The sequence below is a fragment of the Gavia stellata genome, chromosome 17, assembly GCF_030936135.1.
Source record: "Gavia stellata isolate bGavSte3 chromosome 17, bGavSte3.hap2, whole genome shotgun sequence".
Taxonomy (NCBI): Eukaryota; Metazoa; Chordata; class Aves; order Gaviiformes; family Gaviidae; genus Gavia; species Gavia stellata.
In genome coordinates, this window is record NC_082610.1 from 20,603,274 (window position 1) to 20,727,002 (window position 123,729).

Sequence of the window (123,729 nt, forward strand, 5' to 3'; positions counted from 1 at the left end):
GCACTGGCGATGGCTTAGGAGAGGATGGGGGGCACTGACACCGCAAACGCGCGCGCGGGAGCTCGGACCTGCTCTGAGCTGAGCTGAAAACAGTCTTTAGGCCGTTTGGCCATCTCTGCCTTGAAACCAAACGTGACCTGTTTTAAACCGGTGTGAGTAATGTGAATCCCGGGCTGGCGTGAGCAGGTTTTTCCGGTTCTCGCTGCAGCCTTTCCGCCTCCTTCCCTGCCTGGGCTCCCAGTTTCGCACTGGGAGGGCACCCGGGCCTGGGGAGGAGCACAGCTTCTACCCTTCGGGACACCTTTTCCTGCTCTCTACCCCCGCCATTCCCGCTGGTCCCAAATAGCTTTTCCAACACCGTGCCCCAGAAGCCACCTGCCAGCCTGTGCTCTCAGAAGCCCCCCTGTTACGCACAGCCAGCCCCACATCTCCAGCCTCACAGTCCTCTCCCACCACCGAAACCAGAGGTCCTCTCCCACGGCCTGGGTCTGCTGCGGTCGCTGGTGCCGGGCGTCAGAGCACAGCGGAGTCCTGCACCAGCTCTCTGCCTCGGCAGTGGGGACCTCGGGCAGAAACGAGGAGGGTCCCGAACCCAAATTGCTTTGGGTGCTGACTTGGACATCCAAGACCGCCTCAAGACACAAGCCTACAAAGGACAGGCAAGTTCTCTACTTTCTAATCGTCCTGTATTATTTTTATACTCAAAACCATCTTTTTTTTTTTCTTTTTTCTTTTTTTCCAGCTAGGAAGACCACGGTTATGCATGAAGACCCCAGTTCAGCAAGATAGTTACACCTGGGTTGGAACCCGTCACTAAAGACTTAAACCCCTGCAGGATAACAACAGTTACCCTTAGTTACTTCAAGTCCTAAGTGGGTCCTATGCGCACCTGAAACACAGAAAGAACAATGCCTAACTAAAAAGGAGCGGAGGTTTTTTTTTTCCCTCTTTGACAAAATTTTGCAGTTTTAATTTTAGAGATAAATTGTTATTATCCTCAAGGGACTCATTTTTTATTAGCTATTGATTTTACATGAAGATATTATTTGTCAGAACACTTTATTTGCTCGCCATCTCCAGAGTACTTGAGTAGGTTGGGTGACATACCTCAGTCAACTGGAATTCACTTGGAAAGCCGGAGAGAAAATAGATTTTATTACCTACTATGCTAAGAATAAATAGTACCTGATGCCTACAAAGTATTGCTGTATTCTTAACCCGAGGTTTTCTAGTAACTACATAAATCATGCAAAGTTGCTTTTCCATTTGTACGTTAGCAGCGCGCCTGAAATAGCACTATCATCCAACAGATGCACATTCAGCATGTATCTTCCCTTCTATTGGAAAGTGAGGAAATTGGCTTTCGCTTCCATAATGCTGAGCTCTTGGCAATTTTTGAGCGCAGCCGTACTCAGCGCAAGGCAGGCAGCTCTAATAACAGGCGACCTAAGCAAAAAGGAGGATTTAGGCTGCCCTTGCTCACCGAGATTTTCTACCTCTTAATAGTCAAGATTTGCCTTCAGGCCGTGGCTTAGTTAAAGAAGTCAGGGGCAACCCAGTGCCCATGAGGCTCTGCAAAGCGCTGCTCGTCTCTCGCACCTTGCGTGAGCCACCCCAGCCCCAAAACACAGCCCCGAGAAGGACACGCCATGGCAGACGTCGGCACCTCCAAACGCCTCTCCGGCGGGTCCCGCTTTTCCTACCAAGCATCCCCCCCTTTTCCCACCAGGCATGGGAAATACGCCTGGCTGGCATTCAGAGAAAGCGGAAAACAACTGAGCAGCCAGAAACTTTAGAGTGGACGAAGCCCGGAGCGCATCGCCCTCAACACGGCGGGGAGTTTTAGAAAACACCACCTTTGTGAAAGCAGAGAGAGAGGACAATACAGAGCCTGGCACGGGCAATGAAATATGTATGTACCTCGGACCTCATCCAGCTCTCGCCAGCCACTGCACCTCTTGCCTTTGCATTCAAGGGGCGCTGGATCCCATCCAAAAAAACACGCAGGGGAACAAAACGTAGCCCTGGCAACCCCACTGAGGGCAGGGAGGAACAAAGAGGACCCCCGAGCTGAATTTGTTTCCATTTTTAATCCTTATCTATACCCATCACCCCCATGCATGGAAAGAGGCTTCTCAGCTGTATAGATTTGCATCGCTATGGGAGTTGGAAGTGATAAAACATTTGGCCTGCCTATTCAGAAGCAATTAGTGATTCAAAGCAGCCTGAGACATCTTAAAGGGGCCTGGTTTTCCAAGAGACAGGTGTTCTGAGCTGACTTCAGGGGAAAATTGAGATTTTTAGAAAAAAAGAAGTCACTGGCTGCTTGAAAATACGGTTTCTTCAAGTCTTAGTAGGGAAAAATAAAAATTGCACAGAAAATTCCAGTTTAGGCTGGTAAAATCCAGGAGGAGGTGGGGAGAAATGGCTTAATTTACAGTGCTGGTAGAAGTAATGCTTTATCTATCTATTGAACACATATAATCTATATGTTCCTTTTCCAGGTGACGGATTTCCCCTCCACCACCACGAGTAACGCAGGCACAGCCATCTCCCACCAACGCTGCCATCCCAGCATCCCTGTCCCGACGCAACGTCAGCGCCGAGCCAGAATTTCTCACCCAGACCTCCTACCAAGGGAGGAGGCATTTTTTTGAGCATTGTTGCTCTTAGACTCTTAAATGTACCTAGGGAAAAGGGCAGCCTCCCAGCCTTCCGTGTGACCGCAGGGACCAGCGCATCCTTGCTGCCGCCGTTGAAGGGCAAACCCAGGGAAGGAATGAGACCTGCACCACAGCCTGGGCTGTTACAGCCTCTGGCAGGACGAAAAGCCCTGGAAAGGCAGCCCAAGGATGGTTAGCTCTCAGGATCCCTGAGGAAAGGCAGGAAAATCCGTGCCAAGGGAGAGCCTGCCCATGCAGAGGCATCGGGGCAGGGCAAGCTGGTATAGAAATGTCCGATGCAGAGGAGAAAGCATGGTGTCCTCCCCGGGCAGCTCGTTTTCTCCCTCTATAACCAGGAGACATAAATAGGAGCCTGCAGCAGGCAACCAAGAGCAAAGGGAGCCTTTTGCTTGATGCTACGGAGGCTCCAGCTCCTCCCCATCCCCACACCGCCGAGTTATGCTGACACAACCGCTGAATCGCCGGATCCAAGGAGAAAAAAGGGAGGAGGAGATCTCTAACTTCCACCCGGAGGTGTCTTCTCCTCCCCGCCGTACTGTGTGCAGCACCTGGGCTCCCTGCGAAAGCATCCCAGTCAGCCAAAGTCATTTCCACCACACGTGCCACGTTGCTCGGGGGCTGTTGCTGGGGCTTGGCCAGGCAGAAAACAGCAGGAGACTGTAGGAAGGGGTAGGGCTGAGTTAAAAAAAGAGGATTTCTTCAAGTGAGTGCTTGAAAGCTAACAGGGCAGAGGGCCACAACTGGCTGGGGATGCATTTTAAGCAGCTTTTTAATCCGAGAGCAGATAGATCCACCACCGCTCTAACGTCGCGGCAAGCGGGACAGGTGGGGGCAATAATCTCCCAGGTTGTTACATGCAGACTAGGCGAGAAACGAGACAGCGGATAGATTTGGCACCCCTCAGGGGTTTCCAAGGCAAAGCACCGGCTGCGAACGGGTGCTGCTCGGCCCCGGTGAGCGGTGGAGGAACACCCAGGTGGTGCAGATATCCCCCTCTCCCCGTAGCGCTGCAGGAATCAAACCCTCCGCGGGGAAAAAATACCCTCCGCTACGTGCAGCGCTGCATCTCGGGCTGCCCGGCTCCAGAGCTGGTTTTGCGTGATTCAGTACAAGTCTCCAGCTGAGATCAGGGCCTGCAACACGTACGGGGACATCTCCTACCCCAGAAGCTTTCCAGCTGGAACGGACTAAAAAAAGGAAAAAAGATACTTTTTCCCATTACCCAGATGGAGAACAAAATTCTCAGAGCCAGCTTAAAAGCAAAATAAACAGCGCAGAGACATCAGCCTGCATTTTTAGGTACTTACATGTCTTCACGCAACTGGTCCTGGCTGATTTTTGCCCAAGCTACAAAACGTCAAAGGCAGAGGCACGAGTCGCAACCGCTTTCCCTGCTCACAGGCTGCTAAACTTGCGCTTCCCTGCCCGTGCAGAAAATTGCTGCCGTACTCGGCCAAAACACGGGGCCAGACCTGCAAACCTATCCCAGGTGCTCTTCAGAGCGTGCTACGCCTGCAAGAATAACTTAGATTTAGGTCAAGGTCATAAGCACGTGTGACATACAAGAAACAGTGGTGAGGAGAGAGCCACAGGCATTGTGGAAGAGGACCAAGAGACCTGGCTGGGGCTGATCTCGGAAGATCTGTCAGCCCTCACGGCATCTCTCGTGGTTCTTGTCGCCCCAACAGTAGCTGATTATGTGGATATCTCACTTTCCTTAGCACATACACACGCACCATCAGGTTTTCACTCCCGCTGTTGCGAAGACACGTTAGAAGTGTGACCCAGAAACACTGCAAAGGTTCAGAAAGCAAAGCATACCCACAATTTACTTCTTCAATCTCACGCTTCGGGGCTGTGCTGCTTTTTGAGTTGACAAACTGGTGTGGGACCAACAGAGTACTAAAATGCCGGAGGTTCCTCCCCAAAATCGGGCGTCAGAGAGGCTAAATCGAGTCCAACGGCAGCTATAGGAAGGACTTTTCTAGATCCTAGGGGATCCTCAAGACCATATAGCGATCACTTGGAAAAACTCAGCAGACAAGAAGCAAGAGGAGATACAGCAGAACTGGGAGGTCTGGAGGTGGTCCAGGAGACCATCTCCAACCCACCGCCGGCATCGACCGCTCACCCCCTTCCTCCCAAAGGAAATTTCCGGCCACTCCGGTTCACTCGTGTGACAAGTTTTTCCTCCCCTAACTCAGGTGTGATCGTGTCAGCTGTTTCGCAGCCAAGAGGATGCTTCGCACTGAAGGGATCCGGAGACAAGCCTTGTAATTAGAAGGTGGGTGCCACCCACCAGCTAACCCCTCCTCCTTCCTCATTGAGCCTGGGAGATGTATAGCCAGGCTTGTTTATATTGCCTGTACAACTTATCATTTGTGCACGCGGCTTTCTGTCTTCAAAGCACTTCAGCAGGTGTTTTGCAAGCTTCTCCCCGACCCTCATGTGACAAAGGTTTTGGAAAGGGGATGGAAGGGGAGCAGGGCAAAGGAAAGCTAAATAATTTGCCCCGGGACAAAAAGAGTCGGCAGTAGAGCCAGCATCAACACTCAGCAGCTCCTGCCTTTCAATCTCGTGCTCCTTCAGGTTCAAAAATGGTGTCGTGAAGCCTCTGGTGCTCATCTTGGTAGCAGAGAGCAGATTCCAAGGGATTTGCTTCAGCTTAGCACTCCCGCGGTCACAGCCGCTGGACCGAGTGGTCCTGGACCAATGATTAAACTAAATAATTTCAAACATCTGGCAGTGGTTAGTAAAACCACCATCGGCACGTGTTTCCCTTAACAGCACTGCAGGGAAGAGAAGGGAAAGGATCCATCTATGACCTCTCATCCCAGCTGGTGTTTTGGACTGGTTAAAGCAGGCAGCGGTGGCCTGACAGCCTGCGCTGGCCCCTCCGTCATGCCGGCACTACTCTCGGTGCCGAGAACTGGATTGAGGACTCGTCCAGCTGTAGAAAAACCCCCCAGGGAAGAAGATGGTTATTTGTTTCTGCCAGACGGGTGCCTCTGCATCAGGCAGTCAGGGAAACGCTCGGACCAACAAAGGAGAAGGTAGAGGAGCGAGTGCTTGGATCAGGCTGGGGATGAGAACAGCTTAAACCGCTTTTCTCATCGCTAACCGTGGCTGTAGAGCAGCTGCAGGCGGGTCGATGGAGCTACAGCAACCTGGACCAGCGCTGTCGTTGGTATCGGCCTGTGCCTGGAAATATCTGGTCCAGTTGCCCAGAATTCACGATATATTGATAACCCTGCCACGGCTTTACCATCGCCACTCCTGACTTGCTAAACCCCTTACATGACTATTGGGCTGAGAGCAGCCCCTCTCCTGGGCGGTCCTAGGCCCACAAACTGCTTATTTTCTCCCCATCGCTGGAACAGTCTTGTTCTGGAGATTGTTTTGCTGGTTTTGCTGCAATTTTTCTCTCTTACTACACAGGGAGAGGAAAGCTCATTAAAACAGAGAGAAGAGACACGCTCCCTGTCTTTGTCTCTTAATCACGAGGCAAAATGAAAAGGCTCTAGCAGATAACGAGCCACTCCACCAGAGTGTTCCCGGCACCAGACCCACCGGACGAGCTCCTTCTCCCTTGGGTGAGGTGAGAGCAACACTATCAGCCCCTTGGCTCCGCTGGGAGAGCCCCCACCTAACCCTGCCACTTGCTCTCCTCCTGGCAGTGTGTGTCAAGGCTCTGCCCCCCACTTTGCTTCCACCCTCCCAGCTGTAAAACAGACGTAACGCATACGGCATCTTTCCCAAAGCCCTCCAGGATCTGCTGATGAAGACTGCAGGAGCATTAGGGGACTCTAGTGTCACCATTGCTTTGGGGATTACTCCTTTCCAGGGTAGGAGAGGGTGGCAATTACAGGAATCGAGTCTCCAGCCCTCTCCTCCACGAGCCGGGAGGGCAAAGCAATTTTGGCTTCTCCACTGATGGCCACGCAGGGCGAACAAAGACAAAGTGCCAAGGCTGGAGACCGCAGGCGCTGGGGTGATGCAGAGCTGGAGACGGCCCCAGACGCGAGGGCTTGGTGAGCACTACCAGCTCCGCATACGCTAAGGCTGAGTAATACCTCGAGGAGCCCAAACACGCGTGGGGATGGCTGGGACTTGGGAAATCTTGCCCAAGGGCCAACGGGGCTCTAGCGAGTGACCGCGCGAACTGCTGCAGATCCCACATTCGTTAAAGGTAAAATTAATGTCTCCCTTTAATAACCTCGTTAATGACGTCTGCTCTCCTAGGAATCAGGATTGCTTGGGGCTCATGTCTGTGGAGAAGATCTGAGCTTACGCTGAAGCCTTCTGGTGAGTGAGCTTTGCCGGGGTCCCTCTGCTATGAGGACTCCCTGATGTCTAACAGAGGTTGGGACTATACCGGGCCTTCGTAGGGGCAGTGAGTGAGTCTGTCTTTCTCTTTCCTCCCCTCAAGACCCATTTTCGGGACACTTGCAGGTGTCCCGAAGCACAGCATCTCTACTTCTCAATGGTGCTTAAAGGTTATGAAGAGAAGGAAGGGGCACAGACTGACAGATGCACAAGTCTTACCATGAGTGTCTCTTTAAAAAAGCAAGAGGAAAGAAAACAGATCAAGCGTTATTTTTCTTGGTAAGGAGAAGGGATAATTTCCTGGTCATGATTCAGCGCTGTCACAGGGAGTCAATGACTGTCCTTTATACACCTCACAGCTTTGCCTTTAAAACACCGCTCATGACAACACACCTCTCCAGGTAGGGTGCAATTACCTGGGAGTTCACTAGCTCATCGCTAGCAATTACCCAACTGCCTTGTGTCCCATCTACCCACCCTAATCACTACATCATCGCTACAGCCCTAAAACTGGTAGCTCCTACTCTCAACCATCATTAAACATCTGGGAGTGAATTTACTACCAGCCACGGAGTGATTACTTGCTAGGGTCATCGCAAACATGCAAACTGAGCAGAAGGATTATTGTAAAATATGATCCCACTCAGATGAAAGCAGATGCTATTAGTGAGCAACAGGCAGTGTTTATTCCATAAAACACCAGGAAAGACAAGGTATTTAATGGCTATCTGGGAAAGTCCTGCTTCGCTGGGGCTAGCGCTCCCACTTCATAAACTGCCTCAACAGAACTGTTCGGGAGATACAGAAAGAGCTGAATTTATCCCTGTTTATGGCCTGCAAGATGTGCTTATGCTTTCCTCTCTCTTGGGTTTCAGACTGACATTACTGTTCATGGGTTTAATAAAGCCTGAAGAATGTACTTGGCTTAACCCTTCAGAGAAATAAAGCTCATTTGAACTAACCGGAGCAGGGAGAGCTGTTGGTCCAAGTAGGAGCAGCACCATGTAGTTGAACTTTAAAAATTGGCTCTAAAAATATGATTGTTGAAAAAAATAATTAAAATACCCAATTCATTTCATTCACCTTTAGGATTCTGACTTTCTAGGTTCATCTAGGTCAAACCTCCTCTAACTACATGGGACAGATGTGTTTCCTTAACTTTTATTTAGGTACAAAAAGCATCGTGGATTCTCACAGATCTGGCAGCTGGGCTGTTGAGGCAAAGCCTATACTGCTGTAAGGCTCCCCCTAAAATTGTAAACTTCGGCAACGCTGCATGATGCAGGATTTTTTTTTTTTAAACTGACAACTTGTGCTACATGTTCCCATTTAAACAGTGAAAAATGATCTATGTAAGAGGCATGACCCTTTCCCTCTCTCTAATCCCCCCTCCAGCCCTGGGATGGGCTGGCTGTGCTCATCTTGCACCCCCAGGTCATCGCTGCAAATCCAGGTCAGCGATAACCAGCCGTTTGCTCCCCATTGCGAGGCTACTTGGTGGTTGCGCTGTTGGTTTGGGGACTCCTTTGGCAGAGGAGCCCTTGTTGCGTCCTGCTCCCGAAGTCCCTGTGCCCCTGTATGGAAAGTGGTCCGGGATGGCTCCTATGCTCCCGGGACAGATCCAGCTGAGATCTGGCTGGGGCGTGGAGGGAAGGAGCTGTGTGGCTGCAGCCACTTTGCCGAAGCGTGTGCCCTGTGCCAGGTGTTGTCCCAAGGGATCTCTGGACAAAGCCTCCAAATGCTGTCTCAGGGATGGGGCAAATCCAATATGCCCCCTCAGCTCGAGGATCCCCCCTCTCCTGCTCCAGCTTTGCTTGACATGCTGTCAGCAAAACCCTCCCTGCTCATTTTGTGATGTCTCTCTGCCTTTGCCTGCCACCAGGATGCCGAGGAACTGCTCTTCTGCTACAAGCATGAGGCTAGGAGGAATCGCCAAGTCTCCTCGTGCCTTCGGGTCTACGGCAAAGGCTTGTTCAGGCAGCCCCCAGCCCTGTGCCCTGATAAATACCACAAGCCGTGAGCCAAAAGGTCTTGGCATCGTGAGCCCGCTCCGTTCCCCCACTTGTGGCACCAAGGGTTTTCCGAGTCCTGGCGCTGCTTTTCAACGCGTGTCACTGAATCCGCGCGGGACGCCAGCCCTTCTGCAAGCTCACGACCTGACACTGAGCCAGCAGCCTCCTCCGGGATGGATGTTACCCTGCAGAGGGGGTTTCTCATCTTGGACAGCTCGGTCCTGCCCCGTTGTTAAAGGCTGGCACGTGGTTTCACACGTGTGGCTCTGCCGGTTTTGTCGGGTGCAAAACGCTCTGCGCTGCGCGCTGCCTCCCAGCACAGGCAGGCGTCCTCCCCCGCCAGCTCCTCGCATCTCTGCTCCCATCGCCCGAGTGGAGGAAAAAGACCTTTCTTTACCGCACACCCCCCGTCCCGCAAAAGCCCCTCGCTTCCCTGCACATGGCTGAGCCCGGGGGAGCCCTTCCCTCCGCACCCCCCCGGCTCCGTGGGGACAGGCATGCAGGTGGGTCGCTCTGGGGCCAAAGCAGAGCAGCTCTCTATCAGCAGGAAAATCTCTTTCATTTCAATTTAAAGCCACCTTCTTCCAGCACAGCTCCTAGTCGGGGGTGCCCTGCAGGGCTTTCATGAGTTTGATTAATCAGGAGAACCCAAACCCACCCGAAACCACCTGCTCCGTCCTCTTGGGGCAAGAGAGCTGACCACACGACTGTCTCAAGGCCCCTCGACTCCCCGCTCCCCACACAGCTTCTCCCCGAGCATCCCTCCCACAAGCCCCACTGAACGGTCACTTTCAAGACCCCCCAAAAACCAGAGATTCCCCCCACCCCCTTAAAACAAGCTCCTCCGCTGCCGTGTCTGTGCAGGAGCGCAGGTGCCGGCTGAGCGACCTGCAAAGCCAATGCCGACGGCGGCCACCTGACACTCGCCGTGCAAAATGGGCGAAACTCATCCCAACTCCAGAGCCGGGGCTGGGGTACGGGCCGGGACCGCGCGGGGGGTACCTGGAGGAGGAAGGCCGGCGGCCCCGTGTGCCGCTCCTCGCTCCGCAGCGCCTGCCTTGGACGGGAAAGTCTGGCTTCTCTGCTTCTCGTTGCCAGGACACCTCGGCGTTCAAACCCAAGCTGGGACCAATCAGCCCCGGGGCTGGGGAGCACCAGCCCCACGTCATCCACCGCCGGCGTTTATTTGAGTGAAAAAGCGTGACAGCGGTCACACAGCTCGTGGAGAGCTGCCTTTGTGCGGGTGGGCTCTGCCCCCACCCCTGCCGCTTCTGTTGGGCTGCGGAAAACAAAAGAGCCGCGGAGAAGGGAAGGGAGAAGAGCTCTTCCCTCCGACTGCCAGAACTGAGTTCAAAAGCCCGGGCTTTTCTGCACGTCCTCTCTGTCTCCCGGCTGCAGCCCAGACCCTGCTGGTCACCTCACTGGGGAGAGCCAGAGCCTGGGTCACCTCTGCCCGAGAGCGATGGAGCTTCCTTCCCCAGCACTGTCAGGGTGCTCCTCGTGCCCCCAGCGCTGCCACTTCCACCTGTCTAGCTCTGCCCCAGACCACACAGCATGGGCACGGACCAAGAGACTCACAGCTTCAGGGATGCTTGCTGGCTCGGATGCAGTCACAAGGGCATTTTTTCTCCCAGCCAGGCCCTGCAAGATGTTTTCTACAGAGCCCAGAATCACAGAATCACTAAGGTTGGAAAAGACCTGTAAGATCATCAAGTCCAACCATCAACCCAACACCACCATGCCCACTCAACCATGTCCCACAGTGCCACGACTACACGTTCCTTGAACACCTCCAGGGATGGTGACTCCACCACCTCCCTGGGCAGCCTCTTCCAGTGCTTCACCACTCTCTCAGGGAAGAAATTTTTCCTAATATCCAGCCTAAACCTCCCCTGGCGCAACTTGAGGCAGTTTCCTCTTGCCCTATCACTTGTCACTTGGGAGAAGAGACCAACACCCACCTCCCCACAACCCCCTTTCAGGTAGTTGCAGAGAGCGATGAGGTCTCCCCTCAGCCTCCTCTTCTCCAGACTGAACAACCCCAGCTCCCTCAGCCCCTCCTCATCACACTTGTGCTCCAGACCCCTCACCAGCTTCGTCGCCCTTCTCTGGACACGCTCCAGCACCTCAATGTCCTTCTTGGAGTGAGGGGCCCAAAACTGAACGCAGGATTCGAGGTGCGGAGAACTGGAGCCCTAAGCCCCACGTGAGCTCAGGCGCACGATGCAGACAGACCATCCTTGGTGCTGGCTTCCCTGCTCCAACAGGCGCAGCTGCTGCCAAGGTGCACACCTGAGTGAAAGAAGCAGCCATCGTCTTTTCTCCTTCGGTGCCAGCGGTGGGAACCAGTGCCTTTCGATTGCCTGCAGCTGGGCAGGGTTAGACCCACCAGGCTCCCTCCCAAGGTGGGGTAGGTCCAGGTGCCTGGGTAGATACTGAAGAGTGACCTCCACGTCACCTTGGTAGTGGTGGTAGGGGGATGGACAAGAGGGATGACAACAGGGACCCAGGCGTCCTGGCAGAGCTCCTCGCCTTGAGCCCCTTAGACCGTCCGACCCAGGCTTCTATGTGGATCTTCTTCCTGCTCATGGGACAAAGTCGCAGGAGAACATCCTCCACGCCCAGAGCAGACGCTGAGCCTCTGGGATGAGCATACCTGGTTTCTGCTAACCTTGCTGCCTGTTGTTTATTCTCCCCAGCAGAAGACCACTGAGGTTTTGCCAGCTCCCAAAAGAAGACCTGAAGCATGGTCTGAGCACGCTGGCGGGAGGAACTGTAAGATCAGCTACGTGTGGTGCCGTGCCTGACTCACCTCTCCATTATACCACCTCCCAAACATACATTTCACTCCATTAATTAGCCACGCCGCTCCCGTGGCCGGCACTCGGGCTGGTTTCTTGCCACCCAGTGCGGGCAACAATTAATAAATCCAGGCTGGCTCCTCACCCCGCTCCGCAGGCGGATGTGGATGACCTGTAGCAGCCTTTTCCCGGTGGACCCACGTGTTGCCTGTGCAGTACCAGGCACCCAGACTGCCTTCCTCGCCTTCAGGCTCAATACAGCACCTCCTGAATGAGGTACGATTGAATTAAGGACACTGGTTCAGCAGGAGATGGCCCACGCAAGGCTGTAAAGGACTTTAACTCATTCATTTTCAGGACATACCTACGGTTAATTTGTGGTGACTTTATGGAGTAGACAAGCACACAGGGAGGTGTCTGGGTGTCTCTGAGGTTGCTCTGCTCATCCTTGGCATCAGCCTCCAGCAGCGCTGGTAGGACCATGCTTACAGACGTCCCTCGTTTGGCTCAGATACCAGATTTCTCCATTGACTCAACGTAGGAGGAGAAGGGGAACGACAATCATAGAAAGCAATGGGACGGATTTCACCCCCTCATTAGCTCCATCATCCCAATTACAAAGCTTGGGGAGGGTGGCAGCCCCACCGGCGCACACAGCGCAGGAGGGTGAGAACAACGACGTTTCTGGGAGTCTTCCTAAAGGGAACAAACAACGTGGCAAGAAAGCAGGTGCGTATCAGCATGGAGCCAGGTGGATATGAAAGGACATCCCCACCCGTGCTGTTAGTGCTTTTAATAGCAGGTTATGAGGGCTGAACAAAATTGCAAAGCAGTAAGACCTGGCTGGCTGGGCATTGCCGTGGTGTAGCAGCACACGGCAGTGAGCTGCAATGTTGCACCCATGCAAAAGGCAAACTGCCAGCCCTGGCCAGCGGCGGGGCTTGGGGATGAGGCTGTCCAGAAACACAGAGCTGGGGTTGTGCCGGCACTTCTCTGGTGGAGAAAGAGCCATTTCTGCACTTCTTGCACATGGTTTAGAAGTGTTCCCCTTTATCCTCTACCCATCTGTCCCCCACCACGAGCCAGGAGTGAGCTTCCAGCCCCCCAACTCATCATCTCTTATCTCAGGTTTTAACGTAGGCAGCTCATCTTGGGTCCCAGTCTCCTGGGGAGGTTTTTCCGTCAATGGAAAAAAAACACTTGAAAGCGACTTCTCCCTTAGGCGGCTGACTCAGCCCCCGGAGGTGCCATCTCCCTCCTCCACGTAGGCGGGAGCCAGGTATAACCAGGCATAGTCAAGTGCCTCATGTTAGATGGGAGACGAGTCCTGCCTCCAGGCAAAATCAAAGGATGTGAGATAGCAAAGTGCTCCAGAGGATCTGGGCCTCGCTTCTCAGCTAGGACCCACCGCCGACCAGCCCCACGCATTCTGTCCGGGCACGGGCAGCACTGGTGGATTGGGTGAGTGAGCTCAGCTCCCTCCCCCAGGACCCACCAGCTCCTTCCAGAGCTGAAGATGCTGCTGCTGCTGCCGCCAGCACGGGGAGGGGGCACAACATCCCCTTTTGCACAGCTCTCCTGCAGCCGAGCTGTTGTGTCTCTGGACAGCGGACATCTGTCCAGACAGATGGGAAATCTGACCATGGACCCTTTGAAAGGGTTATAATGGAAGAGGGTCACAGCAGAAACCTCCTCCACCATGTCACTACGAGCATCATGATGCGACAAGGCTGAAAGAGAGCAATGAAATGTGCTAAACTAACTCAGTGGCAGGGTGGAGCGGACTCAACCAGTTAACCATTCAGGGCAGCAAGTGGGCAGTCTTTTCCAGGGTCCCGTGGCTCAGTTTTTCCCCTTCTTGCTTCTCCAAGCAAGATCTGCTCTGCCTGTTATCGGTGCAGACGTCCCATCTGCAGCCACACAACGTTACATGCACTGATGCAGCGGCACGATGGGGTAAGACCGTATCTGGATGCAGCAGCACCGTGTGATTTCCCTTCAAGCGGTTACTCCTTTGGGAGCTGCCCAAAATCCCCAGCTAGCCACCGCTGGAGCTGGCGGGCTGGTGGAAGGAGAGAAATAAATCAGCTGTTTCTGGAGGGGCTGGAAGAGGGCCCAGCAGTTATTGATTCAATTCTTCTTTCAATGCATATTTGAGTGAAGCAATTCAGAACTGTCACATCAATTCAAACTTGCGTAATAACATTAGCCACAAAACTCGGGAACTTGGTCCATCTTTCCTAGCAGATCCATTATTCTGAATCAGTCTCTAAGTAACAACAATAAAATGATCTTGGCCTGATACACCAAAGCCAAAAACCCTGAAAGTATAAAAGCCAAAGTTTTTGCTATCACTTTTCCCTGGACAAGAATACCCTACGGGAACGTGCCAAAGACCCAATTCCCCGTCTCCCCCTTATTATAATAAATAATATTATAAAAGAAGAATAAGAATAAAGTAAAATTAAGAAAAAAAAAATATATATATTTATATTTGCTAAGCACATCTGGAAAAAGAAACAAGAAAACCTGCAAGCCCCTTTAGCACTCGGAGCAACCAGAGGCCAGGAAAATGCCAGGGGTAAGGAGGACGGTTGTGTTGGCGCTGCCTGTGCGGGAACGGTGTACAGGGAGGGAACCGTTACCCCCACATGGACACTGCACCCTTAGAATAGACTTGGCTTGAAGTTGCGTATTTTCTCGGTCCAATAATACCTGCAACAAAGCTATGCCCATCCCTGCCCTCCCCACATCACCTGCTCTCAGGTGATGAGCTCTTCTTTCCCATACTTCTGGCTTAGCTTATGTCTTCCTCGGACAAACTCCTCCCAGGTAGCGCTCTCCCTCTCTCCCCATTTTCCCTGGAGGGTTTTCCTTCCCCATCAGATTTATTTTTCCACGTGCCCAGTGGGAACTGGAATGAGGGTAAACACGCGTATTCATGCACATCTCGTCTCCGTATCTATCCGTCTCACAGGTAAGATGCAAACCCTGCTGTGAATAACAGCTTTAACCATGGCAACGTGCTGCAGCATTACAAACACAAAGGCACCGAGGTTGTAAAAAGGCTGGAAAAAAGCGTGAAAGAAGGAGAGGGACCAGGTCCATCAAGGCCTGTCAAGAGCCAGGCACCTGGACCTGGGTTGAGCAGCCAGGTGGTGGGGATGTTGGTACTCCTTCTCCCCCTTTTTCCTCCCCTTGTACTTACATCTCAGCATCTTGCTAAGAGGACATCTTATGCCACCACCTCTGCCACCACTGGGCTTGATTGACCTGGAGTAGAACTTGCTTCGCTGTGCCCCGAGTTGTAATAAAGATACGTTACAAGCGAAGATCCCGGCTGCTTGAAAATCACGGCGCTGCATCACCGCGCGGCCTGACGGAAAAACCAGACCAGTGGCGTGATGCCATCGTCTCGGCTCCATCCTCCTGCTGTGAGGTGAGCCGCACGGCTCAGACTATGAAACCCACCAGCCCCTTCTTTGGATATAGGGTGCACAAGTCCCCTCCATGCCAGACCCCGTCACCATCTCACCCGTGCTTGTAGGACAGCTTCAAGCATACCTGCCGGCTGGATAAATCAAAGCACAATTTTCCCGGGTTTGCACTGATTTATTGATGGAGAGGACAGAGATCATTGCAGCTGTACAGGAAGCACCTGCGATGCAATCAGATCATTCTTGCCATGCTCAAAGCCTCCAGTGAAGACCCTGACCCCGTTACGCAAGGCGCTGCATAGGCAAGACCCTGTCCCACAGAGCTTGCAAGCCGAAGGGGCAAGATTGATGTGTGGTGGAAGAAAGCACATTTTATGATCTGCCCTTTCCAAAGAGGATGCGGAGGAGCGGAAGGGTTGAGCGACCTCCCCACGGTCAGCCCAGTTGCCCATGGCAGAACCAGACGTGGACGCAGCCCCGCTGCTGTATCACCTCTCTTGTGGCTGCTAATGCTCGTCAGACACAGCCAGGAACACGGGACTGACGCCTGGTCTTGTTGGACTGGTCTCTCCCCTATGAGGTGGGAGGCGAACCTGGATGAAGCAGCAGCCTTTTGCTAGCCACAGCTAAAATGTCACCATTTCTAGATGATTTTGGCCCTAGAGTGACCTCAGACCTCCTTTTAAAGGGCAACGTGAGTTGTTTTGCTTCTTCTTGGTTAAAACCCAACAAGTCTTTGCAGCCTGCAAAGGAGATGGTGATGAAGCATGCTATCTACAGACAGTGAGACTAGAGGTGACAGCCGTTGCTTAGGAAAGCTGTACCCATGCAAATCAGGGAGAGGAGATAAATCAGAGCGGCGTGGGGAGAGGAGCACCTTCAAGGGTAACCTGTTAGGGAGGCGGAAGGGTGCCGAAGGGTTAAAGCGTTTTACTGAACACACAGAAGAGACTAAATGGATTGGAGAGTAAAAATCCAATTAGGAGATCTAACAGGAAGAAGCCAAGCCCTGAAACAATAAAGATAATAGTTTTAGCTGCCAAAGAAAAGATTAGAGTGGAGCGGTGAGAGCAGATTTGCGGTGGGGCCAAGAGAAAGGAAAAATTGTAGCAAAAAACCATAAAAAAAAAAATAATAAAGAGTTATTGTTCCTCATGACAGATTCACATTACAGCCTCACCTGCAGCAAAGTTCATCTCGGGACCCAAACTGTGCGGCTGGTTCTTGCTTTTATAATAGGCTGAATGCCTTCAGAGAAGTTTGATGTTCCAGTCTGAGTCCATCACTGAGTTATCGGCATGAAATAAGCCAGGAGAGAACTGACCACAGTGAGGTTTGTTTGTTTGCTTTGCTTTTATATGTTGTCTTGTAAATACGTTTTACCGGGGATAAAAGCAAAGGGAAGGAGCTGGCACAGCACTAGATGTGTTCCCTTCAGCTCTCAGGCAACACCAGGCTCTCGCCTACGGTCCTTTACACACCATGGGGTCTCTGCAGGAAAACCAAGTGGATTTAAGACTGGGAGGATGGCTTTGCGGTCAGGACTCAGCCCAACGCTCATAAAAACACGCAGGCGTCACCTCTATCCTTCAGAGGAGAAAGAGTTCTGGATAAAAAAAAAGATAATGAATAACAAGCTGGTTATGCATGGTATGCGGTGCCAATTACTTAAGCAAACGGGATCACAGGAGCTGGCACAACGCGCAGCCAAGAAACAGCAGCATCTGGAGGGAGCGAGAGCCGCAGGGCTGGCATGCTCGCCAAGCCACCGCGCTGACCTGTGCCCCAAAAGGCACCTCTTTGCAGCCTCAAACCCAAAATATAATAGGGCAACATGGAGAAGGAGATGAAGGAGGATCAAAGGTCTGGAGGAGCTTCCCTGCAAGCAAGGACTTGTGCACACCAGGACTCCTCAGTCTGGAAAAGGTGTGACTGAAGAGGTTATGGTAGATGGCTACGAAATCATGCATGGCCCAAGGAAGGCTGAGAGGGATTGGCCCTGCTGCCTCTTCCCCGTGCAAAAATTGGGGCAGGTTTCAAAGCACGCAGGGCCCCGTGCAGTGGGGGACAGGCCTGGGGAACTCCGTGCCCAAGGATGCTGTCAGCTGTGAGCATTTACATGTGTTCAAGACAAGACTGGACAAGTTGGTGGGGCAAAAAAAAATCATCTGGATTAATAAATAGGGCCACATGCTGTTTGGGAAGCATGAGGGGCTGTGCTCTTGACCTGTGTTAGTAGAGAATGGTGGGGGACCACACGGGCCACACTCTGCCCAGGTGGACCTCACGCCTGGAGGAGGTGACAAGGGGTGGGAATCGAGGGGGTGCTAAGCAACATGCCCTTGGGAGCTCCTACTGCTCCCTGAAGGCTCCTCGGGACACTCAGAGCCAAGAGACCAAGAACCCTTGCTCTGACTTAGTACAGGAGTTTCTCCTTACTCATGGCTAAGCAGCCAGTCTTCTCTCATCAGGTCTCCCAGGATCAGAGCTGTCCTACAGCTTATCACCAGGAAAGCCTGGCAGCGAGTGATTTCTCCCTGTAGTGCGTGTCCTCAGCTGCTAGCCTTCATCAAAGAAACCAAGCCGCAGCCTCAGCTGATTTATTGCTAAAGGGTGATTTGTTATACTCAGCAGAAACAGAGGCCCTTCCACTGAAGAATCCCACCAAGCCTACAGAGGTTCATCCATCTCTTATAGGGTTGAAGCTCCATCTCCAAGCTCACGCAACCCTATTCAACCCGTGGCCGTGCTTCTCCACCACCAAAAGCACGCTGCTCATGTTAGGCAGCGTAAAGCCACCCACCTCCCTCCTCCGATCCGCTTGTCAGACGGGAACACGCTCTCGCCAGCGCCGGCTCCCAGCTGGGAAGAGGAAACCTTTGCCAGCCCTATGCCAACCCCCGGGGCAGCAGGTCCCCCTGCCAACTTCATGTGTGCTGAACCACATGTAATATTTGCTAGCTCAGGCAACCGCAGAGCTTTAATGTTTAATGAAGTGAAGTCTGCACAGGCGTGGGGGCAGGAGACGGCAGGCTGAAGCTCAAGACGCCTGTGTGATTCTTGTTGTCCCTCCCATATGATGTCTTCATTGACTGTCCCTCTGACCTTCCCTTCCTCTGGATACACGTGATGAGGGACGTGATGGCAAGCCAGGCACTGCGGTCTGGCTTTTGTGGCCTCGAGGGATCACCAACCCCAACAAGAGGTGCCAGGCACCAGCCAAACCCGTGTTTGGGCTGTGTCTTGTGCCTATTGGGAACCACCTCATTTTGGCCAAAAGAAGGACCGTGCAAACTTACAGAGAGGTCTTTCCAAGTTCTCATGAAGTCAAAAAATGCCAATGCCTCTGCCTGGCTTAAATTTTGCTAGCCGGTGATCACCTCAGGGACCCCAGCCCCAAAGCACGGCTCTGCAGAAGCTGTGATAAACCCCTACGCCGTCGGGACATCCGGGGAAGGCAACGGCAGAGGAAAGTGCTTTTTAAACTGGAGCCGCTGCACTTGCGGTGCGGGATAAAAAATCTTGCTCAAGCCAAATGTTAATGAGATGGCACAGGCTCTGGGCAGGCTTTGTACTTTTTTTCCTCCCGGATTAAGCAGCGGCATGTGAGGACCAGGGAGCTGAAGGGTTGACAGCTGAAGGTTAACATCAGGTCAACAAGCCCTTTTTCTCTGCCTTTCAGCCTCAAGACCCTGAGGCGGGGGGGTTACCCAGAGCAAACATTTTAAAAAAGGCAGTTCTCCTTTCTTCCCGGCCTCTTTCCCTTTCTCGCAGAGGAGCTGCTGGTTTGAAAGCCAGCTTGGACGCTGCTTTGCCCCGAGCCAGCAGGACGTGGGAGCGATGGCAAGCCATGGCTCTTCTCCCATCTAAAGTCCACCGGTCTCTCTTTCCCAGGCCGAGCTCACTCCTACGCACCTGCAAGTGTCTGCAAGCACCTGAGCTGCGCGCAGAAAAGCAGGCTTCAGCTCCTGAAGCAGCTGATTTCTTGGGTGATGCCAGGCTGGTTGTTCACAGACTGACTCAGCCACCCTCAGGTTTCCTCGTATTGCAGAAGCGTAACCGAGGTCCGGGCTCCGGCGTCTCTTCTCCAAAGCAAAGGTCATCACCCCTTGTCACCCTCGTGGTGTGTGCCGAGAGGGTGACGTCCCCGGTGGAGCAGTGGTTTCTGTTTGATCATCTGGGTGGTACCACAACTCAAACACAACAAGTGGGTTGTTTCCCTGCGTCCCGCTGTGCGGAGGGCTGGGGCTGCCCTGGCCGGCACCCAAAACCACCCAGTCTCATCAACGACGTTAAGGACAGCAGAGCAAAACACGGTGCCTTAAAGATTTTTTTTTTTTTTGCAATGCGGATTTTGATGAAGACAATTACTACGCGCCTTTTGAAGCGGTGACCCAGTGGCTGAGCTGGATGGGGGGCTCTGGGGGGGCTTCCCATGTGCAGAAAAGTGACTTGTGGTGGCTGTTTCCTAAACGGATCCAGCCAGGCAGTGGGGGAGCTGCAGAGGGGACCACAGTTGCCCAAACTAAACCCATTTGAGTGTGCTATGGGGACGAGAAGAGGTTCCCCAACCCTTCCCACCGTCTCTGCTATGGGTGCATCAGTCCTGAGCAGTCAGAGTACCGAGCAGCTTGAAGAGGAGGGAGAGGGGAAGGGATGGGTGGGAAAACAGATCATAAACCACACAGATACTGCTGCCATCACCTTCTGGTCACTGCTTCAAGCCTTGTTAGCATTCAGAAGTTGCACTGATTTAAAGCTGTTTGAGTAATTCAAGTGGAACAACTTTCCCAGTCATTTTTTTTGCAGAAATACATATATATATCTCCCTGTAAAATTAAAGCAGCATCCTTTACATTGGCATAGCTTATTCTTGCCTGGGAAGGAGGTACTGGTACAAGATGCTTTAAAGATGTGTTTATATCAAGTGTTGCACCCCTTAAGAGACAAAAACATTTCACGTTCAAAACACCTGCCGCAGGTCTGACTGGTATTTATACCAATAAAAATGTTGTGTGCGCTCTTGGAAAATGAATCCAAAATAATTAAGAGTGCAAATTTAGATTAGTGGAACCATGTTAAGTCTTTTTGTATACGCTCTCATTTGAAAGAAACCCTCTTAATTCAGGTTAATTTATAATTAATTGAAAAAATCCTTAATTAAACTGAAGGGACCATTAGTCCATTATGTTCCAAACGACACTGTCAATACAGCTCCCAGGTGATTTCATATTGCCTGTCATAATTACACCAGAACAGAGACATGTGGGAGGTTCCCTGGGCAGCCAAGAAACCCTTGGGGTCTGTGAGGGGGACCTGGGGACAGGGACAACACAGCCAAGCCTTTCCTTCAGCCCCGGCGCTGCGTCGGAAGCACGACTGCTTGAGCAGAGAAATGGCCCTTTTGGGGCTCTCGACCCTCCAGTCTCAACGTCTTCCCACCTCCCTGGCACCTGTTGTCCTCTGACGGGGCTTAGGAAGGGAATGGGTCACTTCCCAAGGGTGTGCGGGGAGGGAGCCCACCCTGCAGCCCCACAGGGACCCAGACCCACGGGGATCAGTTGTCAAAGCTTGTTCAGAAACACGTAAGTGCATATTAAGGTCTTGCATATGTCCAGTGCTGTTGTTTACCCTCCACACAGCAGATATGGACCCCAAAATTGTACCTTGCCGAGCGCCTGCTAGTCACTCACAGAAAATCACACAGAATCACTAAGGTTGAAAAAGACCTCCAAGATCATCAAGTCCAACCATCATAAGGCAACAAAGCTTCTTCCCTGAAGCCAGCATCAACTTGGGGTGTTTGGGCACCCCAGCCCAGCCCGAAACAGGAACAGTGCAATCAGCACCGTTGTCCCATGGTGCCGGAGAGGGGGAAGCATGGCTCTGCTCCAGCCCAACGCCCCACAGCGGAGGTGACACAAGAGCAGTGAGCACCAGCCCCAGCTCCTTGCAGGAGACTTTGGGCAGGGGACAGCTAGGAGAAGGGCTGAGCCCAGCCTGCACTGCGCACGGGGCTGCCGGGATGTGAACCACCCCTCTGCCCATAAACCTGAGTTAATAGCCTCCTCCTCTCCTCTTCTTTTTCTTCTGGTGCCAGACCGGAGTCCCAGCTGAGAGTCAGGGTCTTTCTGCCTGTCCTCCTCTGAAGGTATTTTAATGAGAGCTCGTTTAGGCTCCTCAGCCTAAATTGCTTTTCGCTGGGCTTCCTTCTAAAACTGTTTTGCAAAGCAGGTCTGCTCCACGTGGGAGGAGGCTGACAACGAGGGTTGAGCACCTGGAAACCGTACTGAGATGAAATGTGCCGGCTTTTCCCCGAAAGAGCCAGCCTCTGGGGGCGGAGGGGGAGGCGAGGGTTACGGATAACCAGCGGCGAGGGCTGGCACCTGGCAAGAGGCACTGCACAGAGACTGGGGACAAATCCAGAGGGACAGCCAGACAGAGGGTAGCCTTCATCTTAACTCTTCCCCAGGGATATGCTTATTTTTAAGATCACGCACCAGTTTTGCCTGGCAGGGAGGTGCTGGTGTTGCAGTGAAGGGCACGGGAGTCTGCAGGGAGATGGAATCCACAACAGATCTCCCTGTTACCGTGCACCATTAGCAAGGCCGGTCAGACTGGGCATGACAGACTGGGCTTCTCTCCAACGCAACCGAGACCATTCAGTGAAACATGGGATGGAGAGCAGCCCCCGTCGCTCATATCTTCCGTCCCGTTCTTGCTTTTGCTCCGGTGAGGGGAGCAAGGGTAAACTATCCCCTGCCATCACCAACCGGGATTTGTCCAGGGTGAGCTGTGTCAAACTCATCCAACCACCTCCTGCGGTGGATCCACCGGCTTTGCGGAGAGGGATAAAGCAGGAGACAACATATTTTGATGTTAGTAAGACTTTAGGCATTGTTATGGATAAAACATTCTCGGAGGTGAGTCTGGGGAATGATCGTAGAGACAAGAAACACTGTACAAGGAGTGCACAGAGTGTATTTACTGGTTGCTCAGGTCTAAACAGAGAGGGCCCAAAATTGTTAACCCATTCAGGTATTCCATTTGGAGATAACAGCAAGCGGGAGGAATTGCCAGCACACCTGAGAAAGGGATTACGATTCAGAATGGTCTTGAGAAATGGGAGAAAGAATCTGGAACCCCCCCCCGAACATAATTCAACAGAAGTGAGGGTGAGGTGAGATAGGATAATCAGTTGGACAAATGGAGGATGGAGAGGAAGAATTTCCATAGAAAAGGTGCTTTTGATCATAATCCATGATGTGGGTTAATCATGCCGTGTTGGGTGGTGTAAAACAGTTCCCTGGCATGGTTATCCTAGCTCTGAGCTGGTAACGCTTTTCAAGAGAGGTGAGAGACCCTCGAAGAGAGCTGCGCAATCAGAGGGGGAGAAAAGGGATCAGGGAGGGGTCGGTAAAGGAATTGGGATCATTTTGTCTAGGAAAGGGAAGGCTGAGGAGGTGTTTCAAATACCGAAAGGGCTGTGACGGAGACCCGGGTTTGTGCAGGCAGAACGAAAAGCAATGCTCTGCGGTGGGACCAAGGGCGGTCTGGGCTAGATGGGGCGAAAACCCTCTATCCCAGCTGTCAGGACAGCGAAAACCAGTGCCGGTGCTGCACTGGTGGGATCTGGCAAGGAAAAAGTGCCAGGAGAGCCAGGGCAGGGCTGGGCAGCACCGTGTCACCTCCCCATGCCCCTTCCACTCACCCCCTTCCTCCCAGCCCATTAAAAACTCGTGTTTCCTTTGACTCAGGCAACGAAAGAACACAGGGGAATAGCTGCCCGGTATTGCGACGCGGCAGGTGAGAGCAAGCACTGACGAGGTTGTAGGGAGCTTATCATGGACTTGTCTTTGTGTCCGGAGCTCACTGACGCCAGCTGGTCTGCAGGCAGTGACCGTGGTGGTTTGTAGCACGCACCCTGCAAAAACGAGTGAAACAAGGAACAGAGGCGGTACCCGGGTCCGAGTTTTTCCATTTATATCAGTGTCCCTTCACCTTCCACAGCGTTGTTAGCTGTTAAAAAGTGGTGGAGGCTTTTCCTAGAGCTACCAGTGCGGAGATGAGGCGACAAAATTATTCCATTCCTGCATGCCAAAGGCACAGACGATTACAATTTTGCTTCTGACTCCTACTCATCCCGCCTCGTAGGGATCAGATTAATCGTGGCACATGATCAAAGAGATTGAAATGAAGAAACCAATAACCAAATGGCCGCAGCTACCTTGCTGCAAAACTTGGATGGAGATAAGGACTGTAATTTTGCTGTGAATTAGCCTGGGCTTTGGGAGGCGAGGGATGTGGTGCTAACCCCATGTGTTTTTATCCTAACAAATACTCCAGCTGCCCTGTTTCAATGAGGACTCCGCTATTACATCGCTAGCGTCGAGAAAAAAATTTCACCACCTTTTGCGAGAGTAAAACCAAAGTGCGAGACCCGTGAAAATGAGCAGAGCCACAAAAAGACTTGACCGTATGGCGAACGCACGTGGCGGCTCGGAGCACTTGTGGGTTGAAGCTCCTGGGCACGAAGCCCAGCACGTCCCGTGTCACTGCATACGGGCCAGCTGCAGCCCCTATAGCAAGTCCCCCTCCAGCTGAGCACCAGCAACACACCGTAAATGGGCCTCTAAACCCACCATCCCTCTCATGGGACAGAGCTGTTGCTGTAATGTAGGGTTAGCACCCTCCAAGAGAAACTTGGCAGTGCGGGGCACGTGTATCCCACCCACTCCTCCTCTTCCTCCTTCTCCTCCTCGCCCGCTCCCGGCACACCACCCACAGACCCCGCCGGCCACCCTCGGCAGTTCCTCAGAGAGCTCCACCAAAGCGGAGCCAGATGGAGCTGCCAGCTCGCCCGTATGAGATGGCACAGGCTTTTCGAGCCGCCTCTTCCCAGGCCTGCCTACTCCCGCGTGGGAGGTGTAAGCGAGGCACGTGTCGCTTCTCCTGCGAGCAGTCCTCCAGTGTGTCCCAGTGCCACCAGCGCCGGCACTGAAGCCTGAGCTTGGTGGTCCCGCAGAGCTGCCAAGCATCAAAGCCAGCTCAGATAAGCACCATCTCACCTCTTCCAGATGCTCTCTGGGTGGAGAGCAATTCAAGACAGAGTATCGTGGCCACCGACCCAAAAGCAGAGGGATTTTCGTGGTCGCCCTACTGTGTGAAAAGCCTCTGCGCGCACAAAAGCCCCGGCCACGGACCTTGACCTTGCCCACCGCTGCGTTGAAGTGGTGCCAGCAGCAGCATTCCCAGCCTGGGAAGTGAAATTCCTGGGAAGACCCTCGTCCTTGCACACTCCCACCTTTTATTCCCACTTACAACTTTGGGAGGACCATGAGAAAGAGCATCGTCCCCATCCCTTAGACAGACCCGCCCCAGGCATCCCACGGGATCCGCTGCCTGCAAGGACAGGCTGGCTAGCGGCGGGAGATGTCACCCGCTGCGGTACACATCTGCATGCAGAGATGAGGTGTTTGTGCAGGGTGAGAAGAGCCAGGACCGCCGCGGGCTGGTGGCTCTGGCAAATCCAATCCTTAAGGAAAATCCTGTCTTTAATCCCCAGCATTTTGCTATCTCAGTAAAGCCAAGCGCACATGAGGGAGGAAGAACAGACAGCCTGCCTGCACCCCAGCTTGCCAAAAACGAATTCAGGTGCTGGCCACGCCGCAGACACTTGCCTCAGGTTGCCACAGGGCTTCGTCGCCGTCCCGAGCCCGCTGCAACCAGCTGTGCTGGGAATGCCACCTTTGGAAGATGGGAAGTGGCTGGTATGGGACCACACGGGAGCAGGCAGGCAGGCAGGTGTCGGATTTGCGCTGCCTGGGAAGCGGAGCGCAGCCTTTCGTGGGCTGGATGAGCCGGCGCGAAGCAGAGACTCGCACGTCTCGCTACTATTGCCACGGATTGGGCTGTCTTGACACATTTCTGGGAAGCTTCATCTGTGCTGGAGATGTGCTCTGGCCTCGACTGGGGAGAGACTGGGATGCTCGGAGACGCAGCGCTTCCCTCGGCGGAGAGCAGGCAGAAACACCTCATCCTGCCGTATTTTCATGCTGGCTTTTCAGCATTTGGATAAACTGTAGGCAAAAATCTCTGTAAAGGGAGAAAAAAACCTCTTTCACACCCAAAGCAGGAGGGCTGGGTGCTACTCTGGACCCCGGGGATGCTGCGTGGGGGGCTGCCATCTCCTTGGGAGCCTGCCAGGGCGGGATGCGGCGTGGTGCAGCGCCGAGGGTGGCATGGCATGCCCAGGGGGGCCGTGGGCTGCGCGTACGGGTGTCAGCACAGCTGGAGCAGCATGCAACACGGGACAGCGAAGGGGACCTCTAGGCCATGGGCAGCCTGCTCGCTCTTCCCTTATCTCTTTAGCAAAGGCCTCTCCAGGGTCAGCCAACGCCAACACAAGATGCAACCTTTAATAACGAGTCCGGTTTTGCAACTGCCACGGCTCGCCACTGAAGAGCCGCGTTTGGCCCTCTCGGCCCTGCTCCGCTCTCCGTCGCTGCGCCGGTTTTAGCTCCGTTGGTTGCAGCCTGCAGTGGAGGGCTGCTGCCAAAGCAACTGAACCCCAGACGCTTTTTTTAATGCTTTTGCACCGCTACTGTTGCGCAGGAGGAGGGACGGCGCTGCGTTCATCTGAGGGATGCGGACTTGGTCCACCAGCGGTGACGGTGGCATCTGCCACACCAGGTCTAAAGCCACCACCTCTTCCAGCGAGAGGGCTCGGAAGGTACCGTCTGTTGTGAGCAAGGGTGGCGGTTGTCACCTGCAGCAGACCCCACGAGTGACACCGGACACGTGATAATAAAACAAATACACAAGAAAATCCCTTTCGCCCCTTCGCCGCTGGCCTTCACCTGGGATGCGGGCGCGTCCCTTCGCTGGCTCAGCTTTCTCCATGGTAACAGATGGATGTCGCAGTCCCATCCCCCTTGGCGATGCTGGGGCGGGCGGGAGACAGATGGCGACGGAGGGGAAAAGGGTCCAGATCCTCCCGAGTGGCAGAAATTGCAGGAATCCCTGATTGCTGGAGCCAAGACGCTGACCCGGAGCCGTGGGAGGGAGGGAAGGCGGAGGCGCGTGGCTCTGCCGAGCCCGGAATAGCAGAGCAGCTGTTGAGTTATCGCTTGTAATTATTACAGCATATGGGAGGGAAAGAATAGCTCTCAAGGGGAGAAAAACAAATAAGGAAAAGGCGGGCTGCTGCACGGCTGAGCCGTGGGGAAGAGCCGCACTCGGCACCGTGGCGGGTCCCCGACGGGTGGCAAGGGCGTCGGGGGACACAGCCGGGACAGCTCTTCCCCTCCGCAGCCCCGGCAGGAATTTGGGTGCAATATTTGCCCCTGCAGCACCGGGTGCCCACCTATCTCAGACGGTGCCCGTTGCCTGCTCAGGGGCACGGGTATGCCAGGGAGCGGATGACACTGGCTGGACGTTACAGAGGGATGGAGCCTGGTGTGCTCCCCCCCGGCCCCTTCTCCCATGCGCGATTCTGCTGCTCGCTCTGCAATTTGGCAGGAGCCATCAGCTTCCGCGCAAGAGCGAGGCAGCGGGGCTGTGGGCGGCAGGTGGTAACGCTGGAGCACCGACTGCCTGCGCGCCACGCTTTGGAGGGAGAGCACCCAGATTTCTCATCTAGGGGTGCTGGCAGCCCATGTGCGGTGCTGCACGGGGAGACAGGACCGGCAGCACAAAGCATCGCTGCTCACGCCGGCCCCCACGAGACAAGGCAGGAGGCTGCAGAGCCAGAGCAAACACCTGCCCTCGGCTTCAGGATGCACCAAAGAGCCCCAGCAAACCAAAGCAGAGCTGAAGGGGACGGGCCCTGCGTGGGACAGCCTGCTCCGGGGAAGCCACGGAGAAGGGGAGAGGTGACGCGCGGCAGTACGGGGGAGAGCGGGGAAATTCGGAGGTGATTAACAGTCTGTGAATGAGGAGTGATAACAGCCTCTCTTAATTTCTGCGCTGCTTGGAAAACAAACATTGTATTCCCTCGTGGCTGTTATTATTCTGGGCTTTCATTATTAAAAAAAAAATATATATATATCAACAAGTCTTTGGAAACATGGAGCCATTGGCAGTCACATCAGCTGCGTCCCACCTTTGGGCTGCGGCATGGGGACAAGGAGAGGCAAAGGGATGCTCCCCCCCAAAAAAAATCTGGGAGACTTAATGGAGAAAAATGTAACCATATCTGCTGTGCGTAGTAAATGCAAAGATTTAAATTCACTGATTAAATTCACAACCACTGAGCTACAGATTGCTGGAGGCTGGGAGAGCATTTTGGGCCCACTTTGATGTTTGCTTGTCCTGTGCAACAGGCACGTGGCTGCAGAGACAGAATCACAGAATCACAGAATCACTAAGGTTGGAAAAGACCTGTAAGATCATCAAGTCCAACCATCAACCCAACACCACCATGCCCACTAAACCATGTCCCGCAGTGCCACGGCCACACGTTCCTTGAACACCTCCAGGGATGGTGACTCCACCACCTCCCTGGGCAGCCTCTTCCAGTGTCTGACAACCCTTTCAGTGAAGAAGTTTTTCCTAATATCCAGCATGAACGTCCCCTGGCACAACTTGAGGCCATTTCCTCTTGTCCTATCACTTGTCACTTGGGAGAAGAGACCAACACCCACCTCCCCACAACCCCCTTTCAGGTAGTTGCAGAGAGCGATGAGGTCTCCCCTCAGCCTCCTCTTCTCCAGACTGAGACCGGGCAAGACGAGCAGGAACCGTTACTTGAACTGTTCCTACGCTCTGATGGCTTTTCCCTGGGCATCTGCTACTGGCTATGATTGGAGATGATGCAGGACGAGGGGCGAGGGGTTAAGGGGTTGGGATTTACTCTGCAGAGATAGTCTTATGTTCCCTTATATTCACGTCTCTCCTGCTTTTGAGCTGTACTTATTTTCTGTCTGCTGCTGCCTCCTCCCCGACAGCACCATGAATATCCTCAAAGCAGGTGAATCGGTACCTGCCTGCTCACCTAGATTAACACCAGCGTGTCCTTGGGTCCCTCCTCCCAAGCCAACCTGATCCCATCACAAAAAGCCAGTGGCTCCGGTGAAAAGCGGCGACATCTGCCTGAGCAGGAGTTGGGGAACCCTGGACCCACTGGGTCGACGTGCCAGGACCAAAGCACACAGCTCCCGGACCGAAGCCAAGAGGTTTGAGCGATGCCTCCCGGAGCTGGGCGGGACATGGATATAGATGGGTGCCGAGCACCTCCTGGTCCCATGGGAGCCTGGGAGATGCCCTTCAGCTCTGGTACCCCACTTGGACATGCAACACAGGCAGCTGCTGAATAGTGATGATGCTGCAAACAAAGCCATGGCAGAAGCACTGGAAATAGGAAAGATGGTTTAAGCTCCGTGATCCAGAATGGGAATAAATCGCATGTGGCAGGCAACAGCCCCAGCGCCCATTAAATAAACTATTCAAACCCTGCCAGCATCCCGGGATCCTTGCCGAGACAGGCGCGGTGCTTGGAGAGGGAAGGACCAGCTCCGCAGTTAGCACGTATAAGCCGGCCTGGGTGACAATCAGGGAGGCAACACCAGTTTGCACCAGCTGGGAATCTGGCCTGATGCTTTGTAAACCACTGGCTCTGCCAGAAGGGCTGAGCCCCCGCCCCATGCGCCCCAGGGTGCTGCTCGAGGGCTTGCCTGGGTTACACACCTCCATGAGCGGGAGAAAAGGACTTCTGCTGCCTTCCTGCGAGGCTGAACCACTGCTGATGGTGTTGGGGGGCGACACCCAATAACACAACTGAACCTGGAGGTGCTCCCCACTGCACCGACACCTCAGAAGAGAGGGGAGCAGTGAGGCTGAGATTTGCGGAGCCGCTTGGTCCTCGTCTCCTCCGTCTGCGGTGAGCCGGGGCAGGGAAGGGCTGCAGCAGGGCAGATGGGGGCTGTGCCCTGGGGTAGGACACAGCTTGGGGCGTCTCGAAGGAAAGGATGGAGATTCTCACAGCCTTTCTGCCAGAGCCTCCCTGGGGGACTGTGCTGGCTCAAGCATCCAGTGGAAGACAGAAATCCTGCCAAGAGCTGCAAATGGAGGAGGAGTGCGTTTGCAGCTCTTCGCTATTTCCACATTGGCCCTGGATTGGCAGTGACTGAGTTGGATGATCAGGGTCTTGCTGGCAAAGCCCTCCTGCAGCCTGAACCCCTCCTGCAGCCCTGGTTCGACCTCCCACGTTGGCTCAGGGCAGGGTGGCAGTGATGGCAGAGCTGTCCCCATCAGGGCTCAGCGCCTGGCAGAGAGCAGACGCACACACACAAAGTTCCCCCCCTTGCACTTTTGGCCACCTTCCCAAATGCCAGCATGACACCGCAGCCCCTTTCCATCCTTGACCATCTGTGTTGGCAGCGCAGCCCCCTCTGGCTCGGGGCTGGCAGCATTCCCACGCAGGCGTCCCATGTGGCCCGTGCTCCAGAGCCTGGACACACGGACACATCACCCTCGGAGGGGGCACTGCCCAGCACAGCCTGACCCGACATGTAGTGCTCCTGGAGCGTGGGCAACCAGCGCCTGAGAGCTGAGATGGGCAGGCTGGCTGCTGAGCTGGGGATTCAACAGACACCTGATCCTGCTGCAACCATAGGAGCAGGCAGGGCTTGTGTGGATAACCCCCTTCCCCTCCCCAAACCACCTCAATGCCGTTGGGCGTAGCAGGAGACAGGATGGGGATACAGCCGGTTCTGCCATGCAATGAGACCCTTGGTCGGCTGAAGGGGGAAGCACGGAGAGTTACCCAGTGCCAGGAACGTGAGCCTGCAAACACACCTTGAACCCAAGCGGGTTGCCCAGGAAGGCTGTGGAACCTTCATCCTTGGTGTTCAACAGTCATCTGGACACGGTCCTGGGTACCTGGCTCTAGGTGGCCCTGCTGGAGGGGGGGGATTGGACCAGATTACCTCCAGAGGTCCCTTCCGACCTCAACCCGTCTGTGATTCCGTGAAGGGGTCGTGCTGCTTGCAGGAGAGCTTTGAGGTAGGAGAGGAAGCATCAGAGACCTGAGAGAAAAGGGGCAGGACTACAAGGGGGGCAAGAAGCTGAGGGTAGAGGAGAGGGCAGGGTATCCAGGGCCCAAGGTGAGGTATTCAGCCTCCACATCATGCTCTGTCAGGTGGGCCAGCACATCACGTTGGGGAAAGCTGCCAAGGAATAGATCTGTTGGGCTCAGCTCAAATATCACCCGTCTCTGCTACGAACCCATCTCTTAGCGCCTTCCATGCCCCCAGGCAGAAGAGGCGAAGAGGACACCAAGGGAAAGGCTGTGGCAGGGTCCTGTTGGGCACTTAAGAGTGATCCTGACTCTTAATGACATCCCTGCTCCCCTGCCTGGGCTTGTACCCTGCAGACCCTGCTCGACCTTAAGGTAAAGTTACCACTTTTTCCGCAGCAGCAAGGGCCTCTCCTCTCTTTTTCCATGCCACTAGTCCAATCCAAAGGTTTGTGTTTGGATTCCTGCGTCCCTTGGACTGTTTGCAATCCAAAAAATCGGGATGGAGCAATAGCAGTTGAAAAGGGAAGGTAATACCTCTCTTTTTCTTTTTCAGAACCACCAAAACTGACACTAGGTAAAAGAAAAGGGATAGGACAAATCAGGGAAAAGAGAGTTTTTTAGCTTATATTCTTTTTTTTCCCCCTTTAAAAATTAATTTGTTAGTGATCATCCAGGGGAAAAAGATATTTGTTGCCTTGACCCCACCAGACCTGTGAATATTTTTAACTCCTGGCTATCCCTGTGAAGCCCCATCCGGGCAGGCAGCAGGAGCTATCCCCTGCAAAGTCCCAGCAGCTCTTGGGACTGAGCTTCTGAACAGGGGAAGATGTGGTGACTAATCCAGGAAATCCCCTTCTCCGGGAGAAGACAACCCTGTCCTGATCCTGGCTGTTGTTCCTGGTGTGCAGCATTTTTCTCGTAAGGGCTGACAGGTCCGTACCCCGACCCTGGAAGATGCTCGCCTTGGCAAGACCATGCAACATTAGCAGAGACATTCGGGTGGTCTGGAAACGCCACGCTCTGCTCTAACCCCTCCGCTCTCGAGGTGGGTATTGCTCCGGAGGGGGATCCATCACCCCTGCCTTGTTACTAGCTCCATGTCTGATCCAGTAGCACGTGCTTCTCCTGCTGCGGCAGGATGGCGTGGAGCTCCCAACCGGACTGCTGCTGCCGGCACATCCATCTCCCCCCGGGTCGCCCACCGCAGCGTGCGTCTTCCTCTTCTCACCGAGCGCCTTCCTCCTGGGGCAGATCTCCCAAAGGTTTTCATCTCTTGCTCCCATGGCAGTTCGGCCTTTGCTTTCCCTCTCCCTGAACCTGCCAACGATGTAGCTCCTTTACGTGGCAGGTGGTGCAGCCACGATCGCTCGTACCCTCGGTTAGTGTGTGCCCCGGCACAGCCCTGCTCTACGTGGGCTTGATCAGTCCAGGGCATGACCAGGAGACAGCACATGCTCAGCACCATCCCCACAGGCAGCATATCCGGGGCTGATGTGTTTTGGCTGGTGGGGAGAGAGGAGGTACCATGATACTTGCTTTCAGGCCCCCGTCACGGCTCTAGATATCCCCTGGGGTGTGGATGATGCTGGAGACAGGAGCCTGCAGCAGAAAGGTGGCCCAGGGCTGGAGAATGGACTGGGTTGGTGCTCGCTGCTGGGGAAGAAGGGGCTGATGCTGCCCCAGAGCAGCAGTAAGAATTTGGGCATTATGTCAGGCTCCCCGTGGGGAAAGGGCTGGGACAGAAGCAACGTGTGTTGGGTGGTGGCAGACATTGAGCCCTCATGGCCGCTGCTGTGAAGCCCCTTGCAACCTGCCAGGGTCTCCCAGCGCCATCCTGCCATCAGGAGGAGGGCCAAGATCCCTGCGGGGGGGGGGGGAAAGCCATGGAAGAGAGAGGAGCAGCAACAAATTCTTTGGGCCCCTCACTCCAAGAAGGACATTGAGGTGCTGGAGCGTGTCCAGAGAAGGGCGACGGAGCTGGTGAGGGGTCTGGAGCACAAGTGTGATGAGGAGCGGCTGAGGGAGCTGGGGTTGTTCAGTCTGGAGAAGAGGAGGCTGAGGGGAGACCTCATCGCTCTCTGCAACCACCTGAAAGGGGGTTGTGGTGAGGTGGGTGTTGGTCTCTTCTCCCAAGTGACGAGTGATAGGACAAGAGGAAATGGCCTCAAGTTGCGCCAGGGGAGGTTTAGACTGGATATTAGGAAGAATTTCTTTCCTGAGAGAGTGGTGAAGCATTGGAAGAGGCTGCCCAGGGAGGTGGTGGAGTCACCATCCCTGGAGGTGTTCAAGGAACGTGTGGACGTGACACTGCGGGACATGGTTGAGTGGGCATGGTGGGGTTGGGTTGATGGTTGGACTTGATGATCTTACAGGTCTTTTCCAAGCTTAGTGATTCTGTGATTCTGTGAAATGTAAACCCTGCCCAGCTTGCACCGCTCTTCCAGCAAGGTCCTGCCCGGGAGGTACCAGGATGCCTGCAACTGCTCACAGGCGGTGGGCGGAGCTGGGTGAGAACCAGAAGGGCAGGGGAAGAAGGATGGAAGAGATGAAGGTGGGGATAAAGGGGAGAGAAGTGGCAGAGAGCTTAACAGAGCTGGGCTGGGAGAGGACTGGTTTCAGACTGGTAGACCTGGCAGCAGGGACTCGCCCAGCGGCGCTGGGGAGCACAGCACCCAGGAAGCTCTGCCTGCTCTGCTGGCCTCTAGAGATGAGACGTCCCTGGTCTACAGGGAGGAGAAGCTGGAACTCAAGCCATGCATGGTCTAGAGCCTGTTTGCAGCTTGCAGCTATGGCCTGTGACAAAGATCATCTCTTTAAGACATGCTGGGATTGCATGTAGCATCATCAGATGCCCTATAGCACCACTGATGCCCTATAGCACCACGGCTTTCCAGTGCCGAGGCAAGGGTCAGGGATGTTCCCCATTACATTTTGTGGGCATTGCAGGTTTCCTAAGGAAGTATTTCCAAATAAATCAAAGTCGTACGTGATAAAGCAAGCCACTACCAGCATAGCGCGTCTAGAGGCATCACACGAGGCCAGCACGCTGGATGCTGGAGAAGGTAAAAAAGAAAATGTTGAGCCCACTGTGTGCCAAATACCTCCCAAACGCTCTGGAGCTGCTTGGGTTTGGTTTCTGAGTCTTTTTACTTTTAAAAGTCACACTTGTGAGACTCTCTTCTTCCCTCTAGCGTCCATTTCAAGATGTTCCTCTTGCTCTTCACATTCAGCTAAAGCGGCGGCTTGCCTGGTTGCACGTGCAATCACTCCCTTCCTCAGGCGCAGGTTTTACATTTATAAATGATACCGCAACTCGCCATCCAGGAACCCAACAATTTATTTTTCTGGTTTATGCTGGGCCATGCAGGAAGATCCCCTTGCAAGGCTGTCATCCCCTGGCATGCTTAAAAAATTATCTCCATTAGTCCCTTAATTTCAGCACGATCATGCTGAGCTCCAGCTGGGTGCAAGGTGCAGGTGCAATGAGGTTTTTGATGGCAATGGGGAGAGGCCGTGCCCGTGGTGGACGCCTTGTTTGAGGGACGCGTCAGAACAAGGCCCTGCCTGTGTAAGACTGTGCTACGCCTCCTCTCAGATCACACGATTTGTCCTTGGGCCGTGGGAAACCTGTGCAGAGCTGAAAAATCCCTCCACTGCCCCTAAGGTTTGGTCAAGGCTGTCTGCGGAAGGTTGTCTTTCTTCTAGTGACAGCAAGAGACCTCCTGGGCAGGATCTCCACTACTTGGGTCACCTTCCAAATAGCTGGACTGGTTTCTAAAAGTCCAGCCAGTATTTCCCTCTTTGGGGACAGAGATGACAGACATCCCTCTCTTGTGGGGACCGGGCAGCAGACCTGCCCTCCCATATGCATCTGCAGTGGGCCAGCTCTCCACCTGCAGCGGGCCAGCTCTCCACCTGCAGCACCAGCTCACAGTCTGTGGTGGCACCCTGAATTTAGTCCCGGACAACCCCTCCTTGCTGTCCCGCAGCCGCCCTGCCCTGCCTGCCCCCCTGCCCGCGCCTCCCTGGAAGGTCCAGAAGGTCCCCAAAAGGTCCAGAAGGTCCCCAGCGGTCACACGCTCCCGGGCCATCTCCACTCTTCAAGGCTGGTCCTTTGCCTCAGCCTGGAGAGGAAAGACGTTTGCCTTCACATTTCCAGTGTCCCCCGGGGGAACTTTAGAAGGGCAAGATGCTGCCAACAAAAAAACATGGCCAGGATACTGTGGCATACCAAGAAAGCTATCGCAGGGCAGGATTCATCTCACCTGGCATGGGATGGTACCAAGCAGACATCTAAGCTGTCTCAAACCCTGTTTTATCAATGGAGAGACTGGCACTACTGCAGCATGAACCATCTGACTAATGACACCCCAGAAGTGTCCGTGTCCTACCACGGGTGCAGACACTGCCCATGGCAATGAGCCCCAGCACGTTGCGCTCTGAACACGGTAGCAAGCCAAGGAACCGTGTAGGAAATGATCCTGAGCAGACCTGGCGTTTGTATGTATTTGAAGAGAAGGCGTGCATGAGACTTTCCCTCCTGAACATCTCCTGGACTTTCTCCTCCTCGGCAGCCAAAGAAAGTATCTCCTCTTCATCAAGCGATGAAGATGAATTTGTTCCAAGCGCAAAGCAACCCCAAGTCTTCATCGTGAGTAAGTAATGGCCTCGGTAACAAGCACGACAGCCGTGAGCTCTGTGCAGGAGGTGGGCTGTGCACACAGCTACGATGGGGACACAGGACAGGGTGAGCATGCCCTTTGGCCTGTCCCCAGATGGGACACTCAGGTCCCCGCGACAGGCTGGGCTGTGCAGAGCCAGGAGGTGCAGAACGCGATCCAAGTCTGACCAGGAGCCACCTTCACTTGTCAGGGCCCATTTGTTTGGGTGGGAATGCCATCCCGGACACGCTCCCTTCAGGAGGAGGAAGGATTTTTAGACGCTGAAATAACTGGCTGGCTGGCACGCAGCTCCCTGCTTCTTTCTCCGATTATTTTTTAAAGCTCTGGCTGAGCGGAGCCTTTCAGTATGCAGGGTCACACCAGCCACTCCAGCAGAGCTGCTCGCGGGACACCAGCTAAGTGATGCTGAGAGCCTCCTGGACAGACCGTGCTTCTGCTAATGCCCAAGCATCATCACTTTGGGCCCAATCCCTTTGCTCCAAGCCCTATTCCCTGCAGGGCAGCTGCCCCCAGATAACCACCCCCTCCTTAGCAGCCTGCGCTGATGGAACTTAGCTCCTGACAGAAAACTTTTCCCCGCGGTGCTGATTTATTAATAGGTGAGGGGGGAGCAGTGGAGCAGTTCTCGTCCCTCTCTCCTGCTTACACACTAGATATCAATTTGGCAGCTGGCAGCAAATCCCATTAAGGCAGCAAGATACTTAAAGGCATCAGCAGCTTCAGGCCCATTACAAGAACGAGGAGATGGACCCTGGTAAAGTGTATCTGAAACCGGTTGCATCCAACTGGAGACAAGGATCCTACCGACATAAATATTAATAGAGTTTGCAAAGGCGGGGATGGGAATAAGCTCATTCATTAAGTGCCTTTGTCCGTATTCAAGGGACCAACACAGGATTTTAACAGAGGAAACAGCGACAAGAAAACCCACAATGAAACTCCCCATGTGTTTCCCTTTTGGGCCAAGAGAATCGAATTCACGGGTAGCCCATCATGCCTGACATTTCCGAATGAGCCTATTAAAGCCCTGGCTGGCTTTTATGTTTTCTAGATGAAAAAGGTGGAAAGTGGATGAGCAGAGGCTAAAACCAGAGCAGTAATTTCCTCTGTGAATCTGTTATAGCTGTGCAGATCTGATCTGCAACAGCCCTGTTTATTTTTCTTGTCCGGGAAACCGTGACAGAGAACAGCGTGGCAGCTCTGGGAAACCTTGAGGTGCCCCCGCTACCGGCAGAGAGGAGACTACCAGCCCTTCTTCCCCGTTAGGTCAGGCTGTGGTTGCAAGCTTGCTCTCTTAACAAGCCTCCCTGCTGCTCCATGCACGACAGCCTGTCACTGGGTCCCGTTACGCATTTAGCTTCAGAGAACATACTCTTGCACGTACCACTCAGCAGGTCAGGTCGCCCAGAAAGGACGCAACGAAGGTGGCACGCAAAAAACCCATGCCACTGACAGAGCTGTCCGCCAATGCTTCGCTCTGCTACCTGCTAAGCTTTCATGTGCTGAGAACTAATTAGTTTTCCTCCGCTCCCTCTGCCAAAACCGTATTAACAAGATGAGTGCATGACGGAGGGAAGTCAGATTCCTGCCGGTGCCGCTGCTATGCTGCCAAGTCGCTTCGCCTTCCTCTCTGCATGCATGAAACTAGTCTGTATCCTGCTGGGTAACACAGCTGGAGATTCACCTCGGGAAAGCAACGCCCAAGAGTCAAGCACAGGCGCTTCGCCGAGCATGGGAGCACCCTTCTCTGGCCTCCTGCCCTGTGCGCTGGGCAGTGCAGCTTGAGATCGAGCACGCCTCCCAGATAAGCATGGGGTGTCCTGCCCGCAAGGTCCACCTGAGAGCAGAGCTTTTGCTTTCCTGCATGTAGCCCAGAGGTTCAAATGAGGAGAGTGGCACCAAGATGCCCCAGGGCCCCCAGCTCCTGTCATCGCCGCTTTCTGCTGCAAGGCAGTGCCATGAAAGCCGCAGTGCTCACGCCATCCGTTTGCTCCTCAGGCCTTCAAGTCAGCTCCGGCCACTAGATCCTCACGGTGGCATTGCCAGGACACAAGAGCATGTGGCTTCCAGCCCATCTTACATACCCATCCCTACTGATACGTACCTGAGAAGGTGCTGGGGCACCAGCACCGGTCACCCGACCGGTCAATAGGTAGAGTAGGCACCTTCTCCTGTCTCTGTACACACGTGCCACGCCGCTACATGGCACGCGCCTGCCTTGGTTCGGCCATCACGGGGACAGAGTCGGCTAGCAAGGGGTGGGGTGGCTGTTTTGAAGGTCACGCACCGCCTGCACCCCGAGAGTTATCACTGGGGTGCCTGAAGGGAAGTTAAAACACAAAACCCCAAGTTAAATGGTTTTGATGAAGCCCTCAGTGACTCGTACTTCCCACACATGAGGGCAGAGCTATTTTTCATTTCCCCAAGCCCTCTCCGCCACCACGGAGAAGCTCCTTGCCCCACGCACGTACAGAGCCAAGTTGTGTTTGCCGCGAGACGAGCTCACAGGTGCTTTTGAGATACTTTCCAGCTCCCTACCCAAGAGTTTTGCATCTGCAGATGCACACGTGCAGACCCATCTAGCTGCCCCAGTTTCCACGCACAAAAACTCACTTATGCTTTTTTTCCCCCCTCCGCCCCTTTGAAATCAAAGATGCAAATTGAGAAGGAGGTTCTGAATATTTGGAGGAGACAGCCCTACCCACCACCCACTGATACGACCCGGACTATAGAGAAGGGCCTGATTGTCAGCAGTGCTGACTGCCAGCGAGGGCTGCAGACTTCAAGCAGGCGGGGAGGGTGCAGAGCATGTCCGAAAACTATGCTGCCACTTTCTTCTTTCTTTTACAAGGTCAGATTTTTTTTTTGGTGATGGTCACGGTCAGCGACGCTGGCAAAAAGTCAATTTTAGGAGCCTGTTTAAGGACACAGGCACTGTTGTTGGGTGACATCTGACGGGAAATCCTGCCTGCATCCATAGTATTGCACACAATCACACGCCACATAGTTTTTAATGATTTTTGATGGATGATTTCCTCTAGGACTCACCAAAACTAGGCAAACTAGCTTCAAGCTCCAAACTAATTTGTAGGAGAAAGTGGTGCAAGTATCCATGATGAACCAAAGTCTTGGAGCTTTCTCTATTATTCTACTGCTCTACATTAAGCTGACCAGCAGAAAGAAGACATAAACCAATTCATTAACTCATTATGTAATTACTGTTTTATCAACTGATTTAAAAACATATATCTAACACAGTAGCTTACACTGGAAAAAAATGTGATGACACTTGGTTTCGGACTGCATACATCAATAAAGTTGTAAGGCGCAGTCGTTTGGATCAGCATCTCACAGTCTGCAGTTTCTAAAACAGATGTTCTGAATCTCTCCCGAATATAAAGCAAATGCCCTATTGAAAAAACAAGACATTATTCCCTTACATCCCTGCCTTGTCATATGCAATTGGAAAGTCTATTTGAGCTAAAAAAACTAGAGGTGGGACTTTAAAGGCACACGCGGGGGATGCTCTGACACCTGCTCACGGAGGTCAGCTCTGCTCATGAAATTCCGGGACGCAATGTCTATCCATCGGAAGTGACAGAAATCCTTCCAGGTAGCTACAGAGCAAACAAACACGTTAATATTGGGATGAGCCACTTGGTCAGCATTCACTCCCATGGCGATGCAAGCAACAAGAACCTCGGATGCCTGTGAATGGGGTGAGCTCCTGCGGGGGCATCAGCTCCGAAAGCACCCAGCCGTCCTGGGCTCTCCCTCGGGCAACGCACCCCTCCCTTACAACCCGCTCTGCTCAATGCTTCCTCTCAAGCCCTTGGCTTCGTCCCTTGCACGTTAAACATCCAGGACTGCAAAAGATACGCCGCGGGGCTGCTGTTAGGTCAGGCGGCTGAGCGTGAGGGGGAATGCCCTGTGTCCCTCCTCTCCTCCAGCCCGCTCCGCAACCCGCAGGCTCCACGCTCTGCTTGGCTCAGTGTCCCTGCGTGACTCGCAGAGCTGGGCATGGCGTGGAGGAGAGGAAATACGTTAGGACTTGTTCTGCTTTAGTGCATGATGGCTGCAAAAATAACCATGTTTTTCTGTAATAAGAGGTTGATTAGCTCTTCTGTTGATCAGCGGGTGCTCTTTAAAGAAAGCATTTCTGGACCAGCTGTAGCCTTAATTGAGGCAAATCATGTCATTTGTTTGAACTGCTCTACTTGCACAGCTCTGCGTTTAGCTGGCGGAAAAAGCTGAAAGACAGCATCGATCCTTCAAGATCGTGCTGCGTACATGGCTCCAACACACACTGCCACCTGGGTATCTTCTAGGACTGGGGATTTTTGTCCTGAGGTGTTGTTGAGGCAGTGGGTCTGTCCGGCAACGACGGCAGGATGGCCCTGGCAGTCAGGGGCCAAGCGGCGTTCATCAGCCCAAACTTCTCCGAGGCTTTTGTGGATGAGCAGACAGCTGTCTGGTGGTGGTTGATCTCTCCAGGAGGACTCTCATCCGTGATGGGCCTAAGGACAAGAGAGAAACACTGCGGTGAAAATGCACTTTGGGTCTGAATATCTGCATTCTCCCCACTGGCTCGGACATCTCCCGCTCTGAAGACTGAACCAAAAGCTGCCAGGCCTGGGAGCAGCACAAGGCACACCAGCGTCCCACACAAGGCATGCGCTCTCTGCCTATACTGCTCTATAACGACTACGTTAACATCAAAATCAAGGTGTCATGTCACAACTCCTCACTTTTATTTCTTCAAAGAAGCAACACGATGCTAATCCTACAGTAAGTGGGTTCAGAAATAACCATGTTTTGGTGCATGTGACACTTATCTAATGCCTACTTTATTTTCCAAAGCTCTTTCTAACAGGAATTAATGTAAGTTTCAAGGGACAAAAAATGAAGCGGGATGTCAGGAACTTGTCCTGGGGTTTACCCGAGGAGAATCTTGACCAAGCGCCCCTACAAGAGCTCTGCAACAGACATGGGCATCGGCCCTGCGTGGGGAACATGGGAATGGAGCAGTAAGAACACAGGAAAATTCTGGGCTATTATTCAAGAAAATACAAAATTTCCAATGCTCAAGCTACAAGGAACATGAGAAAACATTTCATTTAGCGTTAGACTTCAAAGGTAAATGTCAGCACAAAGGCAGGGTTTTTTACGGAACAGGCAGGAGACTCCAGAGACAACACAGAAGTCTGCGTTTTCCGGCCGTGAAGTCCCTCTGTTTCCCTCAGACACGCCGCAGGCAGTGCTGCCGGCGGCACGCGTACCTGATGCTTGTTGATCCAACAGCTGCTGCTCCTGAAATAGGCCTTTGCTGGCCGGTGCTCCCAGAAGTCTGGCACTGCCCTCGGGATCTGGAGGCAGCCGGCGCGCTGTGCTGGCTCAGGAGAGCAAGTTCCTTGGCCAGAGGCTGGGCTGAAGTTTCTTGATGAGCCCTTGACTGGCATTGCTGTGTCCACGGCCTGTCCTCCTCTTGACTGGGTATTTTTAGGCATCTTACCCTGTGGTTCCTCATTTTCCAGGGTCTTGCTGCAACACCCGTTACAGATGCAGGTGAAGGGCTTTTTGGAGGGGATGGAATTAGACAACGGTTCAGCTTGGAGAACACTGCACCTTCCTGAGCCTGTGATGAACCTGAAACAGGGGGGAAGCGCAGTGATTTACCAGTTCATCTTACTCCTAAATGACTGACCCAGTTTAGTTTTGTTCAGTCTGGAGAAGAGGAGGCTGAGGGGAGACCTCATCGCTCTCTCCAACTACCTGAAAGGGGGTTGTGGGGAGGTGGGTGTTGGTCTCTTCTCCCAAGTGACAAGTGATAGGACAAGAGGAAATGGCCTCAAGTTGTGCCAGGGGAGGTTAAGGCTGGATATTAGGGAAAATTTCTTTCCTGAGAGAGTGGTGAAGCATTGGAAGAGGCTGCCCAGGGAGGTGGTGGTGTTACCATCCCTGGAGGTGTTCAAGGAATGTGTGGATGTGGCACTGCGGGACATGGTTGAGTGGGCATGGTGGGGTTGGGTTGATGGTTGGACTTAATGATCTTACAGGTCTTTTCCAACCTTAGTGATTCTGTGAGCGAAAGGTTTCAGAGAATGCTGTGTGATGGAGCTGGGTGGCAGATGTGTCCCGGGGCACACAGCCGTGCTGGCCTTGTTGAATTGCTTCCTCTGATAGTCGGGGGCTTGGGTTACTCATCAGTCTCCCTGCCAGTACCGCTGGTGATGTGCCAAGCACCAGAACTGCTCACGAGCCGTGCACAGCTCAGGAGGGACAGACCAGCTCACCCGTCCTCCTGTTCTCAGGCAGGATCATACCCCCATCATTCCTAGCCAGTGTTTGCACCGACTTGTTTTAAATACCTGAGGACCCCATCCAGCAATCTGAAATTCAAGGCACAGGAATAATCACAGATGAGTGGATCCACTTTTTTTTCATCAGAGGCAGAGGTGTAAGAATAAGATCTTGAGATTAGCCTTAAAATTACAGAAAGTGCCTGACTGCTAGGGAAAATATTGCACTACATGCAGGGCAACTATCTGGCTGTTCATATTTTAGCCCATGTAATCCTCAGGTGCAACATACAGAGAAGAAAAATCTTGTTGCTGACTTAGGAATATAACGTGCATGCATATATGCTTAAAACCATTCCATATATAGCAGGGATCCGATTGCCTTTGTCTATTAAAAGAACCAACTGTATCTAAGCGCCTGATGTGCAAGGGCCAGGGCAGGAGCACAATCTAAAGAATGTAATACCAAACCCCAGGCCCAGAAAGTTCACCTTTATCGCTCCTGACTGATGGGGATGTGTTTTACTGCTTAGGTAACCACATAAAGCTGATATAAAATTTTCATGGAACAGTTTCCATTGTACTGTGTGCTTTAAAGACGTCTAAATTTCATAGGGTTTTTTATTTGTTTTTAAGTAAAGACACTTCGAAAGACTGGCACGCCTGACTCAAGAGCCCTAAATAACACTCAACGACTTCCAAAGAGTGCAGATGATATGGATGTGATGCTGCAAATGCTTTTACATAAGAGCAGTTTTGCTCTGATGACTTGTCCTCTCCTGGTCAGAAGGATTGTTTTCCACAGTTCTTCCGTTAGAAAATCACATTGGGTAGGACACACTTCTGAAGTTAAGTATTGAGGCATTGAAATACCTCTCCAAACCTTGGCACAGTCTCAAGTCACAGAGGTCGAGTGTATTTTTAACTGCCTTGCTGAATAAAGTCTATCAGTTGCTAACGTTTTATCAGTTTTGCTCTGCAAAACACACGTCTATTAGTGACAGTGGGCAAAGGCTACTGTGTTTGTCATTATTTGAATCTTGGTTATTATGGTCAGCTGCTTGTGATTTGGGATCTGGGTCATCCCCCGCCCCTCCCTCAGGTACTACTAGATTTCAAACCACTCCATCAATCTTGTAACCAAATCCTAGCAGATCCAGTTCCAAGACGGGCAGATCTATGCCCAACCATTCACTTTTATAGTCCTCTAGGGCATGACCCTGGTACACTGTGAGATGTTTGGGGCATTGTCTACTCAATCTAAAAAGATTATGAGATCATCATAAACCATACCCAATCTAAAGAAATCATATTAAATCTAAAAAAGATTAGATTAAATCTAAAGAGACCATGAGATCATAATCTAAGACTTCTGTGGTCACTGAACAATAGGCCATTCCTTTAGATTTTTCCAAACAGCTTCTGTTCTTGTTAAGGAGATATTGTTTGTATTACTGTTAATATATAGAGGCTTTGACTAGTTTAATGATACTTCTGGTTTTTCCAAAATATATTATATTTTTCCAAATTTTAATAGATCCATTTTTGCCCTTGAAAGAAATGTAAAATGAAAACTCACATGCTAGTATTTACTGAGGCAAAAAAAAAGTGATTATAAACAACAGAAATAGATTAAAGCTGTACTTTTGTAAGCTCCTCTACTTGATACGTATTCGGAATAACCATTCTTAATGTTTAATATTCTTAAATAATATACTTCAAGATTCAACAAGTACTGAAGAGCGGGAATTCTGCTTTCATTCATGTAAATGCAATTCCAGAGATGTCTTTGGCTTTGCCCTGAGTAGAAGAGCACGTTTCATTTTTAAACTCTTTACTGAATGCATCCCTTTGTTTGCATATCTTTCCAGAATTCCAAGTTGCCCAGTTAAACCTTAATCATTAGCTCAGCCATTATTTCCATCAGTGCCAACTGGGGTAAAATATAGCTCAGTTGGAACAACAGTATTTTAGACTCACCTGGCACCGCCATAAATTAATGACACAAGGTAAAAGACAGAGCCACATCCTTCCTCTGGACTTGATGCTAAGCTGGTGTGAGATCAGCTTTGTTCCTCTACAGATGCATGCTGAAATAGATCAACTGATGGTCAACACAGCTGGCCACCATGCCCTGCTTAAAAACTGGAACGGATTCCTTAGGGTCTGGCTCTGCAATGATATTTCCAAATCGCTGCTCTAGACCACAGAACCCAGATCTTGTAAAACACCGCAGTTAGGAATACACCTACCTACAACCGGCTAGTAGCACGTGTCACTGCCTGATGCTAACCCTTCCCCAGAGGTTTAGGTCCAGTACCTGAGGAAGACTGGGAGAGACAGGAGTGGCAAGAAGAATCAAGAGAAATCCTTTCAATGAGGTCCTCATCACAGGTCTCCCTCAACTCATCTTCACAGCTGTCAGTCAGGCTGCAGTCTTCACCCTCTTCCTCATCACTAAGAGTCATCTTCAGTGCTTGGGCGGCTTTTCCTTGCTGCTCTGTTTGCAGGCACCTGGACACCATCAGGTATCAGACCGTTAGCCTTTGAGCCGTGAATATGCAGCCAGCCAAGTGCAGCTCGGTGTGGCCACACAGGCAAACACCCAGACAGCGGATTTAATCACCCACTGGGATTTCCCACTTTCCTGGAGATAGAGAAAATCATTCTAAATGGATCGGCCATCTAAGCTGCCCGTGTCTCATTATCTGGAAGTGTCCTAAAGTTAAGCAAGTGAAATGGGGCAGATTTAAAATACTACACAGTGAAGGAAGCTCAGAGAAATAAAGCCATTTTTACTTCCATAACAACCATTATCTGTCTATGAGATGGGGGAATCTAGGCAGGGCGTTATTTTCCTTTCAGCCTTTCACTTGGTTAGGCCAATGTGATGCTTGCAGAAAACTTCATCCACTTCCACTTCTCTCACTGCCTGAAGGTAGATGCTGTCAGGGCCAAGAATGTCTTACCAGTTATGAAAAGTCAATTCCTTGCTCTTGCTAAGCAAGTGAACCCACCCTGCCTGTGCTGGTCTTCAGCCTGCACTAGAAAGGTCAGAGCTTCCCCCCCGGTTTCTTCTCCCTCGCCCACCCCGCGGATGCTCCAGCGGGGAAGACTGATGGAAGGATTGCCGCCGCAGGGACAGGAAGGCGGGAGGCCAAGACTACCCCCTGAAACTGCCACCAGATGGCCAAAGAGCTTCTTCTATTATTGCGGCAGAAAATGAATGCCCGTTCTACTGCACGACAAGATTTCGCCCGTGGTCTCACCGCTTGTGCTGCTCTCTCCGCGCTCTTGGTTCAGAGAACGCGTCTTCCCAGTGCGGATCTCCTCCTCCTCCTCCTCCAGAGCCGTAAAGGTTTTCTGTCCTCAGACTGCAGAGCTGCAAAGGGCTCACTGCCGGGGGCTGCAAAAATGACAGGAGTTACCTTGATAACCACAGGAGCTCTCCCCAGCTCCGTTTCTGGATTGTGGATCTTAGAAGGTGTCAAAGTCCGCTGTTACTCCTGAGTTTTCAGATCACCCCTCACCATTTTCTTGCTTTTCAGCTTTACGAAGCCCTACGCCCCAGTCGCGTGCAGTGTTACAGCTTGAGGAAGCCAGGGTGGTAGTAACAAAAGAGTTGATTTATATCTCACCCATAGCACCTATGCCAATAAACATTAAGCCCAGTACCACAAAAACTGGGTCATTCAGCACACAACCACAGCCCCCTTCCACATCCTAGTTTATAACACACAGTAATTCACTCAAATGTTCAAATTTGTTTCGGAAAAGCTTCCACTGCTCAGGCAGCGGCAGCAGAGAGACAAGGGAGGGACACATTTTGTCCAGCGGTTCCTTAACATCTGTCGTCAGCGTGAAGCGTGGCTGCCGACAGCGCAGCGATCCAGCCGTCCTGTGCATGCTCTCTCCCTGATTTAGCACAGCCTGTTTAAACGCACGCACGTGCGTCCACGCCGTGTCGAACCTCAGGGCCCACAAAAGCTAACCAGGACGAGCCAGACTGCACCCCCTTACACCCACAGGTATCCTCTCAGTAAGTTACTGCCAAAACGAGCAGGCTGACCCGCAGGGCTGGAGTCCCACCCCACCGCCAAGAGGAACAAACTTTGGCTTTGTGTTTGTTGAGTCAACAGGAACGACCCTGCAGCTTTAGCGATCTGACTATTTACGCCGACATCAAAGAAACACTGCTGAAAAAAAAATCTTTTGCTTAATAGCTGTTGTAGAAATACCATCAAATTTTGCAATCCTGCCCTGGGCTTTGCTCAGCCAGGACGATAGGAAATGTGCCGCCAGCAGCCGATACGCGATTTTCACGTGTTCCTTTACAGTTGATGGTTCATTGCTGCTAGCACATGGGCGCCTTGGTAACATCAGGGCAAGAGACTCTCTGTCCTCTTCAAGGCTAATTGCATGTTGGGGGGCTTTTGGGCTACAGAAGACAGCGAGCTGCCTCAAGCCACAGCGGCAGTTCGGTTTATCCCAGGATTTATGGGGGTCACCAGGCAGGAATATGAAGTATACAAGAAAAACATACACCTAGCTTTTGCCTCCTTGCACGAAGGGCTTTGGTGGGGTTCCCACATATAACTTGACTGAGTCCTAAGAAAAAAGGAAAAAAGAAAACATTTTATTCCAGCGTTTCACAAATGGTGCTGTCTTGGAAATCAGTTAACATCACTTCCCATAGACAGGCAGATGTAGTATTTCATGGCGTAGGTTCACAGTGTCGGCTGGCATGGCCTGACGCTGCTGCTAAGAGGCAGTTTCTCTGTTTCTAGCAGAATCCGTCTCCTCCAGCTCCTGCCCTGCCTCCTCCACTGTGCTGGTGCAAACACTTGTGTGGCCACACGGTGAGTCAGATCAGGGAACAGATCCAGATTAAAACTAAATATGCTTTTCGGGGGTTTTTTTTGTTTGTTTGTTTTGCTGGGTTATTTTTCAGCTGGATCTCAATCAGAATCAGGTTCCCCACGCGGCTATGCAGATGCTGTTGCCGAAACAAGGCAAGGCAGCAAAGGGGCGGGAAGAAGCAGTGAACACTGGGGGAAACTGTCTCTAACAGTAGTGCTAGCTACTTAAAAGCGCACGTGAAATTACGGTCTCGTTCCCTGGCAAGCTGTACTAGGTTTCCACGTACTTTTCCGGATGCGCGCTCAGCTGTTGACACTGCATTGCTTCATCTAGTTCATCACCTTGAGTCCCACCTACAGCAAGGAACTGAGGTGGGACTGGCATCTGAGAGAAGCAGCCCACAATGCTGGGAAAACAAAGACCATCTTCCTATCTAATCTGCACTCTACGGGCCAGTGGAGTTGCACCGTCAAGGTCTTTCCAGGAGCCGGGGAAGGATGTTTTGCGAAGTGCCAAATATTGTAGCAGAAGTGAACTCCCTTTCCACCCAGCTGTCCCGAGGAGCTGCTAACTTGGCAGTACTTCCAGGTGGCCAAGGCAAGAAGGGCAGTGGTACGCCTGTAGATCAGGTATGTGAAGCCAAGGAACTGACTCCTCTTGCTGAAGGAGCCACCCCTGGAAACCCAAAAGAAAGCGCCCGTGGCCAGCAGCACACGTAGTTTGAGCACACGATCCAACGGGGAGTGAATGTGCATCACCGCGCCTTCCTAGAGGACTATCGTGGGCCACGTTCCTATGACAAGATGTGCCCAGATGTGACTGGAGCAAGCCCTGGCTAGGCTGACGTGTAATTTAAAGGACGGAGCAGGACAGCTTTTGATTTGGAGGTGTGAAAGGTGACTTCAGCAAGGCAGCACCATTGCAGTATGGGGCCGTCAAGAGGGACAGCAGCACATAATGCCTGGGGGCGAGGGGCTGAGGAGGGGGAAGCCCAGATGACTTGCACCTTCTGCTGCAGGGGGAAATAAAGGAAAGCCCACGCTAGAGCAGGTGAGTCCCACGGACGAAAACATATGCTGAAGCTGATGTAGCAGCGGCATGGGTGGGTGGTATTCAAAGCACCCAGGCTTTCATCAGCAATAATAACATTCAGAAGGAGGTGGAGGTGTGGGAAAGAACAGGATTAAAAAACATACATTACCATGTGTCAAATCGCTGGAGTCATCTTCTGGGAACAGCTCATCAGACACGGTGGGATCTGGAAGAGGACAGCCACCGTACAACAGGCGGGCGGTGCCAGATCTCCCTGCATTAGCAGACCACTGCGCAGTTCCAGGTCTGGAAGTCGTCGGGGGTCTCGGGCCGCATGCAGACTGCCTTGCTACCGCCCCAAGATATGGATCTGAGAGAAGAGGTTTCATTAGCGTAAGCACAGCCGTGCGAGGCTTCAAACCACACCCTCACCGCACACTGCCGACACGGCGACTGCTGCTGCACCCTTGGAGCTGTAGGGGACAGAAAAATCTGTCGTTGCAGCTACAAGAAACGTGCTGCAACGGGTCAAGCCTGGAGACAGTGGGCAGTCCCCCGTAGCTGTCCTCTGAAGACAGCAGAACCTGGGGACCCCCAACGAAACCGAAGTCCCTTCCCACCTTCCTCCTGTTCCTGGGCATCAGGGCCAGGCTGCTGGCTGAGGATGGGGTCAGGAACCGCTCCGTGCTTGCCACCTGCCTCCGATTGCTCCACGGGTGAGCCTGGACGTGTCCAGGGCTCTGCTACCTCCCCTGCCTGCGTGCCTCGGGTAAGAGGAACCTGCCTCTCATTTGCTGCCCACCTGCCTGCGGGGAAACCACTGCAGGCTTGCCACAGGCACAGTCCAAGCCCCCAGTCTTAAAATATATTGCTTAAATGCCCAGGCACAACGCAGACAGTGGCAGCCGCCTTACCAGAGCTATTAGTCAATCAGGGCAAACAACATACCAGGAGTTATGGAAATTTGGGAATGGCAATGATAGATTTTTCCAGTACTGCCTCAGAGACAGATACTTCTCTACCACGGAAAGAAAGGCGAAAACTGAGTTTTTGTAATGCTACAGGGCAGGGTGGATGATACAAAAAGCTAGCGAAGGCAGACAGAGCCTTGCCCTCTTACCCACCCAACCGCCGGCTGTCCTGGGAGCACAGCACAGCTGTAAGAGCAGCATGTGCAGCCAACAACCCATGGGAGAGTGAATTTCATTTTGGTGCCTAGATGAATAGCGTGCTTTGTAAAGTGTTGAGCATCTCCCAGCTCCACAGTGGAGCAATCAGCTCTGGAATAATATGGCCGTTTTCTTAAGAGCTGAGTGTTAGGGACCTTTAAAATATCTTGGCCATAGCTGTTAATACAAACCCATGAAATACACAGGGCAGGAAAAGTACCCGAGTCAACATTCAGAATCACAGAATCACTAAGGTTGGAAAAGACCTGTAAGATCATCAAGTCCAACCATCACCCCAACCCCACCATGCCCACTAAACCACATCCCCCAGTGCCATGTCCACACGTTCCTTGAACACCTCCAGGGATGGTGACTCCACCACCTCCCTGGGCAGCCTCTTCCAATGCTTCACCACTCTCTCAGGAAAGACATTTTTCCTAATATCCAGCCTGAACCTCCCCTGGTGCAACTTGAGGCCATTTCCTCTTGTCCTATCACTTGTCACTTGGGAGAAGAGACCAACACCCACCTCACCACAACCCCCTTTCAGGGAGTTGTAGAGAGCGATGAGGTCTCCCCTCAGCCTCCTCTTCTCCAGACTGAACAAGGAAAGAAAAAAATACGGGGTTGTCTAAACGTGACCATAGGAGCTCATCAGTTTAGAGCTGAGGGCAAGAATGGAAGTCTGGTTACACTAGGAAACAACACAAATTCACTATTTTGTGCTCCGTCCCCACTGTTTCTGTCAGCCCACTTTGTTAACTAGTTTTCTGAACCATAGCGGATGTTGCCAAAGCAGGATCACTGAGGGATCAGATTTTAATGGATTTTTTCCCCACCATAACTACTATTACAACTAATGATTTGGACCCACAGGGATTAAATAAATGACAAACGTATGTACTTATTCCAAAACAAACTAAATTTTTAATGGAGTACAGTTGGCAGGCAAACCACAGCTGGGGGGGCTGGGAAGCCAACTGCATTGCCCACGCTAATGGGAAGCAACAGGAGCAGTTATAGGAAATACTTTGTAATATTGAATGATACGTAGAAAAGTGCATGTAGCATGATAGGTAAAAGCATGGGCATCTGAACTATAACAAAGGCTACAGGCAAGGGGACAACAGATTTATTTTCAAACCATTTGTTCTCGACTAACGAATGTAATGGACTTAATCACAGAGGCAAAGAAAATGGAACGGATCTATTACGAGATCACGCAATCTCAGTTGCTAGGATGTTGCTACCATTGAGGGGTGGTGACCAAATTGCCTTTCCTATTATGAAATTGGAGTAGGAAATCCTGCTACATCCACGTTACATGGGATTGACTGCTACCACGGAAAGGGCTGTGAACAGCTGTTGTTGAAACATTCCTTTCCAAGCTTTGCTTCTCCCCATCACGCAGAATGAACGCTAAGTACAGACTCCAGCTACTGCTGGATATGCTTGATGCTCTAAAAGTCATCTGCATTTTTCTGATCTTGATGCCCAGCTGAGGAGAGCTTTCATTTAAATCTGCGCTGTGCTGAATTCCAGCTTCCTCACTTCCCAAGTGAAGAAGACAACGTCCTTCGTCCCTTCGCTATAATTAAATGTTGGCTTTGAAGAGGCCAGCTTGCTCTTCATTTTCTTTTTCAAGCACCATAACCTGCAAAATGAACCCCAGTGGGAAACCTGACGTACCTAACCATGAAATGTCTCCAGCTAAACCACCTTCCTTGATGGATTCCTTGATGATTAGCCAATCGTCATGCATCTTCTTGGAAGGAAGGAGAGCAGTCTGGCTTGCTGGTATTTCATCCAAATACTCCAAGTGGGGAATGAGTTTTTTTACTTCAGCTCTGTAATTATAATCTGGTTCCTGGAGAAATTGAGAAAGTGGTCACTTGAACAGTTTATTTAACAGACTTCCACCAGCAGTGTTCAGTTTGTACGACTGCCATACAACCTGAAACACCTTCTACGAGGCAAACCTATTCACCTCATTCAACAGAAATAAATACGGTCAGGAGTCTTATTTCACTGTGCTTTCTCCTCACATAATTTCTACTCAAATTGATGGTGAACATGTCCTGAGCAATGCAAACACATGCTCCCCGCCCAAAGCTCCTTTGCTGTTTACCCACCGATGACTTCGGCATTTGTTTTTGTTATATTATGTATAATGCACAAAAGTGTAGAAGGCCACTGGTGGCCATGGAAAGCCTGGGCACCCTCAGCATTCACCCAGCCTCTCTCCCTGCTTTTGCGATTCTCTGGTTGCTGCATCAATACTCAGGTGATAGGAAGGCTTGAAAACGTGTTATGAGTGTCGCTACTCCTGCTGATGGGAAAAGAAAGAGCATTTCCATGGATCGTGTTTTTAGGCATACCCATAAACCCGCTACAGGGAATGAACTGCACTGATTTTCTGGGGCAGTCTTCAGGGGTTCGGTGTGTGACGTTATACAGTTAGAAGCGATGGCTTACTTCGAAGTAGGTTTTCTTCTGCAAGAGGTCACATGCCACCAGCAAGTGCACGGAAAGCTAAACTGGACTGGCCCTGGCTTTCTTTCCTGCGTGCTGGAAAAACCATGCGATCACTCCCAAAGCACATGGACTCAGTGAGACAGCCATGGGGGAAAGCACGGTTGCAGCCCCCTTCTGCATGCGTGAGTGGAGCTGACATGTTATAAAATGATTCACGAGCACACGCCGATGCCTGGGGACCTCCGAGCAGAACAGTTACAACTGTGCTCCTTCACGTGGCACCTTCGGCTTCGGGAAAACTTAGCAATACCTCAAGGCTGACTGGGTTGTGCTGCTTTGCAGTGGGAATATTTTTGGTTAAAACAGTCTCAGATTACAAAAGGCAGCAAACAGTGATGGCGATCTCTTCTCCTTAAAGAAAGTATAAAGCAAGAGTGCACTGCTAGTGGCAGAATATGAATGGACAGCTACCTACAAATCAATTGCTTCATCCAGATAAATGTTACGCTCTTCAAGACATTGCATGCAATATTAGAGAACCCCACAAAGCCAAGTCCCCATTCAACACGGAGTTGTCACAAACAGAAATCTTTCGGTGAGAGCCGGTTGGCTGCGTGCTCCCTTCCTCTGCACGATGCAGCACCGAGGCTGGCAGAGGGAACTCACCAAATAAAGCGTGTGTTTGTTGTTGTTAAGAGGCAGACACTGAATTTCTCTAGCTAAGCCTTTAATCTTAATTTAGAAAATGAGTCAACCAATCGCCACGCTACTCCCTACCGCATGTACTCTGAACAGTGCCTGGGCTACAGCCAATTTCCAGCCACGTCCTCCTGGAGAGAAGCATCATGTTACACTCGTGTTACGTTACTGCAACAGAGGCTGCAGAATTTATCATCAGGTTGTTGCTCTTGGTTTAGATAACAGGGGAAGATGAGCTCATCTGAAAATCAAATTACAGAGAGCAAACAGGCCGTCTGAAGAAAGAGCAGTAAATTTAGCTGGACCATTCTGTAGATTAAAAGCAAATAAATAGGAGAGCTTAGGCAGGGCTGTAGCAAGGGCCAGGCTACAAGAAGGAGCTTGAGGAATCAGAGCCGGCCGTCTAGGGCACACCAAAGTAAGCCCCCATCTATTCTTTCCTGTATTTCAGTGACTTTTCTATACCCTGAAGAAATGCAAGCAACATCAGTTGAAACCAAGAAAGTGACAAAGCCCACGGAGAAGCTCTCGGCAGCCGAGGACAGGGACGGCTTTGTAACCACCCCAGGGCTGAGCAGCTTCCCGAGACGGATGACTGGATGGGAGACTACGGGGAACTTACAGTCTGCCTCTGTTTCAGTGTAAAACACACCGTCGTGCAGACTCCCTCACCAAATTCTGGCTGGCGTTTGAACGCAACTACTTGCGCAGGAGTAGAGACAGCCATTCAGCATGGAGAAGAGCAGTCCACCACTCCCCTTTGAACCCCCGTTACGTGACAACATGCGGCAGCATCCCAAGGACTGATTTCCTCAGCTAAACAAACCAAGGGCAACCTGACATTTCTCCATTAGAAGAACATTTAAGGACTGAAGATGCCAAGTGAAAACTACGTCCTCCAATGTCGAGCAAGAACAACAAGGGACTAGAAACAGACTTTCTATGCTGTTAGGATATACCGCACCATTTTTATGGTAGGAAGCTATGATAAAGAAGCGTCAGAAGTCGTATTTGTCTCCATGGGAGTAAAAGAGTAAGCGGGCATGCATAGTCCATCAGAAGCAGGCAATGCTTCCTTACTGTAGGAATATGTTTTTTCCTCTCATGATTGCATCTTCTGTAAGGGAGAAATGTTGATGGAGAAATCATTTTGGTTATAAATAGTTACAAGCGTGGTCTCTGAAGTATACTTCTACCAGTTCAAAACAGAAAGGCAAGTGTATAATGCTTTCTTTTGGATTCCAGAGAGAAAAATTTTGATAGCTAAAGCACTATCTTCTGTCGCTCCTTTTACTGAGGGATATGATCAAGCCAACAATTACATCTGAAAAATGCTACTAACTCCTGTATCTAAGAAGTGTGAGGATTTAAAATATGTGCATACCTACAACATGATTGAGTTCTAGTGATAGCACCTCAGTTTTCAAGTCTAAATCCAGGACAAATCTCAAACCCAACCTTTTATGCAAATTAACGGCAGGGCCATGACGACTTTGAAAGGCACAACGAAGCAATGGGACGTGCCACAGTGGAGTCACACCGCCAGCTCCTGCTCTGCTTTCTAACCCCTGCGTTATCGGCTCTTTACGGTGCCGTTGGGGCTTACGCCATCCTTAGTGAGTGCTGTGTATTGCATACCTATGAGTCTGTGCACAGGCCTGCGACCTTCCAAAAGACCTGGATGACAGTATGTTGTGTGCTGGCCATAAACTGTCATCTGATGATACGCGTTAGACATTATGTGACCAAAACGAGGAACAGTCTTATTTGACCAAGTTTTTTAAACTCTGATTTTCCTCCAGTTACCTTTTCAGTACATGCCAAGATGCTTGTTTTTATATCCCAACAATGCTTTTTTTTTTGAAGCACGGGAAAGCAAAAGAGAGTAATACAGCTCTGAGACTGTTCATGTAGAATGAGATCTCCCTTACTTTTCTTGTTGAGTGCGCTGAAACCCAGAGCAGATCATGTATTACTGTGTTTTCATCTCTGTGACCCAGAGGATCTCATGCCCTCAACAAAATACCTCCGCAGAAATGATTTTATCATTTCAGTACATAAGAGGTGAATCATTGTATTTGTATCTTCAGCTTTTGCTGAAGGTCTTTCTGGTCATTTCATTTTAACCTTTCAGGGGAAAGGACAACAAGCAGTTCCTACAACAGCTTTTCCTAGTTATCTCAAGCATCGTTTTTCTGAGGGTTCAGCTTTTGAGCGTGGTGGTCCTGGAGCACTTGCTGTTGGACCGGAAGAGCCTCCAAAAGAAATGCAAAAGCCCAAAGACAGATATCTAAATGAGACATTGCAACTGGCACATCTTATAAGAAAAATATTGGCTACTTTCTAACCTGCTGCAAGATCCCTCCGGGCTAGAAGGATCCATACAGCTGGGGTCCATGCTCTCCTTGGTCTTCCTTTAAGATGCCTGCTTGCACTGCAAGCTGGGAGAAGACAGAACAGCTGTATGGATCAGAACAGCTGATTTCTAATTTAATCCCATTCTCACAGGTAAGAAGGAACACATTGCTAGGAAACAGGCCTGAGTCTTTACTAGGGCTCCTTATATTTCATTTGTGCTCATCTTGGAGACAATACCCACGAGAGGACAAAATCAACAGAAATGAAACATGGGAAATGCATCTACAATAGGAAGATGCAGAAACATTTCTCATTTCCAACTCAAACAAAAAAAGCACTGCCAAAAATTAACACAGTATGTGCAAACCAGGTCCTCACCTCTGCAGATTCTGCATTTGGCTTCAGACAAATAAGGTTGCCCACCACTGTCAGGCGGCTCAGCTTGCAACAAAGTCCCAGGTACCGCATCTGGTTGATGTCCTCAATATTGTTCCCTTCCAGGTCCAAAACCTCAAGGTGATCCAACCAGGTCAGCTGGCTGAGGTCAGAGATATTGTTGTAGGCTATGTAGAGCTCCTCAGCAGAAGTAAACAGAATAAATACGTAAACCACAGGCTTGCACAAGTAACACTCAAGATTTGCAAAATGTTGTCTAATATTTGAAATATTACATGGCACAGCATGAAATTAGCATGGAAGTGGACATTTTTCAAGTGTGGCTGTTGCTGCCTTAAATAATTAGGGCTAATATGGCAACAAATGCTATGCTGCATTAGGCGTCTTCAGGATCAGACCTGAATGTTACACCTCATTTAAAAAAGAAAATCCTGTAGCGTCTTTTAAACTAACACATGCAATTCAAAGCATCCAACCAAAGTCCTTTAGAAAAACAAAAGGTCAGAAAAGAACGAAGACTACAAGTAAAGAGAAGAGTATCCACTGAAGATAGTTTTGAGATTGCCATTTGGCAAGACATATCTATACTTACTTTTAGAGAACTGAAGGAAGAGATCCCATCTAAATCTGAGAGCCCACAGCAAGCCATCCACAGGATGTGGAGATGGGACAACGTGGTTCCAAGATCCCTTATAAAAGAAACAATTCAAGCTCTATTTGAGTGGATGAAGGAACTCAAGACTTGCCTTTCCTTTTTCCTAAGACTAGGCCACTGCTACTTCCTTCAAATCTCACGTTGTTTACAAGAAATGTCATTAAAAATGTTCACCTTCAAAGGTGGAGAATAAAATTATACCCCTCTCTACTTCTATCTCTCACAGACATCTTTGTTCTTGCATGACAACATTTCACCCCAGTTCAGTTGGATTAAGATTCTTTCAAGAGCTCCGACACGGTAATTCTGTCATAAATCGCAAGTAATTGCTAAGAATTAAGTAAGGTTTGCTTATGCTGGCATCATTTGCTCTACACGTATAACCCAAATTAACATATCTGAGCTGATTGCACAGTCGTCTCACTCTGTCCTCTTATGGAGTTACCTTTCTTCTGATTTTGCAGTTGAAAGGAATAGCACTCTTGCCAAATAACGCTTGTTGAATCAGCAGAAAATTATAATCCCTTCCATCCTATTTTCCTACCCTTTAGGTCTAGCAAAATATAAATAAGGGATCATTTGTATGAATTCCAAACTTTCTGGTCCTAACCCAGAAAAGCACATACTGACCTGCTTAACTCCATGCATGTGTAATGTCCCACTGACATTGCAACAATTATCTTATACAAAGATAACGCAAAACGCAAAAATGGTGGCAAATCAAATTGGGGGCTTAACCACCTTCCATCTTTGGTAACATTAAGTTGCTTAAAGCCACTACTTAAACAGAAAACAAATACAATGCTTTATCCCTTGTATTCGGCACTGGTGAGGCCGCACCTCGAATCCTGTGTTCAGTTTTGGGCCCCTCACTCCAAGAAGGACACTGAGGTGCTGGAGCGTGTCCGGAGAAGGGCGACGAAGCTGGTGAGGGGTCTGGAGCACAAGTCTGATGAGGAGCGGCTGAGGGAGCTGGGGGTGTTCAGTCTGGAGAAGAGGAGGTGAGGGGAGACCTCATCGCTCTCTACAACTACCTGAAAGGAGGTTGTGGTGAGGTGGGTGTTGGTCTCTTCTCCCAAGTGACAAGCAACAGGACAAGAGGAAATGGCCTCAAGTTGCACCAGGGGAGGTTTAGACTGGATATTAGGAAAAATTTCTTCACTGAGAGAGTGGTGAAGCATTGGAAGAGGCTGCCCAGGGAGGTGGTGGAGCACCATCACTGGAGGTGTTCAAAAAACATGTAGCCGTGGCACTGCGGGACATGGTTGAGTGGGCATGGTGGGGTTGGGTTGACGGTTGGACTTGATGACCTTACAGGTCTTTTCCAACCTTAGTGATTCTGTGATTCTGTGATCAAATCCCAAACTGACGAAAAGCTCAGAATTCTCTACTGTGGCTGTAATATCAGACTATCTGAACAATAAAGAACTAAACAGCCAGGAACCAAATATGAGGACAGTTTATCAGAGGAGGTAGAGACCAGCATGGAGTTCACAGAATCACAGTAATGGTTCAGATTGGAAGGGACGCCTGGAGGTCATCTTGTCCAACCCCCATGCTCAAGCAGGGCCAGTTGCCCAGGACCACATCCAAACAGCTAAAACAGCTCTTAAATAGTTCTTGGACTTCAAAATTGTGGATTAGCTATCTTTTATAATATCCATTTTTATAATATACATTATAATAAATAATATATACTTCAATGCACTAGGGAAAATTGCGGAAGATAAAAGAATATGGTCATGGGTAATTTCTGATCTTGGAATAAAGGTAACAGTTCTCTCAGTCATGTCTTCTCTTTATGGACCACGGGGACAAAGAGCAGCTTTGCATTGCCCTCGGAGAACCTCTTCACAGCTCTGATGCAGCTTTGCAGCAAAAAGCCTACAGTCAAATTGCCTGCTTCAGGGATACCTGTGCAGCCAGCCAGTCCAAGGGGTCAGGAAGGAGCGCTTTTACAAATGGGGACAGGCATATTCTTGTCTGTGTTTTTTGTCATTTCTCCACCATCTGAATACTTGGGAAGGGCCACATCAGGAGAAAGGAGACTGCACAAGGCTGAATAAAGGATGGATGCATGGAAAAGTATCCCCAGATGCCTCTCTACTGCGATTTGCCAAATGCAGGGTTGAATAGGAGTTTCTAGGGTGAAATCGGGGATTTTCACCCCTCTGCCTTCTGGGCCATGGTTTGTCCATGGGCGTCATTCAGACCTATCTCACTTCATCCATCCTCTACCACTGCAGGGGCCCCAGGCATTGGGTGCCTCTGATCTTCTTTTCCCTGGATGCTGCGGATTTAAGTAAGCTCACGACGGATACACCATACAATGTCTTTATGTAACGTTCTATAGCTTTTGAAGTACAAACAGTGCAGCTGATCTAGTGGCCAGAACAAAGCAAATAAGAAAAATTTCAGTCACACGACACATCTCTTTCCATCCTTACAGGGGAAAACCCTCCACAGACATACACCACAACTCCTCCACCGAATTTTGTGCACCTGGGCAGCTTGGCCGTACTGACGCAGGACATCGCTGTCTAGCACAGAGGCACAAGGATAAAGAAAGCCACCTGCACACAGGAACTCCCTTCACGAATAAACAATACGGTTCCTTCTGCGAACTTGCTGCAAACTTACTTTATCTCGTCCCTTAGCTATCAGGGCAACGGGGAACACTTGCCATGTGTCACTGTACCTGCGACCAGATAAGCCCCTAAAAAGATGGAAGTTTGACACATTTCTTTCCAAGTACTCATTCAGATTTGCCTGACCTGAAGGATCGTAATGGCTGTGTATGTCATCACGTGCCCAGCCTTGCAGAAGAACTTCCAGGGACTATTACGTTCTGCCTATTTTATAAATAAAACAAACACCGGTTCTAAGGCTTCCTTAAGGAACAGATGCCTCCCAAAGTAATATTTACAGAAATTTATTATTAGATTTGCAAGCTGCATGCCTATAATAAGAAAGAAATTAAATTAAATTACAAAAGCAGAACCTACCATCAACCAAGGCCAACACAAATATGGCATTAGGAGTAATGTGAAGTAATTACATTGCTCATTTCATGACCCACTTCAAGCACTGATGAGTTTTTCAAATTTTAGGCTAATTTTGGTGCAGAATTGTCTTTTCTGTAAAACCACTGAACATAGGTAAAGGAAAGCAGCCACTCTCATTTTTGTATCGTTGGAACAAGTGTTTCCGATAGACGCTCTGTTTATTAGGCCAGCAAAACTGAAGACAATCCTAACCTGATTACTTTACATGTGGTATGGTAAGGTATGATTAACGAATTTTATTTTTATTTTTTCTTTGTCGTGTACTTGCTAACTGAAGGTCTTTTGCCACAGGTGGAGCTTTTGGTAATATGCTTGTCCCTAACGTTTCTCTGTCAATATAAAGGATGCCAAAACAAAGCAATGGATTGATTCCCAAGCAGTTTTTACACAAGGCCCCGAGAAGAAACAACTATCCCCTCTACTGCTAAAACCTTGATCACTTCATACGTTTTGAAGAAGCAGTCCCCTGCTCCTACTCAGAGATCAAAGGGTCTCAGGGTTAAATCGCATTTCCCTCTGTGTGTTACGGTTTTCAGTTCCAGTGCTGGCTATGGCTAAACCCAGTGCACACGAACGGGGTCAGTCCCTGCTCACGCCGTCTGCTAAGTCACACACAGTATGTATTCACCATGAATTATTAGCTAACGAGTCTTCAAGCATTCTCCCACTGCAGACACCATCAGAAGAAGACACTAATTTAAATGACTTCTAAAACCTACATACCTTACTCTTCACAATTTACGCTGCCAAGTGTATAGACGCAAATCCATTCCAGTTTCATTCACGGGTTGCAGCTCTGACTCTCCTACAGCTAACTTCTTTGGCACAAGTCAGGAGTAGCATGTTTAAGGTTAAAATTAATCAAAGTTGATTAGTATTAGTATTCCAGACAAAGGAATTAGGTTGTATATCCCATGTCTTGGGTACTTGCAAAAGGCAGAACTGCGGCACATTTGGTAAGAGGGTCTCATTAGTAAAAACTGCTTACACAGACACTTCAGAAAAGAAAAAACCACGGAAGCTAATGGGAACTGGTTTCCCACAAGGCTAAAGTTGGCTGTCCCAAGCTCACCTTTAACCCATGCAACAAGACACTAAGAAAGCACGAACTTTGTTGCACTGTGTTTGGTATCACTTGGCCCACATCGGCTCTCTATTTCAGGAAAGGCAGCTAGCAAGCCGAGGTATCTTCGCCCCATGCCTCCCAAGAAGAGCACTCCAGCTCTTACGGAGACCAAGTGGCTGCTGTCCCTCCTCCCCTGCTACCGTAGATGGGCAGCGGTGAAGAGAAGAGGCAAAAGGACTTTTTCCTCCATCCAGCCCCGACCGCAGAAGTTCGCTGCAAGTTAAAGCCAGGAACAAAGTTCCCCTTGCTGACTCTGGGGTCGTGCTAGCTGCTGGAGGAGCCTGGAATTCTGGGTCACGCAGTCACGTTTTGGCCCGGCAGCTCTTTACTCCTGAGTCCGTAACGAGTCATCTCCAGTCAGAGATGTTACCACAGCAAAGTACATCTGCAAATATTTTATTCGGTAACTAATAAACTAGTCTTTTGGAAGCTGCGTGAATCACGCTGCAGCATCAGAGAAAACTCCCTCATTAATTACTACACAGATAATTGCCCCCAAGAGCACGGCTGCTGTAAGGTGAAACACCAACATAACTCAAAGCAAGCTGCTCCTGACAAGTGCGTGCACCTGCACTTCCGAAAAGACTGCTGAAATACTCTGGCTGGTAAGAAGAGAACTTAAGAGCTTGCAAGAGATGGGAGTGCTTCCAGCTTTACCACATCTGGCACGTCCACCTGGGAGGAGGTCAGAGCAAAGCGAGGAGTTGTGTGAGCACGCATGACCGCCGTGTGCGTGCAAGGGTGCACGCGCGTGTGTTTTCATTTATGTGACGTGTAGAGGGTCAGATCAGCCCAAACCGGGGAGATGTATCTCGTGACTTTTTAACAAGAAATGGAATTAACGGGAATCTGCACTCTGATAATAATTTACCAGGGTAAATTATTTTAATATAATAATAAACCCTTAATAACAATTTACCAGGGTAGTAGTAGAGAAAATCCACTATAATTATACACGTAGTGTAACAAAACACCCCCCCCCCCAAAAATAATAATTGACTAAAATTAATGAGACACATGTCAGAGACCAGAACTCCTCTCTATTAGGCATGATAGAAAAGTATAGAAAACGACAGCATCTATTCCAAAAATAGGGTAGAGAAAATGATTGAGAAGTTTGACAGCTGAAACAGGAAAAAGATGAGACATTGTACAAAGCTGCTGGCAGCTGGTCGTATGACGCAGCACAGGAGCGCCCCAGTGATGTGCAAACAACAAAGAGCGTATAGAAGGAACCAGAGGACACTGTAGAGGAAACGTAGCTCCCATTAAAATACACAACGGATAATTCAATTCCAGTGGACAAGCGTCCCGACCTGAGTGACATGGAAGCCGGGAACTTTGCAGAAAGGGCAAGGAATTAATAAGCAAAGCAATTATATATCCTGCTCACTTCTGCTACGGTTCATGCAGGTCAGGTTTGAAGCAGAGAGACAGAGCATGGGGTGGGAATGCGTACGTCATATCTTTGGTTGTGATAAACAGAGGATTACAGCCTCTGAGGTTGCCAAACCAGTGTCCTCCAGAGTAATTACTCCACACGCACACCTACGCACTTGCCTGCAGAGAATACAAAACCATGTTTTTAGTATCCGAAAGTGCCAAGAAACCAACGTAGACTCACCTAGTTTCACCTTGAACCCACAAACTTGCATTTATGATTGATTTAAAAAAAATAATATTAATAAACTGAAAGGTTTGAAACCTGTGTCCCGACTATTTCCAGACACTGCTGCAGGGATCGGAACTCATGAAGCAGCTCTGGGTTTCCGTGAGGGTCTTGGCAACCCCCTCCCCACTTGTGCACAACCATTTAGGATTTTTTCCCATGAAATTTGATGCTCCCATCTTGTCATCACTCCCCCAAACTGGGGGGAAGAGCACAGCGGCAAGGAACAGTTTGGCTTACAACACCTAATAACAAGTTTGAGAAATAATAACGTGTTCTTCCATTAATTCAACATCCTTGTTCTTCAGGGAATGATTCACTCTAGCCAAAATTTTACTGGATGGAGACCAGACCTAGAGAGCCAAATCCTGCTCTTGGTTTCACCACAATAAATCTTGAATAGCTCCACTGAGCTCAAGCTACCCAGTAAACACAACAGCACAACCCTGAACACATTCATCAGCCTGAAACCCATCGTTTCTTTTGGAAGCTGGTTTCGAATCATTCACCTAGAAATAAAACACTAAATCCACTGAACTTGCAAACGGTATCTCAAAGCACACATGCTTCTGGTGAATAAATCTTCAATAGCAATACACTAAAATAGCCATTGATGCCGGATATTATTTATTTTTAAAGGTCACTCTGAAAAAAACGCACGGGTAATCGGAGAGATTTAGATTTTAAAAGAATGACCAAACTACAGTCTTACAAAATAAAGGAGAAAAACCCAAACCTTGTCTCTAATCTACAGAAATCAAGCTGAATTTATCAAGCCACACTGTGATAACAATGAGCCGGTCCATATGTCAGCGCACAATGGTTTGGTTGTACAGATAATTCTGACATCAGAAGCAAAAACTTTTAAAGCCTGAATGTTATTTAAATCAGTAACATATGTTCTAATAGGAAGCTTACATAATAGTTTCATTGTACTCTCAAATAGCTGTAAAGTATGCAAAATTGTAAAACTGATTGTATGCATGTGTTGCTCGTACTTGATCAAATCCACGACACAGCCCCCAACTCTGCAAGCGGCGCTGAGGCCACGTCCTTATGTCCCTGCAGCGTCCTTTTGCAGTCAAACAGAAGTCATGAATGCGAAGCCCTGACTTGCTTTGTACTATTTCAGCCTTGGATGGTTTTGTACTTACTCTTCCAAATTCAAGTAGCAATATGCTGAAAACCGTTGGCTTGGGTACCCTCTGTCTTGCACCACACATGGCCATGGCGCGCAGGTTGCCTTTAGCATCTTACGCTCTCTTGCGCAAGTGTGAACCACTGCCCAAGGTGTAAGATAACAAGGATCATGTCCCATCTTTTGCTGCCCACTTTCAGGCTGAAACACCATGGAAATGTAGCACCTAATATTCTGGCCTCATTCTTCCTTCTGAACTGTGCAGCTTTTTCACAGTAAGGGTTCCTAACCCTGTTGAGACACGTTGTTGGAGACTTCAAAAATGAAGCAAAAAGAGACTTTGCTAGGCAATTCTCAACTCATAAGCTTAAACACATCAGAGGAAGGCAAGCGTCTTTTAGGCTGAACAGAAAGCATGCGTCTACCAAAGGTCTTTTTAAATAACAACCGTGTCTATGAAATTCTGTTTTCATAACTCCCTTTTACATGCAAATGAAGAATTTCCGTGTGAACGAAAAGTTATTGTTGCCATACATCTTTGCAGTAGGGTGTCTCTGTTGTCCCATCTTTTTGAGGCAACCTTCGCATGAATAAGAAGCTGTTTTCCAAACGGGCTGCAGTGCTGATGCCACTGGCAATATTTCTCCCAACAAAAGGATTTCACTATTTTATACCAGGGGTGGGTTTTTTTGGTTGGTTGGTTGGTTTTGGTTTAAGTTCCAAGTTTGGAAAGGGGCAAAGGTCTGGCATATTGCTTTTTTTACCTGTGGACCTCTTGTCGCACACTTCACTGACAGCAAAATGGATCTCTGGGGAGGAAATGCAACTGCTCCAGTGCTGCACGAGGGGTAAATCAGGGAGAGCGTTCAGGGTTTCACACTTTGTCCAGCCTGCAACTCTGCCTTCTCAGCTTCGTTATGCCAAAGTGAGAGGCAGCTGCCACAGTTTTCATGGGCTTGCTAAAGCAAATTGCGATTATCAAGGAGCCACGTGCTTTTGGCCAGTACTTTCTCTAAAGCGAAAGCCTAAAAACAAGGACAGGAGACTACCCGGCTACAGCAGTCAAAAACACGAACCCTTCAAGGCAGTTTGGTTGTTGTCCAGGACTGGAGCCAGAGACCACGCTGGTGGTCCTGGTAGAGTACTTGAGCTCTGCCATGGACACGTCTGCGACCAGTGCTTCAACCAGAGACACTTGTTCCACTAACACCAGTGCCAGACCTTCCCCTGCCTTCAGTGGGGCCGAGATCCTCGCTCCACCGCCGGCAGGCGAGGATGGCATCTGGAGACAGGAGATAACAACAGACGAAGAACCCAACCCCAGTGAGATACATCCCTGGGCCATTCCTGACTTACAACATTTTCACTCGTCATTGTTGCTTCTCATTGTCTCATTGAACTCACTGTAGCAACAGCAATATTACACTAAGTGCTATGCTACTTGCAAGCACTTTATTTTCCACGTCAGGTTATACCTCATTTAAACCAAAAGTGCTTGCTGAGACCAAGAGGAGAGAGATATTTATAAATGAAATTGAGTGCTGATACACACTAGTCATAATCATGCTTAAGTTAACCCAGGTGCTTACTTCTGTTAAAGTTAATACACATGAAACATAGCTTTAGTTTCAAGTGCTCTCATTTTTAGTTGCTGTCAAAAAACCTAGAGCAGAATAATGGGCTTCATCAACGCTGATGTACTCAGAGTTGGGAACAGCAATTCCCTAACACACGACTATACAGCATGCGTGGGAAGAATAACGTAATTTTGTGTTAATTTCCTTTTGATCATTAAAACTGCTTGTCAGCTTAGTTACCGGTAGTGTTTTAACAATGAAAGATCAGTTGCTTTAACTCAGCTCCCACAATTTGAAAGGAGTAGGGGTTGCCTAAGTGCGGTTCTGTGGGCCAAGACCTGCCCTTGATCTTCTTTTTTTTTTTTTTCCACCCTCGGCACGAAGCTGCGCCCCAGAAATGCCGTAGAAACCCAACACGCCGCGCTGCATCTCACTGGGTGCATTACATCTTCCACAAGAGCAAGTGAATTTTCAAATAGGATAAAGTTGAGACACAGGGTAAATAAAACTCTCACACCCACAAATCCATTGCCCCTCGATTTAGCCCCAGAGCTACTGACAGTTCCTGTAGCTCCGGCAATCGTTCATTCTCATTGTTGAAAGTTTACATATAAAAAAAATTAAGGATAATGAAACTGTGGTTACAGAATGAGTTATTTACATTGAAGGAATGAATCTCACAGCGCTTTAAAATTTCCTGCATGAGTAACTTTTCAGTCTCCCACATGTTGCGTGCCTGTTTCACAGTATGTTCCAGGTCTGAGCTTTGGCAGAATAAGACAGATATATTGCAACTTTGATTTAATATAGATCTCATCCTTCAAAATCAACACTTGAGACTTTTAATGCTGCAGGGTAAGCAGAAGGAATATTCTGCAAAAGATCCAAATCAGCTGACGGATTCAGTGGTGTTAAGACACACACCACAAAAAAAAGCTGCCAAACCCCCTTTTTCTGAGTACCAGAAAAACTGGAATTCTAGATTAATTGACCAGACAGAATTAAAGAATTGGATTGGCTGTGAGTTACTATTCAACTTTTGTCACGGTAACGGCTACAGAGTTTCCACTGGAAAAAAAAAATACTTGAGATACTGCAGAAAGGGGTTGATACGAAAACCTAGAGACAAAATGTAATTTAAAGTGATTTAGTCTGAATGTACAGTGGTGGGAATGCAGGTTCTCGAGATTCTTTAGAATCTCTGTGGCTGATGCTTATTCCTTCTTTATACCTCTTCCTTTCTTTTTTTATCTGTGCACATATTCAATAAGAAAACAGAAAAAATACAGAAGCTTGCAAGGAACAGATACAGGTACAACTTGGGCCTGCGAATGGCTGGCAAATGCCAGTTGATTTCCTCCAAATTTCTTTTCTCCGTCAGCCTTTAATGTTCACCCCTGATTTGGCATGATAGACTTGTCTCCGTAAGTCCTGAGTCAAGACTTTTGCCTGAAACAATAGCGTCAAGGGAGACTTTCTCTGCTTGTACTGGCCTCCAGAAGTTTCTTTTACAACAAGCAAACAAGATGCAGAAGAGAAGCTTGGGGGACCTCAGAGCCCATCAACCTGACTACCGAGACAGGCGAGACCTTATAGATTTGCGTACTGAGGGTGTTACTACGCGACAGAACCCCAGCACTTATTTCAGAGTACACCAACAGACATCCCGAAGCTGGTGCAGGGGGGCTAACTGGACGTATAGCAAATTCCACACCCCATCCTTGACTTCTTTCAAACAAATTCCCACTCCAGGGAGATGTAGCAGTAGATGCTGTAATGTGTCCTCAGTCGTGGAGATGAGCCTTGTGGCAGAAGTGCAAACCCTCACAAGGGCTCTCAGCTGCCGGAGATGCCACTGCTCAGCTCCACTGATCAATGGAGAGACTTCATCACGTGCGAGCGAACTAATTGTTCTAGCTCCCCAGCGCCTTCCTGCCAAGACAAGTCTCAAAAAGCCTGCATAAAAAAATTTCAGAGGAGCTCACACCAAATTCTCCCACCCGTCTTGACCTAGCTTTGGAGACAAGGGTAGCTGCCACCCAAAAGTTCCTTTATAGACTAATTCACAATGGTTCCTTTGCAGGAATAACTACGGTTCCTTTACAGACTACCAACAGTCTCACCAAAATGGTACACAGTCTTTATGCAAGAGAAACGTGCACCATGTAGACTTCCAACTAGTTCATGCGTTGGGATAAAACCCTTCATTGGCTATTGATCTTGAGAAAAACGATTCTGTTAACCTGAGCTGGCTGGCTTTTGGCTGTGAAGTAAGGGAAAATAGTCCCCAGAACAGCTGCAGAAGAGTCGTGTAACCCACTATCTGCCACATCATTTCAAAGTGGACACTCACACCATGAATTTCAGTGGCTCTCTCTCTCCAGTGAGAACAAAGGTTTCCAAATTGACATACCTATCAATTTTTACATAAGCTAACTCAAATACATTGTACAAACCATCTGGTACCACTGTTAAGTGCAGACGGTAGGAAATGAAATAATGGTAGTTCACAAGACACAAATACATACATATACGGGTTTCTTTCAAGCTGTGTTCAGACTAACGTTTCTCCTGCACCATTAAGTTAGCTTGGGAAAGCAAAAAGGAAAAAAAACCTCAGTGAAGATGGCTATGAGCGGTATTTAATATTAATGAGTGTATAATTATAACGATTTGTGAGTTTAAAAGTAAATACCAGTTAACCTAAACTATTTAATAAAAAATAATGAGATTCTTGAAAACAAAACCCCCCAATTCACTCCGAAAAAACCTGCGCTTTTACCTTAAAGCAGTGGGAAGAATCATTGCATATTGCAGATCAGAGCAAATACTCAAAATATACAGAATTTGCTTATTCCCATGGATGAACTTTACAGAAGGTCGTTTTGACAATGGTAGCTGTGTTGTTTAAACATGTTAAGAATGACAAAATAAGACTCATTCTACAAATAAGCACATTTTCAAATCTTTTTAAAATCCTCCAGCATGATTTAGCAACTATATTTCAATGTATTTATTTTATAAAGGATAAAATTTATGCTACTGGTTCTTGCTATTTCTAGGCTCAAGATTTAACATGTGGCAATAATTTTTTTTTTTTCTTTAATTTAAGAAGTTCTTATGGAACAAATGTTACATTTTAAAACTGGGTTTACCTCCGGATGCTGACAGCAAGAACTTAAGGTCCCACAGACTTTTTTTTTTTTTAATAGGGATAATTATTATAATTCTAAATAAGGGCAAGGTAAGCTAAACAACAATAAGGAGAGCAAACCAAACCTCTGTAAGTTCTTGCCTACGGTGAGATGAAGCAGTAGAAAGTGGAGTGGTAGGACTGGGAGGCTGATGAAGTTCAAACCAGGAGGTGCCACGAACGGTCTTTCAAACACGCAATCCTTCATAAAAGTTCTGTTACCAAAAGTGGGTGGTAGGTTTCATCATCAGACCTTTGTGTTCAGGTTCTCACCTCCAAGAGAAGAACGAACGGTGCAGCTTAAGGCGAAGGGTGAAGAATGTGCACGCGTTATACCTGCCGACGGAATCGCAAACTTCACCTCCTAAAACATGAAAGCATTTCTGTATTGCTTTTTGCAGGTATTGATCTGTCCCTGAGAGACCTGATGCACCCTGTAAAGATCTCAGGACAGGAGGATAAAACTTTGCCAAACAGCAAATCAGAAATAAATCCAGAGAAAAAGAAGTGTGTGTGGATTTTAGGGGAAAAATGGCAACAGGTCCTTTGTGTGCAATAACGTATCCACAGAAAATAAGAACAACTAAATCAACTCCTGTGTGGAGAATGTTTTATAGAAATCAGATTATACAAACTGATTGTACACTGAATTTCTCTTTATTTCTTCATTGCTTATTCATATTGCTTGGCAGTTACCAACTGATGAATACAACCACATAGCTTAATTTCAGCCCCAACCTGACTCCCTCCCTATTTTAAAATCAGCACTTGCATTCCAAGAACATCATTTCCCACTGAGCATAATTATTTTCAATAAAAAAAACCACACAAGCTGCAGACAAGCAACTCTCTTGTAGGAGAGAATCAAAACAACCTACAAACCCATTAAACTAATGTTAAGGTTATTTTCCTACCTATTTCCATGAAGACAATCCTTCCACAGCTGGATAGCTCCACTGGCAATGGGCTAATTACTATTGCTTCCCAACCCAGTTCTTCGGGTTTTCTCAGACGACAATTATAACCGTTCTTTCTCCTCACTGACTAAAATGAACATTTAAGTGTAAATTTTCATCAGTGATCCCTGACATTGACAGCTGAAACAGAGCAGCTGCAAACCCTAATAGGCAGGCATGTAAGTACTTATTTGCTGGCAGAAACCAGCTAGTTATTACCAACATGTCTATTTATCATATTATAGTAGCCATCCAGAGCATGTAAGTGAGATCATGATCCCATTAGGCAAAGCCTTGTACATAACTCATTCAAAAGACTGTGTCTGCCCTGGAGTAATATATAAAGTAAACAACTGAGATACTGAAAATACAGCGAATTTCTACAGCTAACCCAGGATGCTGTAGAAACAACAGCTGACCCAGGAATTGAGTGGTATTTTTGAAGTCCTGGTCCAGTGGCTCAGCAACAAAGCCTAGTCTTGCCGAAGCCTAGGCAGCCAAAAAGCCTCTAGTCATTGCCGTTGCCATCTCCAGTTGGTTCAAAGAGTAAAGCTGCCCCTGTAATCCCAGAGACTGGAATCGGGTGAGCTTCTGGACCCCTAAAAATTTCCTCATTCACTAAAAGCAATCAGTGCATCTTAAGTAATTACTACTTGTAAGCAAACAGTGTTTGTTAAGACCAAAACACCAATTAATACAGAATTTCAGAGGTTCCCTTTGGAAATGAAAAAAGCTTTTATCTACGTGTTTTCTTGACGAAGGAAAGGAAAGGAGAAATGGTGTACAGAGGGTGAGAGCCAGAGACGTGGCTTTTGCAGGTGTGGATGAATGCACTTGTTTCTGCTTGCTGACATTAAGAGTAAGGGCTGAATTCTTCCCACGGGATCAAACAGTCTACCCTCAAACACCAGAGAAGGAAGGCAAGACGCCTCTACCCTCAGACCTTCTCACACGAAGGGAAAAGCTGGGAAGTGTCCACCATCTCCCCCCTAGCCCCTGACGCCCTGGAACGCACCGTACTGTCAGCACATCCACAGCTCGGGGAGCGCTCGCTTCGAGACAAGTCGCATCTCTTGGCTGGACACCACCAAGTGAAGCTGGACCCCAGAGAAAATCGTACCTGGAAAAGGTTTGAGGGCTTCATGTTAACAAGCCCAGGCTCCACCAGAGGTATTTACTGCTCAAATATTGAAGAGAGCTACGTTAGCAAGGTAGTGGCTGAGGCAGCAGTAAAGAGATGCTGAACTCTCATCTCGGATGGGTGCATGGCACGAGACAACACCCTGAAAGGAAAAGCCACTTTTTACCCAATATACTCAAAGTGGTATATTCAGATGGTGGGCAGAGAAGGGGCACAATTATTTATTAAATGAGGGGCTTTCCTTACCTTGCAGGTGTTTACTGGTAGGCTTGCTGCATGCATTATCGATTATTTATTTACTTTGCTATTTCCCTAGCCACGTTCACGCTGCAAAAAGTGTAGTGGTCTGTGATGATCCTCGTATGGTTTTCATGCCCTGTATCATACTGCAGCTTGGATCACAAAACAGAAACATGATAGCGGTGCCCCTGGGGGAAGAAACCTACCTCCATGGAACTGCTCAGGTGATGAAAGCAGATTCTCTCTGCTCTGTCTAAGATGAGATGAATGCACCAGACCCTCCTCATTGACCCTGTCATGACCAGGAGACTTTTAAACTTGGAGCTGCAATGGTAGGACCTGCCTCACAACCCCACGCAACGCTACAGGCTTGGGGACGAGTGGCTGGAAAGCTGCCTGGCAGAAAAGGACCTGGGGGTGTTGGTCGACAGCCGGCTGAAGATGAGCCAGCAGTGTGCCCAGGTGGCCAAGAAGGCCAACGACATCCTGGCCTGTGTCAGAAACAGTGTGGCCAGTGGGAGTAGGGAGGGGATCGTGCCCCTGTACTCGGCGCTGGTGAGGCCGCACCTCGAATGCTGTGTTCAGTGTTGGGCCCCTCACTCCAAGAAGGACATGGAGGTGCTGGAGCGTGTCCAGAGAAGGGCGACGGAGCTGGTGAGGGGTCTGGAGCACAAGTGTGATGAGGAGCGGCTGAGGGAGCTGGGGTTGTTCAGTCTGGAGAAGAGGAGGCTGAGGGGAGACCTCATCGCTCTCTGCAGTTACCTGAAAGGGGGTTGTGGGGAGGTGGGTGCTGGTCTCTTCTCCCAAGGGACAAGTGATAGGACAAGAGGAAATGGCCTCAAGCTGTGCCAGGGGAGGTTTAGACTGGATATTAGGAAAAATTTCTTTCCTGAGAGAGTGGTGAAGCACTGGAAGAGGCTGCCCAGGGAGGTGGTGGAGTCACCATCACTGGAGGTGCTCAAGGAACATGTGGGCAGACGTGGCACTGCAGGACATGGTTGAGTGGGCATGGTGGTGTTGGGTTGATGGTTGGACTTGATGATCTCACAGGTCTTTTCCAACCTTAGTGATTCTGTGTTAACCCTGTTCCTTACAAGTACACTCTGTACCTGACAGCCTGAAATAGGTGGCAGGGGAGCTCAGCTGGGGAAGGCTACATAAAATGTAGCGCTGAAGGCAAGAACCACGGAAAGATGCCGCAAAGCCACAAACTTGTTTTGATGTCATCCGTGCTTGCTGCAGAACGAAGCCTGAGCTCCAGAACCGCAACGGTGCATTTGTACAGAAAACAAGTTCAGCCTCCCTTGCTGGTGAATCAGCCCGTCAGACACCCTGATATCTAAGGTCATGAAGATATTCACACTCTCTGCTTTGGGCACCTGACCTGGTGAAATTAAATTAAGAAAAGGTAGGAGCATTACATTACCTCCATAGTCAAGGGAGAGCGAAGCATCTCAGAGAGGTCTACCCAGAACTGCTAAATGGTCAAAGCAATCAGATTTCCCTAGGGCCTAATGCAGACAGGCTGACTGTGCTTTACTGAAAATAATGCACTTGACTAAAAGTAGCTGTATTTCTGTCCCAAAATCATTACCAATAACATGAATGTCCTTAAAATTGTCAATTCTAAATAAAACCTGAGGTCACAGCAATTTTGCCAAGGTTTGTAATATTCCCAGGGATCTGCAGGCATTAATACAGAGAAGACTCATTAATACAGAGATTAGGATTCAACTCAACTGCTTTCCTAGCTCCTGGCAAGCACCCAAAGTCCTCAAAGAACATGTTCTTAAGATAGACTTCATAGCAACCTTAACTGCCGAAGGACTTTCAGGCTGGCTATGAAAAAGAAACAACAGAAACACTTCCTAAAGAAACTAGCTTGCATTTGAAATTAAATGCTTTCCCCATCCAGAAAAGCAAATGTCAAAGCAAACAGTGATGTTCTGGGCACTGAAACATGGACATGAAGAGATTCATCCAGACCAAATAAGAGCATTGGTTCTCTGACTACATGTGTAAGTACAACCTAGAGCAGGAGCATCCTGATCCCTGATTAAACACTGTAAGCAACTACTGTAATACAAATCAATCATCTGTTGACAAACATTTGCATCTTTAATGCAAACTAAGTAACTGAATTGATTTTTAGAAACTATTTTGGGATTTTATCTATTATAAAAGCAATGCTGACCCTTGTTGCACAAAACTCGTTGCATTTACGTGTAAGTACCTATGTTACATGCATCAGACATAGTAACCCAGTAATTGCAAAAAATTAGAAATGACAGGCAGAAGTAAAAGCAAACTGGAGAAAAAAAGGAACAAGGAAAGGAATAAGTAAAAATGACAAGGAAAAAACAAATTTAGGGGAATAATACCCCTGAATTTCTTCTGTTTGAGAGAAAACGATCCAGCAAACAGTGGGTGCCTAGACACACACTATCAGCAATACATCAAGTTCTGGGCTGATCAGTGTCACGGCTCAGTCTTATACAAGATGGTGTAACTTGGTCCAGATCCAGCAAAGCACTTGGACTGATGTTTAATTTTCAGCTTGCGTGCAGTTCCACTGAAGTCAAACTTCTTGTGACTTTAAGAGGTGAGCATTAAACTTAAACTCTTTGTTGGATAAGTACCAAGGAGTAATATTGTTAAGTTCAAATTCCTAAAGATCCTGATTCAGGTCTCAAAACTATTTTTAAACATTGGTTTAAAGCTCTTGTCCTCAATTAAGAAAGAATTAGTTTGGCTCTGGTTTCTTCAAGTCATGAAATGATCTGCAAAATCCTTACTCAAATCACTTGGCTCACATTTTCAGTTATTTTTTCACAGTCAAGAAGGCTTGAAACTTTTTAGAAAGCTAATACAGAGATTCCTGCGTAGCCAGTCTTGTTAAAATAAAGAAATAAATAAAAATCTCTATCCTAAGACTCATAAAAGCATGAGAATTGTTGAACTTGAATGTACTCTGCACCTTGCTCATCTGAACCTTCCAGACAGCTGTCTCATGTCCACTCTCCCATGACGACGTTACTGACCCAGGATCACTGTCCTCTTGTTCTGGGGGACCCTCCCGCAATAGGGCAAGAACAATTTGAGAACTGCATGCAATGCAGACTGCAGCAAGGAAATGTTAACTCTATCTGGATGAAGGAAATCTGCTTTCCTTTCCCTATATCCCTCATCCTTACTTTTGTCCCCACATTTTGCAGTTTCTGCATTTCATCTCACTTAAAATATAATAACCTCTCTCTGTTACAAGCCGTCGCTTAAGTAGCCCTGGGAGTAGACCAGTCTTCTGCTGGCTCCAATGCGTAGAGCTGAACGGGAGGAAACGAACTTCAGCTGCTGAAACAGCTTCTGCTATAAACTTAAGGGAACCAGTTCCTCAGATTCCCCTATCTGATTTAAAAGCCCTTTCATAAAGATATCTATCTAACATTTTTAAACAGATCTTTTCATTCATCCCTGAACTGAGAATAAAAGCAATCTGATAAAAATACAGAGGCTACATGCCAAAGCAGAAGTAGTAATTCATTGGCCTTGAAATATAGTTCTTTTACTGGAAACATTACAAAGACAAGGACCGTGTCTCATCACAAAAAAAAGGCAGTTTTTAACAGGCACTCTTCAGAATAGGCTCCCGTTTCATCCTCAATTATCAGTTCATAAATCTAGAATTTCTTAGCTGCTAGCAGATGGGCGAAGGTCACCAAACAAGGACCTCATAAAATTAGCGTGATTTAGAAAATTAACAACAATCTGAACTAATTTCTTTCCACAGTACTGGATTTCTTTCCACAGTTTCTGGATTTTGCAGAGCTGTTCCTCTTTAGCAAAGGGTCAGTAGAAAACTAAAACCCAGAAGCAGCCAAAAAAGAAATTCCCTTTCAGCCGCCAAGATGGATTATCTGCAAATAAACTTGGATATATTTTCCTTATGGATTAAATTAAATAGTTGATAATGATATCCTGCACTTACATATAGCCTTTCAAAGTTTCAAGTATTCAAAAGTAATGCAAACTTTAGGAGGGACCACGAATTTACAACTAAAGTAGCTCAACCACGTTCCCCATCAGAGGAATGAGAACTCCTTCAGGAACTACCAGGAGAAGCCAATATCCAAACTCACCGACCTAGCAAGCCTTGCTCTCCCAGAGAAGATTGTAATACATGAGTACCTCGATTCCTCACTGCCAGAACACCCCTCCTTTGATTTCCATCGAACGGCCAACGGCAACGCATATCTCAGCGTCCTCACAAGTTAAGTTCCTACGTGAGGTTGACAGGAGTAAACGTTTCAAACGACATCAGTAACTAAAGTCAGGATCATAAGTCCTTATTTTGACGTCTCCCTAGATGCAGTTTACTATCAAGAGAATTCTTCCCCCGTTTTCAAACTGAAGAAAGATGTTTTAATTCCATTTCACCCTAAAATAATTAGGAAATTCTACTCTGCAAGACAGAAGGAAACAAAAATAAAGTGACAAAAAGCAAGTTTCCCATCTTATTGCCCGCTCATGCATACACACCGACAGTCTTTTGTTCATAATGATTCACCAAAATACATTTTTTTCACATAATATAGCATGAGAAGAATGTCTGCTTATAACATCCCAAGTATACATGAAACACCCTCTATCTTTTGCCTGCTTTTCTGTCCTTACCTTCTTTTCAGTAAACAAACCAATCTTCCAGTCTGTCCTTACGAGACATTTCCTGTTATCGGCTGCCCATTTTCAAATTGCAACCACAACGAGTCTGACCTTATGGCTGAGAAAGTCTGTGGGAATTACTTTTAGTGAGGAGGAAGAACATTTTTTCTATCAATCACCCTCAAAACTCTCAGTCGCAAGGGTTTGGTCGAATACAACAAAATAATCACTTTTTGGACAGAATTCAAACATCAACAAGTTTAATTCAGAAATAAGATTTCTAAACATTTTTGAGTAAATCGCAACATCCTGCTAGAATGGAAGCAGCTATGTTACATTAGCTACAGCAGACATCTCCACTGCCATGACAGCGATGTTGCTTTAATGGGCATTAAACTGACATGATGCAGACATCCAAAAATAAAGTTCAAGTACCCAGGCTGTGCTCACATGGGCTCTGCCCTTAAGTGATCTGTATTTATCAATGACAGATTGTCAAAGATGGGAATTAATAAAGGAAAGCTAGCAGCGTACTATACTGACCGAGTCCTGGTCTGGGAGAGCTAACAGGGTCATCTTCTTCCTTTACCTGTTCCCCGACAATTGCATTTAACAGGCACACAGAAAGCACACTTATTTAAAGGAGGAGCGGGCAGCTTCTCCTGGGGTTTGTGTGCCTGGGAAGTGTCACAATATTAGACTTGATATCCAAGCCAAAACATCTCTACGTTATAGTTGATCAAATCAAAACTCAACTTGAGACCAAACGTTACCTGCGTCAAGGACCACAAGGATGTCAGGTCCCAGAAAATGGTTTGCCAAAACTTTGGATGACAGAAGTTAAAGTCTCAGAATACAAAGGGATGTGCAAAATCCTATTAAAGCTGTAAGTCAAATAAACTAAACAGTTTAATTTTCCTGAACCGCATCCTGTATTCAATACCAACAGAACTGGTCAAAACATTTTCCACTGACACATTTTAAGATAATATGGATTTTTTGACCAAACAAAACCCCTCTTCTTAATTTTTTTTCCTATTTAATATAATAAAATGTCTTTTGATATTGTCAAAAATATGATTTTTTTCACCCACTACTTACTCCTCCATTGCAATAACGGAGCAATTTCATGCTTATGACAGTGGTTGGTTGCCATTAAAATAATTGCAGCAATGTAGAATCACCACTTTTCCATGTTATGGATTAGAAGGTGGAAAAAAAAAATATAGGCTGCAAATACTTCATCTCATCACCAGAACAAGGGAAAATAAGATCAAAGTGTGACAACTGAAGTTCATTAGCTACTTTAGTGACGATGCAGGAGACCAAGAAGAATTTATCGCTGTTTCCCATCAGGGAACATGTTCCCTTTAACAAGAATTAGCAAAATCACTAATTTTTTTCCCCACAAATTTAGCAGATAGCCATACAAAGCCAGAGAGCAGTCCTGTTTAACATACAGATGGCCCTTTACACAGCCCTTTACTGATATGAACTGTACTTTTCCATTATGCATTAATTACCAAGGGTAATACAGATATCAGCACAAGAAAGAGAAGACAGCTCTGCCTCCTCATTGCGATGATTTTCACTTCTACCTTCCCAACCTGACAACTCCCCAGTTCTCTGGGAGAAAACGTGTGAGGCTTTCACAGAGCGCAGCAAGGCAGGGACATGCAGTCTTTATAGCAGCTCTCATAAACCCGACTACATTGACTTCAATAAAGCCAAAGTGATTTTCATCAGCTGAGGAACTGGTCTGACTTGTATAGAACAGGCTACTGTGCACAATAAAAGCCCAAAGGCTGAAACACTTTGAAATCCAAGCGCCTAGACATAGATAAGAGGTGAATTTCTAGCTCCTTTCAAATTTGCAACAAAGTTCCGTGCACTTCAGCATGGCAGGAACATCCCTGGTGTCAGACTGAGGCTAATTCATTGGCATCACTGCAGCGACACTGATTTATTCCAGCTCTGGTCCTGTCCTTAAACTTACGTAGTTGCGGAGCATATATTCATGACCTAATCCATTATCACGGCATGGGGAAATGGGAGAAATGAAAGCAGCACAAATGAAGATTTTATCACTTAAATAAAAGTGAGGGCTGTTATTCTTTATGTTTATTTCAGTTATCGTTCATTTCTTACCTCACAGACACAAGCAAGCTATTGTTCAACTTCAGCTCTCTCAGATTAGGTAGATAGGCACCTATGGGAACAGAATAAAAAATCACTTTGCAGACCTGGGAGTAGAGTAAAGGAAACTTCTGACAATTACAAGTTGAAGCATCTAATTTTATATGCATTTCTCACCTGTTTCTGCCAGATCTGTGCTGGACCTCTTCTAAGAAAATTAATGACATTATTTCAGTCAAAAAATATTTCAACCTTTGCATTTTTGCAACATATACGTATTGTCTGCATGACTACCCAATTATAATTTTTGGAACCCCTCTCTGACAATTCTGATAGAGCACCTTTCCAGACAGACAGCGACAGAAACTGGCTTGACGGGTGACTGTTTTCTTTGGTCTGATTCCCAACCCTTATTGACTATTAACTGAGTGATTCTCTGAAGAGGTAAGGGATGTTTTAGAGTATAGCATTCCATGACCTCTGATTTCTACATAATGCTCTCATTTCTCTCCCCCAAAATCTTTTTTCTTCCTATTTAATGGCAAGCAGTGATGGACTTACCGGACACACAGCTAAGTAACACTTCTTCAAAATGTAATTTTGAGTCGAACAACAAAAGCATAATTTCCCATGTCACAACATCATCTTTTATAGTTCACAGAATCACAGAATCACTAAGGTTGGAAAAGACGTGTAAGATCATCAAGTCCAACCATCAACTAACACCACCATGCCCACTCAACCATGTCCTGCAGTGCCACGTCCACACGTTCCTTGAACACCTCCAGGGATGGTGACTCCACCACCTCCCTGGGCAGCCTCTTCCAATGCTTCATCACCCTCTCAGTAAAGAAATTTTTCCTAATATCCAGCCTTAACCTGCTGCAACTTAAGGCCATTTCCTCTTGTCCTGAGGAAAAGTTCAGAGGTCCCCAAAACGCTACTTACGTTTTGCTAAGCATTGCCTTCTCCTTTTAATTTTTTGGACGTGATCCATTGTTTACTATCCAATTGTACAAGTTTGGTATCTATGAAAGCCTCAGTATTCTGTTGTTATTACTTTGATTAACGCTTTTTTCTACTCCCAAGAGACATTTGCCTTTTTGGTTGCTTCTACAGGTGCCTCTGAACCAAAATCACAGACCAAATCCCTGGAAGCTACAGAATAATTTGGATATAGCTCAAGTCCCAGGAAACACTCGCTATTGAAAACAGCAAACTTGTACCCATTCCCACTAGCAGAGTTTACCCATGGCTGGCGAGGATCCTCCAGTATAACATGCAACCATGTAGAGGTAATACCAATTTTAGACAAACTGGATCATTGCTAAAAAATTAAAATCTGTTCTTAGCAAATATTTTTATGAGTCCTCTGAGTAATCTCTCTCTGGCAAGGGTGATTTAGCAGCGTCCAGAAGGACAGCATTCCAGCTTTTTGCAAAGGATCAAAAGAAAAAACAAAAAAATAAAATTAAAAAAAAAAAAAAAAAAACAAAAAGAAAAGAAAAAGGGAGTGGGATCTCAAAAGCAAACAACGGAGGTCATGTTGTTCATCCCATTTCCCCAGATGGAACAAGAGCATTTATGGTAAAAACATTTTAATAAATCATGTTTTAGTAGAAGCGTCATCTGTATCTAATGCTATTTGGGAGCGATTATAATCCACATATTGATCTTCATGCTATACTTCAAATATTTAACTTCATGTCTTTGCAAAGCTTTTTAGAAAATATTAAAAATTCAAAACACATTGTGCAATTTTTTAGCCTTATTTTTTGATCATTTTCCATAATCAATAAAAACTGTAGTACAAATTATAACACACCATCCTCATCCCGCAGGGCATACTTTCTCACATCAAACAAGTTTTATAAAGTATGGCAAGAAAATAATTTGGAGTCCTGACAGAGGAGATATTAGGATCTCTGTTAATTATTCACAGCAGTCATACTGGCTACTGAGCAAAGACTTCTTCAGATATAATCCGTGCACTAAGAACCCCCTCCCCGAAAAAAACCAAAATCTAGATTAAAAAAATTGCTATCATCTTTCTGATAAGAAACCTGAAGCACAGGGAGATGAAATGACTTTCCCCAAAGCATTACAGGAAAGAACAAGGAGGGTGCAGTAGCCTCTCCAGTCCCAGCCCAGCAGTGGGTAATAGCTTTGACACGGATTCAACCAGAGAGGTTAAAGGGTTATCGAGCAAAGGCTATTGCAAAGCATTACACAGCAAATGGGTTTTAAAAACTAGTATTAAGCAGAAGATTTGAATGAGGAGTCAAGAAAACTAGTTCAAGAGAAACAGAGGGACTTGCTCAAGAAAAAGCTTTCCACTGAATGGATTTAGGGTCGGTTCAGGAAAACAACCCACTACTAAAGGATTCAAAGAGGCAGAGTGACAGGCTGCTGATACAGTTTTCACATCTGGTTATTTCATTCTTGTAACCCGATCCCCCATCTCGGACATTTTATTGTATTTTGGCACAGTCTATCCCTGGGAACTTGTAGAGTGTTAAACTCTAATGTGCTGTTTACTAGACTGAAATAAAAGTATGTTATGTGCTGTGGTGCAAAATCCTGCCAACAAGACTTTTGCAACATATTTCTCCAATTCTGCAGGTTCTTCCCTCCTTTATGTTTTACATTTGATATGTAATTGTTCTTTGGTGCTAAGAATACATTGCCCATTTGATTTTGCTGGTTTTTATAGTCCCAGCTCCTTATATATAGATTAGACTGGAAGATTAAGTTAAGAAGAGAAAATTATAAAATGAAGGTGACAAAATAAAAGATCTATCCAAACGTACCAATGTACTTCTAATTTTCTTAATTTTAACCCTCATGGCATCTTTCCTGAGAGCAAGAACACAATTTATTCATCTATTAACATAAAAATACTCCAAAATATCAACAATATTAACTTCTAATACTAATTTTAAAAGTACAGACAATATATTCCTTATCCTGAAACTGCCTTCACACTGTTTAATTTTGAGAGAATGGTCCAGAAAAATGCTGATGACGGCAGTACAAGGCTGAGAATTCAGAATGGCAAGCAATGTTATCTCATCTGTCTACGACTCCCTTTCACTAAATACCCTTTTTTTTTATATGGCTCTGACATTACTAACCACCAACAATGTACTAACGTTGAACTACTCTCCTGTACTATCCCAGTGGAACAAAACGAAACGAAGAACAGAAAGAAATAAATCAAAGTGTAAGGCAGGTGAATAAAAGTGATACAAGCACACTCAACAACATTGCCTTAAGTGCTGCGCTTCACAAGCAGGGTAGCAATGCAGATGTCTTTCTGAGCTGCCTTGGTACAGCAGGTGATATTTAGATAACTGCCTAGGAGTAAGGAGAGAACAGGCAAGATGCTGGTTATATTATATTCTACAAGCTCCAACACTTATATTTAGAACACTTTTTGTTTACATGACAATGCATTCTTTAGGTAGCATCATATATCTTGTTCTTCTATTCTTAACAAAAAATCATCGTGGCTTGACTTCTTACGCCTTCTGGAATATGGACTAGTGAAAAACATACACAAAAGAAATGCCTGACAAATACTTGTGCTGGCATCAGGCAACCTACGTGTTTTGTTGATCCTACAGTACAAAACAGGCAAGTGAACGCAGGCTGCGCTCTTCTAGCAAGAGCAACCTAATACGTAAATTAAACAGGCTATTTAATTCTCTTAAGCTGCGTTTGATCAAGTAAGATACATCACCTCAATGTTATTTCCACGCATGTTCTAAATGTGAAATTTTTGCACGTTTCTGGAGTGAATTGGGCACCGCAACTGGAGATAAGACCACAGCACTTGCAGGAAAACCCAAGCTAGCTGCAGTCTAGCTACCCGAGATGAGAATCTCACAAAAAACCACATCAGCGCAGGGTTTAACATAAGCTCACTGCTCCAGTACGTACTTGTGACTCCTGGAGAGCCTGCCCAAGCCCTGCTGCAGCGGGTGCTGGGGTGCCTTCTCAGGGAGGTTTGTCAGTACCAGCTAAACCAAGACCAGCGTGGGCAGGGACACACATGCCGGACTCAAGCCTCCAGCCTCCGCACTGGCTTCCTGACCACGCGAGCACCTGCCGCTGCGACGCTGGCTGCCGACAAACATCTCCCGGCTTCACATCGGGAACACCGACAAACAGAGCAAGAGGAAAGGGAGACGATGACCTGCGTGAAAAGTAACGGGTGCCTACTTCTGAACCTTTAGCAGAGCTTTTCCTTGATAAAACACGTGCAAGGGAAGCGGCAGTCTCCAGACATGTAATCAACTTAGCCTGGCCACCAGCAGGCAACAATTCAATAAGTACCAGCGAACAGCACTGTGGGTAACTTGATTTGTAGCTATTAAAATCACTTAGAAACAAGAGAACTATGTAGTGTCTTAAATGACTCTATCCCACCATTACTTTCAACAGGAATTTCTACAAGCCGGTCATGAATGCAGTCCCAGATCTGTCAGCAATCAAAACTGAAGGGATAAGCTAATGAAAAGGAAATAGTCCATCTGTTTGAGTATGAACTGAAGCCTCCATGCAGCTGAAGAGCACAGAAGTCAAGTCCAAGATCTGCAAAGCTGGATACAAGACTTGCCAGGACGGTTCAGTGTCTCGCCTGTCACTCAGCAAGGTGCACTGAAAACAAACAGCTAGAGATTTCAACAATTACCCCAAGTCCCACTAAGACTCAGATTCAAGCTCTCGCACAAAGCCTTTCCTCAATTTTAAAACTGATCACATGAAAATATTTTAATATCGGTCTTTTCGTGTTTTAGCCCACACCCTGTCCCTAAGAAACACAACTCGTCCTTCCCACTGTGTCACGCCATTGTGTAGAGGCAGACCTGACGAACTGGGAATGGTTAGCAGGATGGCGCTTCCAAGTTTAGCACATCCCAAAGTGGAATGCTCATAAGAAAAACTCAAGCAACATGTTTTAAATCACTCTGGAAATCTTGCTAAAGAAGATGTAAGCCCTCAGTGCTTCTGTTACACGCTGCGTATGGCTGCGAACATTGAAACGTTTCTCATGTGGAAATTGCGGTGTAAATTTGGGGTTCGAGCGCTGCAAGGTTCCAGGTGACCCAGAGTTATGTGCAGTCTAGCAACTTAAATGGCCAGGTAAAAAAAGTTTCAAGAGCTTGCACAGCCTACCTTATCTTTACATATAAAACTAGTTAAAATAATATTGTTTACTGAGTGTGAACTGATCATCCAAAGAAATAATTCCTTGATGATAAAGACGCTCTTACCCACCTTCTACAACTGAGGAATACAGTGAAAGCAAGGTTAACTGATTTAATATGGCTATAAAGAAAGCTAATTAGCCAGGTTTGGAATGCAAACAGAAACACCAAATTGCAGAGTGGTCCAGGCTGGAGGGAACAGCCGGGGATCTCCATCCAGCCTTCTGCTCAGAGCCAGGTCTTCTATGAGATCAGACCAGGGTGCTTAGGGCTTCACCCAGTGGCGTCTTGAAAACCTCCAAGGATGGAGACTCCAAACCTCTCTGGTTACCCCTATTGCTCAACTGTCCTAATGGTGGAAAAGCTTTTCCTTCTGTCACACTGGAACTTCTGTCATTCCAGCTGGTCTGGTTCTTACCCTACTCCTTCCCTCAGGCTATTCATCCAGACCCCTGTGACCAGAGACCAGGTCAGCAGTGCACAGTTTCAGGGGCAGGCAGCCAGCGAGGAGCATGCGATGAGCCCGACACCATCAACAGACAACACCAAGTTGGGCGGGAGTGTTGATCTGCTCAAGGGTAGGGAGGCTCTGCAGAGGGATCTGGACAGGCTGGATGGATGGGCCCAGGCCAACTGTGTGAGGTTCAACAAGGCCAAGTGCCGGATCCTGCACTTGGGTCACAACAACCCCCTGCAACACTACAGGCTTGGGGACGAGTGGCTGGAAAGCTGCCCGGCGGAAAAGGACCTGGGGGTGTTGGTCAACAGCCGGCTGAAGATGAGCCAGCAGTGTGCCCAGGTGGCCAAGAAGGCCAACGACATCCTGGCCTGTGTCAGAAACAGTGTGGCAGCAGGAGTAGGGAGGTGATCGTGCCCCTGTACTCGGCGCTGGTGAGGCCGCACCTCGAATGCTGTGTTCAGTTTTGGGCCCCTCACTACCAGAAGGACATTGAGGTGCTGGAGCGTGTCCAGAGAAGGGCGACGGAGCTGGTGAGGGGTCTGGAGCACAAGTGTGATGAGGAGCGGCTGAGGGAGCTGGGGTTGTTCAGTCTGGAGAAGAGGAGGCTGAGGGGAGACCTCATCGCTCTCTACAACTACCTGAAAGGGGGTTGTGGGGAGGTGGGTGTTGGTCTCTTCTCCCAAGTGACAAGTGATAGAACGAGAGGAAATGGCCTCAAGTTGCACCAGGGGAGGTTTAGACTGGATATTAGGAAAAATTTCTTTCCTGAGAGGGTGGTGAAGCATTGGAAGAGGCTGCCCAGGGAGGTGGTGGAGTCACCATCCCTGGAGGTGTTCAAGGAATGTGTGGATGTGGCACTGCGGGACATGGTTGAGTGGGCATGGTGGGGTTGGGTTGATGGTTGGACTTGATGATCTTACAGGTCTTTTCCAACCTTAGTGATTCTGTGAACAGCAGCCTTGCTTACATCATTCACATTGAAGGTACAAACTGCCCTGCGATACCCTTAAAAATTTAGGCCTTACTCTAGGTGCCTAAAAATCAGTTGTCACATGAAAAAAACCTGCAAGGAACTGATGATCCCTGGAAGCATTGAGTGACAAACTTTCTGCCCTAGCCACCTGCTGACATTTGCGAAGAGATTTTCACAGGGAAGAAATTCAGAAATGCGCTTGAAAAGAAAAGACAGAAGGAAATTCAGGATGGTCTTGATGTTCTGTTATTCTCAAAAGCAGTGGGGACCTGCAGCTGCTGGTTTTTATAGTCCTCAAGGGCTGACTCTTGGTGCAAACGGTGGGACATAAACAAGATGGAAATTGTTTGCAACATGGCAACAGTGCTCTGTATTCTGTAAAAGCTGCAAAAGCCTAACCACAGGGAGCAGAAAGAAATGGATTTATTCCAGTAACGGAAAGGAAAGGAAAGGGAAGTACAGAGTGAAAAAGGTGGAACATTTTGCTAGCTTGTCACAGCTAATGTAAAATGGCATAGGAATGGGAGCACCACTTTTGAGCATTGTAGAAATGGCATAATGAGATTTTCTTATCAGCTGGAGGAAACATGACTAAATAGATGATGATCTCTGAAAGAAACGGATGTAATTTACCTTAAATTATCAAGTCCCTACCAGAAAGAGACCTATTTACGAAATAGATGGAATAACCAATACAAAGCGGCTATATAATTGAAGACAAAAGCCCCCTTCACTGTACTTGCTTAACCATTCTTGACAAATCCACGTCAAAAGACCCACTAAAGCTGATCGGCCGTTACATTATAGTTGCTTGCACATGAAAATGAACTGCTTGGCTGAAAATACCAGCACCCTCTTTTGGGGACGTGACTCCTTTTGGCACAGAAAATATTACCCTGATGCCGTTACTGAGCTTCAACGTAGCAGAAGATGAACTTGGCTGTGATGGGAACCCACATGACAGAAAATGACTCCCGGTACTGGAAAAAAGGAAGGTTTCATATTCTCTGTTTTAACTCTGCTACAGAGGGAATTCCTTTGGGACTTCCTTACTTCCCCAGAGCAATGACGGTGACACAAAAAATGAATCGCAAGCATTAGGGCTGTTTGGGGCTCATCAAAATGACGTATCTACAGGAGCTTCCTCAAGCACATCATCCAGCACAGCTCAACGAGGAGCAGAGGACACAAAGACAGGCTGCTGGCAGCATGAGCAGCCTGATACCACTAGCGATTTCTCAGCCACAGGGGAGTCTTACAGTGGAGTGAAACTGAACTTCGGCTACCGTTTCACTAGAGTAGCGCCAAGTACTCTAGAGGGCAAGGTAATCAGTAAATGCTCATTTAGGGCCTAGATGCATGTCATTCAAGAGGAATTTGTTCAAACTAATTGGCTTTAAACGGAAGTGGTGTCACTCCTCCCATTGCCATAGCTTTCAGTCCTATTTAGAGCCTCACAGAAGAAAACAGAGATCAAGGAGTGAGAGGCACCAGGGAGATCACGTTTCAAGAGCTCTTGAGCAGGACAGTACTTTACACTGGCTGTTGGTTTCTGAATCCCCAGTCCCGCTTCAAGACATGATAAAGGAAAATTTGAGGCAGAGAGCAGAAGATAAAGCGTTTTCTTACCAAAGTTTCCCAAGCTGTTCTCTCTTGTATCTACTCGCATCTCTAGGGCCTTCACTCGCTGCAGATCATCTACCCCTGTCAAAGCTTTCTGTAAAGATAAGCAGAGAAATACGTGTACTCTCATGCAATAAACCAGATGACACAGGAGCAAAAAGGTGTAGAAAGGCTTTCAACCAGTGCTTTGTCAATATATACTCAAGGTCAAAATGGCTAGAAGTGCGATCACATTGAAATAAATTTAGTATTCAAGGCTCTTTCTTCCTCGTAGCTCCGAATTATTCTAGTCTCACATAACTTCCACATTGCTTAAAGAGTCGAGGCTGAGGGTTATGTTCAAGCTGCAAATCAACAACAGGCCTACATGCCAATTAACTTCATTTAAACGGTATGTTCATGCTTAAAGATTTGCATAAGTCTTGTACTAATCCTCAGCAGACAGGAAGTGTTACCCTTAAGTGTCACCTGTAATCAAAAAGGCACTAGGTAGTAAAATTCAACACAACACACTGTTTAGCCTTTTAACCCAAAACTATGAAAAGAAAACGTGATTTTAGCTCAAGCAGCTCACTTTTCTGAAAGAAGACAACAACACTAATTACAAGAATTGCAAATTCCTTTGACAAGATCGAGGCAGTGCAAATAGAAGCCTCCAAAATCTTTCATTATTTTTGCAAAATCTTAGCAATAGGATCAACTACTGCATTAAGCAAGGGTATGTGTGTGAATGCAGGATCTTTCCTAGCTTACCACAGGATCTTTCCTAATATTCTAAAGTCTGTGTTGATACATACACGTAGATTTTGCCTTGGCAGAGGTAAGCAAGAGGACAGAAACAAGCAGAAGCTATATGCAGAGGAGAGAAGGAAGCTCTAGGACAGCCAGTGAAAACTACAGCAAGGCTGTGAAGTCCTAAGATGCTCGGCTGCAATTCCACAAGCAGCTGAAGCAATCTCACGTTACCACTGCTCTCATCCCCTGTTCCTTCCTGCTATGACCCAGCTCCCCTCTCCCCAGCTTCCCTCATCCAGGCTACATGTCCCACCACCTCCTTTGCATCAGCTTTTGGTGCTTAGTGGATCCTTCCATGCACGAATTCAACAAAACAGACCAGGAGGAAACTGTATCCTTTCTTCCTGATGGGTTAGTGGTTCATGGAGGGGTCTGAAACACTCCTTGAGAGAGGAGAAACAAGGCTTTTGTGTAACAACAACTGCCTGAAAGAGTTGATGCAAGGCATAGTGATACAACTGCTAAATTTTCACCTTTCTGTGTCAAAAGAGTTAGGACGTGGGGCTAAAACAGTCCACTTCAAAGAAAAGGCTGACCTTGACATCAGTGTCTCCTCCTCAATGACGCAATCAACAGCATGGGTTGAAAGCAGTGTTTTCACCTGCTTTTTGCCCCTCTATTTAAGATGAGGGCAGGAAGTCATTCAACAACCTCCACATACAGCAGACAAGTTTTCTTACTATTAAAACGTTACAACATTCTTTAGTTTGGTTAATAAGGGGGAAATTATTCATTAGAAGGGAATGTGTAGGACCACCTTTATGAGTTTTGGGAAGAAAAAATACGCACAAGAACATCCAGTTCATTTTGCAGGGGAAAACGGCGGTTGCGACATTCCTGCTCATCAAGTAAAATTTGTGTTGCGCACAAGCAACTGTAACTTCATTCACTCTGATGGTTCCACGTCCTAAGGACCAAACATAGTCTGAGTGTAACTGAGACGACAGTTTAAAAGGGCGTGGCTTCCTGAAAAGGTGGAGCATCCCTCCTTAAAAAACTGGCTCCCTTTGTAAGGTCTTTACTTGGACTCCTAAGAAACAGAATTATCCAAAATCTTCAACTGCTTTTGAATTGTCTTTAAAACATTGCGTTTAAAATTATTTTTAATCTTATTTTTTTAAACTGTGATTTTAAGCAGGCTGAGCCTAAAAAGCTTCTAGACTTTCTTGCCTCCTCACTAGAGTATAAGAAACAAAGGTCTAAGATGGAAACTTGGGAGTCCCCAATGGCATCCGGAAATTTACCTTCTACCCCCAGATGCAGCCACCACAAAAATGGTTTTGCTCCTGCAAAGAAGGCAAGCTTACCAACTACGGACTGCTTTCTCCACCCATGTAAACACAAGATCCCTCACGGCAAGACACATTTTGCAGTAATCCTTTTCAGCAGATGACACTGTCTGTCATATAGCACGAGACTACGTGAGAAACGAGAGCTAGCTGACGTCCTGGCACACAACCACGCACTCGGATTGCTGGACTTGGACACAAGCTTATTGTCATTAAAGGAAGCTTCTTCTGGAAAAAAAACCTCCTCCCTCCCCATCAAAAGAGTCTTAAGAGCCTACATCATTAGAAGGCAGAATAGGAAGAGGTCTCAGAACAAGTAATAAGCTTAGGGTCATACACATTGTCAGTAGAGTAGCAGAAGGTCCTGGCACCACAAGCAGCCTTTGCCTTTCTCCTTTCCGGTCTGCAAGTTCCCTGCACGCTGTCCTTCCCCCTGCTGTATTCCAGACAGCCTCCTTTCACAGTTCTGCTCCTTGTTCTCCTCTTCCAAAAATCCAAGCATAAAAGTTGCATAAAGTTATATTATCTCCTTTTCTAGGGTTCCCTATTCCTTCTCCTCATACCAGGGATTACCAGGGTGCTTCTTTGCCCTCCTTTTCCTCTTCCAGATCGACCATTTGTACTTTTTTCCCTGTCTGAGAGATGAGCTGCTTTTAGCACATCCATATTTTGTACTGCAACAGGCAGAGCTGTGGCTCCAGTGCTGGAAAGGGTTATTGGCTGCCATCACCAACTCTTTGAACTATAGATAGCTGCCTTGAAGCATGTGCTAACCAGATGCGACAGACTCCATGTGTTCTCGGTCCCCACTTCCCCGTTCTGCTTTTCCAAGAGTCTCTGTGAAAATCGCTGTCCTTCCATCTGCTGATGCTGAGGAGATGCTTGGAGAGTTTGGAACTGATTGGCCGTGGGATGCAAAAGCTATTGTACTACATGAAGGAAATGAGAAACGCTCTCGGGTTGAGGATATGAGCTCATTTAAAGGCACTAGAAGCACAGAGACCCCAGGTGTTGACTGCAAGCTAGTTAGCAAGCAAAAGGCCAGGGCGGCAGTTCAAGAGAAGGTTACGTGGTGAACAGTTCCTGTGGAAGATAGTCAGAACACTCCTACTCCCCAGACATCTTTCTTGGCATACTGGTGCAGCTGGAAGTGTGATATGTCTCATGTGTCACAGCTAAAATTCTGGCACCAGGAATGGGGGAGATTTAGGGAAGAACGTGGAAACATTTAAAATAAAGATGACACATATTTAGCAGGGTCTCCCTTTTACATTGTTGTTTAATTTCAAAGCACAGGAACCTTCATCAGAATTTGAAAGGAGGGATATTTATGAAGAATTTTGCTGCTATTGAGTAGCAAAAGGGAAAAAAAAAAAATCATGGCCAAACACACTGAAGGGGTCATCAGCTTGGACAGAGAGATGTCTGGCACCACGCAGGCAGAAGTCACGCTAAGGCGCTCTGCATCTCTTCATTCCTAGGGCCATGCCAGGTCTAGGACAAGCTCCTGCCCTAATTCAGAGGTGTCCCACTGTGGCTTTCAGGTAATGACTGCCTGCCCGCAGCTCACGGGGCTGTTTTGACAGCCAGGGACAGAAGGTTTCTCTGCCTGTGCCCCAGGAATGCTTACAGACATGAAGGTGCTGTGCCACATAGGGATTTCTTTGGCTGTTGACAGCTGCTCAGCCTCAACGTAGAGTAGACAAAAAGGGACCAAGGATCTGTTCTAGGCAAAGAGTTGGACATAGTCAGAGTTATTTTACATCAAAAATATACCTTGAAAAAAACTAACTATAATTCCAGGCTGATTGTTGGTGTCCAGAGAGGATTCTGCTTGCCACCCATCTACTGCCCAGCAAGGTAGGTATCGGTTAGATAGAGGAAGGGGATGTTTTCTGAAGAATCAAACATCAAAATCTTTCTGGCACCTGATGTTCAAGAAGGTGGCCTGACAGCTTGATTCTGGGCAGCGAGCGTTATGCTCCACCCTAAATTTGTTTATTTGAAAGGATAAATTTCCATGGTAAAGCACTGCACAATTCTTTGAAGGTGAATAAATGATAAGTAAAACAAAGACAGGTAAAGTTCGCTTTACATTTTTGCACCTCCTTCAAAATAGGAGTAAAACTATTTTCCATGAGATCATGCAGAAGCTATTAGTAAATAATTCAGCCACTATTTTAAGAAGCAACTCCATGATGGCTCACAAACCATTCCCATAGTGCAAAATGTCTGGCCAATATCTAACTGGAGAGTGTGCACTAGTTCGGAAAGCTGTTTCCTCTGACTGACAAGAAGAGCCAATAAGTATTCTGTAAAAAATTGCAAGTGAAAAATACTTCAGTACTTGCAGAGCTTCCCAACTGGCAGAACAGTCACCTGGGGGTGCTGGGAAATCCAGTTCAAGTCCCACTTGCAGCTATCTGTAAATTCCTTAATTGGCAAACAATATCTGTTCAATTAAAGTTGGTGTATACGACTGATTTCTTCTCTCTTTCCTAGATTTTTCACATACTCTAAGAAAAGTAGGTATGTTGCTGAAGAGCACGTTGCGTGCAGCTGTCAGAGAAGCATTTCCAGCTGTGCGTTTATTTTGCTGATCCTGGTTAATTTGGCTAAGACAGGAATTCCTGAGTGGTGAGCTTATTTTTCTTTTAATGCTACACCTGTATGCAAATACTAGATTCATGTCCATTCATGTGTTCATTGCCTTTTGCAGGGATTTTATTTCAAATTCCCAACTCAAGCATAATCTCTCCCTGCACAAAAAAATTAAGTACGACAAAATATTTCTTCTAAGAAGAAAATTACTAGAACGTTAACAAGGTTTTGAGCGATTCTAAGTCAAGGGATTTTCAATGAGAGGGAACAGATCTTCCCTGCGGTCCCATACACCATCTTCCTCTCAAGATGGCTGCATGCTGCAGATGCCCATAATTACAATATTTAGCTATATTTCACTACTTTCTGCATATACATACAAATACATTCTTCTCTCAGCTCAGATGAAGAGATCAGCTGGGCGTTCAATCTGCGATAGAGAGAGATCTTGGCTTGTATGAAAAGTGTAGATGAGGGCAATAATTATGAAATCTAAGTGGTCGTAATTATTAAAAATATAACATTAGTAATATTTTTATATTATATAATAATATAATATATAATACATTAGTAAAAATGTCTTTATTCTCATGCCGAAGCCTCCAAGTCACGCCAATAGATCTACATGGATAGGCCCCTGTCCAGTCTTGCCATCTCCAGTTCAGTTCCCCCCCTGACCTGTGCTGACACCTCTTTTTAAACCAGTATTAAGGGTCTGATGCTGCAAGTTGCTGGGAGATGTCCTAATTATTGCAAACTTCAAAAGGCAAGTGGGGCACCAGAAACTATATGGGAGGTTTGGTGATCTCCCAGAAACAGTCCGTATTGTTTTTGTAGGAGGAAACAAGCTCTTTACTATGCACTGAATTAACATGCAGGTCAGGAGTGGACAGGGTAGTAGATATTCTTACATCAGTTTTTGCTTTAAATTTGTTTCAGGGATTTACCTTCCCTCACATAGATATAAAAAAGTTATACCCCAATATTAATTCTTTTTCCTGTCTAGCAATTAGGTGCGTAATGAGTAGCTACAATCATTGCTCAATGTCGTGTCACTGACCATGCAAAACTCAAGACTGTAATCTGCCATTTCATGCCAGCTAAGCAGCTGTGACTGTATGCAAATGGAAATCTGTTTTTTTCACATAAAGGCATGCGTGTATGCATATAAATATAAAGATTCCTGATGCGACAAGTTGAATGTAAAACATCAGATGCCTAAGTAGCAAGGTGAACACTAACAGAACAACTACAAGCCTTCACTATAGTAAAGGCATTAGCGTTAGGATAAGAACACACAAAAGGAAAGCTCTGAAACTAAATGAGGCTTTGTAATTTTTTTCCTGTTTACTACTATCTGCTGCGTTGAGCAATCTGATCTGACTTTGAAACTAGCGGTGCTTTGAGCAGAAGATCGAACTGGAAGACCTCCAGAGGTCCCTTCAAACCTTTATTTTAATTAATATTTTCTAAATGATTATACAATTCTAACGAGGGATTCAGCAGATCCAAATTCAGTCAGTTACTTCCATCTCCTTGACTCCACTTAATTTATCAAGATTTTGCACTTGCTTCCTTGAGCTCCAGTTTTTTTTCCTCAAATCCATTTAGCTTACAACTGAGAGGAAAACTTTCTGCCAAGGAAAAAAGGAAACGGTTGAGTCATTTCAGCAAGAATCCAATCTGTTGTTCCAGGACCCTCCAGGATTTTCTTCTCCCCAAGAGGATGAGTGCATACCATATGAAATACACCCTAACCTCCTGAGCAACAGAACTAAACACCACTTCCGAACACGTGTTCCTAAGCTTAGAAAACATAATTAACTGGAGCAGGATCAATAAATAGTGAAATAAGAAGAATACTTCCTTTCTACTCTAAAGATCACGCACAAAAGTGATTAGTTTTGATAACGTGACAGTATCTGGAAGACATTTGACCTTGTAAAATGAGTTTATTCTGAGAAGTGGAATGCTTTTTGTGGAAGTCAGGAAGAGATCCTTTGCAAATGGCGGGGAGGGGATGGGGGTTCGTAGAACAAAATAAGAGTCTGATTCAAGGCAGGTGGAGCCCTTAATTTCAGTTCCTCCACACTTAATGAGAAATCTGTGCCACAGCCCTAATAAAGTTAAAAGTTAATTGCACTGTATTGCCCATTAATAGCCAGTTTTCAGAAGAAAGGGAGAATGGGGAATTTGCTCACCCTGGTATCCTACAATATCCGACAACAAGACGTAAGCACAACACAAGTACGGGCAGAGCAGGGAGCTGGAAATATTAATAGGACAGGTACAAATGGAAAAGCAAGCATACCTATTCATATAGATGAAGATTAAACAGTACATCAGAAAATTTGACATTGATACTAGCAGAGAGAATAAAAAGAACATCTAATGATACCAACCCTTGCATCAAAAGCTTTTGACCTGTAGCTTGGATGAAGAGTATTCAAATATAAAAGGGCATTACAGACATCACAGCAAGAGAGATGGCAGCAAGCAGAAAGGACAGAAGATGTGATTAACATAACGGGGATATGGAATCACACAGGATTATGCTGAAACGAGGCCACAGCAGACCACAAACCCTGTAGTCAGCGAGCATAAGATTTAAGTGGGTTGAGGTGAGGATCTGCTATGGAGAGCAAGTGAAAGGGAAAGGGACCAATGGTTTTGTAGAAGTTGTCTTATGTGCTACGGGGTCCAAGAAGACAAAAAAGGAAGAAAAAAAAGAAAAGAAGAATCAGTTTAAGCCAAACTTTCCTCTCTTCGGAGGAAAACAACCCGGCAGCTGAAAGAAGAGTGAAGGAATACAAGTACCACACCTTTTAGCAGTCCTCATTATTAAGGACTCTCTAATGTAGGCCGTTAATGTTTTCACTACTGATTAGACTACTATCCCCCTGGAAAAAGGACAAAATGAGTACAACGTGCAGGTAGAGACAAGGCCGCAGGCTGCAATCCAAGGCACCCCATCTTCACAGATCCTGCACAGCTAGACCTTCCAGCCTCCCCGAGCTCAAACTGAACTGGTGCAAGACAGAACATTGCAAGGGCAAAGAGTAAAGCTGAGTATACATCTCAGAAGAAAAACCTTCCTCAGGAACCTCCATCAGGTGTCCAGAAATCTGCCTACGCAACACTGCAGAACTGGGGCCTATGTCCTTATTTGAATGTAAAATAATTTTACTTTAATGAGCATGTATCTTAAAAATCTTCTCGGAGCACTTCAGCAAATACAATCAATAACTCCTAAAATATTCACAACTAAAATACAATCAAGAAGATATTGCACGTGTATTGGTTTAAGCAAAACAACCTTTCAAACCATTTGGTTATCAATGGCATGTGGTTCCTTAAAAAAATACGCATGTAAAAACTTGTTTCGGATTAAATGTTTGAACAGTGTCTCTATTTTTACATTTGCAAATCCAGAGGAAGTAAATTTATGGAAGTAGTGGTTTCCATTTGATCAACAGAAAGGTCAAAGAATAGCTAGATTGGATATGTTATTAAAACAAGCTATAAACATTGTTAATGTTTCCTTGACAATATAATTTTTCCTCTGAGCAGGAAGTATCCCAGCTATGCCAACACAAATGTCGGGTTCCAGGGCCAGGAAATAACTGTGTCCAGAAAAACTAGTAGGACAGTGTGCATCCATTTAAAAGAGTCTTTGCAATAGAATTCCTTGCAGATGTTAATACACATAATCTCAAAGAGGCAAGACTTGATTAAGTTCAAGAGGGTACATATGAGTAATAAAGGGGTTTTTCGAATCTTTAAAAATAGCCTGGAATTGTGAGAGAATTTAACTTCTGATCCGTATTTAAAAAAAATATTACAAAATAATGTACTGTAACTTAATGGGGTGTGGGTAACGTTGCCTCACATACACTTTTCTGCTTACAATTTACTATGAACTAAAAGCAGCAGAGCTTCAGAAAGAGAAGAATTTGATGCCAATGAAAGAACTTCCTAAGGGTTTAATTCAGAGTTTATTGAAGTCAGAGGGCAGCTCTTTTGGTTACTCTAATGGGCTTTGGTTCATGCCCTAAGAAAACAGACCGATCTGAGAGCTTCCTGTTGGATTTATACAGGGTATTGTAGGCCACAAACACATTAGACTGGTCAAACTCTATGCCAGATTTTAAAAAAAGACCAAGAAGTTGTCAGAGGTTCACATGAGCCAAAAGACAGTGAACGGCATAGATCGTAAGATCATATATCAAATTTTCTTCAGAAAGCTGAAAATACACACTCTGCAGAAAGCGTTTTTTGCATCTCCAAACATTTTATAATCACTGAAAGAGGGAAAAGTAGTTCTGAGAACAACTTGCTGTCTAATCTACAGTGCACGGTCAAAATTGTGACTGGTATATAGTTAGGGAGTGGCGTAAACCTGCAGCTGGAATATGCCCGCTGCAGAAGCTAGCGTCTCTCCACCAGTGCAGAGGATTACAGACACCGCGATCACCACCCTGCCCACTGGGAGCATCCAAACTGCAGCCTTGGCCCCATCTGTCTTTCACTGATTTCTATCCAGCTCTGCAACACGGAAAGCTGCAGCTTTTCCCCTTAACTTCTGCGCTCAGCTCTCCCTTCCTTTAGCAGGGATAAGTGAGTTTTTTTCTCCGCTTTTACACGTCCCAAAGGATTTCACCCTTAATTAGCCCTGAGCAAATACAGCACAGTATGCAACCAAGTATTCCTTCACGAGAGATTTCAGCATGTTACTCTCTCTTTCAACAGGCTGCACACCAAAATCATTTCCCCCGGTCAAAAAGGAAGATGGCTTTCAAATGTGCTTTGAAATTTCACACGCTTTGATACATATAGAAAGTACTTATAGCACTTGCAGAATATTTTAATTGGCTTCTTAGCAGGACAGAGGACTTCAGTAATTCAGAAAAAAGTTGTGCTTTTAAAGTTACATTTCCAATCTCTAGAACAAGGTTAATGTAAAAAGCTTTTTCTAATGCTAAGATTCAAGGTACTTCAGACGGCATTAATGAGATCTGTTTAAATTGTAATTATGCAACCCGTACCTTTCTTCACGCTGCTTCAAGAAAGCTGGCAATACAGACAGCAGCACTCATGCTAGGAATATTTTTGATATGAAACAAGGTGAAAGGAGGACAAACATTTGATAAATTTCCATAAGAGAGAATCTACTTTATGCAGAAGTCTAACTGACAGCTATGCAACAATCTGCAATCATCACAAGAGCAGCTGGAAGGTTAGGTTAATACAGCTCTGTATATGCCAGTTTGCCTCTTCTACTTCATTTAAAAGTTGGATGTCTACTCACCAGTTTCCTGGGGGAAAGGTATTCATCCATAAGTAGCTCTCCATCGTCTTTAATCAGCGGACTGGGATTTAGGTTGCCTCGCCAACTCAAATCAGTCACCCGGACTGCAGCTGAGGCTGGACGAGAAACTCTGCCAGGATTCCACTTCAGGTCCATCTCAATATGCTTTGAACAAAAGGATAACAAGCGGTCCAATTTTTTCCCCCGTATTTATTATTTTCCCTTTAGCAAAATCTATTTTGACTCCCATTGCAAGTCAGCAAGTGCCTGTGGAGATACAGGTTTCTCTAATTAGAAAGAACCCAAGGCAATGCATCATGTAAGATATATTCTTCCTTTTTTTTCACCCTCAAGAGCTATCCTAGTCTGACATCTCATTCAGCTTTGAGTGTAAGCTTTTACAGCAAACTATTGTTTGCAGTTATACAAAAAGCCAGGCATACCTACGGCTCTGTACAAAGAACGTAGTCAAGAACAAACAACTCAAAACACTAGTCCTTTCCAGTCTCCTCACTACCCCACTCACCCTTCTCTGGTGGCAATGAACATCCCATCCACACGGGCCTCCTGCCTACCCATCCCCTCTTGAGAAATGCCAACAGCACTCAGCAAAACACTGCCAGGCTCCAGGCTGCAAGTGCCAGCGCCGAGACACATCACCACTTCTCTCCTGTGTTTTGAGCTCTGCCTGTAGGTAGCATGCACAGCAGCAGTCTGTATTCGCTGTCCTAAATTAAACGTACCTGCACGGTTACTGACTGCCCTGCGGGTCAGGGAGGCCATGGCTACTGACTTCTAGTTCTGAATAGAGTCTTGGAGAAAATAAAATTAAAATACAATTTAAACAAAACTGTGTATGCTTCAAGTGAGGTATGAAATCCAAAGTTTGAAGATGAAGCACTTCAAAAGTGTCCATTCTTCAATTCCCAAAGCTACTCCTTTTACAGAAATATTAACAATTAACTTTGAAATATAAGCATAAGCATATGTACACCCATTAGAGTCAAAAAGCAATCGGCTGTACCCGAATGGTACAAGCATTACTATGATTTATACAGCTATTTACTACTACTTGGCAGCAAGGAAGTATCACAGCTGGAAACATTGCTGTAACAACAAAAGGCTAGACTAGAGAAAAGCCTTCTCGCTCCGCTGAAGGGACACCTGCAGTTTTCCTCCGTTCTCCACTGTGAAGCAATATTTATTCTCAGTGCTGGAAAAGTAATTAAATAATCAAGCTAATCATAACTGGCTGACAAGACTTCAGTGGTGGCCAAGACCTGAGAATTACCACCTTCCTTTCCCCTCATACTAATAAACAGTTAAACACAGGAGTGATTTCTGTTAGGAAAAATAGAAGTTTTGACTGCTCAGCTAGTCATCTCTACTCGAGGGGACTGACCGGTTAGTAGGTGAGGGCGGTTTACACCACAAAGACTTCTTCCTCTGACTACTTACGTCCAGTCAAAAGTCTTCATCTCTGCACTAGCAAAAGAAACTCAAAAGACTCAGTACCATCAGAAAAAATAGCAGCCCTTATCTGAAGAAGAACAACAGAAAATAAACGATCCACCAAACCTTCCCTGCAGGATGTCCTAGCATTAGGAAGAGAGGAACCAAACCCTCACGCTCCTAAGTGCTCCTTCCATACGCTTATCAGAGGAGAGGCAACCCACAGAAAGCAAAAACTATTTTTCCCAGATCACCGCATGTACCTGCCAAGCATTCCTAGAGAAGAAGCTGACTTCTCAAATGTGCTACGTCTGAGCCACAGCAATGTTCAACGCTTAAAAAACATATTCAAGAACAAATTCTTCAGAGACACATTACTCTCTTCAATCTTTCTTAGTGGCTTATAAAAGAAAGACCATAAAGTGAATTGAGTGGTGACATTTGCAGCTTCTAAAACCTCAGCATGCCCATAGCAGTATAAGGACAACTTTCATACTTCTGCCCATGAAGAGGGAAAAGCGATCTCAAAAACATTATGTGCCTTAGTTTTTGGAAGAAATACTACAACCCATAAATTTCAATAATCTGTTTCTTTTTCCAAAGAATTCTAGAATTTCCCAGATTTTTTTCCCTCTACTTTCTTTAAAGCAGGTCAGTATGATTTAGTCAGTACATTGAGTTGCAACAGTCCTCAGTTGTCCAAGGAAACTCAAGAATCTTATGTGATATGTAGGTCTTCTAATGTTGCCTTTTATTTTCTTGAGAAAGAATTATTTTGGTCAATAACTGACTTGGATTAGAATATCTGCCATATAAATGCTGGAATACTTTGACAGTTGCACAAGACTTGTGTTGGATCGTGTGCCAGTATTGGTGGTTCCTTCCAATTCAAGCGAGGATCGTTATCATCCAGAGATAATCCCGTGTGTTATCGGAGCCAAGTGGAGCAATAGTCAGAAATCACTGACGTAACATGTGAGTGCAAAATATAATGAGATAATAGCAGGATTGTGTAGACTCAGGCTGTAAAGAGTTAATACACGTGCATAAAACAAATTACTGTTCTCCTTTCTTCAGTCCATCACTATTACATTTCAGAACGTCCTCCAATCTTTGAAATATATGTTGATACAGCACTTAAGGTTTGACAGGGAGATCAATTTGTGGCTTAATATCTGAAGTAACACTTCCAATTCTGTACTTCCCGCTATTGATCTGCTGCTTGTAATTATTGTAGCATTGGATTAGCGAGAAGTATTTTCATTACAAATTGTCTGGGATCAAATTGAGTTATTGTCAGCAAACGAAACTAATTTTTTTGATGTGCTTCCATCACTTCAAAACTTCCTCCAAAGAAGAAAGAAGCTGCTCCTGAACATGGATCAAAATAACATCCTCAAAATGAGGAATATAGAAAAGGTAAGAGTGCAGGAACGCTAGTGGTGAGGTACCAATCTTACATAAAAATCCATAAACCTCTGAAATCTCCAGCACTGTGTAGGAGCGAGAAGGGAGCCTGGCACAACACTTGTCCCCCTACAGACACAAGAGTCGGATCACTCATTTTCATCAGGTCCACTTGACTTTCTGAGACAGGTAAAATCATTCCAGTAAAGCCACCTCACTCACTCATTTAAAATGCTAAAAAGCAAATGAGAAATCTATGGCTTTCACAGGACAAGCAGCCACTGACCCAAACTAGTGTTAGCCTCAGTGGGTCAGTGTACAGGGACTGGAAAGACTTCATTGTCATTAAAGAGGTCTGAGAAGTCACAAACCTGAAGATTACTCCACAGAGAAGTTGGTCACATTGGATATATGTTGGATCTATACGCTGAATGGTAATGCAGATCATTCCTGCAAGACTTTGTGGGACAGACAAGGATGGAAGCTAACTGCACCTAACACAAACCTTCAATGAATTCAAGGGGAGAGCAAAGCAACACCAGTAACTAGATGAGAGTGTCAGGGAAAGAGAAAATGGCTGAAAAAAAAAAAAAAAATGGAGTTTTGTCCTGCATATGAACATTGAGAAGAATAAAAGAAATCAATGAATTAGTTTTTACAGGATTTGCATCAGAGATCTTGACTCGGCAGGCTAGGATAACTAGAAGCAGAAAATCAGTGAATGCAGGAGAAATCAATGACCAAAAGCAGTGAGATGGAAGATCTTGAATTCCACAAACAGTTAATCTGCCAACTTTCCCCACTGCTGCCACTCTCCTTCCCAAAGCGAGCGTGATGATGGTAAGCTATTCAATTCACAGACATGTTGTGAAAGTGCATTAAAAACTGCATGACATTTTCAACGTATATAGAGCAATACAGCTAATAAAGATCATTATTAAAATTAAATGATCCTTGGAACAACATGTTATTCAAAATCCCTGCAGAATACTGTAATTTGCTAGAAAGAAATTGGCAGAGAATAGTTATTTGATGTTCTTAGGGTCCAACAAACTGGTAAAACTCCAAGATTTGATTTTCCTGCTACAAGATTTATCAAAGAGTCAATGATAGGATCATGTATTCTTCATTAAATATACATTAATACGCATTTCAAATACAGCAATTGCCAGAAATGTTTGACTCCATATTAATTATGGCTTCTTAAGTCTGGGAAAGACCCTTTGAATTGTGTGACTAGGCATGATAATTTCTAATGCAGCCTTCAAGACGTTACTTAAAGAGCTTGTCCAAGCAATTAGGCTACCGTTTAAAAACAAAAAAACCACCAAACAACAGTAATCAATCCAGATTTACTCTAGCAAAGACATATACCTCTAAATATTAACATCCCATACAAAAATATATCTCTACTTCCTTAGGCCAGCTTCTCAGTCAGCATCTCTCCTGCTCTGCGGCCACGCATGCCTTCAGAAAGCTCCGCTGGAGAGGGAGGAGTGCCATTTCAGGTAGGATACTGCAATCTGTGTGCCCTTATCTTTATGTCACCAGCCTAAAAATTCACTAGGAAAAAAAAAACATTTGAGAACCATTGCGCTACCTATCCCTTCATGACAGGAAACTTGTATTGCAGACTTCCATTTCTCTTGCCCTGCATAACGTAGTTTTTATTTGTTTAATCCAGAATCACAAGTGACAGTAGCACCCATGCTGTTACCACCGCCGCAGAATGAAGACAAAGAACCCTGTGTTTACTAAGGATTTGACAAAAGGTTTGGTTTGTAAGTCCCAAGGGAACTATGAGTGCCCTTTTAAGTGTAATTTTGTGCAAGTGCACTACAGATAACCTCTTCTGGAAAATAACTGTTTGGGCAGCTGGAATTTACTATGAAGTCATCAGGAAACTACTGCTACAATAATCCACCTCTAATGGCAAAACCAGTTCCTACGACATTTATGCAATATAAAGCATCCTACAACACACCACTCTATTTTAGCAGGTGCAGCTTCTAAAAAAGTTGAAAAATAAAACATCTGACCTGATATTAGTGGGAATCTTTCTTTTCTGTATATGACTAAATGATCTTGTTTTAATCTTCTGGTTTTGTTAAGCAGAAGGAGGTAACAACTACTTCAGTAATGCTACTCTCAGTTAATGCTACTTTAATATCAAGGGATCATGTAAACACTACAAAGAGCGTTCATAAATATTCCACTTGTGGGCCCCACTAACAAAAAAAAAGCTTTTATGAGAATGCTGAAATATCAAGGTATCAATATCCCGATTAACATAATTAAAAATTCACTGACTTCAACAACATTGAATGAGTCGAATGCTTACAAGGATGGTCTTGTTTAACCGTTCAGCCAATTGGAGGCCTTGGTTCAGGCACCCAAATTTGCACATAAAGCAAGCGTGCCGATTTGCCTCATTGTTTACCTCCCTTATTTATGGTTTTACAAGCTGTAAGAGTGCCTGATGGTCCTTTGGTATTACATGTAAATCCTGCCCTACAGTTGCCATGACCGTGGTCGGGAAGCCTCGGGATCTACGTCCCACACAGTCCTCGGGGAAAGTTCTTGGGAGCTTCATGGACTTTGTATTACCCCCATGCACAGAGTTGAGTTCAAACTGTGCCATTGTCCAAAGCGGCAGTGATCCCAGAGAAGAAAATGAATGCTACAAACTCAGACTAGGTTTGAGCCAACACCCTTGAGATAACAGGTGTTTCATATTCTTAAAAAACATAGCAGTAATAAATAAAAAGGCAATGCATTTAAATGCCACCCGTTTCTCCTTTATATATCTACAAATTGCATGTATTAGAAAAGCAGGATATATAGTACCTTCCCAGTACCTTATAACCTGCTGAGGAGGTTATAAGGTGATGAGAAATCTTTTATCATGTGTGCTGGAAATGCCTCTAAATTAAATCATTCTGGAGCTAGCTTGTCAAATGTTGTCCTGATAGCAGGATAAAAAGCAGATTGCTCTCTATTATATGTGTTATTATGTGTCAAAGAAACAATAAGCCAAAGTCCAATAAATTGGTTTTGGGTTTTAGAGTCCTGTGTGGGAGGGGATCAGTGGCAATTTCACAGAATCACTAAGGTTGGAAAAGACCTGTAAGACCATCAAGTCCAACCACCAACCCAACCCCACCATGCCCACTCAACCATGTCCCACAGTGCCACGTCCACACATTCCTTGAACACCTCCAGGGATGGTGACTCCACCACCTCCCTGGGCAGCCTCTTCCAGTGCTTCACCACTCTCTCAGGAAAGAGATTTTTCCTAATATCCAATCTATTTCTGTCTGGCTACAAACATTCATTGATACTCTCTGCAGCTCAAACCTACAGACAGTGGCTATGAATGAGCATGGATCATCTAAATCCGTAGCTGAAACTGCAAGATGCTACAGATTGAGATTTTTTTTCTTACATAGGTGAACCTCCTGCTGCAAGAAAATGTCTCAAGAGGCTCTTCAGCTGTCTGTCCCCACTCCCAACAATCAGCCCAAGAAAGGCAAAGCAGGGGGTAGGATGTGGGGGTAGCTGATGAACAACAGCGCTTATGGAAAAACAGAGCTCCAAGGTGCCCATACCTTCACTGCCAGAAGGTTGCCAAACGATCTTACGATCATTTCAATTAGTGGAGGAGATAAGAGCAAGCCCCTCACCATTTTAACTTTAGCAAGGTAGCCAGGGATCAGGAAGCTGCATTTGGCTCTTCATGGGCACAAGGTTTTATCCAACAGTGTCCAGATGTTAAATAAGAGAGAAACAAGGCTGCTCTATTTAAAATCCTCCTCTCCTCATGTAGGGGACCTGCCATGGATAGCTAATGCCAAGGTACACAGGAACCAACGTATCTGTGCTTGTCACACACACAGATCTGCCTTAATGTAGATGTCACTGGAGCAGAAGATTGGGGAAAATAATTAGTTTAGGCAATTCGAACATTACAGTTTCAGCTTTGTTAAAATAAAAAGTATTCAACTATAATGTTATTCTTTTCAACTATTCCCAAGGTACAGATATTAATTTAAACCACAGCACCAGCTTAATGAAGTCTTTTGTCAGGAAATGCTTAATATCCTTCTTTTTGGGCCTTACCTCCAATATATTATTCTTATTTCAGAATACAGAATGCACAGGTAAGTGCATCCTGCCAGGCTGAATTAAGATTTGATCTCATGTTTAATACTCCACAGGTTATCTTAATATCTACTGGATATTCTGTTAACCTTCAAAGGACAATAACCCAAACAATTATTTTTTCTGAAACATCAGCCAGGTCACTCATTTACCCTCCTTGCATTCAAAAGGCCTAATTCAGCAGTTACTTAGATTGCAGATGCTAAGCATGTTACCGGACATACCGAGGAAGGACATAAACAAAGCAAGGTTTTGCAGAGTCAGTATCTTTTTAAGATCAACAGATATAGTCAGGGAAATAAGACAAGTTTTAGAGCACACAAACCCCTCTTCATGTCATGGGCATTTACCCGTACTCTCCAAGCTCAAAGAGGAAAAGTAACTCAGCGCCATAGTTTCAGGTCCCAATCCTGAAAAGACTCATTCACATGAACAACCTTGCACAGAGCAAGTAGGGGGACGACCCAAAGTTCATCACCTGGCTAACCCAAGATAAAAGCATCTGCCAGTATTATTTAAAGTATTAAAAAAAGCATTCCCACCAGCCTCCCCCAAATGTGTATTCTTTCCTCACAACACCTCTGCAAGAGGTGGTCTACAACCAGGTTGAACATCTCTCTGCTCTTCATCAGCCACGTTACATGAAGTCCCATAGGTCAAGGCTCACATTGAAGTCGAAATTGCCCAAGTTGTTTCTTCTTTAGCTTCCGGTTTGACTGAGAAGACTTAAAAATATGAATCCCAGCATACTATTTCTGAGCTGCTGGAGCTGGGCTGAAGAAAGGCAGCCAGACAGCCCGAGTGCCCAAGACTAGCACTGCGCATCCTGTGACCACCATGTACGCAAGCCTGAGTGTGTGAAAAAAGTTACCTTCAGGGAGCTCTCCACTTACGATGTATATTTAACATCTGGAAAAAGAAGCAATACTGTCTCAGGACATACCCTGCAATATATATAAATTTAAATTGTAAGAAGCAGCATGATGAAATCATATTTTTGGGGGGGGAATAAAATAAAATAATCAAGATTTGAGTGGCTCAGGGCTAATTCATCACCCAAGCAATAATCTCCCTGAGTTAGTGCCAGCGGGTGAGGCCTGTGGACATACTCTGTTACCAGTGTAACGGTACTTTCTTACTGAATAAAGCTTCTGTAAGTGAATAAACTAATTTGTCAACTGATTTGCATAGATTATACCGCATTCCACTGGTGGTCACACTGCACAAAAAGTTTGAGATTAATCTTCTGTAAGGGCTGAGAGCCAAAGAATAAGTTAATATGTCCCACACAGACTCAAAATTTCACCCACTTTTAAAAATATTATATACAAAGTGGTGCCAATTGTTGCAAAGATGGGAAAAAATAAAAGAAGTTCTTTCTCTCACTGCAAACTTAGTTTTGCTTTAGTGTTGCCCTAATTATCCTTTCCTCTCACACGTAAGAGCTGCTCACCCTGCACAAATACTGCTTTAAACCAAGCCTTGCTGTCTTTATCTGGGGCTTAGGGCAAGAGCCTTTCACATCAGTTGACACTCTCCCACCTCATTATGAAGAAGCTGGGTCACCTGAATACTGGTTTCTCTCCAGCACCTTCCCCAATTTCTCCCGCATGCCCAAAGGTCTTGCAGGCTCTCCCCATTCATTAGGATAATAATATCGCAGTACAGCTCAGTTTGCTGAGACACAAAAAGATGCAGTGCCTCCTTGCACAGGGGAGCGCAGTCTCAGATCAAGCTTACAACAGTGCTGCTCATTCACAGGCTATTCTAAGCCATGGACTCAGGACTAAGTGACACTCCAAAGCTGCAGAGAAGAAAAACTCTACATTTTTGGTCTTAAAAGCCAGATTCCAGCTAAGAAAAGGACAATAAACCCAGACTTTTTTCCAGCTACTTCTGTGCAGGATGAAAATGCATCATATATGGCATTTCTGAGTTTCAGAGTGCTCTGTTGTCCCCAAACAATTTTCAGTCTGTTTTATTAGGTAATTAAGCTGATGGAAGCAAGAGATTCCATGGCCCGCAAAGCCATTTGAAGAGTCATTTTCAATGCTGAGATATTTCTGATATCCAACGTGTGGCTCAGTTGGGATATATTGTACGAAAAGAGGTGAATTCTAGCTGAACTCGTAGGAAAACAGTGGAAGACGGCGCAGGAGCTTATTTAGTAACAAACACTCCCAAAATTTTAGCAAGGACAGAAAACTAACAGTGAAAAGGACTTTGCAAAATCAGTTTAGGCTACTAATGAGGTTGCATTAAAACTGTCCTGCTGGGTCAAGGCAGATGTCCAGCTAGCTACTGTAGTCAGAAACAGATGCTTAAAAACCAGTATCGGAAGCAGAGGCTGTCCAAAGCGATCCTTCCCCTGACATGCTGTTTTAATTTCTGGCAATCAGCTGCTCAGTAACTTCCCAAGCCAAAAGGTGCGTTGTGTTTGACAGCCAGGGAGATACATAGGGAAGCAATTACTTGTCACGTCTCAAGCTGTGACAAATAGTCATCCAATGACTAAAGAAACCACAGGAATTTTATCAGGAAGCAGTTTTTAAAAAGGAGAAAGTGCATTTTTGCATCGTATTTGTTTAAATTGTGGAAGACACTGGCATAGGTTGCTGCAGAGGCTAAAATCATAAATGAGGCCAAAAGCAGTTAGATAGAAGTATGGAGGATTCATCCATTTGTTCATACCATTCATTAATTTATAGCTTTCTTATGCATCATCTCCTTTTCATCTCCTCATCTAGCTGAAAAGTCTCATTTATTTTGTCTGTTTTCCATTTCTCATCTTTGTTGTATTTCACGGAAACAATTTCAGTTCTGCCATTTACCCTCTGGGATGATCAGAACTGCATATAAGATTCAAGATATGGCCACAGAGATAGTACATGAATTTGCGCTATTTTCAATTCCTCTTCTTAGAACTTTCAACTCTGTTTGTCTTTTTGACCAGCTGCAAGATTATATTTTCAGAGAACCACCACGGTAGCTTAATGCTCTTTCCCAAAAGAGCAATAATTTACTTAAAGCCCTTCATTCTGTATATGTTTCTTTCCCCTATGTTCATCACTTTGAACTTGGGTGGGTACTCTATTAAAATAAAAAAAAAAACAAACATACCCAAGCACTGCTTATGCTAGTAACATTACAAAAAAAAAAAGAAAAAGAAACCAAAGTAATATTAGAACTCAACTCTAAAAAATTAAATTAAAACTCAAGATTAAAAAAATGTAAGATAAACAGACAGTGTTATGCTATACTTGAAATACTGCTTCCTGATGTTAGACATGACAATCAAAGGGACGAGTGCTTTCTGAAATCTTTTTTTAAAAATAAAAAAAAAAAAAATCAGATAATGCTTCTTTGAACTGGCCAGGGTCCACAATCTTTTCCTTTTAATACAGATACATTAGCCTTTATTACATCTGCCATGGCAAATCTGGTCTTCTGATTTGTATTATAGCAAGTACTTGTGGCCCTACTGATATAAAATAGGTTTTGCTCCCAATTGTTTCTCAAGCCAACATACGAATCTACAGAAGGTATAAAAACACTAACCATTTTACCAGCAAATTAAAATTATGCAGATGTACCTAGATTAATTTCTGTGGAAAGCTCATGAATTTTCTGGTTTAAAAAATAACCTCTTCATAATTCCACCCAAATAAATAGTAAGCCATTTCCCTTAGTGACAAACGTAGCAATCCTAAATTTATGGTACATTACATAATGTTACTATTTTGCAGCACTAAGTTTTATACTACTTCAGACTTAGAGAATAAATGTGGTTTCTTTAACTATCCCCTAAGGATCTTCAGTTAGATAAGCACATGCATCATCATAAATAATAACATCACTCCAGTCCAGTGCTGAACTCACAGTGGTCTCACACTGAGTCTGAATCCTGCTTTTATACAGGATCAGGTCCCTTGAGTCGTGTAAGAACAGGCTGATGGCATCCCAGGCCATGGGCAGAGCCTGTTCTCTCTTCCGCTGACGGTAGCGTACGATTAAACTAATGAACTGAACTGCCCGTATGTGGACGTATCCACATCTCGATCTCTTGAGAGGTCAGACCTACAGGAGCGTAGTAATTCGCAGAGTTAAAGCCAAGAGAGAGAGCACAAAGGCCAGGAAAAAACAACCAACGCCCCTACAACAAAACCTGTTAATGACAGCAACTCTGACATCTGACATGCCTGAAAGCTGCATTTTTAATCCAAGTTCTTTCAGGCAAATTCAAATCTGACAAAATAACACAAAGCAGAGGAATAAAATGAAATGGCAGAGTAATTTAAAAGAAAGTTCTGAAACATTTTCAGTCTTTTGTACATATGAAATTATTTTACCTTTTCTTCCAATGCTACTGCTATTCTGTGTCTTACCTTTCCCATCCCTCTCCTACGAAGATTTTCATTTACTAGTCACAGCCATTCATCTCCATTTATCTTGAATGATGCAGATGCTCGTAGCCAATTTCTTGTTTGATTGCTCCGTATCCTGCTAAAACAACAGTAAGAACACAATCTTCAAGAGAAAAAAACCAAACCCAAACCAAACCCAGAGACTCTGAGCAATCCACAATTAATAATAAAAGAGTACTTTATCCACTGTAGCAGCAGAAGTCCATGCTCAATAGGTCTTAAAAGTGTAAGAGGACATGAAGCAGTACAGCCTAGAAGAGCTTAATTGAAAGTGTAACTGAAAACAGTTTCCCAAGGAGATCATGAGAAGGTGAAGGATTTGGTACAGAAGAATCTACATATTTGCAGAAGAAGTTATTTACTGAACAATAGTTTACTCAAAGAACAGTCATTTCCTAGGCTGTAGGAGTAAGTTGAATCTGTGTTAGAGGAAAGATCACCATGGGGCTGGCACGGGGTAAAAGGCTGAAGTCAACATTTAACACATTTTCACTGTACCACTCACTCGTCAGAAAACTTTGCCTTATAAAAGCAGTCGGAACAGAAAACAATAGGTGAGCAGGAACATTTATATCAGGAAACAATGACTGTGGAAGATGGGTGCAGGGCCAGGATAGCACAGGCCTCACAGACAGGCCAAAGGGAGAGCTTAAGAGATCCAATTAATTAATTACTGTCTGCTAAAAACCATGGGTGAGTATTCTGGGCGTCTTCCTGATAGCGGGTTCATCCCCAAACCAGTCTCCAAACCATAAGGGGCCGTAGGTAGGACAGGGACCATACCTGAGCCCTTCCTGCAAGAAGCTGAAGAAAGCTTAAAGCCTATAAACATGGCACTGGAGAGTCTCTTCGTCTCTTCGGTTATTCGAGAGGAGCTGAGGAGACGCCCTGGAGGAGCCACGTTCTCTCAACGTGAAATCCCCAGGGAGCCTTCCACAACTTGCAAGTGCCCGCGACTACTTATTCATCGGCGTTTTTCTCCTCAGAGCTCTACCAAAGCGTAAAATTTAAACACGCCGTTAAAACTACCGGATTCATTATCAACGCCAACACAAATAGGGACCTTCAGGTGCTTCCACCTCCGCGTAGGTCTTGCTACAGCAACGCACACTCTTGGGGTCCTCAAGGCCTGGGACGTGTACCGCACCAGTCAGCCTGGGCACCGCAAAGGCCTTTTTCAAGGCCCTGACACCTACGCGTGCAAATACCGGGTAACAAAGGGGAAACCGCCCCTTACGCCCGTTCCCAGGCCCCCCCCACACACAAAGCCACCTCCAGGCTGCTGCCCCCGCTACCCCTTCCTCCCACGGACGGGAAGAACGACCCCTCCCCACGGGCCTGACGGTGGGTGGCGGGGGGAGGCCGGCTCCTACCTGCAGGCCGCGCTGGGCCCGGGGCGCCGGGCTGGGCCCAGACCGCCCGTCGCCCGGCAACCGCCGGGGTCACCGCGCGCGCGGCCTCGGCACCTGACCCCGGTGCTCGCGGCTCCGCCCCTCGGGGCCCGCCCGGCTCCGCCCCTCGGGGCCCGCGCGGCTCCGCCCCTCGGGGCCCGATGCTCCGCCCCCAGGGTCCGCTGCCGCGACCCCGGTCCCCGCTGCCGCGACCCCGGTCCCCGCTGCTCCCACCCCGACCCTCGATGCTCCGCCCCCAGGGTCCACTGCTCCGCCCCTCGGGGCCCGCGCGGCTCCGCCCCCGGCCCTCGATGCTCCGCCCCCAGGGTCCACTGCTCCGCCCCTCGGGGCCCGCGCGGCTCCGCCCCTCGGGGCCCGCGCTGCTCCGCCCCCGGCCCCCGATGCTCCGCCCCCAGGGTCCGCTGCCGCGACCCCGGTCCCCGCTGCTCCCACCCCGACCCTCGATGCTCCGCCCCCAGGGTCCATTGCTCCGCCCCCAGGGTCCACTGCTGGGACCCCGGCCCCCGCTGCTCCGCCCCCGACCCCTCACTGCTCCGCCCCCGCACTCCACTGCTCCGCCCCCGGCCCCGATGCTCCGCCCCCGGCCCCCGATGCTCCGCCCCCGGCCCCCGATGCTCCGCCCCCGGCCCCCGCAGCCCCCCGCTTTCCCGCGCGCACCCCTCCAGCCTCCCCATCTCCACCGGACCCGTCGGCGAACTGCGGCCGGGACAGCAGCCCGAGCAGCGACAGCGATGGACCGCAGGGTGCCGTGGACACCGAGAAGAGATGTGGCCTCCCCGCTGCCCGGGAGAGGAGGAGGAGGAATAGAGTTTGGGGACCCTTCCAAGGCAGGAAGGATCCTGGCTGGAAGGAGCGGAGGAGGATGCTTGCAGGGGGAAGAGTGGAAATGTAACAGCCGGAGCAAAGTGGGGAGAGCCGGGGTGGGCACGGCATTAAGGACAGGAACGGGACGGGAAAGGCCGCAGGACTCCGCGTGGGATTTGGGCGGCAGGTGACCGCACGGCTGAAGGAGTCGGGGTGACAGTAGGAGGGGGGTGGGGGCACCTCTGCTCCCAACAGCACCCGAAACCGTCTGTGCGGGCTGACGGGTGACTAACGCCAGCGTCAGGCACAGAGGCGATTCCACGCGCCTGCGGTTAGCCTGCGTGCAGGGAACGGCCCCCTGAGGCCATCGCTCCGTTAGCTCAAGTGGCGAGTGGCTGCGTCGAGGACCGAAAAACACGACTGGTGATGCATAACGAGGCTGGTTTCACCAAATCATTTTGCATTAAAAAAAAAAAAACAAGAAACAAACCAGATTAAAAGACTAAATTTCCAGACCAGAGCGGTCAAAAGATTAGACATGGCAGAATAAAGGTTGTCATAATCTGGATCCAACGGATGTGGTTCAGCTTTTGTCGGCGACGTGACCAAACACCTCTGTGGCGCAGGAGTGGCACGCCGCTGCAGCCGCCTGAGCGGCAAGGCGCTATCCTTTCTCCATTCACCATCTCCTGGTTGGAGATTGCCACAGCATCATCATATTCCTTTTTCACTATTCGACCCCGATACGAATAAAGAATACTTACTAATTTTGGGGAGGAGGGGGGGGGGGATTTTCTGGGACATCAGAAAATCACAGCGCCATCGGTGCCAAGTGCGCACCCGGGGCGCAGCCAGGCTAGCGCACGGGATTAGCCTCCCGCGGTTTAACGAGTTACCGGGCATCTACAGAGCCAGCTTAAACTGACCACGTTAGTAGCCCTTCCATTCTCTAAACCAAACGTGTTTGCTTTCCCTTAATATGATTTATTTAAAAAAGCAAGGGACTAAAGCACAAGGCAGTCAAGTTTTCACAGCTCCGCTGAGAGGCAGTAATTCATTAAACCAGGTTAATTCAATCATCCAGACTCGTCTGTCCATAAATTAAATTTGCCTGTTCGAACACACGCATTACCTGATCTTTTAGATTCATCTCAGAAGGTTGCTCCTACCATTCTCACTCGCACTAAGGAGGAATCCGCGTTTCCCCACTTCAGATACAGGATTCATAAATCAGGCACCTAGGAAAAGGCGATCACACCCTCAGTGGTCCCCCACGAAAAACCTGCTTTTTCAGGGGTGGACTTTCCGGATGGTACCCGGTGTTTTCTTGGGAGCAGCCCTTCGCAGGCTTTCTGTCGGGAGCAGGAAGGGAGGAGGTCTGGAGGGAAGACGCAGAGTCCTGCCTGCCGTTTCGAAGAGGCTGGGGTTTTGAACACCCTGCTTGCACGCACTCCCCCCCCTTCGCACCTCCGGTATCCGCGGTACCTTTGCGGGGACGGTGGAGAGCAGCAGCCGCCGGTGGGTTGCATCAGCATTTCCTCTGCAACAACATCAAATTTACTCTGGAAAATACTATCTTAGACCGTAGGTCAGGAAATGTGTTGACTCCCCTCTTGCGGGGTCTGACGGTCAATTAACGTCAGAGAAAATCACCAGGGGCCTGATTTTCCAAGGGGATGAGCGCACTCAGCTCCATCTGGTGTCATGGCAGTCCAGCTGCCCGTCTTCACAGGAAGGAAGGCAACGGGTCTTGACGTGCTCCAGGAAGGTAGCGTGATTCAGTGAAAACAACACTGAATCGAGCATCTGCGCTTTGAATTTTATTCCCTATTTTTCTTCCAGGTAACTAGCTCAAGTCACCTTGACTCAGTTTCCCCCCACACCTCTTCTTGGGACACACTCCCCGAAGGTTATCTGTGGAGCAAGCGTACCGTGTACGCACACATCTGCGTGGTAGTTTACATCTTTTCCTTCTTTTTCGGGAAATAATCTCGTTACGGCCAACCCAGCCTGAACTATTTGAAACCAATCAAAGAAGAAATGCATCTTTCCATCGCTGAGCAAGAGAAAAATCTGGCACAGTTTCAGGGTAGATACAGGAGCTTTATGTCTGCCCCGTTCAGAGTTACTGTAATTCTGCTGGCACCATTCCCAGCGCTGAGCTAAGGTCAGTGAGAAACCTGTAAATTAATAACTGTGGAGCTGATGTGATCTCTATCCAGGAATCATGTTGTACATTTGTGAAGGTTTATGGGAGAGAAAAGTTATATTTTGGTTTTGCCGAGAAATGTTTAGAATTTTTAAATCTTAATATTGACAATTAGCATACCTTGGACCTATTTGGAGGTGTTGGACCTGATTCTGATCTCACCATCACAGGAACTCCACAAAACGGCGTAGTCTGGATTAATTACATTGGTGCTACCCAAATGAACAGGAATCAGGTGAAACTTTCTCTGAAAACCACACCTAGATGGACATGCTTTTCCTTTGGCGTCTTATCTTACAAAGAAGAGATTCGTCTGTCCTCCTGGTTTTATTCAGTCACAAGCAACTTTATCCAGTCATCCCAGTCACTAATTAATATTATTGATTAATAGTGAATTGCTGTTGCTGCTTGCATTATTAACATTTAGGAACTCCATTGTACTACAGCCTAGAAACACAGGACCAGATGGGGCTTTCTGGTCAGAGGAACTGGTTTTCTTGCATTGCAGGTAACCACATCAGAGTCATTTAGATAGCTGTTAATCTCTTCCTCCTTATTCTAAAAGATTGGTCCAAAGCCTCTCTCTGAAGATTACAGACCTGCTAATTTATAGGGTAAAATTATTTATTGCCAAGTTATACCTACTTGTTCTTTTGCCAAATTATTTTTCAGCTTAAAACAACTCTTCCCCTCTGATGTTTGCATTCCTGATATATTTATGAGGCCCACTGTCATCTCCTCTCAACAGTTATTTTGCTAAGTCATACAAGGCAAGCTCAAAATCTCCTGTCATTAAAGACAGGCTCGCAATTCTTTTTATCATCCTGTTTTTTTCTTTTGCAGCTTTTCTTTCTTGAAGATGGGTGTTCAGAACAGTCTAATTTACTCCAGATGTCTTGTGCAGTGCAATAAATACTCTCCTTTCTGTACTGTAAATGTCTGGTATATCCTGGGGGTCACGTTATCAAGGTCGTATCAAATTGGCCGCTCAGAATCATCAACTGTTAAGAGGGGGTTCCTCTCTTTCTTTGCCTCCCCGGTTGCAAAGGCAAGTGGAATGGGAGTCCCCACTGTAGCAAAAGGTTTTGTCAGTACGTGACCCTGCACTGTGTACCACTACGTTTTATTCTATTCCTACTACCCCATCCCCTTCTTTCCGTCTTCCTCTGATGATACCCCTTAATCATTAGCAAATGTCATTAGCACGCTTCTGTCTTTTCCAAATGGCACTAACAGAAATTAAGATGAGTGTTGTCTATAAGAACCTCCACTACAAACTATCTTTCAGCCTGATAGTCCCCCTTGCAGCGTGATCTCTTCTCCCCATTAGCCAGCCCTGTAATCACCTTTTTGTCTTGTGAGAATCCCTTTTCCAGCAGAACTACCAATTTCCTTTGGGACACAGTACTGAAGGCTGTCCTAACGTCCCAAACGAGAAGTATTTTTTTCATCTAGAAGATTAGTCCTCTTACCAACGGTAGGTATAATCCACTTTTGGTAAACCCTTGCCACATTTTCCCATGTCTTTAATTATGCTTGCAGTCAAAATTTGTTCTAAAATCTTACATACTGTTAGGGGTCAGACTGATGGGTGTGTGTTAGCCTACATTTCCCCTCTCTTGCCTCTCAGCTCCTACAGAACTGGCATGCATTTGCAGTCCTCTATTTCTGTAGCATCATCCCAAATGTGACAATTTGTTTAAGATGTTCTTTCAGTACAGCAAAGCAGAAATTACCCAGTCCCCAAGTAAGGTGTATTAAACTCCTGAAATTTTGCTTTCTCCCTGGATAACTTCCATTTCTATGGAGTTTTCATTAGCCATCCTACAACCACCACAGTGTTAGACATCTCTATTGAAAGCGGAGGAACAGGAATTACTCTAGCTTTAAGTTCATACCTAGATGGCCTTCAGCCTTGCACCGTTTGGGTTTGACTTTCAACTATTCTTTTAGTCTTTACACAAAAAGATGTCAATACAGCTAATGCTACCAGATGAATACCATGCATGGTAAAAGATACGCCTCCAGAAGCTTATTATTCCAAGTAGATAATACAGAGCAAGGATATTCATCCCCATTTTATACAAGAAGACAAAAATCAAAACTAATCTGAGATTAAGGGAGGAATTCATACTGCGGTACTGCTGCTCTGCTGGAAAACTCTCCCATCTTCCTGTATTTCATGATAAGTAGAACACCGACTACCTTTGGTAATTCCTCTCTCGGTTAAGAACTAGCAACTACCACGGCATTTTCAAAAAAATCAGCTCAGGTCTGCAGAAAGAGCTTTGCTTGGAGTCTTGACTCAACCTCATGAGTTTCAACCTCATGAGATTAACCTCATGATTTCACGTGCTTGAAGTCACTGCGTTCAGAAGATGATGTAAGAACAGTTTCAATCATGGCAGGTGTTTAGGACTTCATCCTCAGAAGTGATGAATGAGGCCGGGAGGGAGTAAGAACTGATCCAAAGATCCGGAGGATGACAGGAGTCTGTGAGTTGAATTTATTTTGCTGTCACTGCACCTGGCATGAAAAGAAAGGGCAATGAGAGGATCCAGTTAAAAAACCGTCTTCTCTGACTCACTGAATCCGGGCATTTGTTTTTGCTCCTTTTCACAGGCTTATGTGAATTCATAAACTGCAATCTGAAAGGAAAGCTTCGTCAGGCAACATATGGCATTTTGTACAAAGCTGTATCTTTTCAAGCTGAACTAGACCTAGAAAAACTTGCGCTAACTGTTTTTACGGAGTATTTTAACTCGCACTGAAAGATGGGTGACCGTAGTTTTCCTTTGTCCTTGCTTCTGTGAACAAGTAAACCAAACTACCGATGTCACCAAAGTCGTGCAGAAACCACGTGCGGCGTCTGAAGGTGACCACGCGCTCCAGAGGTCCTGAGCTAGGTCCTGAGTGACAGAGCCTGTCTCCTCTCGCTGCTGCATGCTCGCTTAAGGAAAACGAACCCCTCCCTTGGCTTGGAAGAGTTTCAGGGTATGTTTTTGGGGTGCTAGAAGGCAATAAAACCAGCAAATGGCACCTTCTCATGGTGAAGGGTCTCTTAGAGAATAGGTAAGCTTAAGACAGGCTTCAAGGGGCTTTAAGCCCTGATTCAGCTCTGCTGGGAGGGAAGAACTCCGGTGGAATCCCACTTACTTTCAAGCCATACCCAGTGCTGACACCAACGAGAGGGCTCTTTCCTCCCTTTGTACTATTGCTTTAGAAAGGCAGGTTTTGGTTCACGACAAAGTGATTCTACCCAGAAGTGGCTGCATTACAGGGCAGTCGAGATGATTGATTGGGATGAAAGACACGAGGTAGCAAAGGTGAGATAGGGTACTGTATTAATATTTGAGTCACTGAGCCAGGATTTCCTAACTCCAGAAGGGCTTATCTCCTAATTCTGCCTTAGTTTTAATGAAGAGTTGTAAATAAATGAATAAATAAGTAAACAAATGCAAGATTTTTTCTCCCTTCCCATTTTTAGAGGAAAGAAGAAACAAAAGCTTTCTTATCTGAAAAAATATTGAGAGCCAGAAAAGCATGCTTGCACTCCCTTCCTTACATCATTCCCGGCTCATGATGACTCAATGGTAACTTGAAATGCCTGTGTATAAAATAAAGATTATTGTTTTGTGTCTCTCTTCAAGGCCATCTACCTTTATCAGTTTCTTTTGGGTCCAACTATTTCCTGGTTTTGGAAAGCTCAAGGATGCTATCCACACGCATCTGCTCTTCCAGGGTATGGCACCCTGCCCCGCCGTGTGGGAGTAGTCTAAAGCTGCCCTACGGCTGCCAGATGGTCATCTTTACTTAAGAACTGGTAGGTACGAACCCCAACGTTGTTACAACTGTAGTACTGCTACAGGGGTTTCATCCAGTTTAGGACCATCACAGTGCTTGGTGTGGTAGAAATCCTCAGCAAGAGAAGGTCTTGCTGAGAGGGCTTAAAAATAGCAGGCTTAAAAGAAAAATATAAAAGGAATAGCGTTGGCTGTGGGATTAATGCCCCTGGGACACAGAAGGCCTCTTGCTGATGCTATTTATAATTCACACCTGGTCCACGTTGTTGGTGGTCCTTGCATTTCTTCTGGGATGGATTCCACGGTGAATGATAGAGTTACAACTTTGTTTTCAACATTAAACTAAGAGAAAAATGAATTGGTGTTGGAAAGGAGTTGACTTTTGGTCAATGACTGTTTTGCCATAGGTTTTCAGGAGCATCGCTTGTTCTTTGCAATGTAAAGAAACCTGTGGCCTCACTGTGCTTTTAAGTCTGTTTTGCAAAGCAGGCGTTAGCTGTGAAATTCATCTAGCTGTCTTCAGGCAGGGGAACCAGCAGCTTTGCAATGTGTACTTCCTTTTTGTGCCAATGCAAAGCCACCACAAAATGTTACCAAATCAGAAAGGTGTCAATTTACATTCACTTCCCATCAGTGTAAGTGACAATATATGGTGTGAAGCAGTGGAGAAATTGGGGCTTTTAAAAAAATTAATCAGGGCAAAGCACCAGTTTGCATGCCATTACACCACTAGTTTGCATGCACTTTGCACAGTTCAAAGCTTACTCTGAATGCAACTCATGTACACCAAGGCTTTCAGCCACCACAGCAACAGCACTGTTGTGAGCCATGCTAGAGACAAGAGCTCTGGCAAAAGTCCTTCACAAATCCCTGTCCTACAGGGGAGGAAATAAGGTGGCTGGAGCACAGCCTGCAATAGTGGAGGGAGGAGGGCAGCAGGTAGGTAAGGGGTCAGGCGGTTCTGCAGATTGGAACAAACGCTGTGCATCCCCATGCGCACCTATGTAATCCTCGGGCCGGCATCTATAGCCTGGAAGACATGGTGCTCTGTCCTAACATGCTAAGAGCCAAAGCGCTTCTTTTGCCTTGAATACCTTGCGCATTCCCGGTGCTCCCAGGGGTGTTTCAGCTCCATGGTCTACTTGGTGATTTGTGCTTGCTTCTGGCTCAGCATCAGTGCATGAGCTGAGCAAAGGCAAAAATGGTCCTATCTGCTCTGCCAAAGGAACCCTTGACCCTACACATCTGCTTCTGCTGCACGCAGCCTGGATTTGAGTCCAGCAAATACTACACAGGAATGAAAAGTGATGCAACACACCACCATCCTGTACGGGGATTTTCACTAGAATTTAAGGGGCTCAGGTTGCCTTTTCCATGGATAGCTTCTTTGGAAAGCCTTGGGATTCATCTGTATTTGGGTCATTGTCATGTGTAACTTCCTCTAGACTACTAGAAGGAATCCTATCCTCATAGAGAGGGAAGGATGTTTCCCTGTCCTCAAAATGACAGGAGAGATCTGATTTCCAAATACTCTCCTTACAGCCCTGGCTCTCATTTTGCATAATGGGTGCTTAGAAAAAGGACTATGTACTTCGTTATTCCTGCAACTAAGTTAGATTAGTGATGAGAGAAGATGGATTACTGGTACGCTTCTGTACTTTTTATGAACTGTCTAGAAGTTTCAATAAAATTCAGCTGTTACCTAACTCAGCGTGCTGGGTGAGACCAAGACAGATGCTCAAGTAGTGTTTCAGAGTACTGAAAACCATAAAACACATCCCAGTCCACACAAATCTCACACCTACCTCAAACGCCTTGCTTGACAGTTTGTTTTCAAGGCTGGATCTGTCAGCAGCCCCACTGGCCGGTGACAGCGCGTGGCGGTGAACATGGCTTGTTGTCTGCTACGAGAGACTCCAGCCGTGCTTGTAGGCCAGTTCTTTGGCCATGAAAGCCTGCACTTTATCACTGCATGCTTGCATTTCTGCCTAAGCACTCCACCCCAGTATCCTCTTTTCTTGAAACACCTTAGAAGGGACCCTGGGGTAAACCCTTATAGTGGTTTGATAGAAACTCCTAGTGCCCGAGCTGAGTGGTGTGCCATTTGGCTGAGCAAATCCTTTCAGCAGAAGACAGAAATACAGAATGGGAATCCTCTCGTGACCACAAACTACTGTTATCTGTAGGAGTCATGATGCTCCTGTAGTACTCTGACTCATCTCCATTCACTTCCTACAGTCTGAGCAAAGACCTTGCATTTCCAGACTTGCCCACCACACCATCGTTAGCAACAGAGGTGGACCTTTGACAATCTCTGTTTCCATTTGGATCTGAACTTTTGGAAAACATAAAGGGGGCAAAACCAGTGCTGGATTCACACCTGGCCTTTTCTAATATGATGGGGTGTGGAGACTTGATTCATTCAAAAGTATTGCCGTAATGAGATGAGCAGAAGCTCATGCATTGCATTAGCATTACACTAACACAACTCTGTGCAGTGTTTGACTTTTAGCATTTTGTAGTGGAGGCCAATGTAGACAGACATGTCTAAAATACTACCAAGCAGTGTGGTGAAATGTGCGTCCCCCCAACAACGCCCAACACGTCACCACTGCCAGAACCTGTCTTCCTTGGAGTGCACACAAGCCTCCCCTGTCCTGCCCTACACTGGTCACTCCCTATGCCATGCTGTGGATGTGCTAACACAGGGGCATTCATTAACAGATCATTCGCAGTAATCTTGTGTACCAAACACCGGCAGCTGGTTAGTTTCTAAGTTATCACTTGATTACTCCATGCAGTAGCAGGTCAGGGTACAAGTTAAACTTGTGTTAGAAATACATTTCCTTCTCATTCTCTTCAAAAGTCAGTAGAAACGCAAGTGTGTAGCACTCAACTATGTATTGAGTCTTTACCAGCTAGCTCCTGGCCTATGGAAGGCAGATTTTCCAGGTGCAGTACACAACTTTCTTTTCTAGAGAACTGAGCAGTTGGACGTATGCCTACGGCTGTTTGCATAGGACACTTCTTTCTCCTTTGAGATACTTGCCTCACAACACGTCCAGCCCTTGGCAACCCGGAGAGTGAAATATAAAGACTGAGGCTAAGTAAATAAATAAATAAATAACCAAACCACAGGTGTGATCCCAAACCTATTTAAGTTAAAGCAAGTGATTTCAGATCACATCCACCATCTAGCCTACAAAGAGGTGCCAAATTAACTTTAAGCTATTGGGCTTTCCAAACTACCACCCCCACAAAGTCCGTATTTATAAAATGTTGTTGTGTTGACTGACAACCGTTGTGATAACTCTCGGTCAGCGATCATTAAAATAAAATCCTTGTTCCAGCAGCATGCTTGGCTGCAGCAAGAGTTCAGTGAAACTGTTGCCTGCTGCATGCAATGAGTACAGGATCTTAAAACACAGAGTGAAAAACCCTGTTTGTCACAGAGTCAACATCCCAGCAAGGGCAGATCCTGTACCGCACCACACTCCTTCGCATGCTTGAATTGCTTCCTCATCATTTATACAGCAGCTATCTAGGAAGCATGTTCAGGGAGTATCCTAGTTACTTGCAAGCGCAACTTTCTGATATGCCTGTTTTTTAACCAAGATGTTAGGCAAACGTCTTAGCTGCTGAGAAACAGAGGTCTCTGGGACCACCCTACCCTGCTGATAAGTCTGGAAGCCTTCCTGCTGTGTGGCATGGTGCGTGGACAAGTCCCAGATACATGGGAACCAGGGCTGCTTGTTCTGGAGGCGCACTCCCTGTCGATGCAATGGGCTGGACCAGGGAGCAGAAAGGGATTTGGCGCTTGGGGGCTTGGATAGCTGATCGAGATAGCCAGGGACTAGGGCTAATGACAATGCTCTGTCTGGATGGAGAGATAAAGGAGAGAAAATAAATAAAAAGCAGGAATTAGTCTGAGGAATATTTCAGCAATGGTCCCTGAAATGCGACAGGTAAGGATCTTAAAGTAGGAAATGTCTCCAGCTTGCACACAGCAACATCTGAGTACCTTTCATCCAGCACATTCATAACGCTGTTTATGCAGGAACTTTATATCGTCTTCCCTGCTGCAGCATAATATCTGCTTAAGCCTGACATTTTAAAATACCTCTGCCACATGGAGACAGGCAGGTGACTCAGTGCAAACATGCAGACTTCAGCTTGGCCCTTTGATAGGTGCCGTCTTATCACAGTACAGCTTGTGAAATCAACAGCTACGATACGCTTCTGGAAAAAAGCACGCCAGCCAGAGGGTAGATCTGCTTGCATAGTCACTACACCGGGCATTACAGCTTATATTACCATCTAGACTATCTATGGGTATCAACCTATATATGGATGGAGGTGCTCAAGGGTCTGGGACGGCCCTGAGGAACCGTGGGCTTGGGATGGGGCGTGCTGCTCGCTGCTGTACCAAAGCCAGCGGAATGACGTCTCAGAACAAGGTGCAATTTTTGTGTCAACAGCGGGATCATTAATATGAGCATCAGCAGGCTTCAGATCAAATCCCTTTCTTGGGGAGACACAAAGGGAGTAAGGAGGGGTTTTTTTGCTGAGCCTAAAGCTGAGCTCCCCTGCTCCGGACTGCAGCATACAGATGGTGGGAAGTGCGCGCAGACAGAAAGGTCTCTGCTCCCTGAGCCTGCCTGGCTCTTTGCCCGAGCTTCAAATGCAGCCTGCGAGGGTTTGACTTGAGCCAATTTGATGGATACTGTGTGGGTGCTGGAGGCAAGAGAAGCCAAGAAAACGAGGGATCTGTCTGTCAGCTGATCCATTTCCTCAGATTTTTAATGCAAACCCTTCATTTCTGTAAATATACTCTGCATGCTGCTATAGATAGGGCATGGTTGTAGGTGTGATACTGTGAGAAAAGGGTGCAATACATGAACCAAGACTGAAGAGTTTGTCATCTACAGACCACATTCCTTATATATGCTAATAACATCCATGTGATAAATTCATTTATTTCTTCAAACAGGTCACAAAGTACATGTCAGCATAGTAATCCCCATTTATCCCATTCTTTGACCTCCCTTGCAGTATGCCTATTGAGTCTTCTCTACTTGCACTGCTTTTAACTTTACTCAGTGCCTTAAGCCCTCTGAATTTTGATCATCGATTGCCAACAACTGCAGTGATTAAACTGAAGCCTGAACCATCCCCATTAATAAAAACTCACCACTTGCCTTTTCTGCAAATCAGATTTCAACAGCACTCCTCTCCTCTTCCCTCTTGTCTGGCTCTGAGCAAAAAAAAATATGCAGGACCATTTGCCAGGGTAATTTTTAATAGTGTCCTCCACTGCCGCAGTGAATGAAGTCATTTATTATCCAGCAGGCAGCATGCTAACACGCTAGGCAATAACAAATGCTAAAGGAGGTGACTCAGGCATAAGCAATCAGGCAGAGTTGTACATTCCCACCTGACGGATGGCTCAGCACAAAGGGCCGAGTGTGGCGTTTTGGTTTACCCTATGCTTGCGTCTTCATCTGAGGGACACCTGGATTCAAGCCGTGTGGCCAGCGAGGTTTATCTGCTTTGCAGTCATGTGCGAAGCACGTACGTAAACAGAGTCTGTGTGGCCAGCCCTCCCCTCTGCCTGGGCACTCTTTTCTTCTAACAAAGGAGGTTAATATTCCTCCTAGGCCGTCATCCCTGCTGCGGGAATGTGTCAGCCCAGGCAGTTCGGCCCTAAATAAAGCTTTGTGATCTCAGGCAGACTGGAGCTCAGCCTACCCACCTGTAAAACAGGTTTAATGGTAGTCAGCTTTTTTCTAGAAAAGCTAGGAGGATTACTTCATGTCTGAGATCTCTAGATGAGAACTGCTCAGTGGCAGAGAGCATTTTAAAAGAGCAGCTGGAAATCAGGGCCAGAGCAGGCTAGCAGCCCCGTGAGCAGGTAGAGATGACCACAGAAGCTGCACTGTTCTTGTCTCATTACCCAAGATCCTCAGAAAGGCTGGGGTGCAGATGATTCACAAACCAGAAAGTGCTTTTGAATTACTTATTAAGTAGGATTCATGTCAATTTTACTGCTCTCGGATGCACAGGGTTGGGCTGCAGAATCTCTTGCCATCTCTTCAGAGTGAAATGTGGTGGTAATATAGAGTCCTCTCACCCATGTATCTATCACCGTTGTATTTCACCGTTGTATTTTTGCCTCCACGGAGTAGTCCAACGGCCACGGAAGAAGTCCATGAATCTTCCCCATATCTGCAGTAAGCTTTGGATCAGACCTCAGTAAGCCAGCGAGAACGTGCTGCTGAACATGCTATAACAAGTTCACCGGCATGTGCTGATCGCTGCAGGAGAGCTGGTATAAGTGTGCTCCCGAAAACGAGGAAGGTCTTGACTAAGGAGGCAGCAGCTTCTTACTTAGTCCTCGCTGGAGCACACAAGTGCTGCTTAAATGGGGGAACAGAGCAGCTCTGAACCCATTCCCTCCCCTGTGCACTGTCCCAGAGAAGTTAGAGGGAGGGTATTGTAGTACTCTTAATTCACTCTGTGATCATCTAAGTCTCTCAAATCCCACTGCCAGTAAGCTCCGATGATTAAACAGCTTACTGAAGGGAAACTATAGCTAACACCTTCTACCCTTATCAAAGCATATTGCTAATGAGGACTGGGAAATCACTCAGTGTTAATACAATATCTGTAGATTAACATGAGCTTACTCACGTTTTCATAGTCAATGGCTGAAATTCCATCAATCACTTGGATTCACGTAACATTTCTGATCGGTGTTTTGGTACGTTAGCTGAAGTCTGCTGACTGGAAGTGGAAAAGGCAAAGTCAAGAGTCTGAGGCCAGAGAAGAAATTTGCAACATTCTGATCTGGGCATCTCAGCTTAGGAATCTTGCAGGAGGTCTGACTTCAGAAATGTTTAGCAGTGGCCCACTGAAAAGCCATCAGACAGTACCTGACTGATCTGCACACAAACACACACACACTTACATCACTGCTGAGCTCATGAACACCTGCCTGAAAAGTTACCTAGAAACATGCAACGGCCCTGCACCAGTCCTGCAAGATGCAAGTGACTGCAGGTCCTCTTCTGCCTTTCCTGATGGAGAAGCAGCGGAAGAAAGGGGATGACTGAACTGCAGACAAAAAATGACGCTAGTGGTTCACTTTACAGCTTCAGTGTGGGAATGATCTTTAATAAGGAAGGGGGGAACTGCCAGCAAAAAGAGAATCTGTGTGAAATAGGTGTAGAAGTAACCTGGAGAGATCAACTATGTCACCTTTCTGACTGAAGGGTTGATTTCTAGCCCTGTGCTGCTCTTGAAGGCGTTTGCATGGGAGGACTATGCCCTCACCATTACTAGGGGTCTCTCAGGACAGCCTAGATAGGATAGTGACACAAGAGCACAGCCTAACTGTTAAGGAGATCTTCTAGTATCTAGCCTGAATCTCACTTGATGTGGGAATACCGCTACCACCATAAGCTCACAGGGAGCTGCATAACTCAGGATCTCTAGCTCTGATGGCAAGCAGCTGCACTGCAGGAGAGTCTACCTTTGCTATAAGTAACATGACGGCTGTGGTCACCAATGGACTTTGTTACTGCAGCAGTGCAGATTTTAGGTAATCGCTGAAAGGGTTGAAGGAGGAGCTGGAAATGCTCCACGAGAGCATCAGGAAGAGGTCGCCACAGTGGAAAACAGCTGTCCGTAATGGAAAAGGAGCAGATAAGCAAGCTTTACTGAGGTGGGGTACAGGAGTAGAGGGTACACTGGAGACTCAAGAGCACCAAGAAGCAGAGAGATGGTGGGAAGGCTGGATTCCATCCTCCTGTCCAGTCTACAGGGTAGCTACATTTTCTGTGAGTACTGCTTTGCATCAGTTTTACTCGCTCACAAAGGTGGGAACCGAGGTTCAGGGCAGCTCCTTACAGAACAGGGAAAACCAGAATTTAGTGACGGACTTGACAGAAGAGAAGAAAAGACTCAGCAGCTTGAGTTTGATGATGAGAAGGAGGGCTGCGTAGCAGGGATAGAGACAATGTGCAGCCAGTACATTAAAAAGCAATCAAAGGAAAAGAAACCAGTAGTTTAACTGGATAAACACAAATGTCTTTAATTCTATCTAGTTCTACCATGTGTGCACGCCTGAATCATGCTGCGCAACACTGCTTTGAAATTTCTGCGAGAAACAGATGTAGTTAGCAATTGTTTCTCGATGCTGAGGGGAAGAAAATCAGCATTAGCTGACGAAGGAGTAAGAAGACTTTTTTAAAATGAGTAAGAATAAGCTTAGTGTCTCCTCCAGGAGAACACGTGGGATGGTCTGAGATTTCAGTACGAACTCATGTGGTACAGAGAGGCCTTGAACTACACAGATAAATCTGTTGCACATCAGTGAATGCAGAAATGACACAGAGCGCAAGACATCCCTTGGCAACTCAGCCGGTTTCCACTCCTGGAAATCCGGCTCCTGCCAGCAAAAGTGACACAGATGACCCAGAGCATGGTAAGTGATCCAAACTGTCCCGTAAAGAAGCTGGTAGCATACAAGCTGCAAAGTGTTCCAACTTTTCTGTAGAGTTTGAAAATGAAAATCACACGGGGCTTAAACATCGTGAGGGCTTGTTAACAAAAAAATAAGGCTTTCAACTTCCAAAGACCTGAGTTACTGCTGTATGAAGACAAAGGCAAAAACCTCTCTGAGAGTGCAGTGCTCTGAGGATCAGGCTCCAAGGGAATGATTGACGTTCAATTCAAGCTGACAGCTAACAAAAGCTCCTGTACATATGCCAGCAAACCACTGCCAGGAAAATCAGCGTGGCTCCCAACTTGCAGATTTCTGCATTACCAGACCTCCTACCCTACGTGACCCTTGCTGATCTACACTGGCAGGCTCAGCAGAGAGTGGAAGGAGACACAGGACCTTACCAACCCTGGTCACTCTTGGTCAGGTGGGGGCATTTCATGGAGGAATCAGTGTCATTTCTAATAACTCAGGCTCTAGACTCACCACGTGATCAGCTATAACTCCACGGAAAAAGCATGAAAAGTTAAAAAGAACATTTGTTGGGGACTTAAGCAAACACCCACAGGAACAAACGGGACACCTTCCATAGAGGGCAGTGTGCTTCCCATCAGACTGAAACTAGCAGGCAGTTGTAGAAGGCGACACTGCTTGTAAATACAGTCTCAGAGATCTAACCTGTACCTCACCTCTCCCTCCCACCAGCAAAATCTGAAGTCCAAACATCCCACCACCCACTCAGGTGAGGGCTTCACGTTACTAACTACTGCGTATCATATATAGGGAGATAGGATTGTTGTTCATTCCTACGGTGTCTCTACAAGGAGGCTGACTCAGTGGAAATGACCAGTCTTTGAATTACGTCTCTTTTTGTGTGTGTGTTTGGGTTGGGTTTTTTTAAATACAAAAAAGGAATCAGCAGTTGTCTGTATTTTTAAACTGTGGAACACAGACCTCCTTCCACTTCCAAGCTCTGATTACAAAGCCTTTCCCTTCTGTGATACCAGAGCATCTCGTCTCTGCAAGTTTCTATTTTCACTTCATAACTGATCAAATCCAACTGGTAGCAGAATTCATTTCAGTCAAGAGGAATCTTTCCTCTCTCTGGCTTTGGTGGAGCTTGGGCCAGGCACTCGGCAAGGCGCTGCCCGCTTTCCTTGCTTATTTCAAAAAGGAAATCCATGAGAAAGATCCTGTCCTGGATCAGATAACTCTCCAGGACTGATGATTTTGCTCTGCCCACCCAGAGTCTTCTGCAGTGTTTCAAATGTTTTGGTTCAAAGAGGCCTGAGCACTCTATTTAGTAGAATTTAATCCAATCTTAATGCCATTATTTTGGGGATTAAAACCAAAGTGGTCCCACTCACTGGTTGGATCATCTGAAGCAATGGGATGTTTTTGGAGATGATATAGAGGAAGATTTTGTTGATGGATTGAGGGTTGATTAATTAATTCAGGGTTTTGTTTTGTTAATTGATTACTGCAGGA

At 47.0% G+C, this 123,729-nt stretch overlaps 1 protein-coding gene across 1 annotated transcript; it reads right to left on the reverse strand.

Moving 5' to 3' along the window:
• Positions 1–38,171: 38,171 nt before the first annotated feature.
• LRRC56 (leucine rich repeat containing 56) lies at positions 38,172–105,501 on the reverse strand. The gene is made up of 13 exons (XM_059825859.1): positions 105,472–105,501; positions 94,067–94,231; positions 84,080–84,167; positions 75,817–75,877; positions 54,842–54,938; positions 54,232–54,429; positions 50,011–50,188; positions 47,322–47,522; positions 45,804–45,868; positions 44,530–44,666; positions 43,581–43,774; positions 40,241–40,607; positions 38,172–39,478 (listed from the first exon to the last, which is right to left on the reverse strand). The coding sequence occupies exons 1-13, from the start codon at positions 105,478–105,480 to the stop codon at positions 39,286–39,288; spliced, it is 1,953 nt and encodes a 650-aa protein (XP_059681842.1). The 5' UTR covers positions 105,481–105,501; the 3' UTR covers positions 38,172–39,285.
• Between the last annotated feature and the right edge of the window lie 18,228 nt (positions 105,502–123,729).

Bases quoted from the DNA above. Each gene is read 5' to 3' on its own strand.
- LRRC56 (XM_059825859.1), bottom strand. The intron at 43,775-44,529 runs GTGAGACCACGG...GATGGTGTCCAG, and splicing joins CGGAGAGAGCAGCACAAGCG to GTGCCTGCAAACAGAGCAGC. The intron at 39,479-40,240 runs GTACGCGTGCCG...TCTTGTCCTTAG, and splicing joins GTTGGATCAACAAGCATCAG to GCCCATCACGGATGAGAGTC.